Source organism: Alosa sapidissima, chromosome 4, assembly GCF_018492685.1.
Source record: "Alosa sapidissima isolate fAloSap1 chromosome 4, fAloSap1.pri, whole genome shotgun sequence".
In the NCBI taxonomy this organism is placed as follows: domain Eukaryota; kingdom Metazoa; phylum Chordata; class Actinopteri; order Clupeiformes; family Clupeidae; genus Alosa; species Alosa sapidissima.
Window position 1 is genome coordinate 32,913,233 of NC_055960.1, and position 144,179 is coordinate 33,057,411.

At 40.4% G+C, this 144,179-nt stretch overlaps 6 protein-coding genes and 2 long non-coding RNA genes across 27 annotated transcripts in view; 5 read left to right on the forward strand and 3 right to left on the reverse strand.

Moving 5' to 3' along the window:
• The window catches only part of arfrp1 (ADP-ribosylation factor related protein 1), a 4,875-nt gene extending 3,293 nt beyond the window's left edge, over positions 1 to 1,582 (forward strand). The window contains exon 7 of the mRNA XM_042089381.1: positions 205 to 1,582. Coding sequence (XP_041945315.1) covers positions 205 to 292 — 88 coding nt within the window. The 3' untranslated portion in view covers positions 293 to 1,582. The remainder of the gene's footprint in view (positions 1 to 204) is intronic.
• Positions 1,583 to 2,549: 967 nt separating this feature from the next.
• On the reverse strand, positions 2,550 to 6,330 carry LOC121707090. The gene is made up of 2 exons (XR_006031237.1): positions 6,196 to 6,330; positions 2,550 to 3,047 (listed from the first exon to the last, which is right to left on the reverse strand). It is a non-coding gene; the product is annotated as an uncharacterized LOC121707090 (long non-coding RNA).
• On the forward strand, positions 3,270 to 8,586 carry stmn3 (stathmin-like 3). The gene is made up of 5 exons (XM_042089382.1): positions 3,270 to 3,458; positions 5,695 to 5,790; positions 6,228 to 6,403; positions 6,848 to 7,039; positions 7,562 to 8,586. Exons 1-5 carry the CDS (start codon positions 3,440 to 3,442, stop codon positions 7,619 to 7,621), a joined length of 543 nt encoding a protein of 180 aa, XP_041945316.1. The 5' UTR covers positions 3,270 to 3,439; the 3' UTR covers positions 7,622 to 8,586.
• A 1,182-nt stretch (positions 8,587 to 9,768) lies between these two features.
• Positions 9,769 to 35,072, forward strand: helz2a (helicase with zinc finger 2a). 3 transcript variants are annotated; one of them, XM_042089338.1, is made up of 21 exons: positions 9,773 to 10,142; positions 11,183 to 11,215; positions 12,625 to 13,676; positions 14,161 to 14,344; positions 14,629 to 14,736; positions 16,596 to 17,134; positions 17,217 to 17,861; positions 18,019 to 18,841; positions 18,976 to 19,051; positions 19,144 to 22,735; positions 22,844 to 22,929; positions 23,052 to 23,195; positions 23,555 to 23,707; positions 24,015 to 24,159; positions 24,538 to 24,654; positions 25,231 to 25,420; positions 25,836 to 25,970; positions 32,359 to 32,577; positions 33,520 to 33,676; positions 33,871 to 34,038; positions 34,330 to 35,072. In XM_042089338.1, the coding sequence occupies exons 3-21, from the start codon at positions 12,643 to 12,645 to the stop codon at positions 34,446 to 34,448; spliced, it is 8,634 nt and encodes a 2,877-aa protein (XP_041945272.1). In that variant the 5' UTR covers positions 9,773 to 10,142; positions 11,183 to 11,215; positions 12,625 to 12,642; the 3' UTR covers positions 34,449 to 35,072. The 3 variants fall into 3 exon arrangements, with proteins under 3 accessions (XP_041945275.1, XP_041945272.1, XP_041945273.1); XM_042089339.1 differs by lacking the exon at positions 11,183 to 11,215; XM_042089341.1 differs by lacking the exons at positions 32,359 to 32,577; positions 33,520 to 33,676; positions 33,871 to 34,038; positions 34,330 to 35,072 and adding an exon at positions 29,897 to 29,935 and having other exon boundaries at positions 9,769 to 10,142.
• Positions 35,073 to 35,660: 588 nt separating this feature from the next.
• On the reverse strand, positions 35,661 to 36,070 carry LOC121707089. Its single transcript, XR_006031236.1, has 2 exons — positions 35,892 to 36,070; positions 35,661 to 35,825 (listed from the first exon to the last, which is right to left on the reverse strand). It is a non-coding gene; the product is annotated as an uncharacterized LOC121707089 (long non-coding RNA).
• Positions 36,071 to 36,484: 414 nt separating this feature from the next.
• LOC121707081 (helicase with zinc finger domain 2-like) lies at positions 36,485 to 94,291 on the reverse strand. Of its 18 annotated transcripts, none has more exons than XM_042089342.1 (22): positions 94,160 to 94,291; positions 93,970 to 94,045; positions 90,141 to 91,038; positions 89,949 to 90,045; positions 87,738 to 87,845; positions 69,804 to 70,315; positions 64,463 to 65,104; positions 63,532 to 64,333; positions 63,194 to 63,269; positions 58,822 to 62,191; positions 53,273 to 53,358; positions 52,719 to 52,862; positions 52,447 to 52,581; positions 51,777 to 51,918; positions 51,071 to 51,205; positions 50,397 to 50,589; positions 42,097 to 42,249; positions 40,876 to 41,097; positions 40,110 to 40,266; positions 38,813 to 38,971; positions 37,446 to 37,545; positions 36,485 to 37,265 (listed from the first exon to the last, which is right to left on the reverse strand). In XM_042089342.1, exons 3-22 carry the CDS (start codon positions 90,998 to 91,000, stop codon positions 37,259 to 37,261), a joined length of 8,100 nt encoding a protein of 2,699 aa, XP_041945276.1. In that variant the 5' UTR covers positions 91,001 to 91,038; positions 93,970 to 94,045; positions 94,160 to 94,291; the 3' UTR covers positions 36,485 to 37,258. The 18 variants fall into 18 exon arrangements, 12 of the variants coding, with proteins under 12 accessions (XP_041945276.1, XP_041945277.1, XP_041945284.1 ...); XM_042089343.1 differs by lacking the exon at positions 94,160 to 94,291 and adding an exon at positions 92,070 to 92,216 and having other exon boundaries at positions 93,970 to 94,151; XM_042089350.1 differs by lacking the exons at positions 53,273 to 53,358; positions 58,822 to 62,191; positions 94,160 to 94,291 and having other exon boundaries at positions 93,970 to 94,148.
• A 24,629-nt stretch (positions 94,292 to 118,920) lies between these two features.
• On the forward strand, positions 118,921 to 132,812 carry stk35l (serine/threonine kinase 35, like). Its single transcript, XM_042090107.1, has 3 exons — positions 118,921 to 119,601; positions 121,459 to 122,279; positions 128,994 to 132,812. The coding sequence occupies exons 1-2, from the start codon at positions 118,932 to 118,934 to the stop codon at positions 122,229 to 122,231; spliced, it is 1,443 nt and encodes a 480-aa protein (XP_041946041.1). The 5' UTR covers positions 118,921 to 118,931; the 3' UTR covers positions 122,232 to 122,279; positions 128,994 to 132,812.
• A 7,254-nt stretch (positions 132,813 to 140,066) lies between these two features.
• Positions 140,067 to 144,179, forward strand: part of bin2b (bridging integrator 2b) — a 9,661-nt gene continuing 5,548 nt past the window's right edge. The window contains exons 1-5 of the mRNA XM_042090239.1: positions 140,067 to 140,199; positions 140,383 to 140,471; positions 140,648 to 140,833; positions 141,772 to 141,852; positions 143,358 to 143,412. Of these exons, the coding sequence (XP_041946173.1) occupies positions 140,469 to 140,471; positions 140,648 to 140,833; positions 141,772 to 141,852; positions 143,358 to 143,412 (325 nt within the window). The 5' untranslated portion in view covers positions 140,067 to 140,199; positions 140,383 to 140,468. The remainder of the gene's footprint in view (positions 140,200 to 140,382; positions 140,472 to 140,647; positions 140,834 to 141,771; positions 141,853 to 143,357; positions 143,413 to 144,179) is intronic.

The window sequence follows — 144,179 nt, forward strand, 5'->3', positions numbered from 1 at the left end:
AGAACATGGGAATTGTACTTTTATGCAATTATCTTAATGCATTTTGGCATTGAAGTGAGACTAATGTAGCCCCAATACCTATATACTGAAAGTGAAAAACAGTCTGTGGTTAGGTAGTGTCTTTGGGGGCTGAACAAACAGTTTCTCCTCTTTTAAGCAGCCTGTCAAAACATTGCAAATGAACACTTATGTTTGCTTTCACAGGCAAGGAGTGAACGAAGGCATTGAATGGATGGTAAAGTGCGTGATCCGGAACATTCATCGGCCTCCTAGACAAAAGGACATCACATAAGCACCTCTCCTATGATCTCACCGTTAGTGTGAATGTGTGTATGTGTGTCGGCTTGTGATAGTGAGTCTGTGGAAAGAACAATATGACAGAAATCTGGAATTGCAGGTTTATCTGTTTGTGTGTCTGTGCCAGCTGGTCTGTATTCTGTGGCCAGTGTTACAGGGATTCAGACTTCCTCCTTCCCATTCATATGGCTTTTTAACTGTGAAATTCTCAGCAGACAGTTTTGTGAAAGTCAAAAAAAAAAAAAGACAAATAATGTCAGTCTAAGGTGGTGGGAGATATGAAAACCAGGACACCCAGCGATCCAGTCTAAGGTGGTGGGAGACATGAAAACTAGGAGACACAGGGCCCCCCAGGTTCCTTGTTCATTCCTGTCATTGACATCACACTAATGAGACAAGAGAGATCCTGTTTGGTGGCTTTTGAGATGACTGTGGTGTGATTCTATTAATATCTCCATCAATATGAATAAGTACTTTGTATTTTGCAGTGGTATCTCAAATCAGTCCTGTCAATCTAAATTCCTGATGGTCTGAATACATTTTTCCAGCACTGTCTTGCTCTGCTAAAAGTTAATAATCAAGTCTGATTTTTCTCAGTTGATAAGATGGGCCCAACTGAAATATAAACACAATTTCAGGTACTTCTGGCAACAGGATTGCTGTGTCCATTTCCTTGAGTGAGTGAAGTTTGGAGCAGTTTTATCATACAAGTGGTATTGGAAATTACGTGGTGCTTCTCCATCCCCTCCTGTGTTCTTGGACACAGCATGTACACAGCTGATTACTGTTATGACGTGCAGGTTCCAAATCCACCCTCCCTTTGTTGGTCCTGTGTACCACAGCCAGAGATGAACTCACCTTTTGCCAACCTTTGATTTACTGACATTATATTTAACTTGACGATTCTTTAAGCTCTTTCTTGGAATTTAATTTGACTTTACAGTGAGGTCTTGTGTAAAATTACAGCCCCAATCACACTTTATTTGTATATCCTCCTTTATGTTACAACAAGCCAAAACAAAACTGTAGTCACCAGTCCCTAATACACCAAAAAAGTCACCTACCCATTCCTATGTCCACATAAATAAGGATCTGTCTCAGTATGTCCTGAGTTCAAGTGAACGGTGGAACCTATAGTCTGTTGTTCCTCTGAGGCCAATGGGATTCTGTTTTCTATATTAGCCTTTTGTCTATTTGTGTATACTTTACCCTTCTATAATGTTCATAGATTTTTCATGGTATTCAAGAAATTATGTAATAAACAGTCATTTGCAGACCTGTGAAATCATTGTTTTTTCTATTTCTTTTTTTCTTGCTCTTTTTTGGAGGGGGATGTGTTTCCTGTGCAGGGAATCCTTTGGGATTGAGGATCCTGGCAGGGCTATCTCCTAGCATCTAGTGTTATTGATCACCCTGATTTGTATCCCAGATGGTCAATAGTTAACACAAATCCATCAGAAAATCAGTTCTAGAGGATAAGACGGTCCCTGTCCCAGCAGATTACTCTAATGTAAGCATGTGTATGCAGGTGCTGACTCCTCTTGTATTGAGGAAGTGAGGAGAAACGTTTCAGTTGCATCCCATACAGGCTAATCGCATGTGAACAAGCAAACACACCAGAGGGGCAGCTCATCAGAATCTGCCCTGCGACTGCATGGGATCATGTACACGGACACGTGCATGTGGCTGTCTGCACCCCCCCCCCCCCCCCTTTTTCCCCTCCCATCCACCATCTGTAAGCCAGTGCAGTTTTCTGCCTGGTCAGTGGACAGGGTCCCATAGGGACCGGTCCTGCATTTACGGACTCTCCTAGGTTGGGGGGGGGGGGCGCTCTCACTTTCTCCCTCCCTCTCTAAAAGCCTGGACTCCTCTGGGATCTCAGGCATCTGCTGGTGCAGCTTCACCAGGCTGGGGCCTGTGCAAGCAGCCACCATTATGTAACCCGGCGTATGAAGGTACAGTCATGAAAGTTGTATGAGGAACTATCACGCAACACTTCATCGTATTAAGACTCTGCAATGAATTGTGCAAGAGCCTCTCTAAAAAGGCAATCACTCTGAAAATCTCAAAAGGTCCATAAATTGTAACTGTAAATTGGTTTCAGACTAATTTAAATTAAAAAGCATGTTCATTTATCATGATTAATGTTTGTCAACCAAATGTTTTTTTACCATTGATTTTTACAAAGCCTCATCTTACCATTAACAATGTCATGCAATTATGGAAAATGATGGCAACTGGTCTTTTTTGAGTGAAGTTAAGAAGTTTAATACGATTGATACATATTACATGATTTCCTCCCATTTTGTTTTCAACCCATGATTAGCTGTCAATCAATATCTGATCAGAGATGATAATGTTGAGGCTGCGTGCAATCAAAATACCTCCCTCCTCCTACAGAGCAATCAATACAGGCTTATCTTTTTATCACTTATCACATACACTTGCTTAATACTGTAGCTTAACTTTTATGGTGTTTGTGCTGAGTATCAGTCCTACTCATATCACATGATGTGCTCTTTTGTATGAGTCATGCTGTTTTCTGTTGTATGAGTAATGCTGTTTTCAAGGGAGGAATTGACTTGTATGGCTGTGAATTCCTCATATACAATACATGGTGTCTATTTCTGCCACTCAAGGTCTTTCAAATGGGCTCAAACTTCCCAGACAGAGAAATTCAGCATCGCACGTTCCTCTAAAATATGCATACCATGACTCAGGAATCATTTGGGAGAATGGAAAAGTCCTTGCTGGAGAGAGAGAGAGACAGAAGTAAGTGTTTGTGTGTGTGTGTGTCTGTGCAGCTTTCTTTAGTAGCACTCTTCCCTAGTCCACACGTGTGTTAGTGTGTTTATAAGCATCAGTGCAGCCCCCCTCCCCCCCTCCATCTCCTCTCTCTTCCTCCCTCCCTCCCATCCTCCAATAGAGAGCATCATCACTGCAGTGCCGGGCTGCAAGTCCCCTGGCCTCCCCCTCCCCTTCCTGTTTCTCATTCTGCCTGTCCGTCCTCCGCTCTGGCTCTCATTCCTTCTCTCCCCTCCGTCTCCGTCTCCCACGCCTCCACTCCTCGCTCCTCTCCTGCGCGTCTCTCTCTCTGCCTCTCCTCAATCCACCCTGCTCCAGTGCCAGCTCCAGATCCACCATGACTAGCACCGTCTCCGGTAAGACCCACTCTCTTCTCTCCTATCTGGTTAAAACACTGCTAAAAACCAAAATGGCTATGATTTCTTTTGGCTGGTAGCTCAGCAGTGAACAGATGATGATCACCCACCATTACGTTACGGCACCGTAACAGTGATTTATAGCCCACAGGTAGACTTCTTCATGTAGCTATGCAATGTGGGTGGTCTCAGGGTAATGGCAGCAATATAATGCCAGGCATTCTATCAGAGGTCACAGAGTACACTGGAGTGTGCACAGTATTGCGTAAGTGATGCATGTCTCTGCACCAGTGTCCTATTTGTCTGGTGTGCTTGTTTGGAGAGGGACTTCTCTCTCTCTCTCTCTCTCTCTCTCTCTCTCTCTCTCTCTCTCTCTCTCTCTCTCTCTCTCTCTCTCTGTCTCGTTTTCTTCGTCCTCTCGATGCCGAGGGGACGTTGTATGCTCCAGTGACTATGCGTGATCAAACAGGCCGTGCGACTCGGCCTGCTCGGCACTGCAGATCTGAAGCAGCTGATTAAAAAAAGACGGCGGCAGGGTGGGCAGGTTCAGCGGGAGGCCAGCAGTGCGGCAAAGCGACTGTTTGGGTCACATCGCCGCTTCCACTGCCATCCCTTCAGAAACACTGAGCAGAACAGCTGCTGTGGGCGTGCATAAGGGCTTTTTGACAGAGGAGTAGGTCTGCAGCTACATTAATCACTCTTAACTCTCCCCTGCAGCAAAATTCACCACATCTGAAAAAGAGACCTCGGCACCTCCCACTCACACGTCTATTCTCAAAACAGATGTGAGCCCAGATATTATGATTAAGACTTTTTGTTGTTGTTCATACAGGGAACCAACTCACTTTGGAACATGTGAGGTATAGGCACAAAACTGACTGACTGTCATGTCACAGTAGGTTTGCTCACTGTATCTAATTATTTTGCAACTCACTTTTGTTGTGAAGATCTGTCCGTCTATGTCATCAGCAGCAGCACTGATTAGCTGTTTTTGCTTTTAACAACTTCTGGCCTTTGAACTGAAACCAGTTGCTGCAGCATCATTTCATAAGGTGATGCATGTCTTAACGGTGCTTACACCAAAACAGCAAATTTCCTCCAATGCAAAAAGCCACTTCCTCTTGTTGGCAGGAAGTCATTTAGAAATCTGAATTATTTAGTGGATGCTGTGTGTTTTTTCACAGCGGCATTGGGGCTCATCCACAGTGTCCATCAGAAATGGCACGGGACAGTGTGACTGTCCAGGCCATAGCATGTGCAGAAACATGTAGCATAGTCTTTCAGACATCTACACATACCTTTCACATGGATGGCGGTAGAGACGTGTTTTAGGTTACTTTTTAAATGTGAAAATGTATTGAAAATATTGAAAATATGCATCCTGATGGTCAAACCATCACTGCAAGGCACTGATTGCAGTGGCTCAGGTGGGAGAGCAAGTGGGAGATCATTGGGATTGAAAGCCCTTTGACTCTTCACACACATGTCATTTCAATGTGTACTCTGCATGGCTGAGCCATGTTGTATTAGCTTCTCTTCCTTCCTCCTCCGTATGGCCTTTATCTTGCAGCGTCAGCACTGATGCCCCAGCAGGGTCATTCATTTAAACTCATTACAGGAGGACCAAACGCAGGCTGGTGCATAGTAGCATTCGCTTACAAATGCAAACATGTTCCCATAAACAGAAGACTTATCTCTAGTTGGAGCAAAGCACCTGCTGTATTTTACGAGGACTCTCTCTCTCTCTCTCTCTCTCTAGTCCTGTGTTTCTGTCCAGACACACAGTTACACAGTTTTAAAGCGTCTTTCTTGACGCGGCATTCTAAAAATATTTTGCATTTGCATGCCCCTCCCCATGGCCTGCACCCCCACCATGTTACTGCTAAAGGTACACTCCGTGCCTGAAACTTGTAGGTCAATAATAGATGAGTCAAGTTGGATGAGGATGCTGGCGGTTGATTGGCTCCTCGCTACATGACACAATAAGGAAGGAAGTCGGCGGCTGCAGCCTGGCAACAGGAATCGTCATCATCATCATTTCCTCTCATTTTAAACGACCAGTGTTTGAACTACGAACTATTTTCTGAGAAAAGCACATCCTCACAATGTTGTGTAACCAGATATGACTTCTAAGAAACTAGTTTGCACTGTCTGATGCAGTCCCCATTCTTCGAATCTTGTTTTTTTTTATCTGTGTGTGTTTATAAACAAAGCCTGTCTCTCTCTCTTCCTCTAGCATATTCAGACAAGATCAGAGAGATGTCTCTGGTGTCTCTCATCTGTTCCTGCTTCCACACACACCCTCACCCAAATACCCTGGCCCAGTATGAAGGTGAGCGCTCAACACAAGCAGCAGTCCTCACTGTGTCTGTGGATTTACCCATCACACGTCATTTTACATGGGCTGTATTGCATCTGGAATCTTTCTTTCTGTTTAGACCTGTAAAACTAGTGATCAGAAACCCTCTTCTAATAAATCAACCAAAACAAGTGCCATTTAATTACTGGAAATAAGTCCAACCAACCCAAACCAAAAATGCAGTTCCCCAAAAAAGGACTCTCTTGCATTACAAAAAAGCCAAGGCACATATTAGAGGTGGTTTCCTGTACATGGATTAAGCCAGATTTTAATTATTTCTTTTTCAAGTTTTCTTCTGGTCCACTTTGTCTAGGAATGAGTTTAATCCCTGTATGGGACACCGGACATTTATGTTTGAGAGACGGTTGTTTAGCTTACCTCTCTCTGTATTGGTCTGTCTGTGTGAGCAGATATGGAGGTGAAGGCGCTGAATAAGCGGGCCTCAGGCCAGGCCTTCGAGGTCATTCTGAAAAGTCCGACCGACTTGTCCCCAGACCGGCCTCAGAGCCTGGCTCTGCCCCAGAAAAAGGACGTCTCTCTGACCGAGCTGAAGCGGAGACAGGAGGCTGCTGAGGAGAGGAGGAAGGTACGAACCACTCATTTCAGCTCACGTCCAAATACAAGGAGATAGTGGAGTAATTGTTCAAAGATTTTTTTTTAAATTCAGCACACAATGAGCCCTGATAAGTCACAACAGTAATACAGTATAGTGTAAGTAAAAGTAAAGTCACTTGCATATTACAGATGCTTTTATCCAAAAGGATACAGACCCGAGCTGACCAAGTGTCAGGCAGTGATGCTACTGCTGCTGACACAGCAGAGTGTTTAAGTGTCACAACATTGTTACAGTTATAATATAAAAAGCAACATTTGTTTATAATATACAGTGTTAAGGATAATTAAGTGCAGGATCACAGCACACACTAATAAGTCAGCAAAAGCTCTATACTAAAATCCCATGTAAAATAGAGGACATGCTATGATCTGTGTGTCGGTGCTTTTCCATAGCATTCTGCTCTGTGCTCTGCAGTCTCAGGAGGCCAAGGTGCTGAAGCAACTAGAAGGGAAGAGGGAGCATGAGAAGAAAGTGATCCACAAGGCCCAGGAAGGAAACAACTACTTCAGCAAGAAGACAGAGGAGAAGCTCAACCACAAGATGGAGATCATCAAAGAGAACCGCAACGCGCAACTCAATGCCCTCAAACAGCGTCTCCGTGAGAAGGCAAGTCCTTGTTTTGTCTGGTCGTTTTTCCTGTTCCAATTGGCTACAAAGTTCACACCTTTGGTGTTTACCTAGCTGCTTTTTTTAAAGTTGTATAACATGTTTAATAACAGGTTTGTCTTGTTGGGATATGACCCATTAATTTGCAACTGCTCGTCAGGCATGCTGTGATGAGCCTACACTAGATCTTATCCATCCAGACTATAATCTCATATATATATAAAAGATAGGACATAGGAATCTCATGGTGAATGATTTTGAGTCTGGTCAATTTACTTGCTAATCTCTATAGAGCTACATTGGCGCTGCCATGATTTCAATGTTCATAACACAACATACCCTTTATGTTGGATTGATCCTGACAGTGCCTAAGGCCCTAGAACACGTTCATTCCAAAGTAATTAGCTCCAAACCACAATGGCTGCAGTGGATGTGTCTTTGCAAAGCCAAGCTACTATGACTCAGCCAGTAAAAAGAAAAACACGATTAATAATAAATAATCTTCCTCTCTCCGCCTTTTAGGAGATCCATGCCGCAGAAGTCCGCAGAAACAAGGAGATGCAGGCCGATCTCTCTGGCTGAGCATGCCCAGTGCAGTCCTATACCATTCTGTCTCATCTGTTAAATTGAGTTTTCATTGGGGGAAATGCTGCTTCCAAAGCCACTTTGTCTTAAAAAAACAAAACAAAAAAAAACAAACAGGTTATCTGTGATTCAAATCTGCGGTTGTCATTCTGCACATCACATCAGAAATTGCATCATATCCTTCACAAAAAGTCTGTAATCACACTCAAACTACGCCTTCTGCATCAGTAATACATTAGGGAAGCAAAGGGATAAGGATACAACTGTGTAACAGTGTCCCCACTCTGGTTCAATCCATTTCACCACCTTCCTGAGGCAATTACACCATGTTTTGAATCCCTATGTTGACTGTAACTTGTGATGAACCACAGCTGTATAACATGGATGTCACAGAATGTTGAAATGAAACACATGAAGCACAGTGATTCACGATAGCCTATTGTTGGTAGCATAAGATAATGATAAGGTTAGTTTGCTGTGGATTGTGTGCTTCTCTCTCTTTATTTTACTTACAATCACCTGAATACTGTCAGTATGACAAGTCTTGAACTTGTCAGCAATTACACTGGCATTTAATCTGACATACTGTACTTAGAAAAAAAAAAAAAAACTTGACCGAAAATGTCAACATTTTGCACCTCCAAGAGAAGTGCACATAATCAGTCTTATTCAGCCTTTACATATCTTTTTCGGTGCTTTTCATGTACATGTGTTACCTAGGGCTGGTTTACCTCCGAAATATCTGTTTTGTCACAGTAACATAATCCAGTTGTGCCAATACAAAATGACATCAATCTGCATACTGTTACTAGGCAAGCAATCAGAATGTAACACATGAGACACACGTGTTTGAACACATTTTGCAAATTCTCACCTTGAACACAGTGTCCATGTTGAAGTGTCCACAGATTGCTGATCTCAAATGAGGTTTGATGAATGATAATAAATATGGTTGAAATGTACAATATCTACTGTGATTTGATTGGAGATTGCAGTGTTCAGTAAATTTAGAGATGCCTACAATTCATTTCTATAGGCTAGTGACGGGCTGTTCTAGCCTTAGGGACATATGTGGGAAACAACAGATTAGTTGTCATATGCCAGTGTAAGTGTAGTCAGAGTTTTCCCATTCACGACACACACATTTTCATGGTTTAATGTGAACTGATATTTGTTGATAGGCTATCAACAATATGATGTTACTAATAACATCATATTAGTGATGTTATGCCCTTAGGCCTACTCTAGGGATTAGCCTATGCAATGTTTTGGTTATGGAAAAAACAGACCTCTAATTACACGGCAGTTTCATCACAAAGGATATGACTGTAATCAAAACTTAGAGCAAAACGAAACCCACAGGTTCCCTTCGCAGCCAAATTACTTTCATTTCTGAGCAGGCTACTGCTCAGCAGCCTTTAGGCCTACCTGACTGCAATTCCATTTATAAATGTTACTTGCTTAATTTACAAGTAATTAATCCCCATGGTCTGAATAAGGTCATCGTTCACTTTCATTGTAGGCTAAGCAGGTGAGTGAATCTGGTGGGTCAAACCAGGCTACAGCTGCATGACTAGAGGTTGCAAACATGAACATTAATGAGTCAAAATATGTATGCCAACATCAAACACCACATATGAATCAGTAATAATACGATTTGGATTATTTTCTGGGCTCTTATGAGTGTTTTAACAAAAAAAGCCAATAGGCGGAATTTCCTTTTTTTTTCAAATCAGAGGTCAACTTTGAAGGTCTGTACAGCCACAAAGCTACAAGATCCAACTTGCTATCATACCATTTTATACTCCAGAGATATGTAGCTTTCAGAAAAATATAGTGAGAATTTGCCCCCCCCAAGTGGTAGTGACGACCCCCTGTGGCTCATGGACTATTAATGTCAATGACGTGATTGGGCTTTTCAGACAAAACCAAACTTAACATGTTTTTCTCAGACAACCCTAAGCTGCCACATTATCACAGCTATAAACATAATTGCTTTAAGCGCCTGACTTTTATGACTCCTCATGATAACACGCAGGGACTGTCGTCAGGGCACGGGTGGGGTAATCAAAGCGCTATCTAAGCCTACAATTACAGTAAACCTAATCTCGCAGCAGAAGCCTATGTTGTTGTTTGCCGCACCTTTTCCAAACAGCATGTTGTTGAGCTATCATTGCAATTTGTGGACACATTGTTTCTCGTGGAAAATGAAGGTTTAGCGTATGCTACTCCAGGCTATCACAGTTAGTTTCTTGTGAAGTCTACTCAGTCCGTGCATAAAGGCAGACCGGGTTTGTTTACCTGCGGCACGGTCTCCTCTACATGCATCTGTCGTCGGAGATAAGTTTCGTTTTCGTAGTAAACCGAAACACGCCAGATGGAGAACTAGCGTTACTAAGGAAGTCAATTGATCAGACAGCAATAAAACCATCAGTTGAAGCGCACAGTGCATTCGAAACAGCGACGTCAAAAATATGTGGGTCATATTTTCTCTCCAAAGATCATTCTGAAAGCTGAGGTGAGTAGGCTAAATTCTTATAAAGCAGGCTAAAATATAGAGTGTGGCTAAAAAAGAGTCTAATAATGGTTACTTAAATAAGCCCGTTGCTAGTCAACGATTTATGCATGCATTCTTGTCATCATGTATCTATCATAATTGTTATTTAATACAATGTATCAACAATTGTTAATTGTTACATTGTCATGTTAAGCATGCATCATATTTAGACACTTTGGCATCATGAAAATACTATCAACTGCCCTTGTGCAGGTGCTTCTCTGGTTTCAAACCCTGGCACTGTTCACGTAGTCAACAACAACAACAACAGAGGAGCTAAAAGATTTAAAAATGTGTTCAAGGCAGAGTTTAAACCAGAGCAAAGTGGTGGGGAAAGTTCCAAATGATGGAACTATGTCATCGTCCGTCGTGATGGTTGACTGACATCACGATGTGAAGCAACCATTGTGATGCCACGACCCCTAGACCCTGCTTTAACATAGGTTCAAACATAAAAACTTTTCCCTGGAAATGAAACTGAGTCTAAAACTGATTCATATGCAGGTCTGTCGGTCAGAGTGCGCAAAAATGAAGCACTTACTATGTGAAACCACCGTCTTATTCAAATAGTTCCTGATTGTGACATTGTTATTGTTATTGTGCTTTTTTACATGTCTCGCACTGTAGCCTACATTGAACTTTAAAAAAAGAATGTTTTAGAAGAAAATAGTCTTAATACATTATTATTGTTATTACTAAACTTTGAATTCAAACGGTTTTTTCACAATTAATGAGTTAAAGACCTAGCATTATAGCTCACTGGGAGTACTGGCCGTTAGCTGCAGCTGCTCCAGTTCGGTAGCACAGATTTTGGTCATTATTTTTACTATCGACAGTACTTGGCAAAGTCTAGCGATCAAGATCCATGTAAAAATCAGCCGGATTTCTCCTTTAAGTAGCTTTTTGCTATAGACCCAGCAAAGGCTGGCAATGTATTCCGCAGGTTGGTGCATGGTGCATAAGCAAATGTTTGATTGGTTGTCTGTCCATCTTTTATGCAGATTTCACTGGAGCAGATCTTGCACAAAACTGAGGTATATGTCTCTTAGCTGTCCACTTTCATCAGGCCATATATATATATATACTGTGTAACCCCCCCTTATGTTTTAATATTGTTATCCTTCTGTCCAAAGTAAAATAAAAATTCAAAGTAAGATCTCTTTTTGTAACCCATTTCCGTCATTGAGCCCAATTTAACATCAATATAATTTTCTTGTGTTTCAACTCAAAAATAGTCTTCCTCTTGTCTCCAATTCCAATTTAAGTTGAGGCTTTCTCATGCACTGATCTTAGATTGATCTTTCTTTTGACTTTAGGAGAAACTGGTCAGAATTCAGTATCACAGCTCCAAATAATATCAACAAACATGACGTCATCTACAATCGCTTAGAGCAGGGGTTCTCAAAGTTTTGATTGGTGAGGGCCAATTCAGGAACCCAACATTGAAGTGAGGGCCGCCAAAGGGGCGGAGGGAGAAAAAGAAAAAAAAACTGGAGAAAAAATCCCATTTGTAATCATTTTAATGAGCAGGTTGCATCTCTACAGTTTATATTTACTGCATTAAACACATTTTAATTCATAACTGAGGCTAAACCTGGCAAAACTTGTGAAAATCTTAAGAAAAATTGCAATGCACACACAATCCTCTGGTTGCAGTCCATTTCAAGTACAAACTTTTTTAGAACAGTCTCAGCGTGCCTTGCTTCTTATCAGCATACTGTAGGCCTTATTCAGGGCCAATTCCAGCTACCAAAGCACCACAGGAAAATCTGACGGCCACTAAACACCACTAAACAGAGATTCATTCTTTTCAAAGCACACAATAGGCTATAGTTGTACGGTTTTAACAGTTTTACAGATGTTATCAGATGTTATCGCGGGCCCCCAGAAATGTTTCCGCGGGCCGCACTTTGAGAACCTATGGCTTAGAGTATCTATGAAGGTGCTATGTGGAGCTGTTTTTAGTTTAACATCCAAACATCCAAAAATTACCTGGCAACAGAATGCGAAGAATTGTTTTGACATAATGTCAAAAACACCTATACTCTGAGTTATCGAGATATCCTCTGAAATAGTTTGCAAACCAGCTAGTGCTGGACCTGCTCGCTTGCAACACCACATTGTACCACAAGTGGCCACTGTATTAAATACAATGCAAATCTATGGAAACGTGCCATGTTGGTGTGTTCAAGACAACTCAAAGCCCACAGAATTCCACATAGCTGGATCATCACCAGATGGAGACTGGTTATAAAATAAAATATACATAATAATATTAATAGCAAATGTAAACTAACATGTAAAACAATGTAATTTTTTATAATGTAAAAGAAGTGTGAAATTAGAACTGTAAAATGTATCAGAACCAGAATGATCCAAAAGAAGACTGTGCAAACCAATATTCAAATGTTTGTACCTTTTTTTTTTTTTTTGGTTTATATAGGTCCAGTGATATTGTACAATGGCGGTCTCTAAAGCTGCCAGGCGCTCAGACTTAAGCCCACTACTGAGGACACATGAGCTGCATGCTGCCTGCCGGTCTTGCTGCAAGAAGAAAGCAGAGATCACATTCTGTCTAGTGGAGCGTAGCCACCAATGCCAAAGAAACATTTTACTGGCAAAGCAGATAGGAACAGACCAGTGGAGGCCAGTTAACCCTGTTCCTCCATTTCCCATACCAATTAAATATGTGGTGTGTTGGAATTTTAAGGAAGGATCTGGATGCAGGTCCCATGGAACAAGATGTTCGTTTGCAAGAAGCTCAGAGGAAGCCACCGTGTGGAACTTCTTGAAAAACTCCAGTCTGGGCTACAGTGAACTTATCAACATGTTAAAATCTGGCACCAAGTCTCAATCCCAATCAGTAGATCAATGTGGAGGCACAGACAGTATTCTTAGTCAGTTTCCGGGAAAGTTCTTTGAATTGTGTGAGATCTGCTTCCATAGCAGTCCACAGCGGATATCCAGAAAAAGTGTTGTTGGACATCCATCACCATGTTGCACCTCCAAGCATCGCTGGAAACCTCTACTGGTTCACTGTAAGGAGACTCAGCAAAATATGGTGGAATACCATGAGATAAGGCCGTTGCCCAATAAAGCTTACTCTCAGTGGCGATACTGTAGGTATGTAGAGAGTGGACAGCCGTGCTGGCACGGCGCTCGGCGCTGCTGGTTTGCTCACAGTAAGGTGGAAATGGCGGTGTGGACAGAGGAAAGCCAGAGGCCGTTTGATCGCTCCAGATTGCTGGGTAATGATGTGCCGAAGTCACATGGAGCAAGGGCTAATTCAGCATCACCAGTGAAACAGCAGAAGCAATCGCAGAGCATGGAGGAGCACTACTGCAAGGTCTGCCAGTGCAAGTTCCGCTCACGGGAAGAATATATGAACCACTGCTTCACCAGAGAACATCGGCAACTTATCTTTGAAGATGGATGCAGAAAGGGACAATACAGAGACCCACCACAAACGTGTCATTCCTTCAAATTGTGTCAAAGGTAAAGCAAGCCTATTGAAAATGCAGATTTCTACACACATTTGGTAAATGCCTTATGAGATAGTTGTTTGATAGTAGTTCTGCATTCATATATAGGCATTCAATATATTTTCAGAATACTTTTACAAACAGGAATAAAAGATGCTCACTGTCATTTAACATATTGCAGTTAAAGGCACAGTCCATGATTCTTTTTGTCAGATTCAGCAAATCCTTAAAATGAACTGGCACAATTCTGGCTCTGTAAATGGGAAACAAACATAGTTTCTAGGACCCAGCCTCAAACAATTCCAGCCAAGAAACACAATGTTGCAGTAGCATGGAAGGGAGGGGTGGATTTGATTGTTGATCTGCAACCACAACAGGCTGCATCTTAAATAGGCTAAATCAGAAAACATTGCCATTTTTAAATCAAATTCATGATTTAAAATATGTGATTTTAAACCAACAGGAACTTGTGTTTTCATGGCATTGTTTCTCTGCAGGCCGTACAGCTGTGAGCATGGCGACAGGTGCATGGAGGCCCACTCTGTGGAGGAGCTGGAGGAGTGGCGCTCCAGGGCACGCGCTGCCAGGAAGAAGGCCAATGCCGCTGAGGAGCAGGGCCTGCTGTCTTACCAGGACCGCTTACTGGAGGAGTTCAGGACCAGCACCAGTCCTGGCCACATTGTGAGGAGATCTTAAAGCCTTATTTACTTTTTCAATGTGAAAAGGAAATAAATGCACCAGAGAGACAATTCATTTTCATTTCTTGTCTATTTTTGGCTTAATTTTAACAGGGGTTTTATAACTGACTAATAAACAAGCCCCTGTATATCCTATTTATACTGATCTGTTACCATCTTTTTGTTTTTATATTTTCATGTGCGTTTCATACAACTAAATGTCATTGATTATAGCACACATGACCTTTAAGATGATGTCAATTTAATAATCTCTGGTGTATTGGATAGATATCTGAAACTGTACGAGGAGTTACAACCAACTGTGAGTCAGACCTTTCCATATATGTCCACAAGGAGAAGGTTCCAGTGATGTGGAAATTTAAAGTTGTCTCTAAGGTAAGTTTTTAAATTATATTTGAAATGTATTATATTATATTTATGAAGAATGTAAGTACACCTGAATGCTGTGACTATTTATTGAGATTTGTTTAAAGAATTACCAGAGACTTTCTAATGAGGAGACACAGCACCAGGGCTCCGAACCGGTTCAAGGAACGAAAACGAAAACCGAAAACGAACGGAATTTTACGGAATTTTACGAGGAGCGGAAACGGAAACGAAAACAAAATGGTCTTCAACTGTTCCGGAACAGAAACGTTATTCTGAAATCCACAAAACCGGTTAATAACGGGTTTTTTTCGTTCTCTATATAACAGCCTAATAATTTGATTTCTGCAGTTTGAAAAAAAAACCCCGAATAAATGGACCTTTGGTCCAAATGTGTATATTTTGTTTTGCCGTTGTAATGTAACCTATCCGTCTGCCACTTCGGATCTTAGGCCAGCTCGTAGCGTAGGCTACTGAAACTGATTTGGAAATTGTTTGTAGCCTATGCGTAATAGCCTATTTTGCCTGTCCACGCCTTGTCGTTTTAAAGTCGGGATTTGAAATGTTTGCGCAATTATAGCCTATTCTATGTAGAAGAGTTAAACGGGAAATTTGAGATAGGCCTTGTCAGCAACAGACAGGTTTGTTTATAAACAGGGTTGGAATTATAGCGCAAGCCTTTAAAGATCTCCATATAACCATGGGGCAGCCGTGGCCCACTGGTTAGCACTCTGGACTTGTAACTGGAGGGTTGCTGGTTCGAGCCCCGACCAGTGGGCCACGGCTGAAGTGCCCTTGAGCAAGGCACCTAACCCCTCACTGCTCCCCGAGTGCCGCTGTTGTTGCAGGCAGCTCACTGCGCCGGGATTAGTGTGTGCTTCACCTCACTGTGTGTTCACTGTGTGCTGTGTGTGTTTCACTAATTCATGGATTGGGATAAATGCAGAGACCAAATTTCCCTCACGGGATCAAAAGAGTATATATATATACTTATACTTATATGGATAAAACTTAGGCTAGGAAGGAGTAGGTAAAGGTAGGAAGTAGGAAGCTCCTAGGTAAGGAGTTTAGCACATATCCAGAAATATTTTTGATAAGAAATTATTTATAGGCATAGGTTAGGCCTACAGTAAGTCTGTAGGCTATGGGATGGATAGCCCATCTGAATGTTTTTGGATGCCGCCTGTGATTTTATTATTTTTGGGCATAGCTACGGTATAGGCTAAATCAAGGGGAAATAATGAGTAGCCTACGTCTATTCTAAGGTAAAGTCCACAAAAATAGACTTGATAGGCCCGCCAAACACTGCCGGAACTTTAAGAACGAACAATATTTTGCGTTCCGAACCGGTTCAGGACCGATATGTTGGTGGCGGAACGCATGCAAGAACGAAAACGTTAAACATAGGCCTACCTGAACCGTTCGGAACGGAACGTTTGAAAAATAATTTCGTTTTCAAGCCCTGCACAGCACTCAAAAAATCCTCCATAGAAATGCATGGGGTTAGTTTGTAACGCCAATATGGCCGTTGTCTACACATATCCCACCCCTTCCTCGGCAAAATATTGACATGTAAATACAGTACATTGAGCAAATCATGTGGCTGTGATGTGAATACATTGAGCCAATCATATGGTGTGTTGTGAAGACATCTTGCCAATCATCTTGCCAATCAACCGCCGCTGGAGCAAGATTGGTGTCGTGAAGCCTTGCGCACGCGCATTTCTGCTGAATAGGATACCCGATGAGTGCCCAAAAAGCGTTGCTACAGTACATGTATATGGCCGCCGAGTGGAGGGACTTGCCTAAAAGGACTTTGGAATTACTTATACTTTCCTGTTATCTCAAAGTCCTATTTCTCCTTTCAGAATGCTCTGGCTGAGATCGCATTGCTCAAACAGGAGCCAGGGGCTTCATTCACCTTAGGTGAAAACATCAATGAACATCGGACATACTCCACAGGTGACTGGTACATCTGTACAACTGATGTACGGTCAAAGTATTCCTATGAAGTGACGGTGTCTTTCGTGTCTACCTGCCCTGGCGTGTATGAACAGTGGCTAGTGTTTGACTTTGACACTCGGCCAGTTCTTCTACACAAGCTCTTGGTCAGAGTGGGTATGCCACCCTCTTCCCATATAGAGATTAGTGAGGAATACCCAGTGCCCACACACTCTGTAGCTCCCAATCTGAGGCTTTGGAACAGAGGGATCAGGGTCATTGTCCCATACTTTAGCCGTGCTGAGGCAGAGATACAGCTCCTGAAAGAGTTTAAGCCACCCGCCATGAATCCTCAGTATTGCCAGCTGATGGAGGACTGTGTTCCCATTAACCATCACAACTACAAGGAGAGAATGCACAGCTTCTTATACCAAGAGGAACAAGCTGAGGAGGAGATAGTTTGCAGGTAGTGTAAATGGATATTTAATGTTATTAGTTACATGCATATGTTGTAACATTCTAAACTTATATTTTACTCATGTTTACAGGCTCAATCTTCATGGGACCATTACATTGTCCAATACGTTGAACGACGTACGCTTTGGGCTAAAAATAGCTTGCGATGGAGAGCTCTTTGGCACCCTTCCAGTGTGCCATGCACTTACCCCCGACACCCCAGAGGGGTTCATGCTGAAACGAGGGGTGGAGTCCGTCCTCGTGGGCGAGGTCACTGCAAATGATCAAGGCCAACAAGTCTACGAGGCGGTCATCCTTAGAGACACAGCCAGTGTGAAAGAGATACACCTGAGGCTGTCAAGAGAGTGCTGTTCAGACTTGGGCCTTCAAAAGAATCAGACACGTGAGATGGAGGTTCAGTTCCAGCTGAACCGTCTCTGGTTCTGTGAGATGCACAAGGCCATTGATCTCCTTCCAGACCTTCAATATGTGCTGCCAGACTTTAGTAAGACATGCGTTCCTGTACATTCAACCAAATACCCCTCAATACCGCTCAATGAAAAGCAACATGCAGCCATGAGCTTCATTCTTGGAGACCCTGATGACAGAAACAGTGTGGCCCCACTGCTGATATACGGGCCCTTTGGAACTGGAAAAACATATACTCTTGCAGAAGCTACAGTGGAACTAATGAAAGAGGAGCATAACAGAGTCTTAATCTGCACACACACAAACAGGTATGTCTAAATCATTATTGTGCTCTTTATTGTTAATTAATTGTTATCATATTAAAATGGTGCAAAAATTAATAATACAAATATTGCAATTTTGATTTGGCCAAAATAACCTTCTTAAACTGACCTTTTTATATGATTGTATTTTCCTCTTTTCTAGTTCTGCTGATCTATATGTGAAGGACCATTTCCATAAACACATTGAAGCCGGAAATCTAAAAACAAAACCTCTGCGGATAAAAGCAAAAGAAGTATCTCCAATAAGCACTCATCACATCACAAGGGGCTACTGCCTTCTAACCGAAGATGGCCATTTCAAATTCCCCGACAAAGAAACAGTGGACTTGACAAGAATTGTCATAACAACCACTGGAGTGGCTCGGCTTCTCCATGACCTGAAGCTCCCCAAAGACTACTTCAGCCACATCATGATTGACGAAGCCTCTCAGATGTTGGAGTGTGAAGCCCTGATGGCTCTTGGCCTGGCAGGCCCTAAGACTCGAATAGTTCTGGCTGGAGATCACATGCAGATGGGGCCAAAGCTCTTCTCTGTGGAGGATGACAAGCGCTCAGACCACACGCTGCTCAATCGCCTCTTCTACTACTACCAGTCCGAAAAGAAAAACGTTGCCTTGGAGAGCAGAATAATTTTTAATGAAAACTACCGTTCTACCAAGGGGATTGTGGACTTTGTGTCTACTTACTTCTACTTTGACAAATGTCAAAAGAAACAACAAACAACAAACGGAATCAAGGCCAGTGGAAATGTTGCTGCTCACCCTACACAGCACCCACTGATGTTCAGTCATGTCCGTGGGGAATGCCATCTAGACACAACAACCATGTCGTGGTACAACCCTGAGCAGATAATAGATGTTGTTCAGATTGTTCAAGATCTTCTGTACAACTGGCCGGAAGAGTGGAAACAATCAGGTATTCCACCTGATCCATCAACTATCTGTATTCTCTCACAAGGAACCCAGGTATTCCACCTAATCATTTTTGAATTGTTAATGTTCTATAGCTAGAACGATAGATTTGTTAATGAGTTAGTTCATATTTTCAACTAATTTGCAACTATTTTCAAGCTATCCTAATTCTTTTCAACTCACAACAGGTTTTCCACCTCAGGACAAGTTTAAAACAAGTACATTTGCGCAGCGTCACAGTGGAGAATGCTGAAAATGTTCAAGGTAACGTATGATGCGCCAGTGAGATTTGATGTATATATAAGGCCTTTACCATGTCTTCAAAAAAGTAATCAAAGATCCTGTGTCCTTCATAGGCAAACAATTCAGAGTGATCATAATAGTCACAGTGCACACGAGAGACACATTAAAGCCATCGGCTTCCAGCTGCCTGGAGTTCTTCAATGATGCTCGTGTTCTTAACACAGCCATGACCAGAGCACAGTCTCAGGTGATAGTAGTGGGAGACGCTGCTGCTCTCTGCTACTTTGGGAGATGTGCCAAAACATGGAGATGTTACATAGAGCACTGCATTGAAAATGGCAGTGCTAAGCCTGAGCATCTGAACAAGGACTTTCTAAACCAAGAGGTAACAGAGATCTCCAGATTTCAGATTCCATCACAGGAAGAGGATACCAGCGATACTGATTCAACAACATCAGAAATGCCTGACATTGACCCAATTCTGCAAGAGCTGCTTGATGAGAGCAATGATTGGAAAGTTAACGTGACAGAGGAAGGCTTGTTAGATATTTTCAAAAATGACCACCCTGACAAGACACCTGATGACAATGAAGAGAAAGACCATGGGGACCAAAGTGATGAAGAAAATGAGTTTCCAAGCATTCCAAATACAAATGGTATACACAAACGCTGCATAATTGTGATGGAAATATATCACTCAGCGTATGCTATACCACTCGATGAACCAACTTCAAGGATTAACATCAAGGGGAGGAAAAATTTTCACTGCTGTTTTCCTGGTGATGAGGTACTTGTTGAAGTGTTGAGTGAAGAAAGTACACCACCCACTGGAAGAGTGCACAGAAGAGTTGGGACAGCCTCTCTACTCAACAAAAAGTTTGTGTGCACCATTGATAAATATGACAACCAAGTGATGATCCCGATAAATAAGTGCATATCCAAAATTTACACTCCATTTTTTAAGTATAAACCTCATCATATTGCTGTGCGAAAAGGACCAAAAGACCTTAGACCTCAGGAATTTGTAAAGATTAATGAGGAAACTAAGAGGAATCTTTTTGTTGTCCAATTATTGAGGTGGGGAGAGAATTTTCACTATCCCCTAGGCATTGTTGTGAAAGTCCTTCCAAAAGTGACATCTTTGGAAGATGGTCTGCAGGTATTAAACACAGAATATCAACTCTCGAACAGTCCTTCACTCTGTGACCAAGAAATGATCAGGCTTCAGGAATGCTCACAAGATTTCCGCGGACGGAAAGATTTCCGTAGCATCATAACATTCACAATAGATCCTTCACACTCTCGAGACCACGATGATGCGATCAGTGTAAGAGATCTTGGCCCAGATTATGAAATAGGGATTCACATAGCTGATGTTGCACACTTTGTGCCCAAGGGAAGTGGACTGGATGAATATGCTAAAAAGCAAGGGCTTGTTTTCTACCCACCTGAAACTACCGGTACACCTGTGTACATATTCCCGAGAGAGCTCAGTGAAGATGTGTTCAGTCTTCTTCCTGGTTGTGTTCGACACACCATTTCACTGATGGTGGTCATCGATAAGAAAACGCACCACATAAAATCAGCAGATTTTCACCTCTCCGTCATTTGCTCCAACAGAAAATTGTCCTATGATGAAGCAGAGGAGATCCTTAAAACATCTAGGACCAAGGATTCAAGCGGTGAGCCATGCTTTAACACAGTGGAAGGCTGCCTACTGATAGCATCCCACTTTTCAGAAGTTCACAGGAAGGACAGGAAGCAGGACGACTGGTGCTACAAGACACCGGATGAAGACACAATCATTGGCAGCCGTCAATCTCACAGGGTGGTGGAGGAGCTGATGATCCTGTTTAATCACAGTGTTGCTCAGCTGCTACTCAACATTGAGAAGACAAAGAGCTGTGTGCCACTGAGGTGTCAAGAAAGACCAGACATGACTGGCCTTGGGCAGCTACGGGAGCGCTGCAGTCCATGGCTCCCTCTGTCCATTCATTTGTCTCACCTTATGGAGGATGAAGGAGGTCTCATGAGTCTTCCAGAGGCTAGCAGAAGTGTGTACAGCCCTGGAAGTGGTGCACGTCAGCAATGTGATGCAGACAGCTCATCGTTTCTTAGGTATACCAGTTTGGAACCTGACACCTTTTCAGTACTGACATCGCTTCTTGAGAATCTTCAAACGGCAGGCAAAGAAGGAGACATCCAAAGAATAGTTGATCTCATCACTACTGATGACGTACATCCACAATTGCTGCCCATCGTCCGTGCATTCCGGAAGCTCATTCGCAGAGCCCATGTTATTCGCTCCAACTCAACTCTCACCTCTAGAGTCGGGCACTTTGATCTTGATCTGGACTGCTATAGCTGGGCCTCTTCACCAATTCGCCGTTATTTGGATATCATCACCCAGAGGATTCTCCACTCTGTTCTCGAAGGCAAAGAAATCACATATTCACCCATTGAAATTGATCAGGCCTGTGTCAGCTTTTCGCTACAGTTTGACAAGGGGACCAAGTATGAGAGGACGTCCAACAGCCTAAACTTTGCTTCTGAGTTAATTGAACAAAGTGCAAGGAAGATTGCTTACATCACCGATATCCCGCCAAATGGCAACAGTTTTCGGCTGTCATTTCCACTGCAACGAAAGTCAATGTGTGATGATGTGGATATCATGTACAGGGACCTTCACTTAGCAGATCAGCCATGGTATGATGGAGAGCAAAACTGTCGTGTGATTAAATGGTCTCGAAGGGTGTACTCAATGTTGCGGGATGACATCCACTCTGAGCTGGAAAGACAAGTTTCAAATTCTTTAATCACACACGTGTCGAGAGAGGCATGGATATGTTTGTTGTCCACCATTAGGGAAGAAAAGTGGGAGGACATGCTTCAACATCTCCAGGACGTCACCTCAGAAGTAAGGCAGGGGGGCACTTTCAGTTCCACAGAGTCATGTGAGGACACAGTAGATTGCATGAAAGGTCATTTTGTTGAGTTGTCACTGAAACTCAAGCAAGGTGACACCATTGAGGTACAACTGGGAACAGACACAGTAAGGGGACTGCTGGTTCCAGCTGTCCAGCTCCTGATTGTGAACCCAAACTTTGAGATTTGCTTGGAACACACCAAGAACCCAATCGAATGTTTCTCCAGATATGCTCTTCGTGCCTCCAAGGACGTATATTCCACATACAATGAATACCAAAAAATATGGATGCCCCTGTGTGAAATGGAGTCTGCTTGCAACGCCGTAGCGGAAAAAGAAAGCATTGTCTTGGAAGATGTTGAGCTTACATGGACACAAGTTCAAAAAGATCATAATCTGCAAGGATTTTTCCAGCTTCCGCTTGAGAAGAAGAAACAGTGGTCTATTGAATGCGACTTCAGGAAGTGTTTCTTGTGTATCCGTATGAGACGACCTGACAATGATTTCCAACCGGAGAAACAACATGGTGATAAGAGACTAACAGAGGCTAAATACCTAGACCTCACAAGTATGACCAATGTCATCTGGATTGCTCATGGTGTAACCACTAAAACGAAAGAGGAAGAGAAAACGAAAGAGGAAGATGAGGACGAAGATGAGAAAAGCATCAAGATACACTTCCGCATCAATCACTTACCCATGGCCAATAGACCACAGAGAATCTTTTTGGAGGGTACAAGATTCACTGTAGAGTTGATTCCTAAACTCCTCCCAGATGTGTAAGTTTGACATGTTACAACATCAATGATAGAATTTGTCAACATCAGTGGTAGAATTCTAAAGAAGTCAAAATGTTATAACTTAATATTTGTTGTTTATTTGTTAAGGAGAAAAGAGGAGGCCATTAAGCGCCTAACAAAGGCAAATCAACTAGTGAAGGACATTGCCCTTGGAAAACAAATCCATTTAGAGGGTAAGTCATTTTGATGATTTGATGTTCTTGTGTTAACCATTAAACCAACAAACACAAAATCTGAGCTGTAGATCATATGTTCTAGGTGTACTGTCTGCTCATTTTTTTTTTTTTTCATGCAGGCATTAAAATCATTGTGAGCAAAAGTGGGACATTTGACATGGAGAATCATCGTTCCTTTGATTTCCCACCTTTGAACACAAGCCAGAATGAAGCCATAAGAGAGACTCTTCGGAACCACTTCACCCTTATACAAGGACCCCCAGGTAACAATGCACACTCATACCTGCTGGGGGTCCACTGACAGTGATGTCGATGCTGGGCTGATTGTGTGTGAGTGTGTGTGTGTGTGTGTGTGTGTGTGAGTAGAAAGCATTTCATTCATTTGCCATTATAGTACATGAACACACACGTCCAGATAATTGTTGTGTATTAATGTGTTCTCACATGGAGTAATGTTCTCACATGGAAAGCCCACAATGCATTTATTTAATAAATAAGCTTTGGTGTATTTGCCCACAAACAATCAGGGGAAATCTGTATGCACTCCAAAGCACTACATTGAAGAATGTGTGAATGCAAATCCAACTCAAACTAACTTTTAACTTTTTTTTATTTTCTCCAGGAACTGGGAAAACTGTTGTCGGAGTCCACATTGTTTATTGGTTCTTGAAGCAGAGTCAAATGCAAAGACCAAGACGCAATAAAGAGGAGAGTGAGAAGAAGAGATGTATTCTGTATTGTGGTCCGTCTAATAAGTCTGTCGATGTAGTTGCAGGTAAACATGTTTATTAAAAATCTTAATATAAGACTTATATTGATGCACAATACAACATTATTTATGAATTTACTTTTGATCAGTCGAGCTCATTGCTTAATGCCAAGCTTGCATCACTTTTAATTAAAATGTTGTATCTGAAGGCCAAGACGTTATCTTACATTAGCAGAAATGCAAATGGCCTAAGGGTGTGCAATAGCTTTGTATTATTTCTAAGGTCTAAGCTTGCATCACTATCATATGCACCACACTGTGAAACACTCTGTCAAGGTCATTGAGCCCCTGTACTGGTCATGTTTTCTTAAAGGTCAACTTCTGAAACTGAGTGCTGTTCTGCGGCCACTGAGGGTTTACAGTGAGCAGATGGAGGTCATGGATTACCCTTACCCAGGCAGTAGCCTGAAGCTCTCCCGCCATTCGCTTAGGGGAGGGAAACCCAACGAAGATCTCAGGTAAGGAGTGGAGGTGGTCTAGTAGTCGTTAGGGGCAGATGATCTGGCCTTACCAATGGTGTACAAGTGTGAGTGTGAGAAGCCAGATATTTGGATTGGCTGTGTTGTTAACTATAGCATGTGATTGTCACCAAGAAATGTACATAGCCATTTCCGACCAGAAGCATCTGCTAAATGACCAGTATTTTAATGTAATGTAATAATGTAATACCTACTGGGGAGCGTAATGAGTTCAGGTAGGGTATTTCAGCACAGCAGTACCATTAATTAAAATGTGTTCCTCTATATGATAAACTAATGTACAATACACTGTAGTTTTACCGTTAGTTATAATATGTATAATTTGTAGTGTACAGTTTTCCATTATGTCTTCTGCAGATCCATAACCTTGCATCATCGGATGCGGAAGGCAGATAATCCACACTCATCAGAGATACGGGCCTTTGATGCACGGATTAAAAGAGGAGAAAACCTTACTGAGGATGAAATCAGAAGGTTTGTCTGTCTTATGCTGCTAGGGTCCAATTCAGCTGTCTCCCAAGTTTATGATATGCAATCTTGTTTGTGCCATCTTATTCTGTCCGAATAGGGTTGTCACAATTATCATGGGCAAAAGAACTCCTAATAGCAATACTATTGTGATATTTATAAAAAAGGTGATATTAATAATATAGCTATAAGTCAAAAGCATCTTTAAAAATAGTTTAGTTAAAAATAGTTTTTAATTGTGTTCTTTCTCTTTTTTTGAGAAATTATTAACACTTAAATGTGAGTGTAGTGAGGTGAGGAGTCTATATCCACACTGCAACTGTACAAAAGTATATCATGAAAAGACAACCAGATTAACTGATGGAAATATTTACAATATTATCTATTACCTTCATCACCTCTGATGAAGATCTGACTGTCTGACTGTTCTCTAATTCATCTCCACAAACAGTGCAACTTCGTAATTTCATTCTTAGAATCGAGACGCTTCCTGTGCCTTTTTAATGTATTTAATATCACATATTTCCTGCACCAGAATGTACTTACTAAAAAGAATGTAATTGTTATTTGTTATTATCATAGCTACAAACGTGTCCTAAAGATGGCCAGGAAGCATGAACTGTTGAAGCATGATGTCATTCTCTGCACATGCACCGCTGCGTCCAACCCAAACTTTGGCATTGTCAAACTGCAGCAGATCATCATAGACGAGTGCGCCATGGCAACAGAGCCGGAGGCTCTCATCCCCTTAGTCACCCATCAGCCTGAACAGGTAGTTGGGTGGGATAACAAGGGGCCGACAAGGGAACATGATGCAATATTTCCCAGCAAAAGCACAATGATGAAAAACAAATAAGGAAAAACAACAGCGCTTGTACATTTGTGTGCAAATATCTGTGCATATGAGGTCATCTTCTATATCATACTGTATGTGTACAACTTGCCTTGTAGTCACAGGATTTCACCTCCCAAAAAAGGTTTCCTTCCTTTAAAATAACCTTCCAATGTTAATTGTAATTCACACCATAATCATAATTTCTCTAAAATATATAGAAATATGTATGTAAAGTAAACAATGTACCATATGTTTGTATAATATGCACAATATACATACACAATATTCACAATACACAATAACTGGATAATTCGATGATTACGGGGTTCTAAAGGATGTTGTGTATCCCTAGATTGTCCTTATTGGCGACCACAAGCAGTTGAAGCCTGTCGTCACTTCTGATGTGGTGGAAAGATTGGGTATGAGCAAGTCTCTTTTTGAGCGGTATATGAAGAAAGCCATGATGCTTGACATCCAGTACAGAATGGTAAGTACTGTATTTTGGTAGCCTTGAAATGAAATGGTTATTGTTAGACTTGTAGTCAAGACCGCCTAAACCGAGACCAAGACACTACCAAGACCAGAGGGTATCAAGACCGAGACCAAGACGAGACCAAGGCCAAGACAGACTGAGTCAAGACCAAGACAAAGTCGAGACGAGACCGAGACGAGACCAAGACCGAGACCAAAAAAAAAAACGGCTAGTGAGCTAGTGTTACACCATAACTTGCATCAATTGAATAAGAGCAGCATACTGGGGTAAGAGGTTCAGTCCCAGTTTAAATTCAATTTAAAGGAGAATTCCGGTGTGATATTGACCTAAAGTGTATTGAAACATGATACCGAGTGTGAACGTATGTCTCATAGCCCATCTCGACTTTTCCCCTGCACTCCAAAATCTGGCGCTAGTTAGCCGATGCTACCAACAGCTTTTTCAGTAGTGGTGCTTCGGCATCGGGCTAGCCATGCAAATAAATCACTGTTTTACACCCATTTAAGAGGCTCAATGTATCTCCACACTTCATTGGTAGACTTCCGAGGGCCCTGACATTTAAAACGAGACATTGAGAACTTTGAAAAAGCACTGGTAGTTTACTTACAAGACGATTTATACAGACAGTATCTTCACGAAGTTTAACGTTTGCAGCCATCTTGAATTTAGTCACGATAAGTCGAGCAACGAGTAAGAATGAACAGGTATGATAAGGGATCAGATTCCAAAAATAATTCAGTGGAAATGCATGGATTCCAGTTTCTTCCCAGTTTCTTCCAGTAGCAGCAACTGGAATCCATGCATTTCCACTGAATTATTTTTGGAATCTGATCCCTTATCATACCTGTTCATTCTTACTAGTTGCTCGACTTATCGTGACTAAATTCAAGATGGCTGCAAACGCTAAACTTCGTGAAGATACTGTCTGTATAAATCGTCTTGTAAGTAAACTACCAGTGCTTTTTCAAAGTTCTCAATGTCTCGTTTTAAATGTCAGGGCCCTCGGAAGTCTACCAATGAAGTGTGGAGATACATTGAGCCTCGTAAATGGGTGTAAAACAGTGATTTATTTGCATTGCTAGCCCGATGCCGAAGCACCACTATTGAAAAAGCTGTTGGTAGCATCGGCTAACTAGCGCCAGATTTTGGAGTGCAGGGGACAAGCCGAGATGGGCTATGAGACATACGTTCACACTCGGTATCATGTTTCAATACACTTTAGGTCAATATCACACCGGAATTCTCCTTTAAGAAGGTATTATTTCAACTACAGACAGAACAATGCAGAGACAGAGCATGTCATGAATGTGTGTGACTGTGAGCTCACTCGCTGTAAATGTTTTCGTAGACTGGGTGAGATAAACTATGTATAGCAATTGCATGACAACTGTTACTGCACTATTAGAGGATTGAGACTCCTTTGTCTGCTGTTGAGGACTGATATTACTGACTGACTGGTACTAACTGGTCCAAAAGTCATCTGATAAAACAGCTAACACCTCCAACAGCTATGGGAAATATGTAACTAATTACAATTATACTTAATTTGTAGATGAAATTGAAGATACACAATTATAACCTTGCCAGAAATAGATTAAGCCTGTGAAGTCAAAACAATGTGATATGCAGATGTTATTTAAATGTCAATGGTCACATTTATTTAGTTAAACAACTCCATTTTAAATAAAATACAGTAAACAACAATGACATGCGCACATGTCACATGAATCAAATGCAAACTACAAATTCTACATACCAATACAAACTGCACCTCAAATGGTGCATTAACAAGAGAGACTTTGCAAAACTTGCATTTGCATTGAAGAATGCTTCTTTCTTGCCCCTGGACTGCAAATTTCTTTATGTTTCGTCAATGCAAATTTAATGATGGCGGAATTCGCTGACTTATTATTACTAGGTCTGACTGAGACTGACAGCTATGACGTACGACCAACGTTTCGCGCTGGCTACACTTGCGTCTTTTTATTGGATGAGCGCCAGTTTCTTAAATCACAACAAAATACATGTATGTCATTGATTGGTTGCATTTGAAAGGTTGCATTTGAAGGGCGTGAAAGGCGAAATAATTTAATGTTGCATTATCGAATGTTATGTTTTGTATCATGGACATTATTTGTTGCAAATCTCCCGACCACTATGTCGACCTGAGACCGCAAGACCAAGACAATGAGACCAAGACAAGACCGAGGGATCCGAGACCAAGACAAGACCAAGACCAAAGACGGTCGAGACTGTGACAAGACCAAGACCACGTAAACGTGGTCTCGAGACTGGTCTCGAGACATCCAACTCTAGTTATTGTCAGAATTTTAACAGTTGTTCAAAGCAGAGATATTAATCAACATTAAAGGGATATTTCACCACTTGGGGATTTACACTCATTTTTCCACCTCCCCTCTAGTTAAACATTTGATTTTTATCTTTCTCCAGTTCATCCAGTCGTTCTCTGAGTCTGGCACTACCACTTTTATCTCCAGCCTAGCATAGTTAATTGAATTGGATTAGACCATTAGCATCTCGCCTGCTAGCGTCACGCTTAAAAGTGACTAAGATTTCCGGTAATTTTCCCATTTAAAACTTGTCTCTTCTCAAGTTATAAAGTGTAATAAGACTAACGGAAAATGAAATGTGGCGATTTACTAGGCTATTTACAACGGCAGAGTAAAATATAAATATATTGCGACTCTAGGGAGATATCTAAAGTCTCCAAAAATACCTGAACCTGCATAGTATACCTTTAAGACAACTAATAATTGGTTTATTGTGGACTGGGATGATGGTGATCCTGATGTATAGACTACTATGGACAGGAGCAGGGAGAGGTTGAAGTTGTCAGTGAAGACCTCTGCCAGTTCATATGCAGAGACAATGTGTTGATGTTCATGATGTTGTCAGGTCTTGGAGCTTTCTGCATTTACACTCTTAAAGGATTTACACACATCTATCTCAGATATTTGAAATAGGCCGCAATCTTAATAGTAATAATAATAATAATAATAATAAGCTTTATTTGTATAGATAGATAGATAGATAGATAGATACTTTATTGATCCCCAGGGGAAATTCAAGGTCTCAGTAGCATACAGACAACACACACACATTCACTAACAGCAGAAAAAGTATAATATAAAAACACAACTAAGCAATAAGGACAGTAGAAGATAAAGAATATACTAAATATACTAAAATACAAATTATACTAACTAACACTTAATCTAAGTCAGTTCTAAAAACAATATCCACATAGTGGTGATTAATCAATCAAGAGGCACTTGCAATGACTGAGGCAGGGACTGAGCCTGTGATTCTCTGTGCATAGTAAGGTAAGGTAAGGTGCTCTGTGTGAGTGAGTGTCATGGTGATAGTGCAAATGAGTAAGTCCAACAGTGCAAGAATAAAGTCTATATATCTATAACTATTTTAAGAAAAGGTATAAGTGTGGCCACAGTTCGGCTGTGGCATGGAGGGAGGGGTTATGCATATGTGCTAATGTGCTAATATAGCACGCAAACAGTGAGGCAGAAAGACAGTGGTAAAAAGTGGCTAGTGGACAGACAGTATCCAAACATGGAGGGGGTGAAGAGGCAGACAGACTATGCAGAGAAGTCTATCTCTCCTCTTCATTGAAAAGTTTAATGGCCCTGGGGACAAATGACTTCCTCAGTCTGTCTGTTATGCAAGGCAGTGAGCGAAGTCTCCAGCTGATCAGGCTCTTCTGCTTAACAATAGTGCTGTGAAGTGGGTGACAGTCATTGTCCAAGATGTTGATCAGTTTGTTCAGGGTCCTTATGTCAGATATTGAAGTGATGCACTCCAGTTCATCTCCCACTACAGAGCCAGCTTTCCTTACCAGCCTGTCAATTCGCCCCGCATCCTTCTTCTTTGTGCTTCCTCCCCAGCATACCACTGCATAGAAGAGGACGCTGGCAACAACAGACTGGTAGAACATCCTGAGGAGCTTGCTGCACACATTGAAGGACCGCAGCCTCCTCAGGAAGTACAGCCTGCTCTGCCCTTTCTTGTAGAGTGCATCAGTGTTGGCTAACCAGTCCAGTTTATTGTCCAGGTGGAGACCCAGATACTTGTACAGTAGGTGCTTACCACCTCCACATTGACCCCATCAATGGGGACTGGTAGCAGAGTGGGCTTAGACCTGCGGAAATCCACCACCATCTCCTTGGTCTTTGAAGTGTTGAGTTGAAGATGATTGAGTTTGCACCATTGCACAAAGTCCTCCACCAGGCTCCTGTACTCCTTCTCCTGCCCGTTCCTGATACACCCCACAATTGTAGTATCGTCAGAAAACTTCTGCATGTGGCATGACTCGGTGTTGTAGCAGAAGTCAGATGTGTACAGGGTGAACAGGACTGGAGAGAGCACAGTTCCCTGTGGCGCTCCAGTGCTGCTGATCACAGTGTCAGAGAGACAGTTCTTCAGTCTGACGAACTGTGGTCGCTCGGTCAGGTAATCTGTAATCCAGGTTACCAGGTGAGCGTCCACACCCATCTGCAAGAGCTTGTCTCCCAGTCTGAGGGGTTGGATGGTGTTAAAAGCACTCGAGAAATCAAAGAACATGATTCTCACAGCACTTTTCCCCTTTTCTAGGTGAGAATGTGTCCTGTGTAGAAGATAAGTGATGGCATCGTCCACGCCCACTTTCTCCTGGTATGCAAACTGTGACGGGTCTAGTGCATGGCGTACCTGGGGTCTGAGCATACCTAAGACCAGTCGCTCCATTGTTTTCATCACATGTGATGTAAGAGCGACAGGTCTGTAGTCATTAAGCTCACTAGGGTGTGGCTTCTTAGGGACAGGGGTGAGACATGATGTCTTCCACAGTGTTGGAACTTGTCCAAGGCATAGACTCAAATTGAAGATGTGCTTCAGTGGCTCCCCCAGTTCAGCCCCGCTGCCTTATTGATGCGCAGTTTCTTTAGTTGAGCTCTCACTTGATCTGTTGTGATGATGGGGGGTGTAAGGGGAGGGGAGGGGAGGGGGAGGGATCTGTGTGTCTGATGGCTGTTGACTGAGGTCGTCACCTCATTGTTCGTGATCGCCATGTGGGGGAGGGGTGCAATATCCAGTGATGGTGGGGGTACGATAGCCTGTGATGATGGAGGTGAGTGTTGCACTGGTATTGAGGGGGTGTGGGGGTGGGGGCTGGGGGATGACCACCTCCTTGATGTCCCTGTCAAGGCTGCCAGAGTCGTGGACACCTCAACAGGCACAGGCAAGGAGGCGTCAGGCGGGGGCAGGGCGTGAGGTGATGGTGGCTTAGGTCGTTGGGTGTCACCGGGATGCAGAGCTGGAGAGACTGGGAGGCTGGGAGGTGGGGGTAGGGCAGGCACGCAAACAAGAGCCGTGTCTGAGTCAGCTGGGGGTGGTGGACAGACCACCGCCATTGGAGCTGGAGCAGGGCAGTCAAACCTGTTGTAGAAGAGGTTCAACTGGTTCGCCCTGTCCAGGTCCCCCTCCACAGAGCTGCTGCTCTTCTTCAGGCCAGTGATAATCTTCATGCCGTCCCATGCCTCCTTTCATAGCACCTTTCATACACAGAATGCAGCTAAAAGTGCTTCATCTTGCTCTAACAGAAACTCAAAGTGATTCTCAAAGCAGGCATAGGAGTTCAGCTCCTCTGCTCTTCCCTCTGTAGTCTGTGACTGTCTGTAGCCCACTCCACATATTTCCGGTGTTGGAGCCACATAAGCATTCCACCGTTTTCCTATACTGTCCCTTGGCCATTTGAATTGATTTTCTGAATTTGTAACAGGTTTTCCTGTAATCGGCTGGGTTACCAGTGTGGAAGGCTGCTGTACAACGTGGCCAATACTGTCACCATATGTATCGCAATACATACTTAGGGTAATCATTGATGGCAGTATAGAAATCTTCCCAGTCTGTTGTGTGGAAACAGCTGCGCAGGGCAGCGTCTGACTGATCTGTCCGGCGCTGTACTGAACCAATCACAGGCCGCTCAGGCTTCAACATCTGCCTATTGGCTGGCAGCAGCAGGACTGAGGCATGATTTGCCGAAGGTTAGGCGTGGGCAGACTTTGCAGGTATAACTGAAAGGTGTGTACTGTAGATATGGTCCAGAAAAGTGTGTAGACATGGTCCAGGTGTGTGTGTGTGCGTTCAGAATGTAAAATGTACTGATTTGATTTAAATTTAACTTTAGATCTTCAGGTAGGTAGACGGTCATATCTCTAAGTTTGTTCATCATCATCTAGACCCAGATGAGGATGCAGCTGCTAGAATTTGGTTTCACTTTCGTTAACACTGTGAAATTTCTGCAGTTGCATGCACTTGTTTTATTTGAGCCCCAATGTTAACAATATCCTCTATCTGCAATCTGTTTCAGCATGAAGACATCTGTGAGTTTCCTTCACAGCAGTTCTATGGTGGGAACTTAAAAACGGGAGAACGCCCTAATGCAAAGCCGAGTGTACTGCTGACAGCATCACAGCATCCAACCCCTATCTTGTTTGGGCATGTTGAAGGCAAGGAAGTCAGTCTGATGGTGGCAACAGAAAAGGGGAATGAGAATTCAAAGGCTAACCTTGAAGAAGCTGAACAAACGGTAGGCTATGCAGAACATGAAAACATTGCTAAAGCGTATGTAATGAAGATAATTCATCTAACTATTCAGACACAGCTGATGAAACCATGCATTAAAGTAGTCATGGAATGGATGAACGGGGGGTATTTTATCTTGTTCTGTGATGTTAACAAGGTTAAGAAGGTATGCAACTTTGGTCTGTCAAAAATGCTCAGCTGTTATTTTATAAGCCCAATAATTAGGCTGGAGAATAAAACGGATTTAGTTTTAGCAGCTTTAGCATCCACTCATGGTTTTGTGGACATCCACATGAATAATGAATTCCCTTGCAGCCAATGACTAGCTATGGGGTTATGCTAAGCTAGGTGCTGTGTATTGTTCCCAGGCAGACTGTGGAAAAAACAACTAATGTGATGGTTACTCTCTCCGCTGTGCCCACACTTGTTGACTGCAATTTTCATGTTTTTCAAGAATCAGAATTACGAGAATATACTTACTAAGTCTTCAGGGTTTAATTGTTAAACCTAGCAAGTAGCAACAGTAGGGAAGACTGACTTCCTGTAGCTGAGCTGCGTGAAGTGTTGGCAAAAGATTTCGCTTATGTAGTATTTGGTGGTGGGCTGTGTATATACATTTCGGGAATATTTTGTCACAGTGTTATTTTGTTGAGATTCACCCGTTTTGCGGTGGCAGTTTCAAGTTGTGAGATTTGCATACAAAAGTGATATACGGAACTGCCGTTATTCAACTACACCAAGGTAAACACTGTTCTATGTAATAATTCTATAACCCCTTCAATGTGAAATTACAGCAGAATGTAGAATATTTTAAACCAATCTTGTTGTGTACCTGCAATGAACTGTATTATACTGTAAAGCTTTGCCTGCAATGTTTGGTAAATAACACACATCATACGTATTGTGGGTAAATGCTATTATTCTGTTATTTATTTTTTAATCTCAGGTCCAGCTTGCAACTCTGCTGATAAATCAGTCAGGAATAGATGAAGAACACATTGCCATTCTCACACCCTACAACGCACAGGTGGCTAAGATCAAAGAGACTCTCTTAAAGAGCGGCATCTACCATGTCACCGTCAGCACCATCATGAAGAGCCAAGGTATACATTCAAGCCATTTGATATTCATAGCATGTTGATACTTTCTCATACTTTGACAAATCATGAACTCAAGATATGGTTTCTGTCTCAGGTTTCACATACTGTACTTACATAATTGCTCCAATGTTTTAAATTGTAATATCACACCACTATTTCAGTGAATCTCATGCATCCCATGTTTTTTTTTTTGGCAGGAAGTGAATGGAGGTATATTATCCTGTCCACTGTGCGATCCTGTCCAAAATCCGAAATTGACAGTAAACCAACTAAATCCTGGCTAATGAAAAAGCTTGGATTTGTTATGGATCCCAATCAGGTTAATGTGGGAATCACAAGGGCACAGGAAGGCCTTTGCATAATTGGTATGTACCCTTAATTGAAATAAAACTGTTTTACTATGCTACTAATGTAGGTTTTCTCTTTCCATGCAAATTACTCTAGATACATGACATTCACTCTGATTTTCAGTTGCCCAATGGTTTTAATCTATCCTGTTGTAAACATTGGGACACCTCAATACTTGTACAATACTATACTGTATACTATACTTGTTTTGCTTGCAATGTAGGTAGCTAGCTCACTAGTTTTAGACCCAATCTCTATACTGCTGCTTTAAACAGTATTCACATGACTTTATTTTGTGGGCTTTGTAGGAAACCAGACTCTTCTGCAGTGCAGCTGCCTCTGGAAGAGGCTACTGAATCACTACCAAGAAAAGGGGTGTGTTGTCAATCCTGCTCAAAGCATCCGCGTGCAGAGGAAAATAAATTGAAACTAACAACAAGGTCTTCAAAACCATTCTACTTAAAAATGATGCTCTCCCTGCATCTGTAAACAATGAAAGCACATGGACCATCTGAATCAAAACCAAATGATTTGCTGAGTATTAAGTAATAATTTATATGTATTTTTTATGTCTAAATAATAATGTACAGATTGTAAAGACTGATGAATTTTGAGATATTTTTTACATTACATGATGTCGCTTATTGTGTTTTAAATATTAGTAAATTGAGTATGTAATAGATTGTTTTGAAAGGTTAATGTTGTCTTACTGTATTCTTTAAGAAACAAAATATTTAGCATTTTGTTTTAGCACTTTTGGAGGTCACTGTCTGGAGGCAACTTTGAGCATTCCAGGGCATTTTTTCAGAATTGCGGGTGCAAAAAAATGCAGTTTGCAAATCTGTTAATGAATGTCCGTAACTTGCTTGTTTTAGATGTATTCCAGTTGTCATTGACAATGCACATGGTTTGTTATGACACCTGAATGAAAAGCATCTGTTTTTGCAGATGAACTCTGCACCTTAAGTTTACTTGTTTCCATATACCCATACTTCTGTATTATATACTATGATTTATGACATGACATCTAAGTAAATATTAACTTCTTTAATTCTGATTGTTGTTGATTGTTACTTCAGTTGTGAAGTTAAAGGCACACTATGCAAGATTTTCACCGTTATGAAGCCAATTTGATGGTAAACGAACTTGTAATAGGCGAATCGTTCACCTAGCATACAGCATAGACGTAGCGAGTCCCTACCGAGAAAACAAGCCATGCAACTTCCAAGAGTGGCGTCTGGCCAAAACTTACAAGAATCTGAAACATTACCTTGTCAGTAGATATAGCTCTTTGGAGATAGTTTTTGCCTGTTAATCCTTCACCTCCACAACAAAAGCATTTGCATTGATAAGTCGCAAGAAGTTTGCTATTTACAATAGCAGAGTAACATATAAATACATTGTGACTCTAGAGGGAGCTCTAAACTCGCCAAAAATACCTAGACCTGCATAGTATACCTTTAAAGGAACAGTTTGACCAGTTTGATTTCTGCCCTTTCTTGCCCATGTCTACTACATTTATTTAATATACATTTATATGTATTAATTTAGCATACATTTTTATCCAAACCGACTACCAGAATGAGGATACACAGAGAAACACATAATAGACACAAATAAACAATAGCACAATATCACCTTGTTTATACAAATATATTTTCCCTTCACCTAAATGATACATACCTTTAAAGTATAAAGTGACAAACATTTTAAATGCATATGTTTTCTCAAACCCTTTACTTTAGCCCTTTCATGTTAGCCTGGGAACACCCAGACCTTCACAATTGTACAATTGGGAGGGGGTCTGGAAAAGGTTCATTGACTTACAGTACGGCTTCCAGCAGGGGCGTAGCTAGCAGTGAAAATAAACTTAAATTGGTACATTAATCGCTTACCAAAACCAAAATCTTGTAAATGAAGGTTTTAATTTTCCAAAGAAATACACGTCCATGCTAGCCTGGGTTTTCCCATGCTGCCTTACGTGCGCGATTTTATTCACGCTGCTAGGCAGCCTGGATTCTATGGACTTCGTTTTCACCTCAACGAAGGAACCAATCACAGAACAGAGGGAGGGCAGCAAGACGATGACGACACACCGAAGCCGTTATGAGCTACGTACAGACGCATTTGATAGACATTCGTAGCGCCCAATAAATGGCTCTGGGCATTCGTAAACCACGTATCAAATACGAGAAAATGAATGTCTAGTTCCCAGACCCCATGTCAATGAGATGAGGTCTGACGTTAGCCAGGCTACATCCATGCCGAATTAGCAATTGTATTTGGGTGCCTGTGTTTTAGGGACATTGGAAATGGGCTTCATTGGCCTCTTGGCCAGACTGACCTGCAGAGCAGATTCCAAATTTGCCAAAAGGTCGTATTGGTATTCCCAGGCTACTTCCATGTTTGAATTATGAAAATAATTATAAAGATTGTGTTTCTTACTCAAAAGTGACCTACAAATTTCACATAATTTTATTTTATTTAAAAGTCATTAAACTGTCCATGACAAAGATATAAAAGTGTAAATGTAAAAGCCACAGCTGGCAATAAAGAATGTTATGTATTTGGCATGTTATGTTAAGCTATACAGAAACTTAATTGTAATAACACATTTTAGAAACAAAGACAGGAAAAACACTCAGTGATATACAATGTACACAATATACTAAAAATGAGAAAACATAACCTACTGATAAAAAAAAAACTAATTTAGTCCATCATATATTCTAGCTCAGTCTTATGCAGGCCCTGGTTGGAAGACAAATGCAATTGGTCTCTTTATATATTTGTATAATTGTCTTTTATATGATTATTTATGTTGATGTTTGTTAAATGCCTGTAAATCTGAAATAATCTCTGAACAAATACAATAGATAAATCTAGCAGGTTACACAAACCAGACTTTAAAGATGAAGTGTGATGCAAAACATTTCATGTGTTCCTGGGAACAGTTTACCCGAAGATAGAACTCTGATTCTCTAGACCAGAACATATAAATAATATGCAATTATGCATAGCGTGTGAGGTTTTCCTGACAATGACATCAATGAACATTAGTCTCTCACAAAAATATTGACAGGAAACATCTGTTTCCTCAAGGCTTACTTCTAATACACCATCCACCAGGTAGCCTGTCCCAACTCTCACCCACCACCCTGAAGGCTTTCTCTATGCAGAGGGGAAAACATTGAACTGTCTTTTCATGCTTGTGTGGCAGGGGAGCAGCTAGAAGTTCTAGGCCCTATGAAAGAATAATATTGTTCTGTGAGGGACATCTGTCAATGCAGGCCACTTGGAATCGTCCTAACCCCCCAACCCCAACCCTTACAGCACCCATAAATAGGTGTATACTAAGCAAGTATACTAAATTTTCACTATAAACTCATTCAAAGTAGATTAAGTGTACAGCTCAGTTGCTCACCTGACATCAATATCTTCAGCTGTAACAACACAGTTCTTCTCTGTGTAAAATTTCAGAAGTTTTTTCCAAGCTTTGCTGCAGGTCAACAATTCTTGGTTACCTAAAAAAGATCAAACATACATAAGCAACATCCTGTTTTAGTATGGGTGCTTTGTGCTCATATTAAGGGCTGTGATAAACACAATCCTCCCATTTGATATATCATGCTTAACAAAAAACAAATGTTTTGTAAAGATACCCAAACAGTCACTAGATATTTAGGTCAAAAAATATAACATCTGTTCTCTGAGGGAGAACACATAATATTAACAAATGGGAAGTCATCTTCAGGTGACGTGATCGAACTGGATCTCTAACAACCTGTTTTATGGATTCTCAGCCCTATGCCTATATAAGTGCATGTCACAATAAAGTCATCCTTACTACTCCTTCTGAAGCGATGCTTCAGACCAGGTCCTGAGAGCAATGAGGTACGAACGGGTTTGAGTCTCGTTGTCACCTTCAGAACACAGAGGTTATACTCATAACCATACATTCTCTTTCAGTCGAGTTCACTCAACGGTGAGCAATGGGAACACGTCTTCGGCAGCGCGTCATTGGCCCCTAACACAAGCAGAGTACTGACGAGCATTAGTACTCAGTCGTAGCTGAGCTTTGTAGCTCAGCGTAAGCTCAGAGACTACATCAAGTGGAGAGCTTGGGAACGACGCTTATCGCCAACGGGTGGCATGTGTGGTATATGCAGGGAGTTCATCATTGATAAGATCTAGCCATGGTGGGTCCATGGCTCTGAAATGAACTGTGGGGGTTCCCGGCGTAGAAGGAGCTCTCACTAATGCATGACAACACCGAGCAGGCAAGAGATGCCTGGCCACGTCCAGGCTATAAAAGTGGACAAAGGTGCTGCCTGAAATCCAGCTCATGCTTAGATATGTTCGATAGAAATGCCGTTCACCCTTCCCATGCCCTGCCCTTTTCCTCTAGCCAGTGGGAGAGTCTTTGTTTTGATACAGTATGGCCCACTGCCTGAGCTCCATTGCAGACAAACAACCCTTCAGTCTTTTGCAGGGGGCACTTTCGTTCGGAGTACTGTAGGCATGCAGCTCTCTAACCAGGCAGAGTTTGTGTAGCCAGAGCTCATCCTACTGGACATCTGGCTGAAAGGTCGCCAATTTAATGATTCTGAGGTCAGCACCTTAGGTTGGTAGAAGGGGTTTGAATGTAATACAACCTTTGAATCTCCCATAGCAAACTGCATGCAGGTAGGGTTTACTGATAGGGTTGTCAGGTCGCTTATTCGCTTGATTGATGTCAAGGCCAATAAGAGTGCAGTTTTGAAGGACAACTTCACTGATTAATTCTCTCACCCAAAATGCAGAGGCCATCTTGAGCCCTGGTGATACCGACATTGATCTGGTTTGCATCCCCCACAAAGCCTATATGCTTGGATCGGAACTCCCTTGTGTTTTCCTCCTGAATGGGGCATGAACGCACCACAGATAGAATCACATAGCGCCACTCACTGCCTGGAAGAGAGAAGATGAAACATATATGAGTACATTTTAAGTAGTATAAGGTTTTTGCCTTTTACTGGATAGCACAGTTGAAATTGACAGGAAGATTGACTGAAAGCTGACAGGAGAGAAAGAGGCTGCTTCTAAAATGGATAGTTCCGGTCTTTGATTATATCTCGGTGAATCACATTGAAAGTCATTGTAAAACACTGCAACCTTTCACATTATTGATCACATTATGTTCTATATTACTGCGCCACAATTTCACAATCACAAATTAGTATTGCTGCATCTCTGCGTTGCTTGGCACAACATTCTGCGAAAATAAATATATATTTATAATTTTTTAATAAATCATTATATTTCTCAATCTTTATTTTATTAAAGGAAAATTCCTTTAAGGCCCTTTTCTGGTTTGTTTTGGATAAAAAGACAGTAACTCGGTGAGTTGCACAGTTTTGAAAACAAACGTTAAGGGTTGTTTTAGGACATGTTTGAGTAGCCTACTACAGTATGCCCATTGCCAGCCACCCTGAGAAGTCAAAGGCGATTCAAAACGAGTCAGAAAAGTCGAGACAGGACCAATCGTCAGAATTTCGGTGTCCACCACTCTAGTTAATCCAAAACAAACCAGAAAAGGGCCTTAAAGTGCTAAAAACAGGAATTTTCCTTTAAACCTTGTCAGGTATGTGTAGAAACTGATTTAGAAAAAAAACTCTGCTTTGAGTTGTGTCCTAGCTGTTCTAAAATCACTGGAACCAACAGCCTCTTATTGCTTATTGCTTAATTGCACCACACCTGCCAGAAGACATAGTGATTGTGTGAATCCATCCTTATTTAATAATATTATCAAGTAGCCACTAACTTCTATAGATCTGTTCACTTGGGACAACAAGTAAAACAAACAAATCATCACAGTTCACAGGTTACGGCTAGATATTGAAAAGAACAGCTTTTGCTCATGAATGTAATTTTAACAAATATAAGATGGTTTACTAAATAAAGGCTTACTTGACTCATAGCTGAATTGCCTTTTAAAATAGGTGTTCCTCAATAAACTAAAGTGAGTAGTAATCCTATGTTTGGACACTGAAGCTGATAAAGATAAAAAAGATACAAGATCCAGGAGAGGAGCACTGCAACATCTTACCTTGGCTTTTTGTGATAGTGCAGACGGTGATTTGAGTAAGCTTCTTTTTGTTCAGCCGTCTTTTAATATCTGACACTTGAGCATTGTAAGGAGACAGGATAGCAATGTCTTCTTGATTCACACCACCCTTATTAACCAACAAGCCAGCTATTTTTGTCTGTTACAAAAAAAGGAAAACACAGCATAACTACTGTATGAATATGAAAATAACCAAGTAAATGGTAACACTAAAACAAGGGGCTACATAAGATTTTTGGAGGAAAAGATCAGGCATTCTGCCGAGAGACCTGCCACAATAGGCGGCTTTGGACCATTAAACCACACAATGATCCAAAACATACAGCCAAACAAGGCAAGAAATGGCACAAGGCCAGAGTGATGACAAGTAATCCGTTCCTGCCTAAAAACCTGGATTGCTGCTAAAAAGATGCAGTCTAGAATAATTGTGAAGACATGGAGAGGCTTGGTAGGTATTATAAGAACCATTTTGAGAGCTGTGATGGCAAATAAAGATGTTTCCATTGATTATTTAAGAAGGGTATGAATAATTTTAGACACATCATTTTTCATAAAAATGTTTAAAAAGATGACACTTTTTTTTCTGATTCCATCTTTCTACCAATTGTCTTGCAATCTTTTGGCATGCGGCAGTGTCATTTTCAGTCAGAACAAAATCAACATTACTGTAAATCAATATTTGCCAGGAGTATGAATCATTTTGTTCTTAAATGTATATGGAGCAAATATGGATGTATGTATTACTTACGGCGTCGATGCTCTCTTCGCGGTTTGTAACAGATTTTTCATTTCCTTTTTTTGTGGAAACAAACTGACTGATCTCTTCCCCCTTAATGTCCACAAAGACTATTCGAGTCGATCGTGTCATCCCATGTCTTTGTATCTGCAGGACACTCGCCTTGCAACTGGAGGCTGTTATCAGTTTGTCATTATAGTAAGCACTTGATGGGAACTTACAAATCTCTTCATGCTGTAAAAATAATGATAATTTTACCAATATGTTTTATATTGGTATGTTATTGTTTTTTATATTATAACATCGATATATCATTGATAGATTAATATAAACCAATCAGCCCTAACATTATGACCACCTGTCTAATATTGTATAGGTCCCCTTTTGGCCGCAAAAACAGCTCTGACCCGTCGAGACATGGACTCCACTAGACCCAAGATTTGGTCTCAAGAGACACAACCCCAAAACACAACAACCGCCCCCACCACCACCACCACTATGTTATAACATTTATATGATAACAATGACACAGTCATTTTAAATGGTGCACTGTGACTTTAAGGGCATTGAGTCTACACGGTTCTTATCATGACCTTTTGCCAGCTCCATATAGCCCATGGCTAATCCACAAACATAGCCCATGGCTAATCCACAAACTCTAGCATTGTTTGTCTGTGCCACATTTATAGCACATTAGCATTGTAGTTTAGTACATGGTCTGCTACAATGCTTAGGTAAGGAACATCCACATGAATGGCAGGACCCAAGATTTACAAGCAGACCATTGCCCAAAGCCCATAGTGCATCCTGGTGTCATGTAAAAATAAAAATCGTCCTGTCTCTATGGGAATTTAACACAGGGGCATAGTCACTTATGCCCCCTATATTTTAAGGAAGAACATTTATTTACGACACATTATTCATTCATAAAGAAAATTGGTGTCCTTAAAGGTTGGGATGGGTCTTTTTAGTCAACTTTTGCATGGGTGTGCTAACTTTCTCACATGACCCACTGACATGTGCCATGATAACGAGATAATCAATATTACTCACTTCAACTAACAGTAGTCATAATGGTTTGGCTGATCGGTGTAATATGTCGTGTAGTCAATACTGTCAGTCCAATACATCAATAAGTATATTTTTCACATCTGATAATAATCATAATTAGTGCTGTAAAGATTTTATTTACTTTAATTACAACCTGTGCTTGGAGTAATCACAATGCATTACCATTCTGTACTGCGTGTTGAGCGTACAAGCTGCCTTTTTATACGCATGGTAGGTTATACAGCGCTCAAAGAGAGACCTTGACATGCCCATCTTCTTTGCCCTTTCATTGGTCACTATGGGTCGCAACTGTTTGTGGTCACCCAGTAATACAATCTGTAAAGTGTACAACATTCGACATGAATAAACACACAATCATGCATTAATACAATACAAAATGCATTAATCTGTAATTATTACATCGCTATATTTATCTTATAGGCTGAAGCGCTTACAGACTACTTGGGTCATGTTGTAATCTGAATTGACTCTGAGATGTGAGAAATTTTGCCACTGTGTTTCTGGAGTGGTAGTTGTTGGTACCCGCATCAAGGGCTTGATCGGATCATAAACAGCCACAGCAATGAAGAGGAATGACTAAAGAATTTGTGATATTGGTTGGTTGCTGGCATCGGGGAATTTGTTGGTGCCCACATGAAAGGCTTGCAGTTTGGCTTGGTATGTTGCTGATGATAAACGGCCATAGCAACAAAGAGAAATGACTATAGAACTTGTTGGTACTTGCTGGTATTTGTGCGTGCCTGCATCAAGGGCATGCAGTTTGTCTGGTTATGTTGCTGATTGGATCATAAATGGCCACAGCAACAAAGATGAATGACCGAAGAATTTATCGGTATTTGTTAGTAGAGAACCCATCATGAGTGCGGAGGGGAGTGGGTTAAGTCAACGAAACACCAATGAAGCAAAGTGCCTACTTATCCCTAGTGTAATCCTTTTGACGACTGCTCTGTTGGGGATTATTTGAAGGTAAATAGGCTTTTGGTTTTTGAATGGCTGTTGTGGAAAATGCCCTATACCTAGAGCACTAGGAATTTAACACCTGTCCTGTTTATATCCAAAAAATAAAATGTTATACTTTATATTTCTTGCGTTTTATATTTTTGCATTTATGCGCAATCACTGGAATCAGAAAGGTGACACAGCATTTAATATTTAAGCAATATGAGGAGTGGGGTTGGTAAAGGATATCCCCACTGCTGTAATTCGGCCAAAGGTACAAGGTTTATAGTTTAACAGTTCCATTACCAACTAACAAAATTGTGTTTTCTATTGTCTATTTATATTTTTTTGTTCATCCTACACCCACAAAAATAGTTCTAATCTTTAGCCTTGTCGTTTAACGTTGCCAAGCAACGTGACACCACTCGAGAGATGTACGTTGCTTGAAAGTGAACTCAAAAAAAATTATTCAACATGGCGGAGCTAAATCTAAAACGGCAGTATTTCTGTATTAACAAATAAAACCCCAAATAAGAAAAAGTTGGGACGTTGTGTAAAATGCAAATAAAAACAGAATGTAATAATTTTCAAATCTAGTAAACTCATATTTATTTGCCAAAAGGACACAGACAACATCAAAATGTCGAAAATGAAAAATGTAACTATTTGATGGAAAATATATGTTCATTTTGAGTTTGATAACAGCAACCAGGCTTGAATTTCATAATTTTAGGGGCAAGGCCACTTGGCCTTCAGTTAGGCATATTTGGCGGGGGGCACAAAGGCCACACGTCAGGGCACCAAGGCCAAAGTTTACTATACAGTAGGCTACATAAAAATTAAAAATGAAATCAAAGTTGTATTTAGCCTATTCACAGCAGTAGAGCTGCATCACTGTATGAAACATGACATATTACATAGAACTGTAAATCATCTGATATTAATAGTAAATATCTAGATATTATCAGATATCTAGGCTATATTTAACATTTATTTTCTATTTGGGCTGTTATGAAATCATGTATTGAACAATTTAAGCACAGCTCAGCTTTAAGAAACTCAAGCCTATATGCATGCTTAGCATTTTGTGATCAGACTACTTTTTCAAACTCTTAGTCCGTTAATATTTACAGATATCTAGGCAATATTTGTAACATTTGTTTTGTATTTGGCCTGTTAATGTATTGAACAATTTAAACACATTGTGAAACTTAGAAACTTAAAATGCACTTTAGATCAATTTACGGATGATTGGGAGTACATACGTTGAGTTGACATCAAAATCATGTCATTCGGATGTGTTTTGAGAAAGTTCGATTTTACCGTTTTTAGTCAAAACTCATAGCGTGGAAGTGAGAAGGGCATATTATTTTGCCTGCTACAAAACGCTATTTTTATGTCTCTTCTACAGTTCCAAACAACATTACACTTACGTGGTAGTGAGTAGAGGGTACCTAAAGCCAAACCGAAGTATCCCGAGGTCTTTATGTGGTCGGATAGAGAGTCCAGAATGAATTTCATCAAGCCAGTACCTTTCCGGAAATGTTGCCATCTTTGCTGCCAACTTTAGGGGGAAGTCCGTAGGAGTCGATTGCCAAGTGTGTGAGTAACAGGCTCTGGAAATTCACAATTTCGTCGCCGTTTTAAAAAAAAAAAAAACATAGTCCAGTATTTCTTTTGAAATTGAAATGAAGTTTTAAACGCCGACGAAATTGTGAATTTCCAGAGCCTGTTACTCACACACTTGGCAATCGACTCCTACGGACTTTCCCCTAAAGATGGCAGCAAAGATGATTTCTCTTAAACTCTGGGACCAGGGCTACAAGATAATACCACTTTTTTTGGGAAATAACTGTTCAGTAAAACACATAATCTCATGCCAAAGTCTTTTACCGTTAACAGGCACTTCAACCGTTTGGTAGAGGTTCATAGAAATTGAATGGGAGGGTCCTTTGAAAAAAAAATCCCAGATTTTTCATACTACAGCCTAATAGAGCAAGATAAAACAAACAAACAAACAAACAAAAAAAATCATCACTTTTATCATGGTGTGTATCATTGGCAGGTGGGGGAACCCTAGCCTGGGTGTTCCCATGCTGCCTTGCGCGCGATTTGATTCACGCTGCTAAGGCAGCCTGGAAACTACCGCCCTAATTTTTGCCTCAGATAGGGAACCAATCACAGAACAGGGGGGAAAGCAAGACGATGATGAGCTATGCACAGACGCATTTGATAGACATCCGTGGCACCCAATAAACGGATCTGGGCATTTTTTTCAAATACGAGAAAATGAACGTTTGGTTCCCAGACCACATCTCATTGAGAAGTGGTGGCGCTAGCCAGGCTAGGGGAACCCTAAAATCCAGTGTCGGTGCAACAGGGAAAATGACTCACTGTTGGACAACTTATTGAGTAGCGTGGTGTAGCAATACATTTTGGACAAGAATTGCTAGCTTCTTGGTCGCCTCTGTACACTCGAAAAATTAACTCACCATATATTTTAACAATATCATTGCGCGGCCCCAGCAGTGGCGCAACTGGCTGGGGCACCTGCACCGTACGCCGGCGACCCGGTTTCGATTCCCGCCCCGTGGTCCTTTCCGGATCCCACCCCGACTCTCTCTCCCACTCACTTCCTGTCAATCTCCACTATCCTATCTAATTAAAGGCATAAAAAGCCCAAAAAATATACTGGGCAGTTCCAGCGTTATGGATGTGACATTTGAATGCATATTGGTAAACAAAATGCCTTAGAATAGGGGCAAAATTAGTATCATTGAATTAATTTGCATAACTTTTAATGTAACCTCTGTCCTCTGAATACTGAGAAATCCTCAAATTTCATATAATCATTTTCATCCTAAGAATACAAGGCATTTTATCAGCGTTATGGATGTGACATGAAAGACACACTTTTGTGAGAGATTACAGGTTTTCTACAAACTGTGAATTTTGAAGGAAACTGCCGAAACTATGATATATGTAGCATGAAGGAGACTTGAATGAACACAAAAAGTGTGTTTTTGAAATTATGCATCATTTTCCTAATGCATTATGTAGGAAAAACTGGCGTTATGGATGTGACGGTTTCACGTTATGGATGTGACGTGTCTGAACCAGTCCTCGACAAACTACATAAAACACATTATTAAGTAGTGAATTTTGATATGAAACAATTGAAATAGTGATCATGAAAAACTAGCGATGAAATTATTGCTTCCTCAGTGCCCACTAAGATCCACAGGAAGAATCAGGACAACAAGTAATTTAAAATATAAAAAATACATTTATTTTTTTCTTTTACCGTCATTAATTTTGGTCAGTGATTCCCGGGTTACTGAAACAAGCACACACACACATAAACACATACAGACAGGCAAGCACGCACACACATGCACAAACACCCACCCACACAAATGCACACACATAAACACACACAGACACACACCCACACACACACTCTTATAAACAAAAGCAAACTCACATATGCACACACTCATTTACATGCACATGAGTTGCAGGAGTAGGAGACAAATTGACAAGTGTGGTTTATTTTTGTGAAGAGAATGTGCAGGACTGAGAGGCGGTCATATTTTGTACCGCTATGCGGTACATCTAGTTTATTGCTGTTATTACTCATGTTACTCTGTGGGTATTAGCTACAGAGGACCTGACACTTCAAATGCTGGCATATCGCGTCACATTTAAAATTAAACTGTGTTAAGCAGACGTGAGCGGCAGGCTGAACAGATCTGCAACAGGAGGTTGCTATGTTAACACCAGCTGCAAAGTCAGCCATCTTCACCAGCTAACACGTTAATCCAGTTACTGTACAACAACAACAGTATGACAGTTACGGGAAGATAATCGTTCAGATTTTCATTATCAGGCCACTTGAAAATAGGCTATGGCTAGGCTAATCACTGGAGGTATTTTAATATTATGTTTGTTTTGCTAATGCTTAGGCAAGGCCTCCCTGTGGTTTTGATCAACCTAATAATCTTTGAAATGACAATTGTAAACACTAAGGTGAAATGCGTTGAAACTGACATGCCACCAGAACAGACGTTTATCTGCTTTGAGCTAAAATAAAGTCTCCAGTCTTGTAAAGTCACATTATGTAACATCCATAACGTCACATCCATAACGCACCATTAAAGTTTTTAAAAGTAGGAAAGGGGCACACTATGGACATTGTCGCATCAATACTGTATGTGTAGCATAAACCTTTCCTATAAAACGTTATGGATGTGACATGGCCATGGAACTTGCTGACTTAAAAACAAAAGCCTTACAAATGTCAGGAGTTGTGGTCTTAAAGGCAAGCTGAGCATACACATTGCTCTACCATTCCCTTGTCAATCTGGAATTTGTCAAAGGATACAATTTGTTTGAACCTTGAGTCCATTTATCCACTTTTTAAATATGTATAATATTACCATGTGAAAAATGTTGTTTCTGTATGGTTGCACACTATATTTATGATGTAAAAAGAGTGTAATTCTCCATCAAATTCAATCAGATCATTTACAAACAATAAAATATAGACCTAAATGAAGATTTTAACAACAGTTCTATTTGCGTATGCACAACTTTTTTTTCCATGGTAAGGATGACCTTTGCATGGAATTGCCCTACTATATCATTGCGCTATATCGTTGGTAAAGAATAGGCCTACATTTATTATTAATTTATCTGAGGTGGCGGAAGTGCATTCCTCCCCGTTCCCCCCCACTTTAACCCCTGCGAAAACGCACCAGCGGACATCCATGCAAAACATTACAAATTACACAATTAAAATGGGAAACATAATTAGAATAAAGATATTACGAAATACATCTCACAATGAGTAGCCTAGTTATTCACCATCATTTGCAAATTGGTAATGACGGATCAGTGATTAAGCGAAAGGCAAATATGAAGCACAGCTGAAGACGCACTGTCATGAGATGTAAGCAACTTCTCTGCAGGATAAACGTTTTTCGAACATTATTGGGGTAAGGGTCCGTGTAACGCTTTGCAGTGCTTTGTTCTATTTGTTCCATCCATCGGGTCCAAATAAAAAATGTGTTCAATAATCCAATTTTCAATTTGTTTTAACTGGTCAGCAAATAGATAATTGCTGCTATTTTCTAAATGTGTCATTAGTCACGCAAGATAAAGAAAACAGAAACTGGATTGGAAACAAAAGTAAAATTCAGTTAATATTGGATTTTGGCCCCTTTTTTTTTTACTGTTTTTGTTGGGCTGAACCACGCGTAGGGGTTGGTGACCTGATAGATATTGGCGCGCGGTGTTGGTGATCACATTTTATCAGCGGATGTAGAGCATAGACTGTAAAAAATAGATGTAGAGATGGAGGGCTATCAAACACAGTTCCGCTTGCATCAAGGTGCCAAGCGATTGATAATGTCAGCTCGAGATCAGAACTTCAGATGCAGAGGGAGACATTGCTGCGTCCTGACACTTATGAGTAGGCCTACGTGAGCCCTAGTAGCCTACAGGCCAATGTAGGCTATTTGCTGTTGAAATTAATAAATGGATAAACGGATAAATTAGGCTCACCGTTGTGTCTTCGTTTAGCCTAATGAAACCTAGTCTAGCGTAAAGCGTTAAATAAGCAAAAATACCATGTCAAACAGTGCTCGGGGTAGCCTGTATAGCCCGGTATAGCCAAGACTGACGTCGATGACATTCTGCTTTGGGGAATTATTTGCTATGGCATGGCTATGGTATTCAAATATAGGCTACTGTAGATATGTTCAACATAGGCTGAAAGTTATGTTTAACGTGCCTTCTCCCAAAAAGTTTGTCATTAATCTCTAAAGTAATGAGTCAAAATCACAAACAACTTCAGGCGGCGCTCCCTTCCACCATCTAGCCTGGCCCAGCTAGATGGTGTTCTCCCCCCGGTGTTCGTGGTTCAGTCCAATCACAAGGGCAAAAAAGGAAAATTAGAAAATTGACGCATCATTTCAATTTTTAACTTCTGAACAGAAAACCGTAACTGTACTCAATTGAAAATCAAAATGAGCAACAATAACCCATTTACTGTGCCGTCCTAAAGAATGGATAACGGATTTTTAAGCCTATTTTTATATTTTTTCATGTGAATTCTGCAAATAGAACATAGCACTGCAAAGCGTTACACGGACCGGTAAGCGTTGCTTTTTCCAGGCTATGTTTTCGATGGTAACTCATTGTCAGTCAATAGTGAAAGTAATTAACTGTGTATAACTGTTTTGTCGTTGATTGACACCACGGTGAAGTTAGTTTCACATTGCCAAAAATGTTCACGCCACCCCCCACGACACACACATAAACATACATTTTTTATAGCCTATAATTTAGTATGACAAAATATTTCTTTTAAAATATGAATTGCTTAAAAATACTGCTAATTTTATGTTGTTTAACAAATGTATAAATTGTGCACTGTCGCTTTAATTCACGTTTATTTCTCAATGATCTTCTGCCTGCTACGGTATGGCCCTCTTACACTTTTTAAATGGTCAGTAGTGGGAACTACTGCTGCCTTCATGATTTCCTTTTAAAAGTTTCTTATAAGAAGGAGATATCAATTATCAACAATGACAAGCCAGCTGGAACCTGCGGCTCTCTCTCCCTCTCGTGAGTGCAGACGCGTTCCCAATTAAATGGATCGCATGTTCACGTTAGATCTGCTGCAAAGGAGATAACTAAGAGTTAACTTAGTTTAACATGATGCTATCTCTATTTAACATGATGTTTTGACATTGACATTGTAAACGTTCTCTAAGGAGAGTGAAAAGCAGTTTGCAGTAAAGCTAACCAACGTCGTCTCTATCGCAGGAAAAAAATAGGGAGCAGCCTGATAACCAAATGAAATGCTCAGCGGGCCGGATGAATGTGCTTGGCGGGCCGCAGTTTGCCCGCCCCTGCTCTAGCTATACTCTGCTAGGTTTTAGTAAAGCATGGTTTAGTGGAATAACTGTTCCACACAGTCTCTCGTGCAAGCAGATTCATTCAATTGCGCCGCTGACTATCAAAATACTGATGCGCTGATGTCATTCTCATTGGTTTAAATGATGTACTCCCAAAACACACCCATGACTGATTAAGAAACCTAGGAACGCCTTGTTGCACCCTCCGCCTGACGTTTGATAACAAAAACACTCCCAATGTGGACATCCTACTAAATTTAAATAAGCTTTTGACTAGTGACAATGCATTTTAGGACACAAAGATGTTTCAGATAATTGTTTAATGAATTGATTGGAAGAATTTCTGTTTGTTTGTTTGTTTGTTTACAGCAAAAACTACACATGGTACTTTTCTGATGATTTTCTGGATTATGTGGAAATTGACTGCACAAAATAACAAACTATAGTAGGCTACTTGTAATAGTACTAGTCATGTACAACAACAGAATGAAGCATTTTATAATGACATTTCTACTGATTGCATACATGTTCCCTGATTGCATTTGCTACATCTTGCTTCAGTTAGCTTTCAGTTACTTATGCGGTTTCTACTTTGCATACCTTCTGGGGGTTGTAGCTGACCAGTGGTACCAGTGCTTGCGGCTCTGTTGCCATGGCGCACTCATCAATCAGGATCATTTTGGCGCTGATGAACTTTGTGAGGCTTGCAGAGGACGCTGCCGTGCAAGTGCAGAGGATAACATCGTGTCTCTTCAGTTCATACTCCCGCGCTTTATTGAGCACTTCTTTGTAGCTGTAGATGAAAGGATAAAGTATCCAGTAGAGTAGTGAGGACTAACTCAAAATAGAAAACAAATCAAGAATGTTTCTGTTGAAACAAACAGGATGCTTGGGTAATTAGGGACATATTGGGACAAAAGTTATAGAGCATTTGGAGTAGATTGATACCAAGTTTACCAACCATATAGTTCTACATTTTTGATACAGGTTTGCACAAAGTTAGAACATCTTTCTCTTTGCATCCTTCTTGACTTTCTCAGTTGAATTGCTTTAAGACAACACACTGCCATAAAATTACATGTTGTTTCGATGTTTGCCTTGGCAATCCTCCCTAATTTCTATCTACAAGAGATGACCTTCATGGGCTGGGAATTATGGATGGAATACTAAGACTGAGAGCTACCTGCAAAAGTTACCCTGCTTCAGTGTAACTACGAGTAAGTGATCTGTGTGCACACATCAACAAACATAAATGGAGTGCAATGCATTCTTACTTTTCTATTTCCTTTTCTTCAGCTTCCGTTAATGGCTCCGACATTTGAAGTGTTTTTATTTTCTCATCAAAGGCCTTTATTTCCTCTGAGTAAGGGTTTTCATTGTCCCGAAAACGATAATGCATGGTAATGCTCCTATAGAAAAAAAAATATCCTTAAGATATCCTTTTGTTCAATAACCATAGGTTGTAGTTATTAATAATAAAACATGGTGCTTGCAGTTTTCCTCAAGAAAAGTTTGACCTGTGATGGGGTTTTTTGCATTTACTTTTTGTAGATGTATTACTACTGGTTACTGGTTACTACTGGTTAGCACTTCGGACTTGTAACCGGAGGGTTCCCGGTTCGAACCCCAACCAATAGGCCACGGCTTGAGCAAGGCACCTAACCCCTCACTGCTCCCTGAGCGCCGCTGTTGTTGCAGGCATCTCACTGCGCCGGGATTAGTGTGTGCTTCACCTCACTGTGTGTTCACTGTGTGCATTGTTTCACTAATTCACGGATTGGGATAAATGCAGAGACCAAATTTCCCTCACGGGATCAAAAGAGTATATACTTACACTTACTTACTTACTTACTATTAGCAAAACGTTTCATAAAACTTTCACCCAAACTTTCATACTTTTTCATGGTCTGGAAAACAGTATTTCAATATTACTTCCATAATTCAATATAACATAATGATTCCATAACAGTTACCAATCACCTGAGCTGTGGGTTTGATTTTTCCTGCCGTGACTTCCGTGACAGTTGCAGAGTGCTTCCTGGGTAGGGGAATTCCTGCATCTCTATCTGCTTGCTGTACACCCTTAAAGGTTTCAGTCCGTCTTCAAATTTAAGAAGGTACTCTGCAGACCAGAAAAAATATAGTGCAAATATCTGGATACCATCTGGATAAGGTAGATCTCAGTAAAGAGTTGCAAATTAAGTTGTACATTGTACATGCATACTAGTGAAATGCTTATACTTAAGGTACAGTCAGTGATTGTGCGCCATTTAAAGCCCATTTAAACATTTTTTGTCCCATTCAGAAATCCTCTCCTCACAATCTGCTAGCTGCTCGTTCCGTGAGTACAGTGTAAAAAACTCAGGTTTCTGTAGGCTGCCCAGGCTCCGAAAAATGGGGACAAAGTGGGGGCAGCCTGACCCCCACACTAAAATAAAACCTTGTGTTGAGTTTCTCTGGGAATACTGAAAGGAGTGATGAGCTACTTCGCTGGTGTGCTTTTTTGTCCTTAGTTAAGATATAATGCACATTGTTTTTGTCAAAAGTGTATGCTTGTTCATTTAAATATAAACATCAACACAAAAACAAACATGACTTCCAGAAAAATCGTTGACTGGATATTTAGTTCATGTTCTAAATGTTAACATACCAGCGACAACATCAACTGACTTATGGGAGGGACCACAGTAGAGAACAACTTCTTTCTTGTCTTCAGGATCAACCTCCGCCAGTCGTTTACAGAATAAATATGCTATGTAGGCTCCAACAACAGTCTTCCCAGTACCTGTACAGAAATGTTTTCAATAGATAACATACATAGGTAACATATGTTACAATTATTGCTGAAAATGGCAATGAACCATATGTACTGAAAAATAAGGCCATAGTCACTGAGTTTTCAGTGTATAATCAGTGTCTTACCTGGTGGACCTTGTATTAAAGTGAATTTGTTGTTGACAGCATGTACTACAGCACTTTGCTGACTATCATTCAGTTCAGGAAGTGATTTTGGAATTTGCCCTTCCATTTGTTTCAGGATATGCCACTTTGGTATGGGCTCAGAGTCTTAAAGATTCACAGAAAATACATGATGTTATTGTTACTTAAAATTACATTGCTCTGGTTAATATACTGCGATTGCAATTATGATTTGTGATATGATTTTTGAATGTGAATGATCTGATTCAGTTCAATATCCCAAATTAATGCCAATGGTGAGTGCGGCCAGTGCACAAGAACCACAGCATGGACTGTGAGGCTCAAGCTCATCCACCAACCAGAAGTAGCACAGTCAAGGAGGATGACATGAATATAAAAGTCATAAATGTGACAAAATAAATGTGACAAAAAACTGTGCACATTTATTTTTACTTTTGCGATTAGGCAATTGTGTTGGTTCATACTGCGATTCCGATTGCGGTAATTGTGCAGCCCTAACCAAAACCCACAAATGTCATTAACAACAATTATCTCACCATCTTTCTTCATATGCCATCCAAGTGCAATAATCTGGACAAGATCATTTGCTTTCACAATGTTGTTAATGGCATTTTCTGTCCGTCTAGATTATCAAAATGCAAAAAAGGAATATCATTATTTAAAGCATTGCTATATTATGGACCTGTTCTCAAGAATGTTATGCTTTTAGCCCTGTTTTTCTTGGTTGGTTGTTTTTTTTTAGCTAGCATGGTTTCACCTAGCCTGGCCTTGCCTTTCTACATACTTCCGCTCGATTTGCATCTCCCTCCACGACTCCATCTGGGATTCCGGCCATTGGCCTTGCTCGCAACGGAGAATTCGACTCCGAGCCAATCAGTGAGCAGGAGGCGGGAGTTTGAGATTCTGCGTCGACGTTGAGATTCTGCGCTGTGTTTGAATTGTAGTCCTCGAGGAGTTGGCAATGGCATAAGTTAATGAAGCAATTCAGTCCGTGCTGGCTACGCTTCCAAAATATTCAGGAATTGAAGTCCGAACAAAAGGTGTGTTTAACACATTTTATTTCGGGCAAAGATGTCGTGGCCCTACTCCCTACGGGATTTGGGAAATATTTGATTTGTATCACACAGTAGCCTCGATATTAAATTACAGCATGTGCGACAAACCCGGTATGAACAAAGCGGCGTGTTTTCAATGATCACATCTAGCTTTGACAATTGTGATGATATTGTAGTGCCGAGGCTATTTGCCCCCGTGTTGGGCTTTCCCCTGTGTCTTCTGTTTTCCCGGCGTGTGAGTGTGTGTGTGTGTGTGTGTGCGAGTGTTTGTGTCTCCCTCTCCCTCCTGTGTCATAGGATGTGTCAATGAATTCTGATGTGTTTTAATTGGGGGGAGGTGTCCGGGAGGGAATATTTTGGAGTTCAGATAGGTTAGCGATTGATGAGGGGAGGGAATAGAATAGGGGGTTCTAAGGCGTCTAGTAAGTTTAGTCAGAGTCAGGGCTCCGAACCGGTTCAAGGAACGAAAACGAAAACCGAAAACGAACGGAATTTTACGGAATTTTACGAGGAGCGGAAACGGAAACGAAAACAAAATGGTCTTCAACTGTTCCGGAACAGAAACGTTATTCTGAAATCCACAAAACCGGTTAATAACGGGGGTTTTTTTCGTTCTCTATATAACAGCTTAATAATTTGATTTCTGCAGTTTGAAATATAAAAAAAAACGAATAAATGGACCTTTGGTCCAAATGGGTATATTTTGTCTTGCTGTTGTAGTGTAACCATAGACAGTAAAAGAAATGGACGAACAGACTCCGTCGTTTTCAATGGGAGGGCACTGAGTCAAATAGAACGATTTTTCAGTTGGTCCCCCCAGTACTGCGCAGACTCACACTTAACTTCGTGACGTTAGCCATCGAACTGAATCTTGTAACTCATTTGATAGATACACAGAAATTCTTCTCACACTTCCTTCGCCTTCAAAGTCATCAAAGTTAAACATTTATTTATGTATTATTATTAATATCATCCTCACCAAGTCGTGTTAATGTTGAAGCTACCATACATGATCATCTTCAAAAACAGTCAACAAAACAAAAAAGTTATAGCCTTGAAGCTAATCTTCTTTCCACTTTTCCGACCTACGGTCAATCCATCGAAAACCTCTGTAATGATTAGTGCCGTTTTAAAAAAAAATAGGTTTACTTTTTTATTATTATTAGGTTGCCTCTGTGTAATGCCTTACCTTAACATACGGTCGTGTATGCTAGGTTTTTCTTATGAGTTACCGTCATAGACAGTAAGGTGGACTGAGCTTCTTATCCAAACAATACGGTTATTTCCCTACTGCGCGAAAGAGAGATTACGTCAAAGCTAGCTTCCCTCCAACCGAACAAGCTAACCATTCTTCTTACGGGTAAACAACGTTACGGACGAGGTAGTGGAGTCTGTTTTGCCTTTGTAGTGTTTATGTGGATTACACAGAAGCTACAATATCGGCACAGGATATATGTTATATGAAGTTATGGTATTTCAAAAAAATCCTAGAATGAATGAGCTTCTATGGGAGTTAGCAGAGAGGTGGTCCCTCCAGCCTACGTCGATTCTTCTACTTCCGGGAATTCGCCTGCCCCCTTGAGTGTAACCTATCTTGTGTAACCTACCTTGAAGTGTTTCTCAAAGTGTGGTCCGCAAGCTATCCCAAGTGGTCCGCGAGCTGTTGTAAAAAATAATATAGATGCGTTGTTTGCAATATTGAACCAACTTGTATGTAAATCCAAAGTTCTGCAATACTGCCTATGTAAGCTATGCCAATTTAAATCATATGAATCCTCTGACACAATAAGCAAGGTGCAAAGACAATAAGCAAGGTGGGTTCAGGCCATCCTTAAAAATATTTTTGTTTGCAGTAACAGCCAAAAAAAAATAAAAATGGGTCGGTAGGTAGGTCAATATTTTTTTTTTCAAGATTCAAAGTAAAAAAAAAAGTTCAATTTTGGTCATTGTGATTACGTAGGAATGAATTTACACAAATGTGCATATCGTGACGTAACTGACTGGGTCTTCAACCCGTGCCTTCAGGCGCACCATTGCAAACCTCATTCTGATGCAGGTTATATAGACCAGCCTTTCTCAAACTTCTTTGACCTGAGGCCCGGTCATGGCAGACTTTTGGGTCATAGGGCTCATCTACATGTACCCAGAAAGAAGGCTACAATAGCTCTTGGCCACGTTATATTGAAATTTGACTATACAATACTCAATGCTATACAGTATATTAAACAGTCTCTGCTCTGTTTCTAAGGAAGTTCCAAAAAACAACGTCGTTCTATTAAGTTTCGTTAAATAAATAAATAGCCTTCCAACAGGTTGAAGCGGAGCTTTGATACCAACGTTATCGATTAGTTTCAGTTTCTCTCGCGCAGACGCGCATTGAATGAATGCTCATACCACCACTTAATTGTAGGGCTCCATGTTTAATGACATCGATAGCAGAAACGTTTGTTTTCTTTTTTCGTCGATCCGCGGTTTCTTGATCAACTGCGCAGCAAATTATCAGATGAAGCATCGGGCCTAATTTCACTCCACGACTCCGCGAACCAGCAGTCTCCATGTTGCGGACCCATATTTCGAGAAATGCTGAACCGCTAGACTAGGGGGAGAAGGGATGAGAAAAGATCTGGCCACAGTTCTTCCAGAACTTCGTGCCAAGTAAAAGCGTTATCAGTTTGTGTGAATGAAACGAAGCGTAGGCCATAGTGTGACATGCGTAAAACCAATGGTGTAGAGATGACGCCAAGTGAGCCACGCAAAGTGAGCCACGTTTGCATGTAGGCAATTTATATTCACAATACGTGGGCCTACTAAAAGAAATATTATTTTATTGCATTTGTATTGGTTGTTTAGAGTAAAAAAAAACAATCGGTCGGTATTAACGCAAGTTTACAACCGGCAAGTCGGTCGGACTAAAAGGGGGAAAAAAATAAATATTTGGGTCGGTTCTAAATTGACAGGGTCGGTCGGGTTACGGCAAACGAAAATATTTTTAAGGATGGCCTCAGTGAGTAGGCCTATTGTGTCTATTAGCTATGTGGTCCGTGAGGTTTTTTCTAATGGTTAAGTGGTCCTTGGTCTGTAAAAGTTTGAGAAACACTGGCGTAGGCTACTGAAACTGATTTGGAAATTGTTTGTAGCCTATGCGTAATAGCCTATTTTGCCTGTCCACGCCTTGTCGTTTTAAAGTCGGGATTTGAAATGTTTGCGCAATTATAGCCTATTCTATGTAGTCTAGAAGAGTTAAACAGGAAATTTGAGAGAGGCCTTGTCAGCAACAGACAGGTTCGTTTATAAACAGGGTTGGAATTATAGCGCAAGCCTTTGAAGATCTCCATATGGATAAAACTCCAAAAGGCTACAACCAGGTAAGGAGTTTAGCACGTATCCAGAAATATTTTTGATAAGAAATTATTTATAGGCATAGGTTAGGCCTACAGTAAGTCTGTAGGCTATGGGATGGATAGCCCATCTGAATGTTTTTGGATGCCGCCTGTGATTTATTATTTTTGGCCATAGCTACGGTATAGGCTAAATCAAGGGGAAATAATTAGTAGCCTACGTCTATTCTAAGGTAAAGTCCACAAAAATAGACTTGATAGGCCCGCCAAACACTGCCGGAACTTTAAGAACGAACAATATTTTGCGTTCCGAACCGGTTCAGGACCGATATGTTGGTGGCGGAACGCATGCAAGAACGAAAACGTTAAACATAGGCCTATCTGAACCGTTCGGAACGGAACGTTTGAAAAATAATTTCGTTTTCAAGCCCTGGTCAGAGTAGAAGTGGATTACGTGCGAGTGAGTTGCATTGTGTTGTTGGCCGATGAGTGTGAATGACGAGTGATTGAGACCGTGATTTATCAGCGATCAGTTTGTTGTTTTGTAGTGGACACCTCCTGTTGCCCGTGCACTAGCCTGTACATCTATAGGAAATAAACTACCGAGTTTTGGAACGATATATCAGCCTCCCCGTCTCCTAACTTCTCATCGTTGTTACAATATGTTATCTTCAACCTTACTGTTGAATAGTAATCTGCTATTTGCTATTCTTCCACTAACCGTTACATTTGTATCGCAAAGCTGGCATCAGTCATTTACATCCATCTTGTTCACTCTGGTGGGGAATGGTTGTTGTAGGCTATACAGCGCACACAATTTTTGAGCGTTGTAGTGTAGCTTACTTCAAGATCGAGCTGGCGCATGACATATGTCACGGCCAAACGTTAGCGATTGGGTGAAATCAGATCCAATCGTTTCAAACTTCTACAGAGTCCACGCATCCAGCTTGCAAACGTTCGTCAATAGCCGAGATCCCAGACCCTTGTACAAGCGAAGTGTACCAAGGGGAACGCAAATGGCCAGGCTAGGTTTCACCAGACTCTCTACTTCGTTTCACTTCATGATATGAGTCTGGGTATTCACAATTTTTCCAACCCAATAATAATGGGTATAGACTTTGCCTTAACTTTGCAATCACTGGTCCAGCATAATTAATCACATTGATCAGGGATTCCTAACGTTACTGATAACAAACCACATTTGCAGTCAAGAAACTTTTGAATGTTTACAACTCTCATGCCCCTCCCAAACTACCACCGAGCACCCTCTCATCGAGTTTGTGCTCGTCAGTGCGCACCAGAATGTGATTGACAGTCAGATCTCACACAGTCCTGCTCTAGGTGGAGGTAGAAGTGCGGGTTTCTTTCTAAAACCGGCTGATTTATGTTGTTCTGTCGAGGCATAGTGTCGGTTTCAGTGAATATGATAAAAAATCTTGCCAACTGCAGCTTTAACTTATATAAATGTACACATTTACACATCAAATGTACACAATTTTGAATGGTTGCAGGCGTGACTACTACCGTTTACCACAGCCATTTTCAATTTCGAAACTAACTAATGTCATCCCCTCTCGTCACTAATTGGCCTAACATCCTGGTGGCTAAGGGAAACGAAAACACAAAATTACTAGCATCTCAGTGAAAATGAAAAACAACAGTAGTAGTTAAATTTAGCCCATGAGTACTTACACATCTGGAGGAAGCTTGGGAATAAGTTCAATTGAGAAGTCTGAGTTGAGGACTTCATTTGGAACGTGTGTCATTGATCTGTGGTTGATGTAGAATTTTACAGTCTTTGACTGATTGCGGGATTTCTTCCCACTTCTTTCACAGCTGGTCACCACCCCATGGACCACCCAGGTAAAGGAAGTACAAGGATCACAGAAATCACCTGACTGTCTGGTGTTCAACTTAAGATTCCTTTTCTTAATGCAGAGGTAACACTGGGCCAGGTCACACTCAATCCTCCATATTTTGATGAGCTCCATGGGCAAAGAGAAGCTCCCTCCAGTTATATTGCCTCTTCCTGTATCTTCCCATGCTATTCGAACATCTTCAATGGTTATGCTGTCACCATCCCCCACTGCACTACTAGCAGAGACCATCTGGCACAGTGGTTTCCAGATCTTCACATATTCCTGGACGTCTTTAAAGTAATTCTTGGTGTCACATTCAGCGTGTTTGGTGAAACAATCTGCAGGCTGATGAGCATGGTCAACACAAACCACAAAGTTAGGCTTAACATACAGGAGCTGAGGTCTGACGATCCAAGAATCCTTGTCCCACTCAGCTGTTAGTTGTACTTTTAATGTTTCGCCATGTTTCAAATGAAGGGAATGCACAGTGTAGTGCTCTTCCTGCCTTGATTTATCTTGAGGCTGTTGAATGTCATCACCAGAATTACTTTCAGATTCCTCAGACTCCTCCCCACTCCACATTTCACATGTGCAGATGAGATCGGTTGCCGTAGCCCAGTCCTCACTTTGAACTGCCACTACAATGTCATGCCATGTCCTCCGTGGGACCTTGATGCATGGGTTGCCTTCTTCCAGTTTTCTCAGTTCTGCTCGCACCCTTGGACTGTGTAATGTGTACACTCGTCTCCTCCACTTTAGCTTGACTCGCTCTTGATCAAACTTAGGTTGGTTGTCCAATAGCAGGTCTCTATACAGTAAAGGCAACTTTTCAGGCAGTGAACCTTTGTTATGTAGGAAAGACACCGTAAAATGATCTTCCTGTTTGTTTACATACACCACACAAGCCAGATTGGAAGAGCTTTGCTTCCTAAGGCTGATTGAGAGATTCATGATCTCAGCCTGTTTTTCATACTCCTCTGCCTGTTGGTTGTTTTTCTCAAACTGCTTACACAATTTGTCAATATCTAATTGAGAATATTCAACACAGCTGCGACTGTAAGCTGAATGGAAGAGCCTCTGCAAGACAATGTCCATATAGCGCCTAATGGGTGACGATGCGTAGGTGTATGCATCAACCACCAATGAATAGTGGCCAACATTAGCATCGGCACAAGAGTTGGAGCGAACGAAGTAGGCTTTACCCTGAACATCTCTTAATTTTGAAATTACAGGCAGAAGTTGTGGATAATGGTCATCTGTTCCAATAAGGTCAGCCATGATATCATACTGACCTCTTTGGACAGCTTCTTCTAGCTTACTCCAGGTAGATGACAACACTGTGAAAGGTCCATCTCCTTGATCCTGTTCCTTACCACCACAGAGATGTTTCAAGTGTGCTGACATCGGTATTAGATCCATGTATCTCTCTTTGAGTTTTCTTACCTCCTCCTCATCCGGAGGCTTCTGGCATCTCAGGGGAGTGAAAAACTTGGTTTCATCCTTGCCAATCAAATAATTGGCCATTTCATGGTTAAACATTATATTAAGCTCTTCTACCATGACATGACCTCTCCTTCTCCCTGGAGTCTGACCTTTGCCTGGTTGGCAATATAACCAGTCCCTCTGAAGCCTGCCCTTCCTGCAAACCTGAGAAAATCGGTATGCCACTGCAATGCAGTCTTCCAGTGTTTCACAGTTCAGATCATTCCTCACTCCCCATTCCCCATTCTCTACTGTGCTGAGAATACGTTCCACTTCTCCATAGGACAGCTTCCTGTTCGAATTTATCTGTGAGAACTGCAGTCTCTTATTAATAATTGAGCCTGTTTTTTTATCCACTTTAATGATTAATGAAATGACTCTTCGATCATTTGATCTTTGCTTGACTCTTCTATCTCCTTTTGGTAAAAGGCTCCATGTTATCATGCTGTGCGATTCTGGGAACATGAAAATTGGCTTTTTTCCAGTGTGATAGCATGTTTCGCCCCTCTTCTCAGCAATTCTATCAAGCTCATCATCCTTTTTCAATGAACTTGCAACATCAACTATGTGAACTCCAATTTCATAATGACTTGCTTTCTCACAAACACTTATCGCATCATCTAGGTGTGTAGCCTTACTCTTGTCAATAGTAAAAGTCATTACACTCCGTAAGTCCTTTGTATTTCTGTTGTCCACATCAGCAATGGGATAATCACTAGGAGGCAACTGGTCCAGTTTGAACTTCGCATCCAAGACTCTTAGGCCCTCATCTACAGTTGTCCCAATGGGAAGAACATCAATCACGTTTCCTAGTGGAAAGAGGCAGTGGTCTTTCCAGCATATCACCTGCACAATGAACACATGTTTTTTCCTCAGTTGCTCATCAAAGTGCTCATACCTTGTGATCTTCCAGTCTCCATTCTCAATCTTCCAAATGGGCATACAATCATAAGAGCGCTTCTGTAGTAGCACACGGATTGTATTTGCATCTTTGCTGATGGACACCATTTCTTTCTGAATGAACTCACTCTTCTTATTGTGCTCTCTGTGCTGGAAGTCATCTTTAAAAATGCACAGAAAGGACTCACCCACAATAGAGCTACCCTTTTCAGACTCCAAGAGACATTCACGTTGTGCGGTATGGCCTATACCTCTGCCCATATCAGACTTAGAGGGATCTTCAGATCGTGCTGTTTGGCCTATGGTCAGTGTATGCCAGGTTTGCTTTTGTTTGTATACATGTGTATTCCTAGATGATCGTGTGCTTTTTTGAGATGGACAGTTACTCTGTGTCTCGCTCTCTGCATCTGATTGTTCACTGTTTTCATCAGCATAGTCATTAATCATTTGTTGCAATATCAGATCCATCTGATCCTCTTCAACCAATGGACTGTCTTCTGCATCAACATTACGTTCTGCTTTCTGGAATCTTGAAATTTCCTCCACTTCCTTCCTCAGAAATTCCTCTGTGAGGTGGTCAGGTTGGGCACTTTCTTTCTTGATGCAATGCTCTATGTAGTATTTCCATGTCTTGGAGCATTTTCCGAAGAAGCAGAGAGCAGCAGAATCTCCCACTACTATCACCTCAGACTGCGCTCTAGTGAAAGCCGTGTTCAAGACACGGGCATCATTGAAAAACTCCAAACAACATTTGGCATTTGACATGAGTAATTGATCTCGTGTCTGAACTGCAGTCATCACTATCACCCTGAACTGCTTACCTGAGAAGAAAGAGGAAATTATGACAAACAGAACATTAACATAATGATCAAATGATACATTATGACTACAATAAATAACAAATTAGGGCCCGTCCCAATACCTCCCCTACCCCTAGATTTTTGCCCCAACCCTCGTTTTTGCATGTGCACGTGTAGGGCTAGGGTGTCCCATTACTTTAGGGAGCAAGGGGAAGTGCTATTTTCCCCTTAAAATCAACCCCTCAAAATATAGCCAGGACCGATGCAGGCTTAAAACAAAGTGGGAGATGAAATTACCCAGGATACCGTGCGAGCTCACCAAGCCGGCCACATTTTTCATATATTTTCGCAAATAAGCATATTAAAATTTCGAACTTTGTTGGAATATGTTAGTTTGATGCACATCTGATGGACTGTTGAGTTTTGAACACTAATGTTAGAAAATATCTCACAAAGCTATCTGAACGATATTCATGATATCTGCTGAGTGCTTTGAGAGAGTCTGCCCATCAAATAACATTATATATCTGATCTGGGTAGTTTTGTCAATATTTAAGGTGTGTGTTCTGGCATTCACATGAACACGTATATCTTTGTTGATTAACCAGACATAGATAAACCAGCACAGCCCACACAACAATGACCGCTGGAACGGGCATGTTCCTGAATGAAAATAGTAGCAGGCTACTACCGGTAGACAAGTCGGCGCTGCGCGTGACGTAGGTGAGCACGTTCGCTACGCTAATTTGCATATAGTGGTGTCCCAATTCATAGGGAAAGATCTTCACCTCCACTTCCCTTGTCGAGGGGGCTTTAATGTTGAGGGCAATCAAAACCAAGTGGTAGTTTTAACCCTTAAAGGAGTACCGGAATGTTGAGAAATGAACGTTCTAAAGAATATCTGGGTTCATTGAATTCAACATAGAATTTTAGAACCTTCAATTGTTGCGGAACTTAGAACGTTCAAAAACCTACACCTTTAAGGGTTAAGGGAGGAGAAATGTGACGGACCCTTATACTCACCTTGAACATTGGCTAAGTTTTGCACTAATACTCCACCAAGACGTTTTCTCCTAAGTTTATCTCTCACGACTTGAACCTGTTAATGTATAAGTAACATGATTCAGATTCAAGATTTAGATCCATGATTATCATGGATTGCCTATGGATTTTTCTCCCACTGTACTTGGACACTACTCTCACAATCATGTAAATTCAGGGTTCATCATTTTAATTTATGGATATTTTATGTGTATTATTGATAGATAATGCTCTGACAGTATAGATAATCTGAAAATTAAAGCATGACTTTATTACTTAATACTTAATTACACAAGACAACCACTGGAACAAATCCTTACCTGGTGACCCTCCGATAGAACACAGATGTCTTCTGCTTTTTGTGGTCCCCACTCCTTTAATGGCCAGTCATCAAGAAGTTCTCCAACTATGTTTACAACTGTCTCAGCCTCTTCCAAATTGTACCAAGACTGGCTCTTTGGATGTAAATGCCATTCCCCTCTAACATGATGGAACCTGAGTGGATAGTGTTTGGGATGAGCAGGTACATTTCCACATGCCCTAATGGTATCTTTCTTGCCAGTGTAGAAGTGGGTGGAAACAAAATTCACAATCTCTTTATTTGAACGGTAGTTTTCATTAAAAATGATTCTGCTCTCCAAGGCAACGTTTTTCTTTTCGGACTGGTAGTAGTAGAAGAGGCGATTGAGCAGCGTGTGGTCTGAGCGCTTGTCATCCCCCACAGAGAAGAGCTTGGGCCCCATCTGCATGTGATCTCCAGCCAGAACTATTCGAGTCTTAGGGCCTGCCAGGCCAAGAGCCATCAGGGCTTCACTCTCCAGCATCTGAGAGGCTTCGTCAATCATGATGTGGCTAAAGTAGTTTTCAGGGAGCTTCAGTTCACGGAGGTTCTTTGCCCATGAAGTCGTTATTATCACAATACGGTGTGAGTCTAAGTCATGTTTCATTGGGAAAATGAACAATTGGCCATTTGGAGACAGAAGACAGTACATCAGTGTTATCGCATCTGTGGCTCGAACGGCAATTCTTTTCTTCGTGGTCTTAATTCTAAGTGGTCTGACTTCATGATACCCAGCTTCGAAGTACTGATGGAAGTGGCGACTGACATATATGTCTGCAGAGCTGAAATGTAAGAGGTTAAAATTTGGTTAGCATTCCCAATTACGTTTTCTCAAAAACTGCGTAAAGTAGCCTATTACATTAATTCATTGAAACGAATGATTGAGTGAAATCTGTCTTTGTTGAAGTTACCTGTTTGTGTGTGTGCAGATAAGTACACGGCCACTAGACTGGCAGACTACCTCTTTTGCAGCTGAGGCCAAAGTGAATGTTTTTCCAGTTCCAAAGGGCCCATATATCAGCAGTGGTGCGACACCATTTTTTCCATCAAGTTCACCAAGGATGAATTCCATGGCAGCCTGCTGATTTGCATTGAGCTTTGGATATTTCGGTGAATGTGACGGAACACAGCTGTTTGTGAAATCTGGGAGTACATTATTCAAGTCTGGAAGGAGATCAATGGCCTTGTGCATCTCACAGAATGAGAGACGATTCAGCTGGAATTGGACCTCCATGTCACGTACTTGATCCTTTTGAAGACCCAAGTCTGAACAGCATATTCTCGACAGCTGCAGATGTATCTCTTTGTCACTGGCAACATCTCTAATGATGACAGCCTCATAGACCTTTTGTTTTGGATCACAGGAAGTGACCTCACCAACAAGAACAGATTCCACCTCTCGTTTCAGCAAGAACCCCTCTGGAGCACCTTGTGTTATGTTAAAGGAGAAAGCCAATGTGCCAAAAAGTTCTCCAGGAAGTGCACAGAAACCTATCTCTTCGTAAGGGCTTGTCAAGTTGTTTGATAATGTCATGGTTCCCCGAAAATCAAGCCTGTGATGAAAATAAGTTATTTAACAAAAGTAATTGGTGTAATTAATTCTACCAAAGGCAATGAGCTATCGAACTTCATCAAATTTTTCAAGAAGCTATTGCAATAAGGTTATTCCATATCAAATCACACAGAATCCAGAAAAAAATGCCAGAGCATCTTCAATTTTGCTCAAAGTTTGTCTATATATATCATGTTTAGGTAAAAAATTAAGACCTGTGAAATATTTTTGTTAAATTACAATGTTTTCATATTTTTTTCAGCTTTGATTTTTTTTTTAAAAAGTACACTCTAAAATCCCTTATCTTGGAGGCCATGTTTGGGCATGAATATCTTATCATTTCTAACCGCCCAAACATTGATGGAAGACAAACTCCATTGAAAGTGTGTGTACCCATTGGTTTTATGTAGGGCCCAGGGGTGAAAGTAAGCCGGTACTGGCCGGTACGGAGTACCACTAAAATATTTGGAGAGGGTACGCCGTACCGGAAAGAAAACTATACTGTCTCTGAAAAATATAGCACTTTCAGCATGACAACACAACTGCTAACGTCAAATTACCAGAAGCAACACGTTTCCCCCAAAATATATTTCATATACATCGTTCTGAACTGTATCTGAATTGTGTCTAAACCTCCCGTGCAGCTGGACAGACAACGAGCAAGCTATAGTGCGCGTACAGTAGCCTACAGTAATTGCGCCAACGTGCACTGGTATCCAAAGTGTTTTAGCAGACGGACGTTTCTTGGAAAGTCTCCCAAATAAAAAAAAACATACAGGCTAAAGAAAAATATGTTGATGTTTCAATAGCCTATTCTGGTTTTATGTGTGCAGTGTTTCGCTGGAGAGACAGGAGACAGACAGTGCGTGTACGGCTTAACCAGATCTTGCGCAGCAATAATGAAAGTGTTTTAGCGGACAGAAGTATGTTGCAGTCTCCCAAATAAAAAGGCATGACTCAAAGAAACGTGTTTCATGATATACAGTAGCCTATATAAAAAAAAATTGGGAGCGAGCAGAGTAACTAGGTTAAATAAATAAATAAATGTTGAAATTAAGTGTTTGCAATTTATTCATAATCAAAAACAGATGCAGGTGGGTTAAAGAGTGATACTAGAGTGATAAGAAGTCCTAGTGAATGCTTGATAAGTAGACTATAATACAGTAAATAAACAAATAAATAAATAATTAGGCTAAGTGAAATTTTCGGCGCACGCTCTGGGCGCGCATTATAACTCTATATCATAGTACCACCAAGAAATAAAAACTACTTTCACACCTGGTAGGGCCCTAGATTTGGAATGAAGTATTTTGTCTGCAAATATAAAAAACTTTATTCAGTTAATGAGTACAATACTTTATTAAAGTGTAACTCCGGCGAAAATTGACCCCAGGGTCTTTTTCTGCATTAAAATACATCAAATAAGCCGTGGAGACAGTATTTTTTGTTGATCAACCACTACAGAGCTTGCCCCGGTATACGCTATAGCCCCAAATCGCAAACAGTGGATTAGCTAAGGGCGGGGAGCAAACACTTCCCAAATAGCATTTTTTATCTACTGTAGTAATATTGTTCAAAACAGCACCAAACATCGTCACTAGCTTGCTCAGGGTCCCTACACATAAAACGAAGCAAAAAAGTAGTTAGCGAACCTGGAGTTTATTACAGAAGACTGTTAAGAACATTTACCAATTGTCCCCCTACCATCTCCCCCAACCCAGTATCGCAAGGATTCGTTGTACTGTCACGTTTGGTTAATCTATTACTCATGCTGGGGTCGGAGGAGCAAACCACACCTTATGTTGTTAATTGTCACACCCCTGGGTGCAAGGTTTAATAAAAGTGCAGCTCATGGTGAATATTTACTCACTTTATTGAGTGTAAGATAAGAATACAAGGATACAAGGATACAAGGAAGTTTATTGTCACATGCATATAGTTATTGGAAGTAAGAAATGCAGTGAAATTATGTCTGGTGTCAGCCTATTTGTGCAAAGTGGGGGGGTAAAAAGTGCAGTAGAAGAGGGGTTTAGTAGATTAAGTGGCAAGGGCTGCATAAGAAAGGTGGGGGAGGATTGGAATTGGGGGGGGGGGCACCAACAAGGAGCACCCAAGAGCAACAGGGGCAAGGAAAAACTCCCTTACCAAGGAAGAAACCTTGGGCAGATCCACGGCTGAAGGGGCTAACCCAACTGCCAGGGGTCTTGGTGTGTGTGTTGGGGGATGACAGGGGAGATGGGATAGTGTGCTGTGTATGTGGGGAGAGGGCAGTGTGCAATATGTGTGTTGGAGAAGCTTCCTCATGAGACAATGTGCTGTGTATTGGGGGGGGGGGGGACAGTGTGCTGTAAGTATGTTGGGGATGTGTGTTGGAGAAGCTTCCTGATGAAATAATGTGCTGTGTACTGCAAGGGACTTACTATTGCAAGCAGAGTACTGTATGTATGATGTATGTGAGTGATGAAGATGTGTGTATAGTTACTGGAAGTAAGAAATGCAGTGAAATTATGTCTGGTGTCAGCCTATTTGTGGAGTGTAGCAGTGACTGTGTGTATGTGTGTGTGTGGGTAGGTGGGGGCAGTGTGCTGTAAGTATGTAGAGGATGTGTGTTGGAGAAGATCCCGAAGACAATGTGCTGTGTATGTAGGGAGGGGGGGGGCAGTGTGCAGCAAGTAGAGGAGGCTTACTGTAGCAAGCAGTGTGCTGTATGTATGTGAGGTGATGACAGTGATGATGTAAGTGTGTGTGTTTTTTGTGTGTGTGATGGGAAATGTTTGAGAGTGCTGAGGAGTGAATGTGTGCAAAGTCAGTATAGTGTGAGTTCAGAGTTCGGATGGCCTGGGGATAAAAACTTCTCCTGAGTCTCTCAGTTCTGGCTTTGTGACTACATAGGCGTCTTATTGATTTCAGCGGTAGGAATAATCCATTGTTAGGATGAGAAGAGTCCTTCAGAATCTTTTGGGCTCTTAAGAGTACTCTTCTGGAATAGATATCTTGTAGAGCAGGGAGTTGAGTTCTTATAGTACGTTCAGCTGAGCGCACTACTCTCTGCAGAGTCCTACAATCTCTAACTGTGGAGTTCCCATACCAGGTGATGATGCTACCAGTTAGAACACTCTCAACCGCTGAAGTGTAGAAGGCCTTCATGATGGATGAATAATGATCCTTCTGGCTTTTGGGGTTTTAAGCAGGAGTTGTCAGAAAAGTTACCACAGGGATAACTGCTTTGTGGCGGCCATAGCGTCATAGCGACGTCGCTTTTTGATCCTTTGATGTCGGCTCTTCCTATCATTGTGAAGCAGAATTCACCAAGTGTTGGATTGTTAACCCAATAGGGAACGTGAGCTGAGTTTAGACTGTCGTGAGACAGGTTAGTTACAATGGTAATCATGCTCAGTACGAGAGGAAACACAGGTTCAGACAGAAATATTTTTGTTAAAATTTTATTGAGTGTAAGATAAGAATAAGCCTTGCGTCGCTTTGCGCCACCTTGCGCCAGGTGCACGATAGAGCCCATAGAATTAGAACTAGGGTTGTGCCGATGGACGACGTCATCGTCCATTGTGATGGTTGACAGACATCACGATGGGAAGCAACCATCGTGATGCCACGCCCCCACATGCCAGTCACTAATTCCTGCTGTAACAGGCTAAAACATAAAAAACCTTTCCCTGGAAATGAAATTGAGCCTACTTTAAAAGCTGTCAGCTGTCAGTTATCACGTATTAGTCTACCTTCTTGTAAAATAAAAGACGTATTAGTCTATTGTCTTATTCAAATAATTCCTGACTGTGACGTGCCTACATGTCTCGCAGGCCTATAGCCTACACTGGACGTAAAATATGTAGCCTAATGTTTCCTAATGTTTTAGCAGAAAATAGTCCTATTGAATTATTATTGTTAGGCTACGACTAGGACATTCTAGCGCTCAAATATTTTTGAGCGGCTACAGCGAGTGCCAAATGTGTCCTTCTCCTCTGTGTTAAAATAAACCATTTCTTTCTTAATTATAGGATCAGAAGATAGCCTATCCGTCTTTCACTGTAAGGCTTGTATTTCATGCATTTAGCAAAAGTCCCAAACGGCAGCGGAGAGTTAATCGGGATTCGTTATTTGTAAAAGTTTTTTTACTTCGCCCTCCTAATAGCCTGGACTGCGCGATCGCAGCCCTTTACTTTCACTTCCCGCCGCCCTCATAGTCAGCATAGACGGTAGCCTGATAACGTGGGATGCTGCATAGCGTACTACTGAAGATTTTAAATGAGTGACTACAATAGTAGTCTTAAGTAGCTTTTTTGCTAGGCCCAGCGAAGGCTGGCAATGTGTAATATTCCGCTGGCTGGTGCACACGCAAGTGTTCAGATTGATTGTCTTTTAACAACGATTTTCTTGGAGCAAATCTTCCACACAACTTCGGTAGCCTGGTCAGTATGTCTCTCTTAGCTGTCCACTTTCATCAGCCCAACTCTAATTAGAACAGAAATACACACCTAGTGACCTAGGTTTTGGTACCATTCATGATATAGACAAGTTTTGAACTAAATCTGAGATGGCCGAGGATGACAACCTTATCTGATTTGACACAGAATGACCCAATTGCTCACTGTTTTGTCTATGTATATTAGTACATACATTTTTTGTAATATAAGATATTCCACAAAAAATATTAGTAGCAATGAAAAAAATACCTCCTCCATTACCTGCTAACCATTTCTGCTTCAACGTGTTCCTCCTCGAATAGAAAATGGTGCATTCTCTCCCTGTAGTTCTGACGACTGATTGTGGTAATGCTATCAGCTGTTTTGCTGGCCCCATGCTTTTTCTGAGGGAGATCATATGTCTTCAGCAGCTCGTCTTGAGTTCTGGATGGCAAGTGGGGGAGGTAGGGCATAATAACCCGGTTTTCTTTGTGCCACCGCTCCAAAATGGGCGCAAAAGTCTCTAAGACCCCCTCAGGTTCCAAAAGAGATTGCCATACTCGTACCTTGAGTTTCTGCAAAAGCACTGGTCTTATGTCAAAGTCGAGCACCAGCCACTGCTCAAACAGACCAGAGAGGGAAGACTTAAAGGTGACAGTGACTTCATAACACAGTCCAGACTTCACAAAAGCATTTCCTACTGAATATGTGCATGCCATATTGTGAGAGCTGTCACCAAGGTTGAATATGGCTCCTGGTTCGTTCTTTAGCAAGGCCACATGGGATAACAATCTCTAGAAAGAAAAAAAGAGATTCAGAGATTCTGTTTCATATATTTGCAAACAATACAATACTTGTAAAACATTAGTCCAGTGCCAAGTGCCTTTCTGCTGTGAAATCTTCAGATCAGAAATGAGTTTACCAGCCAGACATGGCAACGTGTCTTCACTATCATCTTGAATGTTGTTTATTGTTTTTATTTTTAAAGGGCCTATGTGTAGTTTGTTGTAGTTCAAAATATTCAGAAAGTTAGCAACAGAATGTAGAAATAGCAACATAAAGAAATAACCATATTGATGCAATGTCAAAAAATCCCAGCACTGCATTCCTCAGATATCCACCAAAGTTAGAATACTGCCTTCGAACCATACTTGTCATGGTTAGTACTAATAGTGATGTGTATTGGCGACACATAATGACCATTCTCTACACAGCAGCAATGGCCATTCCAGGTCACAATGATGTCACTTGCTCATTGGTGGAGATCAGTCTTGGGGTCTGTGGGGTCACACGGTTCAGCCAAATTATGACCAGCACTAAATATAATTTTTTGTTATTCTAGTTTCAAAGATTCAGTGATTAGAGAAGCTGTATCAAATGCTCAAGATATATAAGTAAAGTTTGAACTTCCTCACATCTGGGTCTTTATTCAACCTACTGACTAAACAGCTATCTGTCAACTCGTGCAAAGTAGACATGCACACTGAAGGACAGAATAGTACTCAATTAGATGTACCGCAGAGCGGTACAAAATATGACCGCCGCCCAGTCCAGCACATAATAATAAAAAATAAATAAATCAAAAATAAAAACAAAAATAAATCACGCTGAAAGGCCTATATGATTCTAACTGTCTCACTAAATTGCATTATCCACACTCAATTCTCACTGGTATCTGCTTTGATACTAACAAGTACCAAAACATGATTCATAGATTTCACATGTAAAATTAATTTTATACAACTCCACCCCCCATCTTGCCTGTTCATAATTCTGAGAAATTCTTGAATTGTGTGCATGTGTGCGTGTACACATTTATGTTTATGTGTGTGTGTGTGTGTGTGCATGCTTGTGTGTTTGCCTGCGTATGTGTGTTTGTGCATGTGCATGCATGCGTGCATATGTCTACTGTGTGAGTATGTGTCATACGTATGATTACTGTGAATGTATGTGTGTGCGTGTGTATCTGTTTATGCACATGTGTGCACATGGAATGGGTTAACATGACCCCTGGAGGCAAACATACAGAAAAAATTGGTCATCCTAGGCCCTACGGTTCTCAAGATATTCACAGAAAACTGTGTCTGCCCTATCCTCCTTTCAGGGGGTCCAGGGCCCAGTTTCCCGATAACGACGGAGACACGCTCTTACGAGGGTTTTCTACGATTCATCTTACGATCGTTCGTTTGGTTTTTCCGACTGTTTCCCGAACATGCTCGTAGCGTGAACGCGCGTGCACTGCTCTTAAGATGCTCTTAAGGGGAGCTGTCCACGTTAATAGTTCTGAAATATCCTCTGATTTGACGGTGATGTCAGGTGACTGCACGTCACAGCTATAGGTCTACCATTTAAACTTCGGATCTACACATTAATTCACATCAATACGAAATCAATCAATCAATACGGTGTCACTTAAGAACACGTTTGAAGATAAGAAAGAAGTCGAGTAAGAAAGAGAGGAAATGTGTAGGCTTAGATTTTGATGCAGTAAGCTACAGACTACACCACATGTTGCTTTCTCTGCTTTTTACCTCATAGGCCTAATAAAATATTCACTTAGCAAAGATAATTTAACTATTCTGGCAACGTCTCGTTTCATAACTTGATTGCATTGTTGTCCGCTTTTCATCACATTATTATGACCATTAAATGTAGGCTATTTTGCACGCTAAAATCTGATTCATCACAGGTAAACACAATAAAGAATGGGAACGTAAGATGGATTATGTATTCTAAGTTGTAATTCCTCTGTATGTCCTGTTGGTGACCTCAGTGAGAAGTACTGTTACTGTAAGACGCTCTTAGCCGGTAACGAGTACTCTGGAGCACTCGTAGATCTACGAGTGTTCACGACGCTCTTAAGCTACGATGGTTTCGGGAAACAGTCGGCAAATCTTAAGACGTTCGTAAGAGGGACTTTACGACGCTCTTAGGCTTAAGATGCTTTCGGGGAACTGGGCCCAGTACAGCGGGGGGGCTACAGATCAAAACGAAAAACAATGGTTCCATGCTATCCATGTGGGGTTACATGCCCACCAAGTTTCGTGTACCCCGGTCTTTCAGTGTCCCGGGAATCCTTGTTGGTGTATGGTCACTAAATGTACACATAAATTATTTTATAATATAATTATTAAAATTTATTGTAAGGCCCCCCATGAACGAAAGTTCACAAAACTTGGCATGCATTCGGAGGGTGTCATAATGATCCTACACTTTCAATTTCGTGCAGTTTTGACCATGTCAGCCAGAGATATTGTGATGAAAACACCAAATATTTTGCTTTTTAATTTTTAACTAGGTGGCGCTATACATGAAATAAGTGGTAATGGGATGGGTTGACATGCCCCCTTAAGACCAACATACAAAAAAAAGGTGGACCTCCTAGGCCCTACGGTTCTCGAGATATTCACAGAAAACTGTCTCCGGCCACCTACAGGCCAGTTGGTGTATAGTAACATAAATTGGCGTGCATTCAGAGGGTGTCATAATGATCCTACACTTCCAATTTCGTGCAGTTTTGACTATGTTAGGTCACAGATACCTGCGATTACAACACCTCATTTTTACTTTTTTGTGTTTAACTAGGTGGCGCTATACATGAAATGAGTGGTTATGGAATGGGTTGACATGGCCCCTTGAGATCAACATACAAAAAAAAAATGGTTCTCCTAAACCTTACGGTTCTCGAGATTTTCACAGTCCAGCGGGGGAATATCACAGAAAAACGATGGTTCCATGCTATCCATATGGGGTTACATGCCCACCAAGTTTCGTGAAAAAGAAAAAAAAAAAGAAAAAAATCTGACTAAACCTATCTGACCGCCGCTTCGCTGCGCGGCAGTCATAATTATTACCTAATTTTATTACTTCAATACAACACAACCCAATGAAAGAGTGCCATTGTGTGTGTCATGCCTCGACCAGCCAGGAGATGCCACCAGAACCATAGATATTAGAAAGCTAGATACCGCATTGGGCTCCAAAACGTACATAAATAGCGAGGTCATCTTGGTGGGGCAAAAATCACTGGAGGCCAATGGAAGAGCATGTGACTGACTGGAAATTAGACAGGTGTCTCTGATTGCCGGCAAGTGTTGCCCATAGACAGTAAAGGTATTTGCCCCCAGCAATATGGTGGCCGCGTTTACGATGCCACCTAATAGAACTCGACGGATAATGCGGTATCTAGCTTTCTAATATCTATGGCCAGAACTCTCAAGCCCCTGGAAGTCGGCCCAGTTAACCCCGGTCAACCAGGAAATGGCAGATGTCCCAAGCCCATGCCAAACAGTCTGAGAAACCCCATGCTAGGTGATCAGGGGAATCACCTGTGGCTCATTCTGAGTCCCTTGTTCCCATGCTTCTGTGCTCAGTCATGATTCTACCTGATGGACAGTGACAACCCTGTTTTCTTGTTGCCGTGCCTTCCCTTTATGCCCTGCTCCTGTCAACTCTTGCTCCTGTAGCTGTCTTTGTTACCTGCAGCACATGGTCTGTAAGGACTCTCCTTTGTTCTCGGTTTTGGATGTTAATGGACTTTTGAGTTACTTACCTGAAGATACTGTTTACGTTGTTTACCCGAGGATACTGTTTTAAGTTACTTACCTGAAGACATTTGAGTTGACCCTGTGTTGCTGGATTTCAGTTATTGGAAAATAAATCCTTCTGTTGCAACTTCACTCTCTTGTCTCCTGCAATTGTGCTCAAACAGAATCTTAACAGCATGACTGAGCCACAAGTGAGTACAGTGGAGGCAGAAGACATGCAGACGATTATAAGCAGAATGGGAGTTGCTTATAGTGAGCAAGAAAGGTGCATCCACAAGCTGGGGCAATCCTTGGACCAACGTAATGCCTCCTTCTAGACCCTCTCCCAGGCGGTGGCCAGGATCAATATAACACCTCCCCCCTCAGCTCCTGCAACGCTACCACCACTAGCTCCTACAGCTCCAAATTCTCCTTCTGTTGTCCACCTCCCATCACCTCAGCGATTTGAAGGAAGCCCAGGCTTTTTTAAGTCAATGTGCTTTGAGCTTTTCAATTACAGCCTAACAGCTTCCCCACAGAAGAGTCCAAAGTGGCATACATCACCACTTTCCTATCAGGCAAAGCCCTGGAGTGGGCCACAGCGGTCTGGGAAAAGGGCCTACCCATCTGTCATGATGCCTCAGATTTCTTGACCCAGCTTCAGACTATCTTCTGAAGTCATCTCCTTCAGCTTGAACAACGTAGGTGGTCGGTTGCAGATATTGCAATCGAGTTTTGCACTTTAACAGAGTCTGGCTGGGAAGGGGACTATGATTACCTTCTATCACGGTCCCCAAGAACTTTTGAAAGATGTCCTTGTCAACCGAGAATGGCGACACAGTTTGGAGGAGTTGATATATTACATTACATTTGGCTGACACATTTTTATATATATATATATATATATCACCTCTGACCTGGATCAACGAGATTTTGACCACAGATGGGAGCGCACAACTGGACTCCAGCCTTCGGTATCTCTTCCCAGAAACCAACCGTCCAGTCACCTCACATCCAGGGATGTGGAGTAACCCATGCAGCTTGGACGTTCAAGGATCTTGCCTGAAGAAAAGGAACGTCTGAGGCGTGAGAACCGGTGTCTGTACTGTGGAGACTGGCCACTTCTGGGATCGATCGAACGATCAAAAAACAACGCTCACTAGGGCAGAGGGGACCACTAGTGAGCAGGGCGGCAAGTCATTGATCATCAAGGCTGCAGCTTTTGGTCACACTAGAGTGGGAAGGTGACTCGAATGGCAAAATATCACTTCAGGTGTTGGTAGACTCCAGGGCAGAGAAGAGTCTCATGGACATTACCCTGGCCAAGTGACTCAATATCCCTTACGAGGTGGGCTCCTCTCCTTACTATGTTCAGGTATTAGATGGACAACCGATTGGGACAGATTGAATTTATCACTAAGCCTTTGACAATGGGTGGGTGCTAAGCATGAGGAATTGTGTAAATTCTTTAAAATGAACTCCAAAAGAGACCTTGGTACCGGGATACCCCTGGCTTAAGACACACTCTCCTCAGTTTAACTGGAGAATGGGTACTTTAGTAACTTGGGGCCCAGATTGTGTAAAGACCTGCTCTGTCAAACTGCTCAGAGGACACAGAGTGCACAGTACCAGTCCAGGTACTGCCGAAGTCTTCCCTAGAGTTTCCAGAGGTAGACCTAGCGCTAATACCTCAGCAATACCATGACTTGAGGGAGGTTTAGTCTAAGATTTGTTCTCTTTCTCAACACAGACCAGAAGGGGTGTCTATGGACCCCAGAAAGGTGCAAGCAGTCGTTGAGTGGCCAGACCCCATGTCTCTTAAGCAAGTATAATGCTTTCTAGGCACATTTTTACAGACGTTTTATCCATAACCTCAGTCACATAGCAGCCCCCATTACTGCCCTCACCCGGGGCCGACCTTCCAAGATTAAATGGACAGCAGAAGCCCAGGTCCAGGCCCTGAACAAATGATTCACTACGGCTCCCATTCTTCGGCACCCTGATCCTGCTACAACACTAGGATTGGAGCCATATTCTCCCAGAGGTCGTCGCAAGACGGTAAAGTCCATCCTTGTGCCTTCTACTCACAGCCTGCAGGCCATGGTAATCTAATATTACTGCATTAACATCAACTCGCATGGAATTATGGGAACACTCAATGCGCTCAATGCGCTTCTTCAACCCTCTGCAACTGCAAGCGTTGCTTGCTTATAAACTCGCACTGCGCAGAAACAAAACTTAATGTAGCCTAACTTATTTAACCGTGCAGAATCCAAATAAAATCATTCATATGCATACAATCCCCAATATGCGTGAATTAGGCCATTAGAAGAAGGCCATCTTACGAGCCTTTCGTTGTGCAAAATCGTTAACGATGTTCCCAATATTTAATGCTCTGGCTCTCGTATTTTCAATGGACAGGATAGCTAACCCACTGAGCTTCTCCTGCCCCATGCTGCTCTTTAGGTAGGTCTTAATAAGTTTGACTTTGGAAAAAGATCGCTCAGCTGTTGCCACAGTCACAGGCAATTTCAGAAACAACATGAGAGCAGTACACACTTCCCCGAATGTGGATGTTACACTGTCATAATCTACCACCAGTATTTTGGCAAGTTGAAAAATAGATGACTTCTGTGAAATCTCTGCTTTAAAGCAAGACCTGAATGAGAGGAGTTGTGTTGGGAATGTCGGTGCAATGTCCCTGCTATAATGGTCTGACAAACGTCTTGCCTTTTCAAGCAGTTCATCATGACCTGCGAGTTGAAGGGTCATAGGACGTAAAGACTCAAACACATGACAAGTTTCCCGCATACTTGCAAATCTTTGGGAGAGCTGACTGATTATGATGTCCAGAGTTGCATTAAATACCTGCACTTTGAAGTATCTCTCTGCGTCGGTTAAGCGCTCATCTTCCGATAGTTCGTCAAAGTGACGCTTCACTCTCCGTGCGCTAACATTTTCAAATGTACTCTGAACCCCCCATTTATTTGCGAGCGTCTGCGCTGTAGCCTTGGCCTGGTCAAAGGCATGCCGGTAGTCAGAAAGGACCTGTATAGAATTTTCCAGCAATTGCATTGCGGCGGTAGCGACGGGCCCCGGGAGACCCTGGTGCGACTGCACTTGCTGCACCTACTATAGTTACACCACTGGTCCCTGTGTGATTTTTAAAATGTGGTATCCAAACCATATAATGAATTTATATATTTTTTAAAAATCATTAAATGCACTTGCTATCATGTCATTATTTTGGGTCAAGATTCCTTTCACTTTAAGTTCAGGTGAGGTTGTCCTTTATTGCTACCAGTTAATTTATTAATATTTCTCCAGATAAGTTTCCCATTTCCCTGTGCTTCATTAATTATTCAGATAAAAATAATCTGCCTTTCTTAATCTCATCGCCTTTGACTGTTTCAGAGTGGCTGGCTATGGGCATGCACAGACATGTCCTTAAAACAACCCTTAACGTTCGTTTTTGAAACCGTACAACTCACCGAGTGGTTTTAAGGACATGTGCATGCCCATTAACCTGACCCTAGCCAGATGAATTTCGTTCCGCTTAGCTCCGCCTAGCTTCACTCACATCCATCTGGGACCTCTTCCATTGAGAGTGATTTCTGCAACCGACTTTATGGTTCAGCCAATCAGGACGCAGGGCGGGAGTTTCATAGATGTGACAGCGTAGAAGCGACTGTGAGACTGTTATTAGCGTCACGGGTTGGCTTCGATGTGAGTGGTTGAAGTAGCACGTCAATAGATAACGGACAAGTGGCTTATTCAATCATATGCAAGCATTTTTTGATTAGGCCCAGCCTTCTGAAGCAACACTTCAATGGATCGGTTCCAGATGGATGAGTGGAGCTAGGCGGAGCGAAATTCATCTGGCTAGAGTCAGGGTACATGCCCATAGCCAGCCCCTTTGAAACAGTCAAAGGCTATTCAAAACGAGCCAGAAAGTCAAGACAGGACCCATCGTCAAAATGTTGGTGTCCACCACTCTAGTTTATTCAAAACAAACCAGAAAAGGGACTGAAAGTGCTAAATATGTCCGCTGAGTAATTCTTTTGGTTTGGATTGTGGATCCCAGATCAGTTTTGCGTGATTGAGAGTTTGAAAAAAGTTTGTTCTTCGATGTTTCAGAATCGCCGGGTTTAGTCCCCAGTTTTGCCGATTGAGAGGGGTCTGTTTGACGGGATTCGCAGTTTCGTTGGGCCTATTCTCTTGTGAGGGTGGAGCAGCCAAAGTTGGAAACTCACCTCTACCAGGTGTTAGTGGACAGGAGCGTTCTCCATACTGCACTCGTAGCATCCAGAGCAGGGATAGCACACTGGGCATTGGCGTCAGTGTAAAGCGTCACATCAAGAATGCCCCATCCAGGACAAAGCAACCAGGCCACTCCATTCACCGCCGCTGCCCCCCCACAGCAACAGGTATCCCCCATGGGCACTTACATGTGCCGACAGAGGCATCGTCAGAGCAGGGTGGGAATCCAAGGCACCCAGAGAGGGCAGTAGACTGCCAGTGGAGGCCAGGTGAGGCCCTTGTTGGATATCACCAGCTAGCAGGAGGCTACCTTCTGAGCTCAGTCATGATTCTACCTGATGGACAGTGACAACCCTGTTTCCTTGTTGCCATGCCTTGCCTCTATGCCCTGCTCCTGTCAACTCTTGCTCCTGTGGAAAGCTGTCTTTGTTACCTGCAGCACATGGTCTGTCAGGACTCTCCTTTGTTCTCGGTTTTGGATGTTAAGGTTATGGTTACTTAACTGAAGATACTGTTTAAGTTGTTTACCCGAGGATACTGTTTTAAGTTACTTACCTGAAGAAGTTTGAGTTGACCCTGTGTTGCTGGATTTCAGTTATTGGAAAACAATTATTTCTGTTGCAACTTCAGTCATCTCCTGCAATTGTGCTCAAACAGTGTGTACAGTAGTACGTTCAAGACTACTACAACTTCTACTGGCTCAAATATTTCAGAATTGTACACAAAGTCCCTTTAAAGGAAATAATTATGCAATCGATATGGTCATTTAGGAACTTTGCCTTTGCAATGTGCTTACACCTCCTCAAAGGGGAAAACAATGGAGTACCGAAGCCATGACGTAGCGTTGTCAAGGCAGCAATTTCACTGGATCTGAACAATCTAACCATAGTGGTGGCTTTCCTAATCTACTTCTAAGAGATTTCTAAACATTTCTAAGACATTAGTAAATTCTTTTTTCACTGTAGGAATGATATACTACAACACATACCAACACAATCAAATTCTTGACTACAGAGTTTTGTTTTAGCATGGTTTTCCTCCGTAAAAGAGACTGGCATTTGTATGAGATGTATAAATTTGCAGATGACATAACATTGGTAGGGCTTATCTCTAAGGATGATGACAACGTGGCTTACAGAAACGAGGTCCTCACACTTGTGGAATGGTGTTCAGTGCCAGTTATTACCCTCAGCACCAGTTTGGCTGTTTACAGTAGCACATGACACCCGGCACCTGACATTTAAAAATTGCAAAATATAAATGTAAATTTATGGATGAACAGAAAAGAATCCTGTTTTTCGCCTTGGTCGGGATCCGTGGAAAATCGTACGTGTTAGTGTCAAATAAAGGTGTTCTAGAGGAATATTCTGGAAGTAGCAAAGCATATCAGGAGGACTAAAAGTGAAATGGCAGAAATTACCGTTTTTGGCAACTGACTTTTTAATTAGAGTGCATGAAAATGCACTCTACTGTTATCCGAATTCTTCTTAGTACAGTGCATGAAAATGCACTCTACTGTTATCCGAATTCTTCTTAGTACAGTGCATGAAAATGCACTCTACTGTTCTTCCTAGGCTTCTTATTACAGTGCATGAAAATTATGAAAATGAACTGTACTGTTCTTCCTAGGCATTTTATTACAGTGCATGAAAATGCACTGTACTGTTCTTCCTAGGCTTCTTATTACAGTGCATGAAAATGCACTGTACTGTTCTTCCTAGGCTCCTTCTTCTTATTAGAGTGCATGAAAATGCACTCTACTGTTATCCGAATTCTTCTTATTACAGTGCATGAAAATGCACTGTACTGTTCTTCCAAGGCTTTTTAGAGTGCATGAAAATGCACTCTACTGTTATCCGAATTCTTCTTATTACAGTGCATGAAAATGCACTGTACTGTTCTTCCTAGGCTTCTTCTTATTCTTCTTCTAATTACAGTGCATGAAAATGCACTGTACTGTTCTTCCTAGGCTTCTTCTTATTCTTATTCTAACGCACTTAATGCAGCTTCAACCGTTTAACGTAGAAACTTCATTCAAACTATGTTACGTAGGTCTTACTTGGGACATGGGTGCTATGTATTTTTCAGCTTTGTAACTTTTATACTTTTTAAACTATTAATTAAAAACTAGTCAAAATTTCCCCATAGACTTAACATGGGCTGATGACATCACAATAGAGCCGTTAAGCAATTAGAATCCTATGGCAGGTGTTCAGGCCACCTGGACCAACTGCCAGTCTCAGGCTTTAAGCATACAAACTGGCCCTATTAAGACTACACATCCTGTTCAACTGCTTCCTCTGCCAAAAACTGTTTCAAAATAAAAGTCCTCACTATAATATTTTACTGTTAAACAATTTAACCCTTTAAACTACTGAACTTTTTAACTGTTCAGCCATTGTAACTGTTACTTGTCATCAACTATGACTCCTACCTACTGTAGCTAGTTAGCTAAGTTAGCTAAGTAGCATGGTTAGCATGCTAGCATGTTAGCATGCTAGTTAGCATTTTTAGCAAAACTACTAAAAATGATTAGCTAAGTTAGCTAAGTCACATGGTTAGCATAGTTAGCATGCTAGCATGCTAGTTAGCATTTTTAGCAAAACTGCTAAAAATGATTAGCTAAGTTAGCTAAGTAACATGGTTAGCATAGTTAGCATGCTAGTTAGCATTTTTAGCAAAACTGCTAAAAATGATTAGCTAAGTAACATGGTTAGCATAGTTAGCATGCTAGTTAGCATTTTTAGCAAAACTGCTAAAAATAATTAGATAAGTTAGCTAAGTCACATGGTTAGCATAGTTAGCATTTTAACATTGTTAGCATGCTAGTTAGCATAGTAACTTGGTTAACATTATTATCTTTAACATAGGTAGCATAACTGCTAGCAAACATTAGAGCCATTCCAAGTGTCAGTTATCGTCAACTATCTACCTAAATAATTTAACCATTTAACTACTGAACTTTTTAACTGTTCAGCCATTGTAACTGTTACTTGTCATCAACTATGACTCCTACCCACTGTAGCTAGTTAGCTAAGTCATATGGTTAGCATAGTTAGCATGCTAGCTTGTTAGCTAGCATTTTTAGCAAAACTGCTAAAAATGATTAGCTAAGTTAGCTAAGTCACATGGTTAGCATAGTTAGCATGCTAGTTAGCATAACTGCTAGCAAACATTAGAGCCATTCCAAGTGTCAGTTATCGTCAACTATCTACCTAAATAATTTAACCATTTAAACTATCCACTTATTTAACCGTTCAATCATTCCAACTATATTAAACCTTATCTACCAAGCAAATCATTTAACTATATAAACTATCCACTTATTTAACTGTTCAGTCATTCCAACTATATTAAACCTCATCTACTTAGCAACCAATATAGTTTGTTTATACTCTATATGATATTTGACATCATATTTTTTGCATTTTCATGCACTGTATTTCCTTCAGGAAATGCTTTTCTAGTTCTTATTACAGTGCATGAAAATGCACTGTACTGTTCTTCCTAGGCTTCTTATTACAGTGCATGAAAATGCACTGTACTGTTCTTCCTAGGCTTCTTATTACAGTGCATGAAAATGCACTGTACTGTTCTTCCTAGGCTTCTTCTTCTTCTTCTTCTTCTTCTTCTTCTAACGCGTTTAATGCAGCTTCAACCGTTCAAACTATGTTACGTAGGTCTTACTTAGGACATGGGTGCTATGTATTTTTCAGCTTTGTAACTTTTATACTTTTTAAACTATTAATTAAAAACTAGTCAAAATTTCCCCATAGACTTAACATGGGCTGATGACATCACAATAGAGCCGTTAAGCAATTAGAATCCTATGGCAGGTGTTCGGGCCACCTGGACCAACTGCCAGTCTCAGGCTTTAAGCATACAAACTGGCCCTATTAAGACTACACATCCTGTTCAACTGCTTCCTCTGCCAAAAACTGTTTCAAAATAAAAGTCCTCACTACAATATTTCACTGTTAAACAATGTAACCCTTTAAACTACTGAACTTTTTAACTCTTCAGCCATTGTAACTGTTACTTATCATCAACTATGACTCCTACCCACTGTAGCTAGTTAGCTAAGTAACATGGTTAGCATAGTTAGCATGCTAACATGTTAGCATGCTAGTTAGCATTTTTAGCAAAACTGCTAAAAATGATTAGCTAAGTTAGCTAAGTAGCATGGTTAGCATAGTTAGCATGCTAGCATAATTAGCATTTTTAGCAAAACTGCTTAAAATGATTAGCTAAGTTAGCTAAGTCACATGGTTAGCATAGTTAGAATGCTAGCATGCTAGTTAGCATTTTTAGCAAAACTGCTTAAAATGATTAGCTAAGTTAGCTAAGTCACATGGTTAGCATAGTTAGCATGTTAGTTAGCATTTTTAGCAAAACTGCTTAAAATGATTAGCTAAGTTAGCTAAGTCACATGGTTAGCATAGTTAGCATGCTAACATGTTAGCATGCTAGTTAGCATTTTTAGCAAAATTTGCTTAAAATGATTAGCTAAGTTAAATGGTTAGCATAGTTATCATGTTAGCATGCTAATTAGCATTTTAGCAAAACTGCTTAAAATGATTAGCTAAGTCAGCTAAGTAACATGGTTAGCATAGTTAACATGCTAGTTAGCATAGTTAGCATAACTGCTAAAAATAATTAGATAAGGTAGCTAAGTCACATGGTTAGCATAGTTATCATTTTAACATTGTTAGCATGCTAGTTAGCATAGTAACGTGGTTAACATTATTATCTTTGTTAACATAGGTAGCATAACTGCTAGCAAACATTAGAGCCATTCCAAGTGTCAGTTATCGTCAACTATCTACCTAAATAATTTAACCATTTAAAGTATCCACTTATTTAACCGTTCAATCATTCCAACTATATTAAACCTTATCTACCAAGTAAATCATTTACCTATATAAACTATCCACCTATTTAACTGTTCAGTCATTCCAACTATATTAAACCTCATCTACCTAGCAACCAATATAGTTTGTTTTTACTCTGTATGATATTTGACATCATATTTTTTGCATTTTCATGCACTGTATTTCCTTCAGGAAATGCTTTTCTAGTTATAGTGCATGAAAATGCACTATACTGTTCTTCCAAAATTTCTTATTACAGTGCATGAAAATGCACTGTACTGTTCTTCCTAGGCTTCTTCTTATTCTTCTTCTTCTTCTAACGCATTTAATGCAGCTTCAACCGTTTAACGTAGAAACTTCATTCAAACTATGTTACGTAGGTCTTACTTAGGACATGGGTGCTATGTATTTTTCAACTTTGTAACTTTTATACTTTTTAAACTATTAATTAAAAACTATCAAAATTTCCCCATTGACTTAACATTATGATTATGACATCACAATACGGCCGTTAAGCAATTAGAATCCTATGGCAGGTGTTCGGGCCACCTGGACCAACTGCCAGTCTCAGGCTTTAAGCATACAAACTGGCCCTATTAAGACTACACATCCTGTTCAACTGCTTCCTCTGCCAAAAACTGTTTCAAAATAAAAGTCCTCTCTATAATATTTTACTGTTAAACAATTTAACCCTTTAAACTACTAACTGTTTGGCCATTGTAACTGTTACTTGTCATTAACTATGACTCCTACCCACTGTAGCTAGTTAGCTAAGTTAGCTAAGTCACGTGGTTAGCATAATTAGCATGCTAGCATGTTAGCATGCTAGTTAGCATTTTTAGCAAAACTGCTAAAAATGATTAGCTAAGTTAGCTAAGTAACGTGGTTAGCATAGTTAGCATGCTAGCGTGTTAGCATGCTAGTTAGCATTTTTAACAAAACTGCTAAAAATGATTAGCTAAGTTAGCTAAGTAACGTGGTTAGCATAGTTAGCATGCTAACGTGTTAGCATGCTAGTTAGCATTTTTAGCAAAACTGCTAAAAATGATTAGCAAAGTTAGCTAAGTAACATGGTTAACATAGTTAGCATGTTAACATGCTAATTAGCATAGTTAGCAAAACTGTTAAAAATGATTAGCTAAGTTAGCTAAGTAACATAGTTAGCATGCTAGCAGTTAACATGCTAATTAGCATTTTTAGCAAAAAAACTTGGTTAACATTATTATCTTTGATAACATAGTAGCATAACTGCTAGCAAACATTAGGGCCATTCCAACTGTTAGTTATCGTCAATTATCTACCTAAATAATTTAACTATTTAAATGATCCACCTATTTAACCGTTCAATCATTTCAACTATATTAAACCTTATCTACCAAGCAAATCATTTAACTATATAAACTATCCACCTATTTAACTGTTCAGTCATTCCAACTATATTAAACCTCATCTACCTAGCAAATAATTTAACCATTTAAACTATCCACCTATTTAACTGTCCAGTCATTCCAACTATATTAAACTTTGTCTACCTAGCAAATAATTTAACCTTTTAAACTATCCACCTATTTAACTGTTCAGTCATTCCAACTATATTAAACCTCATCTACCTAGTTCAGTCATTTGAACTATATTAAACCTCATCATGTTGGTTGCCAATTAGCACATCATCTGTTTTAACAATATATTTCACACCATATGTTTTGCATTTTCATGCACTGGTAATTCCCTGGAATTGCGTTTTCTAGTTATAGTGCATGAAAATGCACTATACTGTTCTTCCAAAATTTCTTATTCTTATTTTTCTTCTTCTAACGCGTTTAATGCAGCTTCAACCGTTAAACGTAGAAACTTCATTCAAACTTTGTTACGTAGGTCTTACTTAGGACAATTGGGCTATGTATTTTTCAACTTTGTAACTTTTATACTTTTTAAACTATTAATTAAAAACTATCAAAATTTCCCCATTGACTTAACATTATGATTATGACATCACAATACGGCCGTTAAGCAATTAGAATCCTATGGCAGGTGTTCGGGCCACCTGGACCAACTGCCAGTCTCAGGCTTTAAGCATACAAACTGGCCCTATTAAGACTACACATCCTGTTCAACTGCTTCCTCTGCCAAAAACTGTTTCAAAATAAAAGTCCTCACTATAATATTTTACTGTTAAACAATTTAACCCTTTAAACTACTGAACTTTTTAACTGTTCAGCCATTGTAACTGTTACTTGTCATCAACTATGACTCCTACCCACTGTAGCTAGTTAGCTAAGTTAGCTAAGTAGCATGGTTAGCATAGTTAGCATGTTAGCATGCTAGTTAGCATTTTTAGCAAAACTGCTAAAAATAATTAGCTAAGTTAGCTAAGTCACATGGTTAGCATAGTTAGCATGCTAGCATGTTAGCATGCTAGTTAGCATTTTAAGCAAAACTGCTTAAAATGATTAGCTAAGTAACATGGTTAGCATAGTTAGCATGTTAGCATGCTAGTTAGCATTTTTAGCAAAACTGCTTAAAATGATTAGCTAAGTTAGCTAAGTCACATGGTTAGCATGCTAGTTAGCATTTTTAGCAAAACTGCTAAAAATAATTAGCTAAGTTAGCTAAGTCACATGGTTAGCATAGTTAGCATGCTAGCATGTCAGCATGCTAGTTAGCATTTTAAGCAAAACTGCTTAAAATGATTAGCTAAGTTAGCTAAGTAACATGGTTAGCATAGTTAGCATGTTAGCATGCTAGTTAGCATTTTTAGCAAAACTGCTTAAAATGATTAGCTAAGTTAGCTAAGTCACATGGTTAGCATGCTAGTTAGCATTTTTAGCAAAACTGCTTAAAATGATGAGCTAAGTCAGCTAAGTAACATGGTTAACATACTTAGCATTTTAACATTGTTAGCATGCTAGTTAGCATAGTAACTTGGTTAACATTATTATCTTTGTTAACATAGTTAGCATAACTGCTAGCAAACATTAGAGCCATTCCAAGTGTCAGTTATCGTCAACTATCTACCTAAATAATTTAACCATTTAAAGTATCCACTTATTTAACCGTTCAATCATTCCACCTATATTAAACCTTATCTACCAAGTAAATCATTTACCTATATAAACTATCCACCTATTTAACTGTTCAGTCATTCCAACTATATTAAACCTCATCTACCTAGCAACCAATATAGTTTGTTTTTACTCTGTATGATATTTGACATCATATTGTTTGCATTTTCATGCACTGTATTTCCTTCAGGAAATGCTTTTCTAGTTATTCTTCTTCTAATGCTTTTTGTGCGTTTAATACAGCTTCAACTGTTTAACGTAGAAACTTCATTCAAACTGCGTTGCGTAGGTCTTACTTATGTGACTTCAGCTATGTATTTTTCAACTTTGTAACTTTTATACTTTTTAAACTATTAATTAAAAACTACTAAAATTTCCCCATTGACTTAACATTAGATTATGACATCACACTAGCAATTAGAATCCTATGCCAGGTGTTCAGGCCACCTGGATCACCATATATGGCTCTGGCCAGGCCACCTGGATCAACTGTGAGTTTCTCAGGCTTTATGACATCATAGCAATTAGAATATTGTGCCAGGTGGCCAGGCCACCTGTATAAACTGTCAGTTTCTCAGGCTTTAAGCATACAGTCTCATTCTATGCTATAAGCCTGAGAAACTGTTCAGTCATTCCAACTATATTAAACCTCATCTATCTAGCAAATAATTTAACCTTTTAAACTATCCACCTATTTAACTGTTCAGTCATTCCAACTATATTAAACCTCATCTACCTAGCAAATAATTAAACCTTTTAAACTATCCACCTATTTAACTGTTCAGTCATTCCAACTATATTAAACCTCATCTACCTAGTTCAGTCATTCCAACTATATTAAACCTCATCTACCTAGTTGTCATTCCAACTATATTAAAACTCATCTACCTAGCAAATAATTTAACCATTTAAACTATCCACCTATTTTAACTGTTCAGTCATTCCAACTATATTAAACCTCATCTACCAACAAATAATTTAACCTTTTAAACCATCCACCTATTTAACTGTATGTCAACAAACTTTAAACTATCTACATATAACTTTTAAACTTTCAACATTCATTAAACTATCTGTCTATTAAACTATCTGTCTATTAACAACTGTTAAACTATCAACATTCAACTTTTAAACTGTCTACGTCTAAACTATCAACTTTTTATTAAGCTATGCTATATCTGTCCTAGCTTCATTTTCATGCACTCGTAATTCCCTGGAATTACATTCTCTAGTTTAATTTTAATCTGTTGGCATAAAAAATAAATAGTTATTTGATTCAGTGGAAAATATTTGTGTGATTTTGGAGATGTTGTTTTGCCATCTAAATGTTTTCTATGTTTAACTGAATAAGTCTAAAAACTGTTTGGACCACAATTGGCAAAACGGTTTGTTGCATCCCACCAGTGGACCATAGGAAAACCAATGAGCAAAACGCTAGTGGACCGGCAGATGGGCCGACAGTGGTCAACCTATTGCCACCTGAGATATATTACCCACCTCTGTTTTGATCTGGAAAGTCCATTTAATCTCTGTGCCTACTTCTTGACACTCCAAATAGAGATCTTCATCATGTGTGATGTCAACCTCATCAACATGCTCTGCCATCTAGAATAGATGAATTGCCATTAGTGTTGTGGAGACACCGTGAGATGAAACACTTTGAAAAAAAGAAAGCACAAATCAAACCTACACACAGTGTAAAGGTTTACAGTACTACAATTGCAGAAATTACATATAACAAGGTATCTCTTAGATTAAAAATACATATATATTCGTATTCTAACACCATGGAAAACAAATAATTTTTTTGTCATGGGAGATTCCACCCCCAGTTTTAAGTCTGCACAAGCTGATGTTAGATGTCTTTGCTCCCACAAAGTTCGAACCCCAACCAGTAGGCACGGCTGAAGTGCCCTTGAGCAAGGCACCTAACCCCTCACTGCTCCCCGAGCACCGCTGTTGTTGCAGGCAGCTCACTGCACCGGGATTAGTGTGTGCTTCACCTCACTGTGTGTGTGCTGAGTGTGTTTCACTAATTCACTGATTGGGATAAATTTCCCTCACGGGATCAAAAGAGTATACATACATACATGATCACATTTCTAAGCGCTGATGCAAGAAAAGGCGTGATCGACTAGCCATGGGCTTGCCATTAAATACAATTGGGGTCAAAACACTCAATAAGAAAACACCTACAGGCGTAAAAATATATTGTGTACAGGAGGTTAAAAATGTGTGTACCGTAATTTCCTAACTATTAGCTTTTATATTGATTTTGCTAAATTTCTTCAGCTATGAGGTTAATACACGGAAGCAGTTAATATGGTATTAATATAAAACATAAAACACTGTCCTGCGGCTTATACACAATGCGGCTAATACACAGGAAATTACTGTATACATCCTGGCATAATGTATATTAGCTGGAGACAGCCAACGGTCACATCCGGGGGTTTAAACGAGTGAGTGTGTATTTTGCTGGTTAACAAGCATTTAGTTGTGTATGTGTTTGTTATGTGATGTCAACTGTTGGTTAAGTGATTATCGTTTTTAATGATTTCTGAATTAAACAAATACAGGTAAAATGTTTATTGAGTCAGTGTGATATGAGTTAAATGCAGAGTAACATCTTTTTAATTACTTCATTTTCTAAATGGAACAAATACAGAGAAAATGTTTAATGGGTCAGTGTGAGATGAGTTAAATGCAGAGTAGCATGTTTTCCCTTTTTAATGCATTACAATGGGTTACATTGAATGTACTGTGTTAGAGGCAGCTACTGCTAAGAGTTAAATGTGATGATAGAGGTGGCTTGGTAAATGTGCTATGTTGTTATTTATTTCTTGTTGTTTCTATTTTTCTTTTACTCCAGTCATCCAGAGCCACTACTGTTGCCTATTGTCATTAGAACATATTCGATTACTGTTTGTCAATCTGCACTGGAAGTTAGAGTTTTTTTTATTTTGTGGATCTACTTTACCTAAATCCATACAGTTAAAGCTGCTCCCACCTGAAGCAGTCAGGGAATAAAAGACCTGCAGTAAAATAATTTATTTGAGTCCTTCTCATCCATTCAATCAGGCCACATAAAACTGACTTGACTTGACGCCTACAATTCAACTGGTTCAATTCGTTTGTCCGCCTGTATTTCTTAGATGAGGTAAAACACACAATGCAACTGACACAAGAACGCAGTGCAGGAAAGCTTTTCAGTGAATCAGTAATCAAGTCTCAGATCAGAGAAAATTGTGGTAATAACGTCAAGGCAGTCAGTGTAATGTTGAGTAATCCGTGAATGTGAATGGATTATAAAATATATGGAAATTGATTTTGGTGTGAGATTTCTTGTGGGGCGGCATGAGAGCATGAGATTCAGGCTGGAAGCATGAGTTTCATGCCAGATGAGTGAGAGTTAACAGCCCTGATTTGCCTAAAATTGTGCATGTTCATGTAACCTGTGGCTCATCCCTGTACCTGCCCAGGCTTAAACCCACAAAATTGGGTTCTGGATTAGAAGGTGCGGTGCTAGCAAGTAGGGCTAAAACCCATGGGTGCTAGCGTCTGTCTGAAGCACACTTATTAAGGTGTCAGGAGGGAGATTTACGTACTTACTGCACAGCTACTTTATACCAACTGGCCATCATTACATTCACCTCCCAAGTGTATATTTACTGTGTGTGTGTATGTGTTGCTTAGTGTGTCACTCACAATCACAACTGTTTTGTCACTGTCTCTATACTCCTTGAGTAGACGATCCTGGTAAGAAGTCTCATACTCCATGGGCCCTCGAGCACTTACGCCAGTGCTTTAATTTGGGATGCAAACATGTTAGGATATTGTATGCAAATTCTGAAAATGTGATGATCATATCTATAGCATTACATCACTTGTCTTTTTTACCTGTCATTTGATGTATGCAGTTTAGTAGTGGTGTTCTGAGAGAGCAACCGGACTTCATTTGAGTGTTGTGGCTGCCTCCTCTTTTGAGATAGCCACAGAAGCTCCATACGATTCCACTCACTGTTGATTTCCTGCTTCCAAACTGCCAACTCCACTTTGTTATGGGCAAACTGGCACTCCAGAGGACTATGCCCTGGGGACTTATCTTTGGTATCATGGCAGCACAGCTGCAGCAAGGCTTTGGGAGGGAGTGGTCGTATCTCACTGAACATGCGGTTGCCCGGAGTCTGTTCCAGACAGTGTACCATCATTGGCGTCCAGCGATGTCCCAAAACTGTGCCACAAACATGACTGGACTCTCTCTCTGTTATCCTACATGGACTTCCATTGAAACATTCTCTGCAGAGCTCCTGAAATTCTCCACTCCAGTCTGCAAATATATTTTCAGAAACCCCTTCCAGGTTGGAGACATTTTGTTCCAACTCACTTATCAGACTGATTAAAGACTCAAGATCTAGAAAATGCCTCTTTAGGAAATTCCAAATCAAGACTTCCTCAGGACTCCTTGCAAAGGTACATCTCTTTCTATGTACAGTGCATCCACTACCCTCCGCAAAGAACCAACATACGTCGTACTGCATTGGATTTGGATATTCTGGTCGCTTTGAAATTGGCCTCCAACATTTTCCATCTTTCTTGAGTTTAGCTAAGAGCAAATTTTCTTGACACTTGTGTGGTATGGTCTTTATTGAATATGTGATTTCCTCTTCCTTGGTGGTGCAAATAGAACAGCCTATCCGCAGCTCAGCTGTTTGGAGTACCACATTAAGAATGGATATGTCGTACTCACTGACAGCCATTATGAGACACGCTACTGTCACAGCACATGCCTTACTCTCTGTAATATGCAAAGAGAAGATACTCAAGAGTTAAGTATAAAAACTTTAGTTAACTACCCATGTAGTATTATTTCATTTGAGCTACATTTTACACTGATATGGCATGATGGCAATATAAACACAGATAACAATGGTATTAAATTGCAATAGCCTATAGATTAAATGTAATGGAATATTCAACTAAGGTAGACTGCCTTTGTTCACAGCACTAAGCTATTTATGGTTACTGATATACTCAGAGTCTCTGGCCCTCTCTTAGAGCAAGGCATAGTGAGCTAGCCCTCGAAAGAAAAAGTTTGGGGACCACTGGTTTAGAACATGAACATTACACACACACTGCACAGTATCATTAGCCTGGCTAGCGCCACCACTTCTCAATGAGACGTGGTCTGGGAACCAAACGTTCATTTTCTCGTATTTGAAAAAAATGCCCAGATCCGTTTATTGGGTGCCACGGATGTCTATCAAATGCGTCTGTGCATAGCTCTCATCGTCTTGCTTTCCCCCCTGTTCTGTGATTGGTTCCCTATCTCAGGCGAAAATTTGCTCCATGGTCTAAAGGCTGCCTTAGCAGCGTGAATCAAATCACGCGCAAGGCAGCATGGGAACACCCAGGCTACAGTATCATGGGAGCACAGTCATAAACAGCTAGGCTCAGTTCGTTACATATTAACATCTTTATCAACTGCTTTTCCATGTCTCACCTGCATAAAATAAAGTATAAACACAGACATTTGTACATGTACTTGGAATACATGGGTTAGCCTGCCTGGTAATGAAACAGCTGTTTCAGACATTTGGCAATATAGCATGTTTTTCATCCTTTGCAAACAAGCTTTTGCAAGAAATACTGCCGGGCACTGTAGCCTACGATTGGGCTAGAATCTTTGCCTATATGCAAAGATTCTAAAGCACAGCAGCTCAACTGTGCCTGGGTAGTCTAGCCATTCTATAATAAACTCAATGAGTAAAAGCAAATGTGCCAATAGGCTACAACTAGGCTATTAGATAGATAGATACAGAGGCGCACCTTGTCAATAGGCAAGGCAGGCAACTGCTTGGAGCCCCGAGCTGCTAGGAGGCCCCCCAGACCTGGTCTCAGCGCGTGTGCCAATGGGACAAGCGATCATTTCGTCCATAGATCTTGAATGATTGAGTGATTTTGCGTGCTCCTGTCCTGTTGTACAGACAGAGCATCTGTGCACTGTATGCTATGGACTTATAAACAGAGCATCTGTGTACAAAAGAGTTAAAAGAATCCGTATAGCCTACATATTTATTTAGGCTACTGTGGTAAACAATCGAGGGTGCAAAGTGATGACGGATCAACATCGGAATTTGGCATTGACTCAATGAAGTTATGGTAGGCTAATGTTAATTGGCAGAAAGATTGAACATGGTTTGCTACATATATGACAATAAACTTGAGCTAGCTAGCGACGGTTACAACCAGTTAAGCAAGGAGATGTTAATGTTATATTTGTATTAGGGCTGTCAGCCATAATGCATCAATTGCGATGCGATTTGGCTAAGGACCAAGTATAACGCGTTGATTTTTTTTTTAATCGCGTGCCGCCAAAGATTTTTAATTTTACACCGACACTTGTTCTGTTATCAACGATTCTCTTTTTGACTGGTAACATTTTGACCCTTTGATGCACCGTTTCTTGTCCTCAAACTGACACAGACACTTTCTAATCTGCCTTCCTTCTGTAGGCGTGAACACTAACGCAGTTCTGAACTCTTTTTAAAAAAAACTCCCTGTCGGCTCAGTCGACATGGAATTAAAATATCACTGAAACACCTCAAATTTAGGCTACGACATGGGTCGGCAACAGGCAGCCAAAGCTGGCCCGCCTCTGAAATTATTTGCACAGCCAAATTATTCTGGCAGTCCAATTTGTTTAATCTTGTATTATACAATATCGATTTACATATAGCCTAGGCTATTCACCAATTAAACTGCGAGTAGGTGCTTAAACAAATATGAGAAAGAACACCAGAACGCATTTTATTCTGCTAGCTGTGCATAGCCCTCGGCCAGCACTTCAATATTGCGCTTTTGTGCTTCTGTTTGGAGCAGTTAGGCCACCTTGAAGGTGCCGCTGCGTTTTGTAGTGCGCTATGATAGTCTTTTCAAACAGCGACAGCGTTGTTGCATATCAGATACACAGGCTTTGCATTGTGAAACCGGGTAAGATGAATGCAACATTTTCTTTCCATTTCTCTTTAGGCCCAGCTTTTCTCCCAGCTTCAACTCCTGTAGTTTGCTTCTCGCTTCTACTGTAAGCATTGTAACATTGTCGGGAGATGGGCCATCCAAGTAGCCTATTTAAGAATAAAAGTAAGATAGACTTTATCCAAAGAAGTAATTAGAATAAACCAGGCTCCGTGTTAAACTGTCCATCAATGCCATTATTGTAGCCTAGTGCCTCATGTTGTAGTGCCCACATTTACTATTCACAATATTGAAAGGGGAGATGAAAACAGAGTTCATCAATATAAATTAATGACTAATTTTGGGTAGGACCCCAATAAAACTTTATATTTTGTAAAAAGGTTTTTAAAGTAATTTACTGTATTCATTTACTGTATTATTTTTTAGTTATTTATTCATTTTTCATTCTTTAGGCTACATTTATATTTTCAAAATAACAAGGTTTTTCATGTCAGATTATTTTTCAGCCTAACATATTGGTGATGAACCCTGGTTATAGGGCCCCCTAGGAATTTTTGCTTAAGGCCCCCACAGACTCTAGAATCGCCTCTGGATAGATAGATAGATAGATAGATAGATAGATAGATAGATACGTTATTGATCCCCAAGGGGAAATTCAAGGTCTCAGTAGCATACAGACATCACACACACATTCACTAACAAACTAATAAACTATTAACTATGACACATGTATTTAATCAACTTAGCCTACCTCAGATATTGAAACTTGACGCATCCCATGCAGCGCTGATCAATAATGCTATGACCGTTTATGCAGCTGGTTCAACCTGTTGCCACAAGCGGTAAGGAAATGTACAGTACATAGTCATGGAAAATTCAGGTCACGAGTAGCATTCAGAACATTCTTGATGACACCAATAACGTGGAATTATGCCAAAAACCTGTATGTATCTTGTGAGACTGGCAGGTAGCCCAGGTATGTGTTTGGAGGCTCAGTCTGTGAACCTTGAACAGTGAGCAGCATCGAAGTTGAACTGTCACTCTCAGCCCTGTGGCCATACCCTTTTTCCTGTTTCTCTTGCAGAGGCGTCGGCGTCATGGGGCCAGGGGGCCAGGCCCATCCAAACAAGCCAATGTGCTCTGGGGAGATAATGGAAAATAGACTGTTTATCAAGCATCAATTTAGAATGTGGATATTCTGGTCGCTTTGAAATTGGCCTCCAGCATTTTCCATCTTTCTTGAGTTTAGCTAAGAGCATATTTTCTTGACACTTGCGTGGTATGGTCTTTATTGAATATGTGATTTCCTCTTCCTTGGTGGTGCAAATAGAACAGCCTATCCGCAGCTCAGCTGTTTGGAGTACCTCATTAACCCTTAGAACCCTAAGCTGTTTTTAGGGCATTTTCACTACCTTTATTCATAAGGATTTATTCTGGTCATTGTAAGTGCCACACACACATATTATATATTGTTTTTTTCAGCAGATCTGCTATCAGTTCATGTATTAGTACTAGCATTGATTTTATTTTGATTTTTAAAGAATTAAAATATAAAAATCATATTATAAAAATTCTTATATTTTGACCTGTATCTCACCACAGCAAGCTCATAGCTGTACATGCATTTCATGTGTGTGTAGGGCAGACTGTCCTGAAACGGGCAATATAATTGCCATGTTGGAGGGATACTCTGGGGCTGAGCAATTTACAGAAATATGTGGTGTGTGATTTACGGAAATAAATGCCATTTTTTATTTAGTGATGAAAAATGACCATTCTGCACTCCATATCTGTGACACGAACTGATCTGACCTGACTTGACCCAAGTTTGCCTGTTAGCATGTGTGACTATGGTGTATGCACCATAGACTGTAAAAAGGTATGCACACATGATGATTCTCAACTTTTTACTGCATTGCCATGAACAAAGTAAAGGCAAAAAAGGTGTTTCTTTGTTGAACAAATTGGGACGCAATGTGAGCCTTGAATTGGATGCCATGCAGGAATTTGCTAGGATCTCAAAACCGGATTATGAACATGTTTTGCCATAGAGAAACACACGATAGCGTTGGATTATAAACATGCTTTGCCACAAAAACAGACAAAAACGTGGGGTAAGTCCAGCTATATGAAGTTATTATTTTGCTGTCACTTCGTCTGTTTTATAACCCAGAAGGATGTATTTGGTATCAAATGATAGCTCTGTGTCTCCTCTTTCATCTAACATACGTGGCATATATATCCGATCACGGGTCCGCGAGTAATTACTCCGAGAGTAATGGGTGTGCAGCGTTTTTTTGTGTACATGACTAATATTTTGCAGTCACTTCGTCTGTTTTATAAGCCAGAAAGATTGATATCCATGGTACCAATGGATAGCCCTGTTTCCCCTCTTTCATCTGATATGCTTGCCATATCTATGCGATCACGGGTTCGCGAGTAATTCGAACAAGAGTAATGGGTGCGCAGGTGAACGCAGAGAAGTATAGACTGTAAATATGATGCAATTTGATTTAATTTCATGATTTTTTAAAATTTTCATACTTGATCGTACAGACACGTGCGTAGTCTCTTTGGAAAGACCCACTTCTTCTCTGTCATGCAATAAAGGTGTTATCTCGTTGCGATGAACAGTCGCGGAGCAATGTAACAGAGAAGAAAGGGTGTGTTTTTTGATGCACTTTGCGTCAATCGGGTTCTAAGGGTTAAAGCTATCGAGGTACAGAGGCTGGCTACTAGCTAGTAGGCCTAACACAGACCATTAATTCAAAGCTAGAGCTGGCTGCTTTTTTCACGAACCAGGGCCCACTTCCCCGAAAGCATCTTAAGCCTAAGAGCGTCGTAAAGTCCCTCTTACGAACGTCTTAAGATTTGCCGAATGTTTCCAGAAATCATCGTAGCTTAAGAGCGTCGTGAAAATACTCGTAGATCTACGAGTTCTCCAGAGTACTCGTTACCGGCTAAGAGCGTCTTAACAGTAATAATAATAATAATAATAATAACTAGAAAAGCATTTCCTGAAGGAAATATAGTGCATGAAAATGCAAAAATAGCATGCTAACAATGCTAAAATGCTAACTATGCTAACCATGTTACTTAGCTAACTTAGTTAATCATTTTTAGCAGTTATGCTAACTATGCTAACTAGCATGCTAACTATGCTAACCATGTTACTTAGCTAATCATTTTTAGCAGTTTTGTTAAAAATGCTAACTGGCATGCTAACATGCTAGCATGCTAACTATGTTAACCATGCTACTTAGCTAACTTAGCTAACTAGCTACAGTGGGTAGGAGTCATAGTTGATGACAAGTAACAGTTACAATGGCTGAACAGTTAAAAAGTTCAGTAGTTTAAAGGGTTAAATTGTTTAACAGTAAAATATTATAGTGAGGACTTTTATTTTGAAACAGTTTTTGGCAGAGGAAGCAGTTGAACAGGATGTGTAGTCTTAATAGGGCCAGTTTGTATGCTTAAAGCCTGAGACTGGCAGTTGATCCAGGTGGCCCGAACACCTGCCATAGGATTCTAATTGCTTAACGGCTCTATTGTGATGTCATCAGCCCATGTTAAGTCTATGGGGAAATTTTGACTAGTTTTTAATTAATAGTTTAAAAAGTATAAAAGTTACAAAGCTGAAAAATACATAGCACCCATGTCCTAAGTAAGACCTACGTAACATAGTTTGAACGGTTGAAGCTGCATTAAACGCGTTAGAAGAAGAAGAAGAAGAAGAAGCCTAGGAAGAACAGTACAGTGCATTTTCATGCACTGTAATAAGAAGCCTAGGAAGAACAGTACAGTGCATTTTCATGCACTGTAATAAGAAGCCTAGGAAGAACAGTACAGTGCATTTTCATGCACTGTAATAAGAACTAGAAAAGCATTTCCTGAAGGAAATACAGTGCATGAAAATGCAAAAAATATGATGTCAAATATCATATAGAGTATAAACAAACTATATTGGTTGCTAGGTAGATGAGGTTTAATATAGTTGGAATGACTGAACAGTTAAATAAGTGGATAGTTTATATAGTTAAATGATTTGCTTGGTAGATAAGGTTTAATATAGTTGGAATGATTGAACGGTTAAATAAGTGGATAGTTTAAATGGTTAAATTATTTAGGTAGATAGTTGACGATAACTGACACTTGGAATGGCTCTAATGTTTGCTAGCAGTTATGCTAACTATGTTAACAAAGATAATAATGTTAACCAAGTTACTATGCTAACTAGCATGCTAACAATGTTAAAATGCTAAGTATGCTAACCATGTGACTTAGCTAACTTAGCATAACTGCTAAAAATAATTAGCTAACTATGCTAACTAGCATGCTAACTATGCTAACCATGTTACTTAGCTAACTTAGTTAATCATTTTTAGCAGTTATGCTAACTATGCTAACTAACAATGTTAACATGCTAACTATGCTAACCATGTTACTTAGCTGACTTAGCTAATCATTTTAAGCAGTTTTGCTAAAAATGTTAACTAGCCTGCTAACATGCTAACTATGTTAACCATGTTACTTAGCTAACTTAGCTAATCATTTTTAGCAGTTTTGCAAAAAATGCTAACTAGCATGCTAACATGCTAGCATGCTAACTATGCTAACCATGTGACTTAGCTAACTTAGCTAATAATTTTAAGCAGTTTTGCTAAAAATGCTAACTAGCATGCTAGCATGCTAACTATGCTAACCATGTGACTTAGCTAACTTAGCTAATCATTTTTAGTAGTTTTGCTAAAAATGCTAACTAGCATGCTAACTATGCTAACCATGTGACTTAGCTAACTAGCTACAGTGGGTAGGAGTCATAGTTGATGATAAGTAACAGTTACAATGGCTGAACAGTTAAAAAGTTCAGTAGTTTAAAGGGTTAAATTGTTTAACAGTGAAATATTGTAGTGAGGACTTTTATTTTGAAACAGTTTTTTGCAGAGGAAGCAGTTGAACAGGATGTGTAGTCTTAAGAGGTCCAGTTTGTATGCTTAAAGCCTGAGAATGGCAGTTGGGACAGGTGGCCTGAACACCTGCCATAGGATTCTAATTGCTTAACGGCTCTATTGTGATGTCATCAGCCCATGTTAAGTCTATGGGGAAATTTTGAACAGTTTTTAATTAATAGTTTAAAAAGTATAAAAGTTACAAAGCTGAAAAATACATAGCACCCATGTCCTAAGTAAGACCTACGTAACATAGTTTGAATGAAGTTTCTACGTTAAACGGTTGAAGCTGCATTAAACGCGTTAGAAGAAGAAGAAGAAGAAGAAGCCTAGGAAGAACAGTACAGTGCATTTTCATGCACTGTAACTAGAAAAGCATTTCCTGAAGGAAATACAGTGCATGAAAATGCAAAAATATGATGTAAAATATCATACAGAGTAAAAACAAACTATATTGGTTGCTAGGTAGATGAGGTTTAATATAGTTGGAATGACTGAACAGTTAAATAAGTGAATAGTTTAAATGGTTAAATTATTTAGGTAGATAGTTGACGATAACGGACACTTGGAATGGCTCTAATGTTTGCTAGTAGTTATGCTAACTATATTAACAAAGATAATAATGTTAACCAAGTTACTATGCTAACTAGCATGCTAACAATGTTAAAATGCTAAGTATGCTAACCATGTGACTTAGCTAACTTAGTTAATCATTTTTAGCAGTTATGTAAACTATGCTAACTAGCATGTTAACCATGTTACTTAGCTAACTTAGTTAATCATTTTTAGCAGTTATGCTAACTATGTTAACCATGTTACTTAGCTGACTTAGCTAATCATTTTTAGCAGTTTTGCTAAAAATGCTAACTATGCTAACCATGTTACTTATCTAACTTAGCTAATCATTTTTAACAGTTATGCTAACTATACTAACTAGCATGCTAGCATGCTAACTATGCTAACCATGTTACTTAACTAACTTAGCTAATCATTTTTAGCAGTTTTGCTAAAAATGCTAACTAGCATGCTAACATGCTAGCATGCTAACTATGCTAACCATGTTACTTAGCTAACTTAGCTAATCATTTTTAGCAGTTTTGTTAAAAATGCTAACTAGTATGCTAACATGCTAGCATGCTAACTATGCTAACCATGTTACTTAGCTAACTAGCTACAGTGGGTAGGAGTCATAGTTGATTACAAGCAGACAAACAGTTACAATGGCTGAACAGTTGAAAAGTTCAGTAGTTTAAAAGGTTAAATTGTTTAACAGTGAAATATTGTAGTGAGGACTTTTATTTTGAAACAGTTTTTGGCAGAGGAAGCAGTTGAATAGGGTGTGTAGTCTTAATAGGGCCAGTTTGTATGCTTAAAGCCTGAGACTGGCAGTTGATGCAGGTGGCCCGAACACCTGCCATAGGATTCTAATTGCTTAACGGCTCTATTGTGATGTCATCAGCCCATGTTAAGTCTATGGGGAAATTTTGACTAGTTTTTAATTAATAGTTTAAAAAGTATAAAAGTTACAAAGTTGAAAAATACAAAGCCCACATGTCCTAAGTAAGACCTACGTAACATAGTTTGAATGAAGTTTCTACGTTAAACGGTTTAAGCTGCATTAACTGCGTCAGAAGAAGAAGAATAAGAAGAAGAAGAAGAAGAAAAAGCCTTGGAATAACAGTACAGTGCATTTTCATGCACTGTAATAAGAATAAGAAGAAGCCTAGGAAGAACAGTACAGTGCATTTTCATGCACTGTAAAAAGCCTTGGAAGAACAGTACAGTGCATTTTCATGCACTGTAATAAGAAGCCTAGGAAGAACAGTACAGTGCATTTTCATGCACTGTAATAAGAAGAAGCCTAGGAAGAACAGTACAGTGCATTTTCATGCACTGTAATAAGAAGAAGCCTAGGAAGAACAGTACAGTGCATTTTCATGCACTGTAAAAAGCCTTGGAATAACAGTACAGTGCATTTTCATGCACTGTAATAAAATGCCTTGGAATAACAGTACAGTGCATTTTCATGCACTGTAAAAAGCCTTGGAATAACAGTACAGTGCATTTTCATGCACTGTAATAAGAAGAAGCCTAGGAAGAACAGTACAGTGCATTTTCATGCACTGTAAAAAGCCTTGGAATAACAGTACAGTGCATTTTCATGCACTGTAATAAGAAGAAGCTTAGGAAGAACAGTACAGTGCATTTTCATGCACTGTAATAAGAAGCCTAGGAAGAACAGTACAGTGCATTTTCATGCACTGTAATAATAATAAAATGCCTTGGAATAACAGTACAGTGCATTTTCATGCACTGTAATAATAAAATGCCTTGGAATAACAGTACAGTGCATTTTCATGCACTGTAATAAGAAGCCTAGGAAGAACAGTACAGTGCATTTTCATGCACTGTAATAATATTAAGAATAATTCGGATAACAGTAGAGTGCATTTTCATGCACTCTAATAATAATAAAATGCCTTGGAATAACAGTACAGTGCATTTTCATGCACTGTAATAATAATAAAATGCCTTGGAATAACAGTACAGTGCATTCTCATGCACTGTAATAAGAATAAGAAGAAGCCTAGGAAGAACAGTACAGTGCATTTTCATGCACTGTAATAAGAAGCATAGGAAGAACAGTACAGTGCATTTTCATGCACTGTAATTAATAATAATAATAATAAGAAGAAGAAGAAGAATTCGGATAACAGTAGAGTGCATTTTCATGCACTCTAACTAGAAAAGCATTTCCTGAAGGAAATACAGTGCATGAAAATGCAAAAAATATGATGTAAAATATCATACAGAGTAAAAACAAAATATATTGGTTGCTAGGTAGATGAGGTTTAATATAGTTTCCTATAAGATTCCTATACTACTTTTTCATAAGGGGATTGCTCATGTGGTTAGAAAAATGGGCAACACCAGTACCCTGTTGTCTGTATGACCCTGTACCCAGGATTAGAACCAGTCTGCCTTAACATAATGTACTCCCTTCAAAATGCACTAAACATTCGACTATGACTACTATGGCCCTCTGTGAGACAGAAGATATGAAATGCAAGAAACCTTTAGCTTAAAAGGGACAAAAACTGATGAAACTCCTAAAACAAATATACAAAACAGGTCAATTTTCAATAAATAACTTTATTATATTTACATACAGCAGTGGTACTCAATCTCAAGTGTTCCACAAGTAGCTGTGGTAAAATATATTAGATGAGTTGTTTGCAATATTGAACCAACTTGTATGTAAATCCAAACAGTTCTGCAACACTGATGTAACCTATGCCAGTTTAAATCATATGAATCCTCTGACACCATAAGCAAGGTGCAAAGACAACAAGCAAGGTGGTTCAGTGAGAAGGCCTATTGTGTAATATACTGTTCAAGTAGGTCTACTGTTTTTTTTTTTGCTAGGTGGTCCGTGAAACACTGACAAATAGTAATATTGCAGTCTATTAAAATAATGCAAACACAAAACAAGAACATCCAAACTATGCACAGAATTAACAATGTCCTCTTTTTGCCAGACGATGCAGACATCTGGCCTACAGATCCTTTGTAAGATGGTGCTGGGATTATTTAGGGAAAAAGGTCTGAGTTGCTGTTTCGGCTTGTATTGTCCTGGGGATCCGAAGGGACAACACACAAAACACATTCGTTGGCTGTGATGATTCTATTACATTGTTCTTTGATTGCGCTGGGCCATAGGTGGAGCCATCAGGTGTTATTGTGGAGATGTCGCTTTCATCCTCCTCCTCCTCTTGATCAACCCGAGGTCTTCTAGCTGGCCTTGGATGAACAGGCTTGATGGCAGTAGAGGTAGCAGGCCCCCATGCCCATGGTGTATGCGAAGTGCTTGTATCAATACTCATACTTTTCATTAAGTATTCTGTTTGGGTACCTAAAGTAAATAAATGTGTATTACTGTCAAGTTACAAGATACTAATAGTACACAGGACATTCACTATCACACAAAACTGTACTGGCACAATGGAAACAAAAATATTTTAGTCACTGTGGTAAGGTGTATGATTTACTAAGTAGCACACCCACAAGACATTCGGTAATATCAATTCTATCTGTTATGCAATTCATGGGTTTCATCAGGTCCATTTACACAGGTGTATTAATCAAGCACCAGCTAGTCTACATTCATAATCGAGGTGCTTGATTTTATACACCTGTGGAAGGTGACCTGAAGAAATCCATGAATTGACTTTCCCAAACATTGACGAGCACATAAGAACCTGTATTAGCCTACTAGAAAAAGACTTCTAGAAACTAACTAGCACAACAATAAAAGTTAGATCACAAACCTTTGCTTCTAACGTGATGACCTAATGTAGGCTAGAAAGCTGTGTAGCCTGACATGAGGATGTGCTCTGGAAGACATACAAAACACTAAGTAAACAGCAAGTAATCAAACAAAACATCATTGTAGGCCTACAAAGGTCAATGTAATAATGGCAAGAAGACATAAATTAGACTGAAGTGTAAATACCTGAGCTCTAGTGATAGCAACTTAGCCTAATAGTGCACGGGTATTGTGTTTTTGATTTTCCCTGTTTAGACTAGAACAATACCCGTACTTAGTTGAGCATAAGATATTGTTGCTAATATTATTATTTGTGGTTTAACACTTAGGTTAGAAGATTATAGGTTCAACAAGCTAAATCTCTGGGTAGTGTGGTCAGTTTCTTATGAGTGTAGCTACACCAGGCACGTAACTGAAGCATTCCGTTCGCGTTATGTACTGCAACAATTAGCTTCCAATAGGCCTAATCAATGGAAGTAGCTACACCTGGCGTGTTAGTGGCCTGTAGGCTACGTTCGGGAAAATAGACCATTCCTCTAATGGATTTTACCAGCCCCACCCCCTACCATCAGTCAATGTTCCTGTTAACACATTCAGCCCCGTTACATGTGTGTGTGTGTAAGAGAGAGAAAGAGATACACTACCAGTGACAGTTGGCTGTTGATAGCTGGCAATTATAGAATTTAGAATATCAAATAACCTGGAGCACATAGTGCTCTGTTCTTCATGGTTGGTGATATTAGTGACCTTCTAGCCTTCTACAGTACATTTGAGCAAGCACATTTTCATAGTTCATGGTGGCACAGTCTAGTTAGGTTATATTCTGAGGTGTGTCATTCTGTTAGTCAGGTGATGGCACACATATTCTAAAAGAAACAGATTTTGGGCTATGTATCCCGTGGCAGATATTAGTGGACTGGTGAATGACCCATCACTAGAGACATGCCAAATTTCTTGTTTTTGTCCATGCAAGAGTATGGAGATGGCGATCACAGATCAGCCAACGATTACATTGTTACAGTGCAGTTATTTTACAACAGAACAAAGCAGTTTGGCACAGGAACTGCTACAAATCCACCTTTAACAGTAAGCATCTGCAGCATGCTAAGATTCGCTACTAGAAGTCATATGAAGCAGGCAAGACTCAGTGTCTTCAGAAAAGACGTGGTAGACCGTCTTCTGAACCTGCAGCAACACCTGCAACTGTCCATCTAGAGGCACTATGTACACTTGTTCAGCAGCAGCTGCAGCCAGCATAGATAAGTGCTTCTTCTGTCAGAAGCAGATAAAAGAGCGTCTTCATGAGGTGTCCTCTTTCAATGCAGGCAACCAACCAAAAGATATAAGTAATATTTTGAAGTCAATGACTTTTAACAGGTAGCCAGTATAAGGATGCTAGGATGGGGGAAATATGTTCATATTTTTTGTGTGTGTGAGCAGCTCCATTTTGTATAAGCTGTAAGGTCTTTAGACAGGTATTATTACAGCCAGCGTAATAGCATTGCAATAGTCTATCCTTGAGGTGACAAAAGCATGGATTAATTTCTCGGCATCTGGTAAGGATAAGGACTTCCTTATCTTTGAAATGTTCCTTAAATGGTAAAATTAAGTTTTTGTGATCCGTTTTATGTGATTATTTAGTGATAGGTCCTGTTCAATTATAACTCCTAGGTTTTTAACAATTGTGGATGAGGTCAGTGGAAGATCACTATATGTAGCCTGTGATGTGGATAGGATATCCCTCATCTTTTTAGAACCTAAAACCGTGACTTCTGTTTCATCTGAGTTCAAAAGCAGGAAATTATTTGTCATCCATGTCTATATATCTCTTATACATGTGTCAAGTTTGGCTAACAGGATTAATTCATCAGGTTTTATGGAGAGGTATAGTTATTTATCATCTGCTAAACAACAGGGGCCCCAGTACTGAGCCTTGAGGCACTCCATATTTTACCATAATCTGGGTAGATGGTTTATTATGGACCTGTACAAATTGTTGACGGTTAGGAAGGTACGATCTAAACCAAGCGAGTGCTGAGTCTTTGATGCCTATCAAATTTTCAAGCCTAAGTAGTATGTCATGGTCTATGGCAGGGATTCCCAAACTGTGGTACGCGAGCTGCCACTTGGGGGTACGCGAGATGAAAAGGGCAATGGCGGAAAGGAGTTAAAAATGATTAATTAATTAATGCTCTAATTAATTCATAAATAATACATAATTTCAAATCGGGTTATAATGATATGGAAACGTGAAATTAAAGGAAATCATTTGTAAACTCTATATAATAGGGTATGTTTTCATTAAAAAATAGGCTACACGTGATTTCCTGCGGGCAGCCAGAATATCTGGCGCGTTAGTTTCGTTGAAGTATAGGCTAGGTAGAAGGCTGCGTAAACATGGAAAACTGGCTAAAAACAGGGACACTGTCCAAAAGGCCTAATTAAAGCGATCGAAGAGGAGAAGCGAGAGAAACAGAGCAGGACACAGGTAACGATGGAATGGGATGGGGGGCAGACTAATGAAGGTGGAGATGGCGCAGGGGGATAAAAGAAAGAACGAGACAGAAAAGACTGCGCGAAGAAAACGAAATTATGATGAGGCAAATAGCCCTAGGCTTCACGTGGATTGGGAGACAGACTGCCCAAAGCCATAGTGCGTGGTCTGCAGTGAGATGCTACCTAACCATTCTAATGTGGTTCTCCACACTGTTTTTTTTAACGTGAGAGCTCATAGACCAGTTGCACATTTTTATTATGTTATCATGTAGTGCTGCTAATTAAACAACGATGCCTGGAATGCGTCAAAAAAATACTTTTTTATGTGTTGGAAAAAATACTTTTTTATGTGTTGGATGGTGGGGGTATGCGAGCCGAGTCAGGATATAGAAGGTGGTCCGCGGGGAAAAAAGTTTGGGAACCGCTGGTCTATGGTGTCAAAGGCAGCGCTGAGGTCCAGGAGGACCAGTATTGATACAAGGCTAGGTTTTTTGAGGGAGGGCTTAATAACAGATGTCTTAGACGACTGCGGTACATGCCCTGAGGGGTATTTCACAAAACCTAGATAAGCGATTAAGCTGGGATTTTTTGGTTATCCTGGATGAATTTATCCTTGACATGGTTTCACAAAAGAGATGGCACATAAGCTACCATGGGGATTTATTCTGGGCACCTAGCCTGGTCCCGTGGGCACTTTGGAGCAGAAACGAGAACGCGCACACATCCTGATTTACTTTCACCTGGCTTGACATAGTCGCTCCTACTCATCCTGGATTGGCATTAGTGAAACGAGTTGAGCTAGGATGACCAGACAACGCTATGTCAAACCTCGTTTTATCACTTATCTTGGATGTCTTAATTCTGCCTTTGTGAAATACCCCTCTGATAGCATTGAATTATTTATAATCTAGAGCAAAACATTATCCAGGAAGGGGAGAGCAGTCTTAAGAAGGTGAGTAAGAACAGGGTTTAGTAGACTAGTTGCAGATTTTGATGAGGAAATTGTGGAGGTGAGATAATATGTTGTGTATATGTAAATTAATTAAATGTTGTTTGAGGTCTCATCTGTGATTCTGTTATGTTTTTGCTATCTTTCAGCAATGGAGTATGTGTATTTGGGTAGTTGACGTGACATGGCTTTTTCACCGTCACAGAAGATAAAAAATCATTTATATCACATTTTTATCATTTAAAATACTGTAAATGATTAAACATTTTCTTTTTTTACATGCATTTTTTGTTTTAATACCAGAGTTATTTTTTTATTTTTTTTACTTTGAGCCAAACCTCAAAATCGTCCTATGGTGTGACGGTAGACAACATCATTTCATAAATATCAACTTTTATAAATAAAGAAAATAATGTTTAAAAATGTTAATGAACACTCCTGGCATAATTGTGCAAGTGTCTATTTTACTAAGTGCCAATCATTTTTCCTATACATACATTTTTAAAATTGTAGGAATTTCATAAAGTTTGTCACAGAAAAAAATGTCCTTTGGCGTTATGCAATAACTTGATATTAAGTTCGGCAATATTATGGACAACTACATTTAGTTTAAAGACCCCATTCAAGGTCATGTGACTGAAGACTCCTATAAAGCCCATGAGCAGTGCACATTGTAAGTATTTCTCTCAGAATTGTTCAAATATTTAACTATGTTTTCAGACCACTGAAGTTGTTAAGTTTTTTTGTCCTTTGGTGTGACACCCCTAAATAAAAAATGTTTAATCTAAATTTGTATTTTTAACTGCAGGACTATGTAATATTATGCAAATGCATGATGCCAATTGCTAATGACAGTTCAGCTAGTATTAGCATGGTTATTAACTACCACAAAAGCTTAAATGTCCTTTGGTGTGACAGGAAATGTCATTTGGTGTGACACTTTGACCTGTCACACCATAGGACAAAGATGTCACACGATAGGACAATACCTCCTTAAGAAGCTATTAAAACAAATGAATAAAGTTTGTTAACATACTTTTCATTCTTTTTTGACCAGTTTTGATGATTTTAAATTCAATAATGACTTAAATTAAAATGTTTATTGCTGTTTTTTGGAGACTACATAAAATGTTCTGAAGTGTTACTAAAACAACTATAACATAAAGTACATAAATATAAAACTCTTTTTTTAGAACAGAAAGAACTGAGAGAGAGATGAGTGCAAAAGAGAGTTCATAATTGAGTATACATTACATTCATTTCTCTGTTGATCCATTCATCTATATTCTATCATTATTTCTAACAAATATCATGAACAGAAGGCTCTCTGGGAATTGGATACATTCAACATTAAAGGTTGTATCAGCGATGTCAGGCCCAAAAAAGGCCCAAACATAAATGATCACATTCATCTAATCTTTCCTAACAATCCGCTAGCTGTCTGCCCCATAAGCAGGCCGTCAAAAAAATCGTGTCTCTGTAGGCAGCCTAGGCTCCGAGATCTGTACACAAAAACAATTGCTACCAACAAGGGTTGGCAACCCACTCAAATGCAAAATAGAGTGTTTCAACCAATAACCAACAAGATGCGCACTTGAGGGGGAGGGAGTAGCGAGCTAGCTCTCTGTTTTGTTTGAACATCAACAGAAGTGACGTATCCCCGCTACCGCTGATACAACCTTTAAAGCACTAGGAAGGAAGAAACAAACCGAATTGAGGAAGATTTGGAAGGAATCAAAAAAAGAAGCAGGGCAAAGGAAAAGGCATTACTTGACATTCTTAACCACACCACAGTCTCCTGACAGTGTACTGGAGGAGCCAGTGGAACCTCCTGCAAGACCTTTGACCCAAACTCCCTCTGAACTTCCAGTGTTGCCACTAACGAATAGAATTTCATTGTAGATGACTGTGTAAAGTAGGATTAAAAACTGCTCTTAGAATATATTTTAGATGGAATGGAGTACATGAATGTTATGCAATGTTTTTAAAATGGAAATTCCCTGTTGAGGATTATGGGCCCTATTTTGGCGTTTAGAAACAGATGGTCAGAGGCGCAAAGTTTCTAGACATTATAGCCAGTCTACAATCACTAATTTAATGGCGTGATTTTGTGATCAAACGATGGGCGCTGGGCACAAAAGGGTTGTTCTTATGTTTCTCAATCTGTAATGGGTGTGTTTTGGGTGTAACATCCATTAAACCAATGAGAATGATATGTATCATTCCCTTTAACAGCAAGCAGCGCAACTTCAAACAGCGCATCGGTATTTTGATAGTCAGGGGTGCATTTGAAGGTACACTGTAGCTGCTTGCACGCGAGACCATATGGAACAGGGATCCCACTAAACCTTGCTTTACTAAAACCTTATTTGTGACTAGCAGAGTATAGCCTATATGCATCTACTCGCCTATTATTTGAACTATAGGCAAAGTAAAACTTCACCATAGTCTCGTAGTCAATGACAAAACAGTTCAACACAGTTAAGTACTTTCACTATGGACTGACAAGGGGTTACCATCGAAAACATAGCCTGAAAAAAGCAACACTTAACCCAATAATGTTTGAATGACTGAATAGAAAATCCTAAGGATATTTATTCTGCAGGAGTTGCTGCTTGCTGATCTTGTGACAGTATGTCTTCAGCTGTGCTTTATATCAGTTTTTCGCTATAGACCAGGTTTTTCTTGGTCAGTGGCGTAATGATTATTAGATGGTGTAAGATAGCGATTTTTGGATCATGCGCCAGACCTTATGTCGTTAATTGCCACACCCCTGGGTGCAAGGTTTAATAAAAGTGGCAAAAAATTCCTCTCTTTATTGAGTGTAAGATAAGAATAAGCCTTGCATCGCACGTTGCGCCACCTTAGAATCTGTAGTAGTAGCGCAGGGTGCACCATAGGGCCCTTTATCTTCACTGTTACTGTTTAACTATTTAATTTTGCTGTTTGACAATGTCACAGTATTGTTTTGAAATTACATTTTATTGAATTTTTCAAAGATATTATGCATCAATGTTTCCTTATTGATGGATCTATAAGAATCAAAGTTACTTTTGGTGTGCTACGTGTTTTGCACAGTTTATACTTTTGAAAAATAAAAAAACAAATGTTCTCCTTTATCAATGTTACAATAAACACTTCATATATTCTGACTCTCTTTATGCAATGACTATCTTTGTCCTTTGGTGTGATGTTTTGTCCTATGGTGTGACAAACATAAAACAACAGAAAAATAATCTTAATTTCAAAATATCTTTTAGAAAAAGTCAGGTTTGGCATTAGGGGAGTTACAATAATATCTCCTCTTAGATAGCTACAATTTCAAACAGTTTTGTAGGGTTGGCGAATAAGTTTTATTGACATTCATAGGAAAAAGTTAATCAAGTTCATCTATTCATGGTGAAAATGATTCTAATTAGTATTTTGATGTAAAATAAATATCACTTTAAGAAATTAATGTTTTAATAATGTGAACAATTCTGTCTGAGGTATTTTTTTATGTTATTTAATATAATTTCTTCGTACTTTTTTAAATGTCACACCATAGGACACATTTACAATGCAGTTGACTGAAAACGTGAAAATAATATGTTAAGTCATTGACAAAATGAGTGACCAGTACTATTTTCTGAAACTGCAGTTGTCATACTCCATAAATATATGTATTTTTTCTAAAAAAGTGATGTTTTCCAAAAAAAGTACTTTTTCTTGGCCATTTGTCAACTACCCATTTGGTGAAACTGATTGGTTATTGATCTTATCTCTAATTGTTTGACATACAATCATAATACTGACATACAATCATACTGTTGAAAACAACTGTTTTGTGAACTTTATTCATCATAGCCAGTGATTTAGGCAAAATGTATGGTGTTAATTATAGTGAAATATACAATTTCAAAAAAATAGGGTTGAAACAGGTAAAAAAAATGGAGACATCATTTTTCTCCATGTTCAATGACCTCTTTAGACAGTCCAACCACTCTCCAAAAATTAACATTCCAAACCCACTGAAATCACATAGGCCCCCTGACTATAAGTTAACTTAACGTTAAAGTCCATTGGGCTGAGGACCTAGCCATGGCTAACGTTGGCGTTGGCTTTTGTCCTGGGCCTCTGGTGTACTCTATCCGTGAACGGCGCTGCGCTTCGGAAAGGGATTTCTCCGCTGCCGCGACCACTGGATTGACCTGCGAGCTGCCATGCTCTGCTGCCTGGAGTCTGGATTGAGTAGGCTAACGTTAACGTTAGAAGGAAGTTTGAAGAACTCTGACGACAGCGATCTCACTGAACAACAAACGGTCGATGTTCACCGAGTTGCTGATCTGTAGGATCACCTACGACTTCAGACTGTTCATTGCTTCCAGTGCTCTCCAGACTGCCAGGAAAACGTTAAATCCTCCGGGTTGGACACAGCTGTGCACCTTCATCATTGCCCTTGGACTATTCAGCCAGTTAACTAGATGCAACCAACTGGACTAAGTTAACATGAGTTTTCCTTTTAAAATGTCTTAATTATTAAGTGTTCTTCTTAAGTTTTATTATTATTATTTTTCCCGTCTCCCTAATTTTTTGTCAGCCCTAGCGCCTAGGCCCTTTGAGACAGAGACACCGTTCCAACTTTAAAACGTCCGGTCAGTACCGGTGTAAGTTGGTCGCGAAGATGACGTCAGGTGGGCGTGCCGTTCGTCCGCCATATTAGATTGAACAGAAAGCGAAACTAAATTTTCACAGGTCACAAATTTGATCCGAACGCCACGAAACTTGACGTACATTATCCTTGGACCAAGCCTCACAAAAGTTACCGGAAGGATTTTTGATTTTCGAAAGCGTTTGCCCGTCACAGCCAAACGAAATCGGCGGCGAAGCTCCGAAACAGGAAGTCGTCCATATCTCAGGAACACTGTCACATATCGATACCAAATTTTGTATATGAACTGGGGACTCCAATGTGAGGGTGCATAAGCTAAAAATAAAAATAAATATTCCAAAAGTTTCCATCATTTTGCAAACCACCCACAGGTATTTGGTAACTCTCACCATTCACCTTTGCACCATTCACCTTCTATCACAATGCCTTCCAAGTATACTCAATGCCTCTGGGCAGCCACAATGTCTCCGGGCAACCTTGCCCACTCATGAAATCCTTGCTCTGCCATGGGATAGTATGGACTTACGAACTGAAATAGCAAGGAGAACAGTAGTTTTCATTATTGTTAAATATCATGATGGGAGAGTATTATTAAAAATGTTACAAGTATGCAAATTCATATGTTTACGGGAAATTAGGTTTTACTGGGTTGTTTTGTTGTAAAGACATGCAAGGCATTCTGGGCCGTAATGATCAGTGGTCGGCAGCACTCCATACACGGGTTTCCCGTTTACCAACAAAACTAGATGCGCGCGCAGCCGTGAGGCAGAAGACGCTTGGTGGCCGTCCACAATGTTATAAACTTAACCTAAATAGTCGGCTGCTGTAAGCTACAATCGGATTTTTTTGTATAGCCCTGTTGTCTCAATGATAATAACATCTCATTTCAGACTATATTTCAAAGTTTGACGTTCATTTGAATGATTAATATAACATCGTATTTTGTCATTTTTGGCGAAGACATGCAATCCGTTAGGGATATTGAACATATTTAACATTCTCTAACCATCGTGATTTCGAATTGGTGCAGTTTTCAGCACAAAAACTCATTTTATTCTTTTGCTCTTTTGCATTGCTCTATGCTGTTTTATGGTGCTTTCTGCCTTTTGGTTGCGCACGCATGTTTTCATGACGTTCCATAGAAATCCATGTATAGGCTACGTATTAATATGAATAGGTGTTTCTGTAAACCTAGGGACAATAAACAGCTATCTCTGTTACAAAAACGAGCTGGTAATCGCTCATTGAAGAGGGATGATAAAAAGATTGTTTTCCTAAAAGCATGGTGTTGACAAAAGAATAAGCAGGAAATGCCACGTTAATCTTAAATAGCCTACTGAACGCTAGGTGGCAAGGTTGTATTACATTTCACTAAATGCGGTGGAATTAGTGTGAGCTTCACAAGGAAGGAAGGTGCAAATATTATGTAATTTATCATGGGAAATTATTGGAAATGTTATTTCTTGTTTATTCTAATTGCAACCCACACACATCCATTCGTAATCACACGTACACGTTTAATACTGGAAGACTCTAGAACAGAGCTTCAGAGAGACACGTTTTGAATTCGTGGCCAAGTACCTAAAATATCAGTTTCCATGTGTATGTGCTGGATGGTGTGCTTCCTTTATGAAAGTAAGTGTTTTATACAGTTAACGTTACAGACATAATGAGTCATGTTGTAGTGGTCCACATAAATGTGCCCCTTCTGTTATTAGAATGCTAAGCGGACATTTTAACATCATTCATTTCTTGTGTGGCTAGAAGCTAGCTAGCTAGGTCATAGGGAGGAGATGTTGCTGTAACGTTATGGGATTTATGTTGCTTAGCATAATGCCATGGTCATTTGATATGAGATGCTTGTACTCGTAACTTTAAGACTCCTATTTTTTTTTACTAAGAGTAATTCAGGAAGCATTTAAGACCTAAAAGTAGCGCCTGAGTCTGTGACAGCTTAAGCGAGGACTCCTAATAAGACCGATTCACAATGTTTTGTGGTGGCATTTCACGTCGCGATGTTTTGAAATGCGTCTAACAATCACGAGGGAACAATTTTGCATTGTAGGCATAACTAAGGGATTCAGTAACACCACCAACAACAACCAAAACTAGCCTACTCATTGTTTACATGTACATTAAATGTAACGTTTCATTGTGAATCAAATTAAAAGATTCTCTTTGCAAACGTTGGCATAGGCATATGGTGACAGATTCATTTAATAATGTTGCTGCGTGAATCACGGTAAGCGTGAATGAAGTGGCCACTTCTTAATGGGACTCACTGTATGGAAGTGGGCTAAGTAAAATAGAGATGTTTAAAATAAGATAAAGTTAGGATATGCCCGCTTGACAACGGAAGAGATAACTGGCCTTTGGCCATAGCAACCATCCATTTAGAACGACTGGCCTTCATAGCAACCAAGGATCTTAGCTGTGATTCATGTAGCTACAGTATGCATGCAATGTGATGCAAAGTATAGAAAGGTGATGAAATATACAGAGACAGGTCAAGAAATATAGTGCAATGTAGACAGTAGTATACAGTTGATTTACAGAAGGTGGTTTAGAGTAATATGAATTAAATATAAATATGTGCAGTGTATTAGCAGTTATCTCATACAATAAGTAGAATAATGTATGTAGATGTAGCAGTAACATTATAATAGTATAAATAATAATATAGATATATGCAGTGTATTAACAGAATATAATAAAACAGATATGTACATGACATACAGCTATGTGCAGTGTGGAAACAGTGTCATTGTAGTGCAGAAACAACATTATAAGAGTAGTAAGAATAAGTCTATGTGCAGGATGAATAGTATAAAGATCAGTAGAATAACTATGTATAAATGTAATTACAGTAGGCTTTAATGTCACGCAAAAAGTACAACCAAAGCTGAGCTTGATCAACTAGAACGTCTAAAGAACCAGAACTTGAGTGTAGTTTTTTGCTGGGTCCCAGACCATGTTGGTCTGAGGGGAAATGAGAAAGCGGACAGTGCTGCTAAGGAAGCCCTCAATGAAGAAGTCACAGAATCTCAAATCCCTGCCCCAGACCTTAAACCTATACTGAACTCTTACATCTCAGATAAGTGGCAATCTGAATGGGATTAATGTACCAACAACAAGCAAGGAATGTGAATTTTGGCACATTTTCATGATCCACTGGGTCGTTATGGGCCACACAAAATACGGTGTTGCTAAAATTACTCCTATTGTGGCTATTAGAGACATGCGCGCACACAAAAACATCACTAATGTTGTGGACATTCCTTTATTCTGAGATACATCAATAGGCTCTCAAAACAATCCCAAACAGACATAAGGTCTTTATAGAGCAAATCTATATAGATTATTTGTCAAATAAACCAGTAAAACAGAATTAGGGGATGGAATATATAACATTCACACTCATAGCTCATATTTTTTAAATAAATCAGTGAAAAAGTATCCTGACAAACAAGCAGCATTTTAATGCCTTAGTCATTATTTCATAATTTCACATTTTTCTCTAGGTTACCTGATAGACCAGTTTGAGAGGTGCAAGACGCGTGACATTATTTATTTTTGCAGCCAATCACTGCTGTTGTTTTATTTTATTGATTTGATTTTAGTCATAGAAGCTAAATTCGAAGGCAGGCCACAGGTAAAATCCAACGAACTGCATTCACCCCACAAGGCAATAGTTGAATAGCGCTTTTGAGGTATTGCCACTGCTCCAACACTGAAAGGCACTGTTAGAATGCTTGGATCAAGCCAGGCTCAGCATAGCGTATGTTTGTTATCCGTCTTGAATGTTTCACATGTTGTATGTTTCACGTGTGACGGGTACGCTGGCGATTACGCCGCTCCGTTAGGCATTTTTGTTATTTGTTTGTTTGGGTCTTGTGTGTGAAGCACTTTTGTTGCACTTTGTGCATAGAAAAAATCCTCTTAATGTTTGTCTGTAAGCACTTTGTGCTCAATGCTTGAAAAGTGCTATATAAATAATAATAATTATTATTATTATTATTGTATCCTTTTTAAGCTGCACAATTATTGTGCTGTTTATTTTTGACTGAGACAGAGAGAAAGAAAGACAGAAGAAGTAAGTAGACTATAAGTAGACTACTGAAAGGAGAGCCCATGGATAAATTATCTTTACTGTAGATGTGCAGGGTCACCTGCAGAGCATTTATAAGGACCTACTATCTGTCTCACAACTAACTTCACTGTCTCTTACATGGGAAGAGCCCAAACTCTCTTCTTTTCTTGACCTGTTGTGATGTCCCTTCTCTCTGTCATCTCCCTCTTGCATTATAAAACTCAATGTTTCTTTCTCTCTCTCTCTTGTGTTAAACTTTTGAATGATATGTCTGATGTTATTTGATAATAAGGGTATTTTAGGTCATGTTCATGAAGAAGGTAATCCATCCATTATTGTATTTATACATTGTGTAATGGTCAAAATGGTATTCATTTGAAATTAATTCAAGTGTATGTTGTTATCCCCTTCTTCCTAGTTCCATCTTTATTTAGGTTACTTTGTTCAGACAGTCTCTGACAGGCTGTGGTCTCTACAGGTTGCGCTAATTAATGTGTCAATATATCAGGCAGAAAGGAAGGGTAATTTAGAGCACAAAAGTTTAATTATTGGATTTCCAGAAACACCCATGGCCAAATGTAAAAGGGGATAGGTTATGACATTAGTTTTGACAACAAATTTCATTCTAATCAAGCCACACAGTACCTGGAAAGAACAACCTCTGTTTTACCTGTTTTGTAACGTTGCATGTAAATGAAGTGTTGGTATCGGCATGGTGTTACAACATTAAGTGTCCCATCAACAATTGATTGGAACATTAACAGATTCACATTTCTGAACCTTTCCCTCTCACCCCATCTGCTGCTGAGACCGAGACACTCACTCATGCTTTCATCACCTCCATGTTAGATTACTGTACCGCCCTACTCAAATGCACAACAGGGAGCAGCGAGCTAGCTCTCTGTTTTGTGAACGTCAATATAAGTGACGTTACCCGCAAACGCTGATACAACCTTTAATAACTTATTCTGGTGTAATTTGATTTAATCATATACACAAGCACAAATACACAACTGTCAACAGCACCCCAGCTGTGTGCTACCAGTGTGAAACAACAAATTCTGTACAATTACCACTAGAGGGAGCAAGTGGAGTTCTTCCCTCAATATGTGTCTAATGAAATCGTACCTGTTTCCATTGAACAGGCTTACAGCAACATAAAGTTGTTGTCTGATTATTTCCATGGCACTCTTAAACAAAAACTCAGTAGTGGAAGAGGAGAAATGAAGTGTAGGCACCAATGAGGTTTTAAGATATTCACTTAAATTACATGATTTGGCAGTAGCTGTTATTTAATTTCCCCTTGGGGATCAATAAAGTATCTATCTATCTATCTATCTATCTATGTAGGGATAATACCAGCAGACAGCAGATGTTAATCATTCTAATACATTTTAAATCCTTGCTAGGCAGTCGCTATGAGTTAGGCTTGCTGAAGATATAAACAGACAGGGTCTTTTTCAACTGTCCAGAGGCTGCATTATTGATTTCTATTGCTTCTCTTACAGATTATTTTAACAAAGAACAAGTGTAGGCCTAATGCTGGATTACATGTCACCTGTAGTCAGGGGTGTCGGACTGGGGGTAAAACCCCTACTGATTATAGGGGCCCAAGGGGAGAGGGCCCTTGAAAAGTCTGGAATATATTTTATTTTACCTGGATATTATAATTTCCTAATTAAATTTCATAACATGGGGGCCCATCAGGACTGCCTATACAGGGGCCCAGGATCTTGTGCTACGCCCCTGCCTGTAGTGTCTGTAAAGCTATAGCTGTCCAGATAATAGCTGTGTGATATTTAGTAGTGAATGGCCGTCAGGCATTCTGGGACAAATTCCAGTAGGCTGCTGCATCAGTGAGCTGGTAGACCATCAAAACAAAGTTTTCTGTGCAGTCAGCGATTGTGCATGATGTTGCATTTGTTTATGTGCATGTTTATATTTCAATTTCTTACACCGTACATTATATTTTAACCAAGGACCAAACAAAACACACCAGAGAGGTAGCTCAACCCTCCCTTCAGCATTCCCAGAGGAACTCCAGTGCTTATATAAAGGTGATTTGTGAATTAATGATTTGCCCAGACTTGAATTATACTATTGAGATTCAGGAAGATGATCCAGTGCAAGATGAGTAACTTGTAGGTTGATCACACACACAATACACTCCCTCATACCAACCTCAAGTTTCTTGAGAACTTTAATGATCAGTTTCTTGAGAACATTAATCATTCAATCGGAAGACATGGAACCGGTTATGTGGTTTCCCTGCTTAATCTGGGTGTGCACTGACGAGGTCAGAGACTTGTCTCCACTTTTTTATCGTATTATTTATTTGTGACTTTTAAGTGCATCTCTGATACAGTATTTAGGATATGAGATGTAACAGGCAGGTCAGCATATTCCAAACCAACTCAGATACAATGTGTCTAAATATTGTTCTATTCTTGTTTTCTCTAAATCATCTTAATTCTGGACACACATGGAACTCACTTTTAGAGCAAAAAAACACATTATTCCAAATATCTTTCTTACCAAATTCCCATGTGCCCCTCTCCACAGATGTTAGGAAAGGGTCCCCTCCACCTTAGAATGCTGTCACATGATTACATTTGTTTACTGTTTCCTAGAAACAGGATATGGCTCATCTTACCTCTCTCTTCCTAGTGTTTTTGTTGCCTCAAAAAGTAAAACAGATTCACAATGTCAGTTATAGGTGATAAGTTACCTTATTTTATTTTTCATGGCCTAGCCTACTATGGACAAAGTGTTTGCAACAGCTATGAATATATATAATATTATATATATATATAACTTGCACCACTATGCCACTTGCATACTTAGGTCAAACAGAACTACCTCAGCCATTCATTGGCCTGACTTTTGCACTATTATATTGACTGTCTACTGTATGCACAATTGCACATTTCCAACCCAAATTTTGCTGCTCTTATTTCTTCATTGTATGTGCCTTCTTATTTTTACTTTTTATAATGTTTACTTGAATGTTATGTTTGTCTGTGGACCTAATTGGTAAAATATGTCTTGTCTCCACCGTGGGATAGTGGAAACGTAATTTCAATCTCTTTGTATGTCTTGACATGTGAAGAAATTGACAATAAAGCAGACTTTGACTTTGACTTTGATCAAATTATATATATATATATATATATATATATATATATATATATATATATATATAATATAATATATATAATCAAATATTGCCACTTCAAGACAACAGTGACAGACAGAACTTTTGTTAGAGTGGCCATCACTATTTTATTTCATTTTATTACTGTGGCTGTAGGCTGACAAGACTTAATTTATCCTCTCAAGTCAGTGTACACTGTGCTCCAGCAATGACTTCGTGCTCTTCCACGTGCACCCGACGAGCACCGCGCTCACGTGAATACCCATGCTGAACTGGACAAACCATTCGAAATAACTAGGAGGGGGTTTATCTCTGTCAGTGAAGTGTGGTTGCCAACTTAGTTTTAGTTTGTTTATGTACATCAATTCCATGTGTGTTGTCTGTCATAAACATTAAAATAATCAAAATAACCTAAAAATATATTAAAATACAAATTATATAAAATATTCCATTATGTTATTTGTTTATTTTGTTTTTAGTAACATTTCAAATCCATTGCATGTTTAACATGAGTACATCTTGGTAGGCTACCACTCTGTAGACAGTGTGTATTTCTCAGTGAAATGAGTATCCCTTACCATAACCTTGCCTGATGTTCTTCTAGGCGCTTGGGGTCTTTCAAGGGTCTTGAAATGTAAAAAAATGTATGGTTGAATTGTGGTTGGTTGGTTGTTGTAGGCCTCAGTCATTGCAAACGCCTCTTGATTGATTAATCACCCACTATGTGGATACTGTTTTTAGAATGGATTTAGATTAAGTGTTATTTAGTATAATTTGTATTTTAGTATATTTAGTATATTCTTTATCTTCTACTGTCCTTATTGCTTAGTTGTGTTTTTATATTATATACTTTTAATTACTTTTTTCTGCTGTTAGTGAATGTGTGTGTGATGTCTGTATGCTACTGAGATCTTGAAATTCCCCTGGGGATCAATAAGTATCTATCTATCTATCTATCTATCTATCTATCGTAATGTATGCCTTATGTAAACCTTGCAAAATTCTACAAAATTAGGAGGCACCCCCTGCTTTCACAAATGGATTCGTCGTAGCCGAGCTCTCCTTCATTCAGTGTTTACTCAGAGAGCAGTATCTTCATGCGCTTCAGGCCTAGAACGATCAGTGCGGGGGTTTGTCCATCAAACTCGAAGAAATATAGGACTATAGATTGTGGGATAGGCACAGTGCAAAAGCAAAGCTTCACTCCACCGAAGAGTTATGAAAGCAGAGCGAAAAGGTTTTTCAAAGCCATCGTTCATAACGTAAAGGCAGTCATCATGGATACATTTGACAATGCGCCCAGGCGAACGCGGAGAGCCTGCAAAAGAACTGGTTCCCAAGATGCAACAATGAAAAGAGAAAGCGCCAGCGTGCTTCGGTCGTTGAGTGTTGGAAATATAAATGACAACGATGTAATGGGTGAAGATCTGGAACATCTGAAAAATGGGAACTTGGAGCGAAGAGTCATGTCCCCGCGCTATAGCTTACTCCGTGAGGTTGGACGGGGAAGTTATGGCGTGGTGTATGAGGCCATAGCCAGAAGGTCTGGTACAAGAGTAGCGATCAAGAAACTTCGTTGTGATGCCCCAGAAAATGTTGAGCTTGCATTGGCCGAATTTTGGGCGCTGACAAGTTTGGAAAAACGACACGAGAATGTGGTCCAGTTGGAAGAATGTGTACTTCAGAGGAATGGCATGGCCCAAAAGATGAGTCATGGGAACAAGCATTCCAAGCAATATTTGCGGCTGGTGGAGACTTCATTAAAAGGCAAGGGCCTATTCTAATACAAGAATACATGCGATCTATGATTATCTATATACACTATATTGGTATAGGCTACTAAATGTAGTTTAGTATCTGATTTAATAAAGATTCACAAAATGGAATGTCCTAGCTGCATCTGACGTCAGGCTAAAGGAACAGTGAGCTTAGCGAAACTATTCATCAGGATTTCGTCCAAATAGCTGGAAACCGAGCCTCTGTTGTTTATCCATTGCTAATTGTATGGCATGCATTATGTGATATCTGTTTGTGTAGGATACTGATTTTTTGATACCAATGCACGCATTGTTATGGTCGAATAGCTACTTTGTTGTCTGAAGACATTTCTTTGTTGAAATTTCGCATTTATGTATAGTCAGACACTGTATGTCTGATATATTGTAGCCATGCATATAACCAACGAATATCGTTAATGTGTCCTAAAACTCCCTCTCTTTCTTGGTCTGCGTTTTACAAAACTAAACAAGTTGTGGATGCGGGTGTTGGCGGGGCCTTTTCTGTAGGTGCAATTTAGACATGTTAAGATGGACGCATAGTCGGCGGTATGTGAGATGAGGGGTTTTCTCTGCCTAAAATGGCTGTCTGACCCTCTTACACGTTTTTATGTAAAAATTGGTATTCAGGTCGCTTAAACACAATGAAGAACCTCTTTATGCTGTTTTTTCCGAAACGACACAAACGTTGGGAGTTTTTGAATTAGGTATAATCATTGCCTTGTCATGATCAGCATTTGATGAGCTCAGCATTTTTCCTGTGACCGTGACCTGTCGATCATGTTAACATGGAAAGTTGTCTCCAAATGTATGTATATGGTATTTAAGCTAATAGCATAACTGTTATGCATTGTTTCAGTGGTCTGTTTTCCAGACAGTGTCGTCTTTGAGAACTTGAAATTGTGCTCAACATATACATCACTACAATGATGTGTATCATGAGTCTTGTGACACTAAGCCATGATTTAATGTCAATATGGATGCTCTGATCATCTTGGTCTCATTGACCTTGGTGTATGCACTTGCAGTTGGAGTTTGTGAAACAAGTGACAAACATGTTTGCACATTTGTTTTACATTTATTGTTTATTTGGATGTGCCCAGGTTTTGTTAGTTATCTGAACTTCTGAACTGAACTGGTTATCTGAGCTATTGTATCCTTGGTAGACTAGCTTTTTGACCAGTGGTCTAACCAGACATGTATATTTGTTGTCACACTGTCGTGACGGTGTTCATGTCTGAAGGTACAGGGATTTGGAATGGTGCAAGGAGATGGATGTTTCCGCAGGGTTGCTATTCATCATGGACTACTGTTTGGAATTAGAGCACCATCTGAAAACATGTTGAGCTCAGCCTCAAACAGGTTTTGCACCAAAATCTCCCTGGGGCTGTTCAGAAAATGGCATGCATGCATCTAGGAAAAATAGCTTCATGACCAAGTATAGAGAACATTGCTGAGCACTTTCTTGGAAATAGTTCTCTCAACTTATTCCTGTTCACTTTCTGTTGCTGTTTGCTGTTCTGTGGCTCAGATGAATGTGTATTTTGTCATCACCACTGCTCTGTGAAACCATAGGGTTCATTTAGTTCTTCACTTTTAACTGTTCTTCTGACTGCTTATCTGAGTGAAGGACTATGTGTGGATTTGATATTATGGCAGTCATTGTGTCTGTTCATCGTACAGTATATCTGTGAAATCTCAGTGTTTGTTTCAGTGAAGTGAAATATATTCTATGATATTCTGTGTGGAGGTCTACAGGAATGCATATAGAATGTTACTTGGGTCACTTTAAAGAACTGTTTAATAGATCAATCAGTGTATTTAAAAACATTCACCTCCTTTTCCACAGGGGAGCGGGTCTTGGGCTACCCAGAGGAGCCCTGTTACCTATGGTTCGTGATGGAGTTTTGTGAAGGCGGCGACCTGAATCAGTTCATCTTGTCGCGGAGGCCCGACCCGCACACCAACTCCAGCTTCATGCGTCAGCTGAGCAGCGCCGTGGCCTTCCTTCACCAGAACAGCATCGTGCACCGCGACCTCAAGCCGGACAACATCCTCATCTCCGAGCGCTCGGGCACGCCCGTGCTCAAGGTGGCCGACTTTGGCCTCAGCAAGGTGTGCGCGGGGCTGACCGCCGCTGGACAGGGCACGGCGGCAGGGCGCGAGAGGGACGCTGCGGGCTCCGGCCGCGAGCAGAGCACGGCCGCCGCCTGCGTCAACAAGAGCGGCGTGAACGTCAACAAGTGCTGGCTGTCGTCGGCGTGCGGCTCCGACTTCTACATGGCGCCCGAGGTGTGGGAGGGCCACTACACGGCCAAGGCGGACATCTTCGCTCTGGGCATCATCATCTGGGCCATGATCGAGCGCATCACGTTCATCGACGCCGAGTCCAAGCGCGAGCTGCTGGGCACGTACGTGCGGCAGGGCAGCGAGATCGTGCCCGTGGGTGAGGCCCTGCTGGGCAACCCGAAGATGGTGCTGAGCATCCCACAGCGCCGGCGCTCGCACATGTCTGACGGCGTGCGGCAGCTGCTGCGCGACATGCTCGCCGTCAACCCGCAGGACCGGCCCGACGCACTCGAGCTGCACAGCCGCGTGGGGCAGGTCACCTGCGCAGCTTGACCTCTGACCCCTGCCCAGCTACGCAGCCTTTCACCAAGACTCTTTCAGGTACGTACACTAACCATGGTGATGTGTCCAAAAGTCTAAATGTGCTCTTTGTTGCCTGGCTAGTCCTTGTGGTCAGCTACATGGCTTAGAAAGAGAAAAACAAAGAAATGCAGCGCTTTCCAAATGTTCTTATATGTCCTTTATTATAACATATTTTTGCGCAGATTTGTTTTGCCCTTGTCTTGTTTTTCCACTTGTTACTGACTCATAAGTTCAGTCCAGCACTCTGAAAATAGCAAAAAAAGACAAATTGGAGCCTGCTTCCATCCTTAAAGAAAAGATACAATGGTGCTTCATTTATGACCAGGTGTCTTAGTAGATATTGAACCACTTGAATGTGTAATGAAGGAAAGCCTCCTGTCTGTTTTGACAGGAGGTGCATACACAATCAAAACTATGATATCGCTTCAAATGATATGCATGTTGCACTAAAACTTAGTGTCAAAAGTTTGTTTTGTATAGCATCCACCTGGAACTCCCAAGTCAAATATGTGCTAGGGCTTGTCAGTCAGAGGGAAGAGGGATATGTGTTGAGGCTTGTCAATCAGAGGTAAGAGTGGTCTGTGCTCTGTGGAGTGGATCATGCTGTTAACTTGCGTAAGTCCGGTGATGTAATACTGGTGTGACTGATTTGTGTGCCATCCTTGTTTCTTTATCTGCAATTGAACAGCAGATAGTACTGTTTTGACATGCTGAGGTTTTAGTAGTGCTGTGAACTTAGTTATGGGATTGTGTATTCATTTATTGGTAGCATTTATTGCTGAGATCAGCCGCATTCAGACAAGTCTGTATGTTAGTGTTGGTATTGGTCAGTATTGTTGGTGTGACTACATACAATGCTCTGTCAGAGACATTTGATTTTAGATTTGTTTGTGTGTTTGAAACTGTGGAACTATCTAGCTTACTGACAATCATTAGGCCAGGGTCATACTACCAGGCCAAAGACCGATGTGACCCATATCTGATGTTGTCAAAATGGTGTGAACAGTGGAAGTAACATGAAATCTGACCTGAATTTTGCACTGGTGGTTATTATTAAGTTATTCTAAACATTCTATTATTATTAAGTTATTCTAAACATTTTACTTGAGCATCAGAGAAGTTGGGAGCATCACACTAAGAGTGCTAAGAAGGCAGTCAGTCAATCAGTCCGGCCAGCTGCATCTGTGCGTGTGTTTTGTTTTGCGCATGCAGGCCAGTTCAGGTCAGGTAAGGCATACGCTACGAAAATTATTTTTCAGTCGGTACAAAATTGTTTGTAAGACTCATTATTCTAAGGTGAACTGTAAAACCAATGTTCGAATATAAAGAAAAGCTTCACACAAATTTAGGGTTCCTTCATTTATCTTGTCTGTGTGCATGACTGCCTGAGCTGAGGTCCTTTTGTTTACCCCATTGCATGCTGGGAAAGCTGTTACACAACTGCACTCGTTGCCCTCCCCCTCCCCCACCGTTCTCCCCAGCCTCTTCCCTTGCTCGGTTCCCTGCAACCTTTGGGATAATCAGAGTGCATGATCTGCCACATAGCAGGGTCTTGGCAGGGTGTTTCATAGGCAAACCTCACCATGATGTCCCTGTGGCTCAGTGGGACTCCCTTATTGTTCGGTTATCCACCTGGACAGAGAGATTTAATGGAGTGGGATCCCATGAATCAGCCTTTGCTTGACATTAAGAGGATCGTTTTTTTTAGCAGCTGTGTGATCTGAATTCCTCTGAAATATTAGTTTGTACAAAGTCCAGAATTAAGTTAAGTTAGTGGTATGTTGAGTGCAAAGCCGGTGAGGCATTGAGATGTATCAAACTGAGGTGAGCATTTGTGCTGAGCTTGTGTTTTCTATGACATTTCAAATGATTTTAAAACTGTTAAAACTGTAAACACAAATGGCAAGCAATAAGGCAGTTGCTACACATGTTTGCCTGTTTAATAAATTTGAATGCACTTCTGACTGCAGCTTCATGGTATAACCCCCAGAAAGTGTGGTTTGTCCACATATAGGTGTGCCTGTATAGGTCAGTGTTTGACTGGAGAGAGGGAGAAAGAAAGGCCTTTCTTGAGGAATGCCTTTGTCTGACGGGGGGTGGGGTAGCAGCTCTCTCCTAATGAGGACATTACAGCTGTCTGAAGCCTGCTCCTCTGAATCGCTATTCACATACTCCACAACCATCCCCCCTTTTCTCCTGCTCGCAGGCTCAGGCGAGGTGCTCGATCGTTCGCTTGCTCTCTGTGGGCCTGTCCACACAGAGACGCTTTTTAGGTTAAACGCGTCCAAACGAATCCTGTGAACTCACTGCCCGAAACCACACTTTTTTGAAACCTGGTCCCAGAGTGGAAAAATCTGAAACCGTAGCCCGTTTGAATTCGTTTAGACAGCGAAACCGCACATCCTGCTTGCGTATCGATGATGTCATCGCCACACATCAGCTGCCTTGGACTTGCACTTATAGTATTGCCTAACAATACTAGTTTTCATACGTGACATTACCTACGATTACAATCCGTAAGATAAATATCACAGCTGGTGCTGCGCAGCGCCGATCGCTTATGACTTGGTGGACTGAACACTGTTCCACCAAATCCCCCTTACGGGATCAAAAAAAAAAAAAAAAAAAAATATATATATACACACACTCTTATACTGTTTTTCCTGGTGTTTTTTTGCATTCTAGCTACTGTCAGTGACGCGAGAGAACTTAAGTTATTAGGAAAGTGCGGTGTAAGTTTAGGCTACATTAATTTGTGCGTAGTGCCAGTGTCATTCATTTATTTTACATGTCTTACAACATATATACATGCATTCACAGTCGAATGAAATCAGATATAAGCATACAAAGACGCTTAGAACTCACGTTAAGCCGATGGTAGCACACTAAATGCAAATGCGCGATTTGATGCAGGCAAAAGTATTGACTGTTACTAACGAAGGTTTTATAGCAATATTATAAATGTGGCGACAGAATAGCCTAGAACTTGGGTAAGCCTTGCGTTTAGTAGCCTAATTGCGGTGATAGCCAAAACTAATGTGAATCACGGACTATCCTACAACCAAAGAAAGTAAAGGTGATTAGTAGGCCTACCTGCGTTAGCCAAATAAAGGTCTCTGTCCCTCCCCCACTCTGCTTCTGTCTACTTGTCGGCGGCGACAAATACAAAGACAGTTTCTTTTTTGGGGTTTCTTAGGAAAAGCCAAGTGCCATTTTTTTTCTGTGGATCATTGAGGAACATGCATGAAAATGTGTTTTTTTTTTGTTGTTTTTTTTTACTTTAACGAATTTTAGATATGAAACTTGATATTTATCCAATTCGGAAATGAGCAATAAAGCCACAGCATACTCATCTGAAGTAGCCTTCCGCACACTGTGTTCTCACACATTGGTGTAGTTCAGTGTCAAAGAAGAAGTTGCTTTAGCTGATTGCATAAACATTTACTCATAACAGAGGACAGTGAACCTGCATATTCTTCATAATGTAACACACACCATAACACTGCTCTCTAGATCCTGCCCTGAAAAGGCAAAGGAAAAAACAGGGGGGAAAGTGCACAGAGAAGGATGGTGCAGCTCCCGAGAAAGGACCGAGAGAATGTAGGTTGGGGAATGATCCAGAAACAGACACATCCTCAGGGGACAACAACGAGGTCAATGTGCAGCTACTCAGCAGAGTGTTCCGCAGGATCAGTGCTGGGTGTGGCAGGACGTGTATGCCCTGGGTCTTCTCCCTATGATATAGCCATGTATGCTGATAGAGCATCAAACCAAAATTACGACTACTACTACTGTGGCTCTGACAAATACAGAGTGAGGTGTGGGTGTGTTTGTAATGTGCGTGTGGAAGAGACAAGAATGTACAGTACATGTATGCTAGAGGCTTAAGCAGATCAGTGGACAGCTAAACCCATTGACCCCCCACGTGTGTTTTCCATTTAAAAGCATTACCTTCATCGATGTGTGTATGAAAAGAATAAAAATGTTGAAACTGACTGTCTGGGTGCATATGTGGGCCTGAATGCTACATCCACTGTGTGTGTGTGCCAGGGGGATATGTTGTATGATGGCACCTCAGGGGGGGAACGTCTGAACTCCCTGACCCCTCTAATGTTTGCGGCGTCAGACGTAATGATGTGCCCTTTCGCATAAGCAGATCATCGGTGTGTTGCCTCCCAGGGCAGCAGTGGAGGTATCTGCAGGACTTTCCCTCAGCAGTGCAGTCTGAGGAGGGAGCTGCCATTAGGGCCTGAGGCTCTCGGGACGGGGGTGGGGGTGCGCTCTGTGGTTTCACTCTGGGCTGCTGCTTTCGCTGCAGGGAGTTTGTGCCAGTGTGTTTGTGTTTGTGTCCCTTTTAGGGGGTGGAGCAGGCAGCTGCTGACTGTAAATAGACTGCAGTGGAGAGTTTTACTGCATCTTACTCAGCACATACTTGAAGTGTTTTAAAAATGTCATGTGGGAGAGATCAGTGCGCTGTGTTTTGGCTCATTCCCCTCCTCTCCTGGCCTGTGCTCATCGCTCTCTGCAGATGCATGATGGGGCTGCTGTGGGCATCAGGCTGAGGTGCTGCTCTCAGTGCTGCAGTTTCAGCATTACGCCATGCAGCTCCACAGTGGTGGCTTATTTGTTTGTTTACTTGTCAGCCTTGTCCTCACACGGGTCGCTGTTTACATTACCCAGGCTCCTCTGCTGGTGTGTTTGGTCGTCATCGTCATATCTCAAAGTGACCCATTTGAGCCTAAGCCACACACAGCAGCAATGGCCTGGGTTATGCAATGGGGAGCAGGACTCGCACTCACACGCCATGCCTGCATCAGTGCACTCTTTATTTAGCCTCCCTCCCTCCCTCCCCCACCCGCTAGCCTCCCAAAACACAGCCACTGAAAATCAGGAGGAACTCGCACAACCAGCACACAAAATGGTGGAGGCGGCAGAGGCCCCAAATATTTCTTCTGCCCCACCTAATTGGTCAATTTTAATTGACAGCTATTGAATCTGCCAATCACACTTTTCTAATTCGTCCCATCTGAATTTCGAGGGTGCTGATTTGCTGGTTGGATAGTATAAATACCGGAGCAGCAGCGTTCCCCTACCATTTCACACTGTGTGCATCACTTGCGGTTTCATACTTCAGTAGAGAGGGCTTAGCTATATTTCCATAAAGGTTATAGGCTACTAGATGTAATATAGATTCTTGTTGCTGGTTTAAATAAAGACCTTTAACTGTAGTGTTAGTGTTTGTATTATTCTCGTTTTGAATAAGGTTTGTTTTTTAGCTAATGTGCATGTTAGCTTTCTAAGGTGATCTAGCCAGTTAGTTTGTTAACATTGGTCATTCCTTAATTGTGTTATAAGCAGGGTGGGAATTTTACGGCGGCCACGTCGTTGCCCCTTGCGTTGGCCGTGATGTCCCTTTGAAAATCGGAGGTTCACAGGCCACTGTGGCCTTGGTGCCCCTTTCTTTCTATATTCTGCTTTGCATCAGACTAGCGATTTTTTTTTTTATTTAGCCTATGGCCTGTCAAAGCCATGCTTAGCATTCACAATGCAAATTAATTCAGCCTATGTCTTTTATGCAGTGGAGAATGTGACAGCGCACGGCAAGAAAGAAAGTGCATCCAAATTCACCCATTCTTTGCTGAACTAGCCTACTCTTCACACAGATATTACATGTATCACATCACACGGAAGAGCTTTTTCTCAGCTTTTAAACGATGGTAGCCGCAAGTTGTTGTGGTAAACGGTTCGCAAGAAAAGTAACTTTAATTTATTCATGTTGTTATATTCTTCGCCCATCTCCCTACCCATTAATCTCGGTGGAATACTTCACAAATTTTTCCCGAACACATGACAAACCATATATCAGAAGAAACGGCAGACTTTACCGAATACAAAGGTGTAATGTACAATTGTTCAATACATGATTTCATAACAGGCCAAATACAAAATAAATGTTACAAATATCGCCTAGATATCTCCGGGCATCCGGGCCTGACACTCACACTGCTCACATTTGCTAGTTTGCCCCTGCAGTGGCTGTGCCCTAGAGTGAGATACTTCTAATTGGAAGACAGATTTGTGTGGTTTACTGAAGTGAGGCAGACTACTTCACAATGTTTTTTGACATGACTATACACCAAGCCCACACTTCAGTTTCATTTTTGAGCCACGGTTTGGCGTGGGGATCAATAAAGTGTCTGTCTGTCCGTCCGTCCGTCCACGAAAGGGAATACGGTGAAATAAAACAATAACTTTGTGATTTACATGCGTTATAATGTGAATTGTGAATTGAAAAAAGAAGTTTTGTTTCACTGAGAGCTCAAGGGGCTTTATCTCTAAGGATGACACCTGTTGGGGGTTGGAGAGGGGTGTGTATCGTGGTTACGTCTTCTTGAATCGCGAAATGAGATCATGGATGTTTGTATCACGATTACTGTTTTGGTTTGCGTATCGTTACAGCCCTATGATTTATTGAAAAAGCCATGTGAAATAACAGTTGAAAGGAACAATCAACCTATAAAATATATAATTCAGCCATGTTTCAAAACCTAAGCATTATCCATGAGTAAAAATGCCAAGAGTTTTGTTGAAGTCTTTTGTTTACAGTGCCTCCAACCCAATATGTTTGGGAATACAATCCAAGTTTTGCCAAGTAATTTTGTGTACTGTTTGCTTTAAGTGACTGGTATGCTCATGGTTTCTTCTCCCTCTCTTCTCTGTTTCTCTCCATAGATCCTCCCTGTCTGAGCCCTGTTCTTCAAAGGGACTGCCATTATTGTTTTGAAACTGTGAAGCCCCATCACCACCATCTATATAATGTGAAGAAAAGAGGTTCAGCATCCTCTGAAATGAGCGATTCCACGGACCTTTTTTTTCCTTTTATTTATTCATTATATCCTTTATTGTTAAGCTATCAGATTTTTTTTTATCTTTCTTTGACTCGAGGAATGTTTTAGTTTGTAGTTTGTTGTTTTTGCTTTGTTTTATTTCTTTTTCTGACAGTCAGTGAATGCTTTGCGGAGGCTGTTTGTTCATTTCCATTTCATTTTGATCGTTTGTGACCTGCTGCTGTGTTTGGTGGTGGAATTCAGAGGAATGTGCCAGGTGCATGTCAGGTTGGGCTGTTTTGCCAGCGGCGTTCTGTGTAGTCAAACCTGCTTCCTTGCCTAGAACTCACACCCTGCTGTTGTTCTATTAACAGCTTTACGAATCTCACCTCACCCCCAACACACACACACACACACACAAACATACATACATTAAAATAGCTCCTTTTTTAATTCAGACATAATTGATTATTAGCCTTTTATGGTTTATGTTTTGACTGTTGATCCATCAGAGGAAGCATGAGATTCGTTATCTTCCTTTCTCCCGTAAATTCAGTAAAGACAAAAATTGCGGTCCAAGAACGTTTTGTTATCAGCGCCCAACATTTAAAACATAATTCTCCCGTTTTTCTTAGCCTGAGTGCCTTGCATTTTAACTTTTGTTTTGGAAGTGAATTAACCGTATTGATTCATTTCTCCAATCAGATAACTTCTTGCAGTAAAAATTCAATTTTCTGTTACTCCCAGACACCATTTATGTTTTAAGATGCAGTTAGTCAAAGGTTGCCACAGCTGATATCATGAGATTATTCTGAGAGACCCTCATGGTTGATCTCCGCACCCAAAGAAATATCCTTTCGAATGATGCCAGTTGACCTTATATTAAAATGTCAAAGAGATTTTTTTTTTTTTAAAAAAGGATTGTAAATGAGTGTAGATCCTTTTTGTTTTTTTGTATGCCCAGCCCAGCACCCATTCTGTATCCTGCTGATTGAGTCATTGTGATTAGCTCTGAAGGAGATTATCAGAATCAATGGTCAACATCAAATGAGAAAGTTCTCCAATTGAAATCAGATGTCATTCAAGACTGATTTCATCAGTTGGCTCTGGTGTTTATTGTTACAGGGCATAGTGAATAATCAGTTAACTGCACACAAATCAATGTTTAGTCAATTTCATGAGACTCTGTCTTTTTTGTATTTTTGAGCAGATGTCCTGGGAAGTTGTCTTATCTATTATAGGAGTTTCAAATATAGTGCCAAAGATTATGATGGCCAGATAATGATCTCCCTAATGTTAGTCTAAAATGTCTACAATCATGTCTCAAAGAAATTTCCTTTCATCCCACAATGTTAAGATATGTTATTTTTCAGTTTAGGTTTTGAATGGGAACATTTCACTTCACATCCTAGATCTGATGAATTGCCACAGATCATTTGCCTGTTGGTGAGAACACAGATAGATGTATGAGGCACAGAATTACCCCATGGCTATTAGCATAGACCAGTAGAATTTCTACAACCACATCTACCGTCTCATTTCTTTCACTCTTGACTTTGCTTCGGCCCTAGTGCATCAAGGTTCCATTATAGATACCTCAAATTAGTGTTGACGGTTGCAACTACAAAGATGGATATTCTCTACAAAAACATGTGCACATGTCAAATGAGTGTGAAGTGTTTGTACAGTTGTCATAATTCCATTGTGCAGATTGTCATCAGTGTAAGTCACTAATCATAACCAGTGCCTGTGTCTGGAATCAGTTTTAGTTGTAGTTCTACCTCAGTGTTTTTGCTTGCTGTCTCCATAAACTTCAGGGGGGTATTTTAAGTATTTTGTTTAGTGAAAAAGTTAACTCAAAGTCAGTGTTCTGGTATTAGAAGGTTTACCACTTACTGAGTTAATTTAGCCAGGGTTTTTACTAAACCACATTTTGGAATGCTCCCCTGATCTACTTGCACGTGACCATGTGTGGTTTGGTGAACATTTGTTCTTGGAACCAGATGGGTAGATGTGTTTGAAATGGACCAGAACAACTTTGGAAAGGGAATGGGTTGTCTTTGCTTCAGTGTTCCTTTTGTGTGTAAAATACTACCTAACACGTTGCATAATGAATTTCACAAGGTTTTAGTAGTCTTACTTTTCTTTGGGGAAGGCTCTGTTGTTCTGCTTTACACCAGTGTTTTTTTTTTCTTTGGTTAAGAACTATATTTAGGGTTATGTTTACCTGTGAACCTCTCCCAGGTCGACCAATGCTGAAAGTGTGTTTTTGTTTTACCATAGACCATGGTGATTTCAAAACAGTTCTTGTTCTTGACCACCATTTTTAAAGATTTGTTTGTGATCAGGAGAGACCGGAATAGTGAGAGTTCCGGTTAGTTGAACATTTTAAAACACTAACACTTCAGTTGAAGCACTTTTAGTGTTTTATTTAAATGTAATATAATTATGTAGTTCTAACATTCTTGTGATTGTTTTTTTTTTCCCTGGGTCATGTTGATTTTGAGTAAGCTGCAAATACACTGTAAGTACCTCATGTTTCACCTGTTTTCATTCTGTTTGCGGTGAGCCTTTGAAACAAGTTACATGTTCGCTCAACTTGCGATTCCATTGTTTCTGGGAGCTGAAGGGACCATTACTTTAGTTCTTGTGTGTGGAAATTATGGGCTTCATATTAAATTGATTTATTTTTTTTTTATTTGTGGTTAGGGTTAAGCTTTTGAAATGTGAAAGATGGACATGGTCAAAAAAACAAGCTTTATGCGTGTTTCATGGATAGTGTTTTTTCATGGATGATGCATGTGGAACGTTTATTTTGTATTAAAATATTTTTTAAATGTTTTTTAATCCCAGTATTTTATATGTTCTTGCTAAGTGAAATCCAATTTGTCTTAGCTACCTTGGAATCTAAACCACTCGTCAACCCTGTAAGGCATAGTGGCTTAGTAATATTTTAAGATTTTGTGTTTTTATTTTTTGACACACGTTGTAGTTTGACATATGTTTTAGTTGTGAGCCCTATGAATAGCCTGGTAATCAATTCCTCACAGTTTACAACATAATATGCTCACCATTACTGCATATGTGCACCACCACAACAAAACTAAATGTACCCCATCTTTCACATATTAAGAAGGATCTGTTGAAAACACTTAAGTTAAGTGTGAGACGAGATTGTGAATATTGTCAGGGGGGTGTCTCTGTGAATGTGCTACTGCAGTTCAGTAATAAATGACTTAAAGGTAGACATTGTTCATCATTTCTCTTTGATAATCTCTTCAGTACAACTAGAGGAAAGACTCGTCTGTGACTTTATTTGATCTGTGAATCATTTCGTTCTGGGCAGAGTTCTGCCATTTTGGCATTGGGTTGTTACAAAACAATAGCACTCCACTTGAACACTTGTAACCAACCTCTTCTCTATGCAACCCTACTTTCTCTGCACACCAGGCCAGGCAGTCCTTCTCTACTTCTGCATTTCACTGTTAAGAACATGCCCTCTTGTTCTTTTCTTCTGTACTGGATTTGGCACGGAGAGGGAGGCTGTGGCTTTGAGTAATGTGAATATATCCTGTTCTCAATGACATGTACAGTTATTTGTCATAGAGTTCACTGAGCTGATAGACCCTTCAGTGAATTTTGTCGCCGTTATTGTAAGCAATGGATAACTTTTTTTGTTTTTTTTCTTTTTTTTTTCTTTCAATAAACTCCTCTGAAATCATGATCACTGGCCTCGTCTGTGTTTGTACAACACTGGCAGAGATGAATGAATCTCTCACATGGGCTAATGTGATGAGAATGGAAGAGAAATGCTTCGTTGGAGGATGCCTCTGTGTGAACAGGGATAAGCCTGCTGTGACCAATTTCATTCTCTCAGTGTGGGTTGGCACTGTCCAGCGAGCCACTGTCTCTACTTGTTTTATTTGGCCCAGTACCGCTCTAGCACCAGTTGGCATGTCATGGTTATTGGCTTGGACAGGATCATCCCTTTTGAAAACAACAAAACTAGCCGGAGGGTACCTCCAACTACTACAGAATGGAACATAATGTTCCTTGCTCATGAGCCAAGCTTTAAAAACACCCTGCCTGGTTTTCAGGAGTAGCAGTCCATGAGGTTTTGAATACAAACACATGTGATTTGCAAATAGTCACTTCATTGGGTGGGAACAAGAGTTTTACTTCCTCATTCATCCATTGAGAAGTCCCCATAGTAATGGCCGCCAATAAAACCAAAATGCTTCACAGTGTTCTACACGCTTGTAAACCTCAGCAGCCCTCTTTGCTAAACAATGGGGGTCACTTCCCATGTAATCCCGCTGTAAAATGTGACCCCTATGGCACTACATTGTCACAACAGATCCTCAGCTCCGGTAATCTTCAGGTCTGTATAGCATACATGAAGTTCAACACTTCAGGCAATGCACTACTGTCATGTCACGTAACAGCGTCTTCAGATGGGTGTGTAACAAGATGTGTGTGTTTAAGGAGAGGTGGAGTCAGCACTGAATTGTGAAGACCTCGGGCTCGGAAGAGCCCTTTAAAGCCCAGGTGGTATGTGCAAGTGACACTCTGTGTTCTCAACAAGGAACGAGGTGTTTTAGTGAAGCTTTCAGTATGCTGCTACCAGACACTTGAGTCCTCTGTGAACCTCACACAACAATTAAGTATCATATCCACCCGTTCGTTACCAAACACAAGAATTGTTTTGTCATCGTAAGCTCATTCTCTCCAAACACATGTTGATGTCATCCCCTGGCAATGCCTACTGCTCTATCAACAGGGTGCCTATCAAAGTCAAAGTCAAAGTCTTTGGAGGCCTTCTTGGGGGGGTTGAACAGGGTAAGGTAAACAGCAGACCAGACATTCACTGAGAAATCCACTGACTATGGAGAGCCAGGACTGAGTCCAATGTATGGAAATGGTACAGGAGGGAGGGGTTTGTGTGTGCATGCGTTGTATGTGTGTGAGGATGGGGGATGGGTGAGCCTTGTACTCTCTGACCTCAAGGAATGAGGCAAAACACAGATCCGCAATGGAGGTCTGTTACGTCAGCTGCTAGCTGTCCGTAAGGGGGAGGGTGGCTGCATGCACCCGTTAACCTCTCTCACTGTGAATGTATAGACATATATGTAGGTCACAAACACATGCACTTACTATAGAAAATGTTCTGTTTGGTGTGCATGGAACATCTGCTATTTCAAAAAGAATGTTGTTACACTGTTTCTGCAAACATCTTACAAGCATTACCTCATAAATATATCAATATGACAAAGCATGGTGTTTTGCTGAAAATTGGGCTGAATATGTGTGTGTGTGTGTGTGTGTATGTGTGTTTGGGGGGGGTTTACATGTGCAGCATTTGCAGTTTGGTGGACAAATAGATCACTCCCCAATGTCTTTCTCTTGCTCCACCTTCCTATAGACAAATATGTCCTGTGAGTGGAGGTCCACTGATCTAATCTGTGAAAACAAGGCACAGATAAGAAGTGAAGTTTGCCACGTGGAAACATCTGGTAAAGAACACAGACACACACAGACTGCACACACAGACAAAACTGCATGAGATGGTTAGATTAGACATCTATATCCATGCACGGATTTTCCTGTTCTCAGGATATGACTGCAAACTCACTTAGTATGTTTGTTCCTCTCCAGACAGTTCATTTCATGTTTACATTATGACTGAATACACACAGACAATTCTAGCCAGTGCTCCTAAAGAAAACCCCATTTTGAGACAAGTGGGGAGTTGTGGAATCAGCATGGCCTCATTTCCTAATCGGTTACTCTGGGTTAACTCACACTACTGAAAGTCATGTCAGTAGGAGGCAAGGGTTAACTTTAGAGGGGAAAAAACATCTACACTCTTTCACTTCCTGGTTAACCCCAAGAGTAAAACCGAAATGTCTCCGCTGGGAGACTTGACAAGGCCATTGTATATGTTACTGTATATAGCAAGGGAATTGATCATTTTGTATCATACTAAACATGCCTCCACAGACACAGACAACACAGACAACCAATCCATTTGTTTAGGGGAATTTTCTGAATATGTGGTTTAGAGATAAACCTGAGTAAAGGAATTTACAGTAGGTGGTAAATCTTCCAATTGAACAGGCCAATAAAGCCACAGGGGTTTCACTGTCTCTTCCTCTCCACAACTCATTTAGCTTGTTGATGGAATCAGCTTACTTAAAGTCATACTGTAAGCTGTATGGGTATATCTGCACAAACATAGTCAAAACACCAGAACACCAGAGCAAAATATGCATGTGCATGTGTTGGCCCCATTTTGCATAATACCACTCTCTGGTGGACAAAACCTACCCTGGAGACCATTAAGCCTGACCCTGTCTGGTGCAATAACACTCCTTTGTCTGTTGTCATGTTTTGACAGATGCCTGACAAGCCTGCTATTGTATGCTGAGCCTGGGATATTGACGTCCTGCTCAAGTCCTTGTTCTATTGTTTGACTGGATGTACTGTGTTTCCGCTCTCTGTTCTGTTAGGGTCACCACACAACTTTAATCCTAATATCACCAATCTAATCAGGTCTGCAGGTAGGGTGGTGCTAGAATCTACTGCCTGTAACGGAGCTACAGATGTGTGGCTCACATTAAACAATTGTGGGAAATTGCCCTCATTGAATGAACTGCAAATAAATATTGCAGCTCTGTGTTTCATTGAATTGTCACTCTTTAATGTTCCATATTATTAGGTGCTTGTTTACTTTACATCTACCAGTCTGATCCCAAAACCCAACAAGGGAGTGTTCCAGTGTGTGTTATGTTTATTTTTCAACAGGGCTGTAGAGGACCTGCGATGCTGAGAATTAAACTGCGGTGAAAAAGAGGCCAAGGGTGCAAAGGGTATTTGTCAGTTTGTTGCCATGGTAGCACATTTAAATTGACCTTCTTTCCTTGATTGAAGGCAATGTCTGTTCTGTTCTAATTGTGTGTGTGTGTATTGCCTTGAGTATGAAGGATTTTGTGTATAGTGACAGAGCCAGAGGCACTCTGTATCTTCTGCCTGATGGTAGCATCTCAAAACATCGGTGGAGTTGTGGGAGAATGGAATTTGATTTCCTTTCCACTGCCTGAATGTACAGATCTGCCTGCTGTTTCTGAGGGATGCTGATGATCTTGCCCACCTGCTTGACTATTCTAGCCATATTTCCCTTTCCTCTGTTTGTTAGGAAGCTGCATGTGACGTTGAAGGAGATGCCAGATTCTATCAGTGTCTGATATGCTGTAATAAATAATAATAAAATGTCCTGTCTGACATCAAATCCTTTGAGCTTCCTCAGGAGACACATGCGTTGTTGTGCTTTTAAACTCTATCTACATGCTGAGCGAAGGACAGGCGGTGGTCAATCTGAGTACCAAGGTACTTAAAGTACTCAACCTGTTCCACTACTTTCCCCCTTCAGTCTTAAAGGAGTGGAGAGTGGAGAGTGGATGTTTCAGGCGCCTGGCATCCATGGCAACACAGTTCCTTAGTCTTTCTTATGTTTAATTCCAATGAGCTCTTCTTGAACCACAGGGCCATTGCGTTGACATACTGCCTGTAAGTGGACAGGATGTGCTCATCTGTCAGGTTGACCACCAGGGCCATGTCGTCAGCATATTTAAAAAAGGTTCAGTCCATTGCTGTTGCAGGTGATCTCATTCATATAGATGGAAAAAAGAATGGATGTCAAGACACAGCCCTGCGCAGTCCAGCAACTAAAATAGTGTTGGTAGATTTAAAACCATGCACTCTCACATGCTGGGGTCTATGCTTTAAAAACTCCTTAATCCAGAGCATCAGAGTTGGGTTGACTTGTAGCTGCTGGAGACAATGCAAAAGTGTTGCTGTATTAAAGGCTGATGAAAAGTCAATGAGTAAAATCCTGACAAAGGAGTGTTGAGATTCAAGCTGCCTTGTCACAGTGTCCAGGAGAGTTAGATTGGCATCCTCCACACCCCGTCTTGGTTTGTAAGCGAACTGCAGCAGATCCAGACTCTCTCTAACCATTATAGTGGTGAGTTCTTCTGCAACAACTCTCTCCATGCACTGGCAGAGAATAGAGATGAGTGCCACAGGTCTGAAATCGTTCAGGGCTTTGGCATGAGGCCTTTTGGGAACAGGAATGATGGTAGTCTCCTTCCATGCCCTGGGAACAAAGCTGGCACCCAGAAATAGCTGGAAGAGTTTACCACCTGAGCTGCACATTCCTTCAATATCCATCCCTTCAGCTTGTCTGGTCCAGGAGCTTTCATAGAATGCAGACTGGTAAAGCTAGAAACAACAACCTTCTCCTCTACACAGATGGATTCAGAGGGATAGCTGTATGTGACCCAGTCCTCCGCAGAATCAGTTCTGTTGAATCTGGCATAGAAGGTGTTCAGTTCTTCAGCAAATGCAACAGGGTCTGGGCATTGTACCTTGGCAGCATTCTGAGTTCTGCCCATCATGGTGTTCAGACTCTTCCAGGCATCCCTCACATCTCCACTGGTGATCTCCTCAATCTTGTTCTCTTTACCTGACCTTGGCCTTGAGCCCTGACCTCTCCTGTCCTATTTGTACCACTTTGAGAAGATATGTATGATGCATCTCATTAGAATCATGTCATGTCATTGACTGTCTCTTTCAGCGAATTAAAAAAACCTACGGCATATGATGCTATTGCTATTATTTGCTATTGTGTTACCCGGACAACCCTAGTCTACACACTCTCCCCATACCCCAGACTCTCGATTTAACAGGCCTTCTGGGCTGTAGCTATCTATGTTTAATCTCCATTAGGAGTGCAACGTTTGACCTGGTGTGGATTAACCAGTGGGTGAATTGGTGAATGTACTCTTTGCTGCAGTTATAAATAGACTGATGTCAGGGCAGCCCAGAAATGAACTTGGTCTAAATGGATGTGCTTGAGGTAATTGCTACACCTCTCCCGCTTTCCTACATACATGACAGTATGTTATAGACACAGCTTTAGATAGACAGATGCATCTTATATTTCATTTCGTAAAATAATGACCATGAAAGCATTTAAAACCAAGGATAGTATAGATATAGGATAAAGGCTCCATGTCCAATTTGGCTGAATTACCTCATATGGCATACATAGCACATAATCATATCCAGTGCTTTACCAAAGTAATTTATAACATCTGGTCAATGACCAGACATTAATGTTTGTGCTCTTCTCCGTCCTTTGGAGTGTTGCACTTGGACTTAATAGTGGTCACTGCAGAATAATGCTCTGAAGTGGCCTTGGTCTTGCTGTGTCACATGTGTTTCCTGAGTGGAATTAGGTCACTTTAGTGCGTCAGTACAGTTAGTGCGTTTAGTGCGTCAGTACAGTAAAGACAAAAAAGGTTAGGTTAGATATTCATCAAGGCTGACTTAAAGGGCTTTAAATAACTGGCTTATGTCATAGACACCTCCTGAACGATGACAATCCAATTGGTCAACTCTTTGTTGATACTCCCTTGTGTTCTGTAATTCAATTCTGATTTGGTCTTACATATTTAAAATGTAACATATAGAGAAACGATATAGAGTAGCATGACAATGGTACGAATGAAGTCTACTGTCGGCTTAAAATATAACTTAAATGCCTCCACCTAGTGGACAGTGTGATGAACATGTTTACATTTTTGTTGTGTATAACATGCATTGGAGAGAAAAAAACCTGTGATAGGGGTTATAAACCTCACAGAATTTATGTCACAGGCACAAATGAGGGATATATGATAAAATGATGGACCAGTTAAAAAAAAAAAACCTGCCAACACAAGCACCGAGATATGAGCATGACAAGATCATTACATAATACATATCTTATATAATACAAGTCCAAATTCATCCATGCTGCTAAAGATAACTCATAAAATAAATAAATAAATACATACATACATACATAGAGAGATTTTCCAGCACATTTTTAAAATCTATTGGCCAATTTATTTAATAACTTATTAATTATACAACATTTTATTTATATTTTAAATGATACTATAATTTAATCATAATGAGTCACTGTTGCAAAGGTAGATGGCACAGTGGCAGTACATGTTTAGATTTTATTTAGACTTTCACATTTTCAGACCTATGTTTTCCAAAAATAACACTTCACAAACATTATTTAATGCAAACACTCAAACAATATAATGAATTTAGTATGTATGAGAGTGCACATCAACTGGTGGAGAGAGATAGATGGAGATTAGTTCATATCAACTCAGGGATTAAGTTTAACATGCACCTTATGTAATACGGCTGTCACTGTATTGACGGGATTAAAGTGAATGGATGGAAACTCTGAAACTCTTGCTATGAGACATGTGCTAATTATACATAAACTACCTGGAAGAATATTACATATAATAACATAACTTAACATAATACACACATCTGAACATAGAACTAACTAACTAGCCTAGGCCTACTTCTGCAAAAGCAGGGACCTAATTTTGTTGAGAAAAAATACTCCAAGACATATCATTTTACCATTATGATCTACAGTGCTGCCTAAACGTTTGTGAAGATATGGTCATTATTTTTTTGTAAAATAATAATAATAATACTTTTAATCAATTAAAATAACCTTGTTAACCAGGAGGCCAAAAAGGCCTGCGTACCTGCGATGCATAGCCTATACACAAACCAAATCATGCCATAATCTAACCATGTAGCCTATTAAACAAAAGTGGTTGATTTAACAAATGTTTCTGACATCTGCCAACGCGAGCATTTTAATTTGAATAGAATCATTTTCAGAGCTTGTTCAGACTTCCAAGACTTTCCCCCAGTTTCACTACTACCAAACTACCACTGGGTGGGAGCATTTACCAAAGTAAATGATATCTTTTGGCACGTGGTTCCTCAAAAATAATTTAGGCTACTCTGGGTTTTCATTTGACTAACTAAAGGGAGAGATAAAAAAAAAACGGCCTTAATTATAATCTCAACAGGTTTCAGCTGTGCTGATCTCAGACGATAGGCCTGACGGGGTAGTGTTGAGAAACATTTGCGGGTTACTGCGGTGCTGACTTTTAACAGTGGCCTAATTAATGCAGCTAGGGCTAGATAACCCTAGGTTTATCGAAAACTTACCTTAACAGGTGAGTTAAATTTAGGATGTTCTCGTAAACAAAAAATATTTCAGCCAAGTGCAGCTACGTCATCTTACCACTTATCTTACATCATCTTAAGTTCTCACAATACTTGACTAACCGCTAAACAACTAAAGTTACGCAAAATACATTCTCTTACCTGTCTCTACCTGTCCTAACGCATCCCTAAAGTGAGTGGGTAAACTGCTGTGTGCGGTGTGGGCAACGCAGACCTGAACGCAAGCCAACTGGAAGTGCATTGATCGTATACGACTCTGATGGTTTGTAGTGTCAAGAAGGATTTCTTAATTCAAACAAAAACGCTGATGTTTTGTTTTAAGTTATTTATTGTAGCCTATGTAGATCACAATCGAGAGTATGACACAGAGTAGGTAGGGAATCCGTTAAGTGACACCCTTCTCCTTTTCTTCCCCGCCCCTCTTTTTTGACTTTCAAGGAAGCCATAAGATTGAAGACAGTTGTCTGCAGCAGGAAACTCCGTAAGAGAGTTGAAAGTGAGAAGAATAGAGAAGACAAGATGGCAGAGAACAAGAAAGCTGCTAATCTTGGTGGCAACATAGGAACTGGAGCTGGTATATTTGCCAAACGCGTCCACAAATCATTCAACAGAGCGCAGGAAAAGGTAAGCTGTAGATTGGTTTGTAGCCTATAGCCTATGTTTAACAAACTACATACGAAAGACATCAATATATAGTTAATCAGAACAGTTTGTGATAGTTTTGATGAGACCCTCTGTATTGAATTGTTTCATGGCTGTATTCAAAGATGTAGATTATAGAAAGTTGATTGGGTGGGGGGCAGGACTCATACAATATGACTGAGAATTAGGTACAGATCAGATCCTGAATTTACAATTCAGATGTGCATCAATTTGCCCTGTGATGGATTTGGACAGTAACGTTATTGTTGAGAACATGAGGCACTTCATGGTGTGTGGCCTGTATGTTCTGAGAAAAACTGTATTGAGATAAGAAACGAATCGTTGTAGTGTTGACCGCACACATGAGATGCACAGTGTTTAGAAACTTACATAGCCTACAATTTCATTTGTCAATGGACTCTTGCTCTCAGGTATTTTATTGTTTAACACATAGAATTCACTGTTGATTTTCAGTCAGTGGTGTGAATGCTTAGCAGCATATTCATATTGCAGCTGTGTGGACACAAAGCTTGCCACTTCCTGCCTCTCAGTGCACTTCCCCTCACTCTTATCCACTTGTTACTCAGTGGTTTTCTGTTTTTCGGGTCTAGTTCTGTAGCTAAAATACTGCATTCCTGCCCTGCTGGCCCTGAACTAGTTCATGGTCATGTAACAAGTGGAAGAGAGTGGCTTCATGGATTGGAGAGTGCATTTGCTGTTACTGTTAGTTAGCTTAGGATGTTAAAAATGCTGTCTCCATAAAAAGTTCACTTAAAACACACTAATGATGCAGGAAAGTATTAGCGTTAAATTTGTATAGGGATCTGTCTTCAGGTATGTGTACACTTATTTAAATGGTCCCTGTGGTGATGTATGAGCTCTGAATAGTTTGTAATGATTATTGTCTTGTGTTTTGACAGGTTTGGCAAAAGCTTGGGAAGAGTATTGAGACCAGAGATCAGCAGTTTGAGGAGTGCTCTCTGAATCTCAATAAACAGCAGGTAAGGCACTGGGAACAGCAAAGCTCCTCTGTACCCTCAGGCACCTAACCCTGGGTTTGCAGCACAGGGATTGTCAGACTAAAAGCAAATGCATGAAAACCAATCTGTGGGACTCCAGAGAGCTCCTGCGTTTGGTAAACATTGGGCGGGGGGCATAATTCTCAAAATGGGATAGTAGTCAGTCCATTAACAAAGCACGTCGTCTCTGTGTTTACTGTTACCCTTGCTCCAAAACTCATAGTGTCACATGAAATTTGTTGGCCATCTTAAAACATGGCATAGCGTAGTATATGGTACATTCAAATGTTTTGAAATACAAAGTGTCACGTGTATATAATTAGTCTTTCCATCCACATGCATTCTGTCCTGAGGTTCATTCCAGAGTTTCCCATACATTGACTTATTTGTGGCGGCCCACCACAATATCAACATTGACCACCACACAATGATTTTCCAGGTTGTACTAAATTGTGCTTAAATCTGGTTAGTATCATAACCACACTGTGCTAATTTGTTAAAAACTGTTGCATTCAAGTTAATTCTGCAAACCTACCACCACAAATAGAATTCAATTCTGTGGGAAACACTGTATTCTATATTTCAGTATATTAGATGTAGGCCTACTCTATGTCTGTGTTGAAGATCATGTGCATGAGAGTAGCACCTGAAGGAAATACTATGCACACATGTATCTTAACTCCATTACAGGAAGTCACTCCACCCTGACAACCAGGCATTTGTTGTTCACTGATACTCACTGTGGTTGCCTCTGTGTAGCCCAATGTGCCATAATATTTTGTACTTGACAAACATAACATTAAGACATATTCATACCGAAGTGATGTAGAAATGTTACGTAACATGGACTGACTCATTGTCCACCCAGTAAGAGTACATGTGTAAAGGATGAACAACTACTTGGTCAAACAGTGTGACAAAGCCTCATGCTGCAATACAGCTGGTCTGCGTGCCACTCTGGGTTTGTTGACAGTTTCAATCATTGTAGTAGCTGGTTGTCAATGGGGTGACTGTTTACTCCTGTGTTTAAATACTAAATGGGGCAGCTGTGGCCTACTGGTTAGCGCTTCGGACTTGTGACCGGAGGGTTGCCGGTTCGAACCCTGACCAGTAGGCACGGCTGAAGTGCCCTTGAGCAAGGCACCTAACCCCTCACTGCTCCCCGAGCGCCGCTGTTGTTGCAGGCAGCTCACTGCGCCGGGATTAGTGTGTGCTTCACCTCACTGTGGGTTCACTGTGTGTTGTGTGTTTCACTAATTCACGGATTGGGATAAATGCAGAGACCAAATTTCCCTCACGGGATCAAAAGAGTATATATACTTACACTTATACTTACTTAAATACCAGTCACCAGTCCACTAAGCAGATCGTAATTTTTTTTTTTTTTATATGTAGGTAGAAGAAATTTGTAGTCTAGCAATTGTCACTAGTGAACTGTAGGACTCCCTCTCAAGTGTTGTCTTGTCTGCATTTCCTTCTCTCTTCAGACTGATGGAGCGAGGCTTTTCAAGGACGTCAAGGCCTACTACAACGCTGTCAAAGGTACTGTAGCCTGCTCACTGTTTCTCAAGTCCTGCAGTTTGAAAAGCAGCCCACCAGTTTGTGAGCATGGCTGTTGATTTAGTTTTCATAGTCAAATCAAAAGAATTAAGAGTGTGAGCTTGTACGCACCTCTCACATCATTAAAACATTTTGGTTTACTTGTAGATACCAACTTGAATGTGGGTTTGCCCAGTGTTTTATCTTGCATGACTTCCTAACAACTAATTTTGAAATATGGTTGTTTTTACTGGGCTACTAAAAAAATTACAACCATGTCTTTGGTCTAGTGACGTGTGCATTCAGCTGGTTTGAAGTTGGGTGATACACTACAGTGTGTACCCAGGACTTGCGATCGGTAGCAGATTTGTATGCAGTCCACCAAAGGCCAAGGTGTTGATTTGTGAAGATTAGACTCGGAAATAGCACAGTGATGATAGCTAGGAAGGGCATACTTTCAGATCTCATTTTGTGGAAAAAGAAAAGCAAGAAGTGAATGTCATTTATAATTAGAACACTGGAGTTTCTCGTCTGTCTGTGTGTGCGCATGTGTCTGTGTGTGTTGTGTGAGTTGGGCAATACTGTCTACGTGGCTTTAAGATGAAATACCACCTATATTATGCACTGGTCAGCAAGGCGTCACCTCCTCTGCTGGTGTTCAATTGAATGGCAAGGCAGAGAGGAGAAATGATTGCTTTCACTGAACTATTCGGGGCCACGGCAACCTCGCAGGAAACCACCATTGTTTACATGTTCGAGGTGGAGGTGTA

Bases quoted from the DNA above. Each gene is read 5' to 3' on its own strand.
- stmn3 (XM_042089382.1), top strand. The intron at 6,404-6,847 runs GTACGAACCACT...TGTGCTCTGCAG, and splicing joins CTGCTGAGGAGAGGAGGAAG to TCTCAGGAGGCCAAGGTGCT. The intron at 7,040-7,561 runs GCAAGTCCTTGT...TCCGCCTTTTAG, and splicing joins AACAGCGTCTCCGTGAGAAG to GAGATCCATGCCGCAGAAGT.
- helz2a (XM_042089338.1), top strand. From the start codon at position 12,643: ATGGCGGTCTCTAAAGCTGCCAGGCGCTCAGACTTAAGCCCACTACTG. The intron at 22,930-23,051 runs GTAAGTCATTTT...TTTTTCATGCAG, and splicing joins AAAACAAATCCATTTAGAGG to GCATTAAAATCATTGTGAGC. The intron at 24,160-24,537 runs GTAAGGAGTGGA...TGTCTTCTGCAG, and splicing joins AAACCCAACGAAGATCTCAG to ATCCATAACCTTGCATCATC.
- LOC121707081 (XM_042089342.1), bottom strand. From the start codon at position 91,000: ATGGCTGTCAGTGAGTACGACATATCCATTCTTAATGTGGTACTCCAA. The intron at 70,316-87,737 runs GTGGGTAATATA...TTTTCTTTCTAG, and splicing joins CTTTCCAGATCAAAACAGAG to AGATTGTTATCCCATGTGGC. The intron at 40,267-40,875 runs GTAAGTAATACA...TTTTTGTAACAG, and splicing joins GCGAAGAGAGCATCGACGCC to ACAAAAATAGCTGGCTTGTT.
- stk35l (XM_042090107.1), top strand. From the start codon at position 118,932: ATGCGCTTCAGGCCTAGAACGATCAGTGCGGGGGTTTGTCCATCAAAC. The intron at 119,602-121,458 runs GCAAGGGCCTAT...CCTTTTCCACAG, and splicing joins GGTGGAGACTTCATTAAAAG to GGGAGCGGGTCTTGGGCTAC.